This window comes from Oncorhynchus mykiss, chromosome 7 (genome assembly GCF_013265735.2).
Source record: "Oncorhynchus mykiss isolate Arlee chromosome 7, USDA_OmykA_1.1, whole genome shotgun sequence".
Taxonomy (NCBI): domain Eukaryota; kingdom Metazoa; phylum Chordata; class Actinopteri; order Salmoniformes; family Salmonidae; genus Oncorhynchus; species Oncorhynchus mykiss.
This window is the reverse complement of record NC_048571.1, coordinates 72,121,301-72,231,004: the sequence shown is the minus strand read 5'-3', so window position 1 is coordinate 72,231,004 and position 109,704 is coordinate 72,121,301. Positions and strand designations below refer to the sequence as shown.

At 43.4% G+C, this 109,704-nt stretch overlaps 1 protein-coding gene across 7 annotated transcripts; it reads left to right on the top strand.

Moving 5' to 3' along the window:
- The first annotated feature begins 10,260 nt into the window (after window positions 1-10,260).
- LOC110528436 (ERC protein 2) lies at window positions 10,261-109,489 on the top strand. Of its 7 annotated transcripts, none has more exons than XM_036984013.1 (22): window positions 10,261-10,361; window positions 18,850-19,686; window positions 60,276-60,437; window positions 60,698-60,964; window positions 63,593-63,667; window positions 66,036-66,191; window positions 67,623-67,790; window positions 70,705-70,872; window positions 76,286-76,423; window positions 77,937-78,077; window positions 78,311-78,451; window positions 83,241-83,276; window positions 85,576-85,796; window positions 89,411-89,551; window positions 95,322-95,333; window positions 102,413-102,545; window positions 102,624-102,784; window positions 103,071-103,218; window positions 103,655-104,278; window positions 105,592-105,662; window positions 105,895-106,094; window positions 106,513-109,489. In XM_036984013.1, exons 2-20 carry the CDS (start codon window positions 19,009-19,011, stop codon window positions 105,616-105,618), a joined length of 3,597 nt encoding a protein of 1,198 aa, XP_036839908.1. In that variant the 5' UTR covers window positions 10,261-10,361; window positions 18,850-19,008; the 3' UTR covers window positions 105,619-105,662; window positions 105,895-106,094; window positions 106,513-109,489. The 7 variants fall into 7 exon arrangements, with proteins under 7 accessions (XP_036839908.1, XP_036839907.1, XP_036839906.1 ...); XM_036984012.1 differs by having other exon boundaries at window positions 103,071-103,242; window positions 105,895-106,057; XM_036984011.1 differs by having other exon boundaries at window positions 103,071-103,242.
- Window positions 109,490-109,704: the final 215 nt, after the last annotated feature.

The following is a 109,704-nucleotide window of genomic DNA, read 5'->3' as shown; positions in this document are numbered from 1 at the left end:
GTACATGCCTTGGTACAGCCCTATATAGGACACCGGGCACCTTTAAAAGATGATACCTCCATCTCTTACCAAACAAATGAGCATAGTTTTTTAATCAACTCCGTAGGCTAGCAGTTTTGTCCTGTGCATGGTCAGACAATCACCGTTCTAGCTCTGTCACCTTTCAATGCAGCTGCAAAAGTGTTACATAGGTGGATGTAGTGGATTGAGTCACTAAACAGATATCTCTAGTTTTTAAATTGATGTATTTGTATAGGGATTTTTGTAATATGCTAATATATTTCCTTGGGGGTGCTGGCATCGACCTTAGCGTGTTTTAATCTAACTCCTAAACTTAACCTTAACCCTGACCCCTAACCCTAACATCTAGCCTAGCAAGCTAATGTTAGCCACCTAGATAGAATTCGTAACATATCATATGTTTTGCCAATTTGTAACATATATTAAGTTTTGCAAATTGGTAACATAAAATAGTTTGTACATATCATACGAAATGGGTGATGGACATCCACAAATTAATACATATTATACAAAACTTAACATATCATACTAAATGGAATTTCTCAGATTTACGTACAGCATAATACGAAATGCTCGGAGACCTGGTTGACACATGAGACCTGGACGGAGTCTGAGGAGGAAGTGAGAAAAATGATCACCGAAAACCTGCAGATTGGTCATAGGAAGATTGAGGTGGAGCACGCCCATATGTCTGGAAAACCTGTAACCAGCCCAGGTGACAGACCCAGGCCAATAGTGGTCCAGTTCCTAAGATTCAAGGACAAAATGGCTATTCTGGACAGAGCCAAGAACTTGAGAGGAACCAACATCTTTCTCAACAAGGACTTCTCTGAAGCTGAGCGCCAGAGGCGGAAAGAACTTATCCCAACTATGAAAGCTGCCAGAGAGCGTGGGACATTGCTTACATCCACTACGATAACCTCATTATCCACCCTCCCTCCCAAAAGCCTGAAAAGAGTGAGGGTCAGTAGCTTCAGCCCAACATCTCTCACACACATTTTACTTCTTTTTTTATGTCTATCTCCGATAAGTTACCCAGGAAAGGGACAAGAATAGCCCAGATTAATGTATGTAGCTTTAGAAATAAGGTTCATGAAATCAATAACTTCCTCAAATCTGATATCATATACTGGCCATCTCTGAAACTAATTTAGATAATTCCTTTGATGATACATGTCACGAGTCCGACCGAGGGTGGTTCCCCTTCCCGGGCGGGTGGCGCTCGGCGGTCTTCGTCACCGGCCTATTAGCTGCCACTCATTCTCTTTCCTCCCCCTCCTTGTATGTTTATTGGTAGCACCTGTTTATGTATAATTAGTTTGTCTTTATTAGACAGCCGGCCCGCCTGGTTGTTGTGCGGGATTATTTCAGTGTAACCTTCGGCTCTGTTGTAGAGGTACGTGTTAGTGCCTGGTCGTGATTTTTTCCGTTGTACATTTTGATTCCCTGTGTTTGGGAACGTAACTATTGTGAGCGCCCTGTGGTGCGCTGGTGCTATTAAAGACGCACAGCATTGCACTCTCTGTCTCCTGCGTTTGACTCCACACCCACGACACCCGGAGCATTACAATACAGCAATAGCAATACAGGGATATAACATCTGCAGAAAATACAGGAATACCTGTGGAAGAGGTGTTGTTTTATATGGTCAGAGCCATTTTGGGGTGCTTCAATAGGCCACCAAGTGCTAGCAGTCAGTATTTGGATAATATTGTATGTCTGCAATGTTTGATAGTGTGTGTGTGACGTTAACAGAGAGGTCTATTTTCTGGGTAACCTAAACATTGACTGGTTAGCAACTAGCTGTCCTGTCAAGAGAAACTTATAACTCTGACTAATGCCTATAATATGTCCCAGGTTATAGCTCAACCAACTAGAGTGTATACCAATAGTGTCGGACCTGTGACATCCACTTGTATTGATAATATGTTCACTAATGCTGCAGAGCTTTGCTCCAAAGCAATATCAGTTCCCATTGACTGTAGTTACGATAACATTGTGGCAATAACAAGGAAAGCCAAAGTGCCAAAGGTTGGGCCTAAAGTAATTTGTAAGATATCATACAAAATGTTCTCAGGACTCTTTTGTTGAAGATGTAAAACATGTATGTTGGTTTGATGTTTATGAGAAAGTGAATCCAGATGCAGTACTCAAAGTATATGTAAATTGATTCAAGCCAATTGTTGACAACCATGCACCTGTTAAGAAATTAACTGTGAGAACTGTTAGAGCTCCCTTGATTGATGATGAATTGAACAATTTTATGGTTCAAAGAAATTATGCAAAAGAGGTGGCAAGTCTGGCTGCTCAGCTGATTGGTTGACATACCGTAAAAATAAATGTTGTGACTAAACTTAACAAAAAGAAGAAGAAATATCACCAAACCAAGATATATGTAACGGTCGTCGGTGGAAGAAGGTGAGGACCTGTGTTATTATTATTTATTTAAACTGAACAACATCAAACAAAAAAGCACAACCGAAACAGCTCCAAGTGTGTGCAAGACACACTAAACAAAGTACACTGCTCAAAAAAATAAAGGGAACACTTAAACAACACAATGTAACTCCAAGTCAATCACACTTCTGTGAAATCAAACTGTCCACTTAGGAAGCAACACTGATTGACAATAAATGTCACATGCTGTTGTGCAAATGGAATAGACAACAGGTGGAAATTATAGGCAATTAGCAAGACACCCCCAATAAAGGAGTGGTTCTGCAGGTGGGGACCACAGACCACTTCTCAGTTCCTATGCTTCCTGGCTGATGTTTTGGTCACTTTTGAATGCTGGCGGTACTTTCACTCTAGTGGTAGCATGAGACGGAGTCTACAACCCACACAAGTGGCTCAGGTAGTGCAGCTCATCCAGGATGGCACATCAATGCGAGCTGTGGCAAGAAGGTTTGCTGTGTCTGCCAGCGTAGTGTCCAGAGCATGGAGGCGCTACCAGGAGACAGGCCAGTACATCAGGAGACGTGGAGGAGGCCGTAGGAGGGCAACAACCCAGCAGCAGGACCGCTACCTCCGCCTTTGTGCAAGGAGGAGCAGTAGAAGCACTGCCAGAGGCCTGCAAAATGATCTCCAGCAGGCTACAAATGTGCATGTGTCTGCTCAAACGGTCAGAAACAGACTCCATGAGGGTGGTATGAGGGCCCGATGTCCACAGGTGGGGAATGTGCTTACAGCCCAACACCGTGCAGGACGTTTGGCAGTTGCCAGAGAACACCAAGATTGGCAAATTCGCCACTGGCGCCCTGTGCTCTTCACAGATGAAAGCAGGTTCACACTGAGCACGTGACAGACGTGACAGAGTCTGGAGACGCCGTGGAGAACGTTCTGCTGCCTGCAACATCCTCCAGCATGACCGGTTTGGCGGTGGATCAGTCATGGTGTGGGGTGGCATTTCTTTGGGAGGGCTGCACAGCCCTCCATGTGCTCGCCAGAGGTAGCCTGACTGCCATTAGGTACCGAGATGAGATCCTCAGACCCCTTGTGAGACCATATGCTGGTGCGGTTGGCCCTGGGTTCCTCCTAATGCAAGACAATGCTAGACCTCATGTGGCTGGAATGTGTCAGCAGTTCCTGCAAGAGGAAGGCATTGATGCTATGGACTGGCCCGCCTGTTCCCCAGACCTGAATCCAATTGAGCACATCTAGGACATCATGTCTCGCTCCATCCACCAACGCCACGTTGCGCCACAGACGGTCCAGGAGTTGGCGGATGCTTTAGTCCAGGTCTGGGAGGAGATCCCTCAGGAGACCCTCCGCCACCTCATCAGGAGCATGCCCAGGTGTTGTAGGGAGGTCATACAGGCACGTGGAGGCCACACACACTACTGAGCCTCATTTAGACTTGTTTTAAGGACATTACATCAAAGTTGGACCAGCCTGTAGTGTGGTTTTCCACTTTAATTTTGAGTGTGACTCCAAATCCAGACATCCATGGGTTGATAAATTTGATTTCCATTGATCATTTTTGTGTGATTTTGTTGTCAGCACATTCAACTATGCAAAGAAAAAAGTATGTAATAAGAATATTTCATTCATTCAGATCTAGGATGTGTTATTTTAGTGTTCCCTTTATTTTTTTGAGCAGTGTATAATCACCCACAACTCAAGGGTGAAAACAGGCTGCCTAAGTATGGTTCTCAATCAGGGACAACAATTGACAGCTGCCTCTGATAGAGAACCATACCAGGACAAACACAGAAATACCAAATCTTAGAAAAAAGAACATAGACTACCCACCCAACTCACTCCCTGACCATACTAAAACAAAGACATAACAAAAGAACTAAGGTCAGAACGTGACAATAGATGACCTAAAACACAATGGAAAAATACTTTTGAGTAGCTTAAATGATATGAGTCAGTTGATGGGTCATTTATAACGAAACCATTTGATATTGCCAATCATGTCAATTACTATTTCAGTGAACCATCATATTTTTCAAAAAATTATCTAATAATGAAAGACAAAAATGGCTGTTTTGAAATTGGTCAAGTTAGGGTGGGAGAGGTGGAAAAACTATTGTTATCCATTAATAATGATAAGCCACCAGGTATAGACAACATTGATGGGAAACTATTGAGAATGGTAGCAGACTGCCTAAATGAGTGTGTGTGTCCACAGGCATGGAAGGAAGTTAACTACTGACTTTAAACATGCATATAGAGAAGGGCACTCAACTTGCACTGCACTGACTCAGATGACAGATGATTGGTTAAAATACATGGATAATAAGATGATAGTTGAGCTGTATTGTTAGATTTAAGTGCAGCCTTTGATGTTACTGATCGTAAATTGTTACTGAAGAAACTCACTTCCTATGGCTTTACGTCACCTACCATCAAAATGTTGGAGAATGATTTATGCAATAGAACCCAGGGTTTGTTCTCTAACATCAGATACTGTATGTACAGTGTGGTGTCTCTCATGGCAGCTGCCTTGGGCCGTTACTCTTCTATATTTTTACAAATGATTTGCCACTGGTCTTACTGGAGTTGTGCATAAAGGGTGGTGTGATATTAATATGTGTAAACATACTGAATTGTAATTGGATGCATTTTACTGCCTATGATTGGTTAAGACCACCCAGGTGTTGATGCTATGGTCAGTTAATCATGGTATGAGACACGTGAACATGACAGTTATATCTAGCTAATAAAGAGCTACGTTAAGAAATATCCTGTAGTACTGCATTTTATTATTTTGTACAAAGTGTTCAAAACAAGACAGGTATGACCATTGAAAACCTTGATGAAGCTAAACTGCTATAACATCTGTATGACATTGGATGTACAATTATCATGGTCAAGTTATATTGACAAAGTTGTTGTAAATATGGGGAGGGGTGTGTCTGTTATAAAAGTATGTTCTGTGTTTTTGACACAAAAATCAACCGTATTAGTTGTTCAGGTTTTGTCCCATCTTAATTACTGTGCAGCAAAGAAAAGTGTAGCAAAAAAAGATTCAGCAGAGCTGCAGCTGGCTCAGAACAGAACTAACAACCACAACATGCTTGCCATTTTTTCCTGGTTTCCAGGGGTCTCTTTACAGTGCCCAAGTCCAAAATAAATTCACAGCAAAGCACAGATTTATACAAAGCCATGATCACATAGAACTCCCTTCCATTTCCAATTACTCAGCAAACAGTAACATTAAAAAGGATGAAACAACATTTCATGTACCTCAGGGACTGTAAGGGGATACACAGACACTAACATCATTGTTTTATTGTATTGTTTACATTTGTTTTTAGTTGTAATGTTTGTATATCGTTGTACTTAAAATGTGTGTGAATGTCCTTGTCTATCAGTGGATCAATGTTTTGTTACTTGTCATGTTTTGTGTTTTTTTTGTGGACCCCAGGAACAGTAGCTGCTGCTTCTGCAAAAGCTAATGGGGACCCAAATAAACAATTCAGACAGTGGGAGAGCACACCTCTTCAGCACTGAGACAGGGGATGACAACAGCTTGCTTCAGATGCAGAAGAGAAACCAGGAAGATGAGTTTTCAGATGTGTGATTAGTTGAGTGTTTATCCCCTCATTATCACTGATTACTGAAAATAATTATAAGATAATTTCTACCCAAGAGAACCTGCTGAGACTTGCTCTGTGAAAAATGTATTCAGAAGAACCTGTCGTTGATGTTCTGGTGCGTGTCCCAGTCAACAAGCAGAGGCCAACAGAGAGCAGATTGAATCAGCCACAGACTGTGAATCAGCCAGCAGCATTATGTCTAAATGAATTACAGTTACACTAACATTAGTAAGTAAAAAGGAAGAGATGACAAATGAAAAAGGAGGGTGAAGAGAGAAATGAATGAATGCACCCTCTGGTTTTCCTCTCCAACCTGCCAGTCACAGACCCCGGCCCTTCCAATGTGCATGGCATGCGTGAGATTCTTCTAGACTGCATAATCAATACCCCCCTCCCTTCTCCCCATTCCTCCACACTTTCTTAAGAGGCTCCCCCCCCCCCGGAAATGGGAATGGGAATCATTGCTGTCTGGCCTGCAAGAGAGATCAATGGCTCTCTGTAATGTGTTGATAGTCATCTCTGGGAAGAGAAAAATAACTGAATATTGCCAGGGGTACACTGCAAAATATCACTGCCTGCGTACCAAATTGAACACTTTTTCCTGTATAGTGCCCTATAGCCATGGTCATAAGTAGTGCACTATATAGGGAATAGGGTGCCATCTGGGATGCACACACTGCATAGAGGGGAGCTAAAGAAAATTCTGACCTGACTATATAGAAACAGGACAATGAATTAATGAATGTGTAATTAATGAACAGGTATCTCTCCATGTGTGTGTACATGCATGTGTGTGTGTGCATTTGTGTGTGCATAATGGTTCTGATGATCTTCTCTCTTGAGTCTGTCACCCACATTCATCATCAGTGTTTGCAGCACAGTTGCGAGCATGTGCATGTCTATAACAGAGGGGTGGGGCTGTACTGAGGGGAATTTTTTTTCTTTCAACATTAACATCACTCACATCCACAGAAGAGCCTGTAAGGTTTAGTGATGCTATTCTTCTCTGGGTGAAATGCACACCTAGTGATGTCATGATGTGCGAAGTAAATGTAATGCACTCAGATCGAATTTACGGTGTGCTGGGTCGCCGTGGCGATGGCCACTTAATTTACGAGTCAGAGCTGGCTGTACACAGGAAGGAAGGAACCTGGGCTGCCATCACCATGACGATGGGAGAATCCATCATGTGATTAATGATTCCAAGGCACTGAAGGCAGGGCTCTAAGGTTCTTTGATTCTAAGAGAGAGAGTCGTTGGCTGATTCACTGGGTTATAGAACGGAGACCCCCACAGCCAGGTAACACACCCAACACCGACCCATAGAGGAACCACCTATTTCACCATTCTATAGCTACACCTCGCATACTCACACGTTAACAACCACCTATGCCACATAAACAAACAACCAGATTGTATTGTGTGTTGATTGTGATTCATCGGTGTCATAATGGCACCAATGGTCCTGGTCAAAAGTAGTGCAAAGTAGTACACTATATAGGTAATACGGTGCCTCTTCAAGGAACCACACAAAAAACTATAGACCTGTGTCCCTTCTTTCTTTTTCTTCCAAAGCACTTGAGTGTGCTGTCTGATCAACTTTCTCATTATCTCTCTCAAAATGATCTTCTTGAACCTAACCAGCTTCAAGACGGGTCACTCAACCGAGACTGCTCTTCTTTGTGTCACGGCGGCTCTCTGCACTGCCAAAGCTGACTCTATCTCCTCTGTTCTAATCCTCCTAGATCTATCCACTGCCTTTGACACCGTGAACTTGGATTGCATCCTACCTGGCACGCCGCTCCTACCAGGTGATGTGGAGAGGATCTGTGTCTGCACCACATACTCTCACTACTGGTGTCCCCCTTGGCTAGGTTCTAGGCCCTCTCCTCTTCTTTCTATACACCAAGTCACTTGGCTCTGTTATATCCTCACATGGTCTCTCCTATAATTGCTGTGCGGATGACACTCAACTACTTTTCTTCTTTCCCCTTCTGACACCCAGTTGGCGACATGCATCTCTATGTGACTGGCAGATATCTTAACTTGGATGTAGACCCACCTCAAGCTCAAACTTGACAAGACAGCACTGCTGTTCCTCCCGGGGAAGGCCTGCCTGCTCAAAGACCTCGCCATCACGGTTGTCAACTGTACAGTGTCGCCCTCCCAGAGTGCAAAGAATCGTGACCCTGGACAACACTCTGTCATTCTATGCAAACATCAAAGCAGTGACACTCCTGCAGGTTCATGCACTACAACATCCGTAGAGTACGAACCTACCTCACACAGGAAGCTGCGCAGGTCCTAATCCAGACACTTGTCATCTCCCATCTGGATTACTGCAACTTGCTGTTGGCTGAACTCCCCGCTTGTGCCATCAAACCCCTGCAATTTATCCAGAACGCAGCAGCACACCTGGTTTTCAACCTTCCCAAGTTCTCTCATGTCACCTCGCTCCTCCGCACCCTCCACTAGCTTCCAGTTGAAGCTCGCATTTACTACAAGACCAGGGTGCTTACTTATGGAGGAGCAAGAGGAACTGCCCCTCCCTACTTTCAGGCTATGCTCAAACCCTACATCCCAACCCGAGCACTCCGTTCTGCCACCTCAGGTCTCTTGGCCGTCCCACCCCTACGGGAGTGCAGCTCCCGCTCAAGCCAATCCCCCCAAATAATAATAAATAATAAAAGAACACTTAACCAGCACCACACATGTGAGATGTGGTTGTCCCACCTAGCTATCTGGAGGTGTGGTTGTCCCACCTAGCTATCTGGAGGTGTGGTTGTCCCACCTAGCTATCTGGAGGTGTGGTTGTCCCACCTAGCTACCTGGAGATGTGGTTGTCCCACCTAGCTATCTGAAGATGTGGTTGTCCCACCTAGCTATCTGAAGGTGTGGTTGTCCCACCTAGCTATCTGAAGGTGTGGTTGTCCCACCTAGCTATCTGAAGATGTGGTTGTCCCACCTAGCTATCTGAAGATGTGGTTGTCCCACCTAGCTGTCTGAGGATGTGGCTGTCCCACCTAGCTATCTGAAGATGTGGCTGTCCCACCTAGCTATCTGAAGATGTGGCTGTCCCACCTAGCTATCTGAAGATGTGGTTGTCCCACCTAGCTATCTGAAGATGTGGTTGTCCCATTTAGCTATCTGAAGGTGTGGTTGTCCCACCTAGCTATCTGGAGATGTGGTTGTCCCACCTAGCTATCTGGATATGTCGTTGTCCCACCTAGCTATCTGCAGATGTGGTTGTCCCACCTAGCTATCTGAAGATGTGGTTGTCCCACCTAGCTATCTGAAGATGTGGTTGTCCCACCTAACTATCTGAAGATGTGGTTGTCCCACCTAGCTATCTGAAGATGAATGCACTAACTGTAAGTCATTCTGGATAAGAGCGTCTGCTAAATAACTAAAATGAAACATGTAAATACAATAAAAAGATAATCCTATCCGAACAATTCTATCTGCTTCAGGCATGGCTTGCTTTGAGAAGATTCCTGTTCTTCACTGCATCACTCTCTTCTGTTCTATTTTCTCTCCCTCTGGTCTCCCTGCTACAGTGGGTGGTAAACATCTGTCTTCATCCAAACTCCATCCATTCCCAGAACAACTGAAAAGTTTCCCCCCAAGGGACATGGGTTTATTCCATTCAAGAACAAAAGATTATCCTACGTCCAGAGGCATGTTCCTGAAATGAGGATACTCCCTATACCTACACCTCCCCACACCTCCCCACTGAGCCCCACTATTCCCTATATAGCGCACTAAAAAAAGGTCCTAAAATCAGCACACAAATGATAAGAGTTATAGGGGATGACAAGCCTGGATGAACTGTAATCTCTGGTTGAACACAGTGGTTAATGGTGCATAATGGTGATTGATGGCACAGTGGCTGTGAAATTAGACTAGATAATATTGGGGATGGTGGGGGTTGGCAAACTACACCAGCCAGTTACCAAACAATTCCTCAACTAACTATCTGGTTGTTAAACCTACACCCCCCATATTATACCCGTGAGGATGGTGACCATAAAAAGCAGGGAGGTTAATGATTAAGTCTGATGAATTTGTGAGTTGAAAAAATTGATTTCTATATTGGGATTACACAGTCACGTTTCGATTGTTCAATACTCCGCTCTCTTTTGACTGTCCCTTTAAATCAGACTGTGCTGCTCTGTAGTAGGTAGCGAGAGAGAGCGCGTGTCCGCTGCCCAATGACAGCGCAGGATGCTTGACTGGTGTGAATGGAGTTGCTGTCTCTGAAAGGTGATGGAGAGGAATTAACTGTAGGAAAAGGTACATTTCTATTTGATTTATTCAAGATCAATGCTGATATGTATGATATTGAGCAGTACTGACTCAGTAAATGTGTAAATAGTGAAGTTTTTTCGATGTGTGCGTAAAAAATCACTCCCAATCCTTTCGTTGGATGGTATTGTAGATGCATGCATGGGAAAAACGTAAGGTAATTTGTAGTCACTCTGTTTTTATCATGTATAGGCCCATTTCACTCATTCGATCCGGGTGAAAATCTAATTTGTTTTTGTCGGCTCATTTCGAGTAGAATCGGTGTCCAGGAAAAGTGAAAGAATTGCATATAAGTGTATTTAATTTTCAATATAAAGGATTTCGAGGGCGTTAGAATCGTATTTTATCTTAATAGGGCCCAGTGCTCTGTAATGTATACGGTTTTATACATCTAGTGGCTAATTGTCATACATTATCACATTGTATTTAGATAAAATGTATATAGTCCTGAGAAACACGAAATATCACATATTAAACACTGACAATTCGACATATTAAACGTCTGTAATGCCCCAGGGTTTCATTATGTCATATATGTCCTTACTAGAATAATTCAGGGGGAAGCATTTTACAGATGCTTTCATTATGAATTAGACATATTTTGCAATATTGATACCAGGATCTTATTGATACTGTATATCATTTAGGATATTAGGCTACTAAACATTATCGTTTTATGTTCCAACAATTTTTTTAAAGCGATATGAGAAGCTACATGTCCCCCCTCAAACTAATGAGCCCCCTTCAGAAATCGACGTTTCATGTTGGCTAACTGACAAAGGTGACAGCTATTTGGAAAAACGTTTTTTATCTGATCCTCTCAACCAATAATGAAAGGCAAGGGGAGTGGTTTCAATTGTGGGGTTGGGTGTCTTGTCAATGGTAACGCTTGATGATGGTCATTCAATATTACGTAGCCTACTTAGTGGACCATATACATATTTTGCCCCACGTAATTATTCTGCACAGTTGTAGCCTATGCAGCTGACCTCGTGATGTCCTGGTGTAAATGTTTGTATTCAAACTCTAGCCTAAGGTACAGTATGCATGATGGCTGAAACATTGACCATTTACATAGATTTGCGACTGGAACAATGATGCCACATTGGCGTGTAATTATGTGATTTATAATGATATTTAGAGAGACACTGCTGTGGTCTTATGTGGATTTCGATGCCATCATGGCAAGAGTAAATGCCACCAAAATAAAGGTTTTCTAAGGTTGCGCGTGGTTGATGAAAGGAAAATGACATGGCCTTATAGAAATGTAGACAGCCCCAAAACCAAAAGCAGCATTATTTATTTACACAGAAACACCCAGGGCCTATATGTGCGACCGATTCCGTGCCTCATCTCTGAATCTCGGGCGACAATTTCTTCTGCACAGTCCTTCCCTTGTAGTTATTTTGGCCCTCGCAAACACAGCTGCTTACGCTTTTCTGCCACATAACACCTGCCTTTATTAGGCTAAGAGTATTATCATCGTCTGGCTTGTTGATTGCATATGCAAATATATGCAATGTGTTTGACTCTTGGTTCAGCACCATGGACAGTACCGCAGTTAGCGCTAACGCTGTTTGTGGATTCAGCACTGATGTTGGGTCGATTCAGCATCACAACCCCGGACCGCTTTAATGGGAGAGGATTGTAGGCTCCTGTGTTGATGTGGCTTCACAGACAGAAGACATAGGCGTTTAGCTCAGTGGGATAGCAAAGTCTTGTTGCACCCAGGAGACCTGGGGTTTGAACCCAGCTGGCCACATGCAGTTCTTGATGCTTTTCCAACATTTCCACTACAGACTTCACAAACACTTTGTAGCCATTGGAAGCCAATTGAAGATAAGAATTGGCAGCCTCCTGATATGCATGTTGTATAACTTGTTTGAACTTAATTAGCTACAGCCTCTGAGGGACTGGCTGCTGAAAAAGCAACTTGTTTAGCTAATACAACTGCTTCAGTCCTCTAAGCTAATGTAGGCTGACATATTACACCCTTTCCAATGGATTTAATTTGATTCGCTCTGCCATTTTGTATTTGTAACACTCGCATCCCATTTTAATGCTTCTTGTTGCAGAAAAAGTCTGTCATCGTGTTGTTGTAATTGCCTACTTATGTATTTTCTCACAGATATTTCTTCAATATTTCTATCTTGTCCGCAAAATGCTTAGCCTGGACCCATATCTGTTTCTGCTGTCTTGCCAAGTCATATGGTCATTGTAATTTCCAAACACCAGGCTGTAAAATACTTTCATTGCCTCCAATATCCTTGTGGGACTTCATAGACAGACATACAGCCATATCACATCACTATCTGATTCTGAAAGGGAGAGGTGGTGCTATAGGCAAAGTCAGGTCTGGCTGTAGGGCAGGCACATAATGGTTCCGGTAAAGATTGGTCATCTTGTCCTCACCCTTAGCCTGGCATGGAGGGAGGAGTGAATGGTACAGGTGACCAGACCATCTGCAGTCACTCTCACATTTCCTTTCTCCTTCCTCTATCCACCCACACTGGAATTCACAGCAATACTATTTTTTCTTGCCTTTTCAAACTTAAGTTAGCGTGATGTAAGAGGACTGCCAACCCAGGTGCTTTATCGCTGTAAGCCCAGACAATGCAGTCACCATGGAAACCATGTCTTCTGAGAAGATGATGCAAGTGTGGCCCGGAAGGAAGCCCAGTTATCATCACAGACAGACAACACCATCCCTTAAAACAACCCAGTTATTCTGATAATACATTTACATTTTCGTAATTAAATGCAGACACACTTATCCAGAGGAACTTACAGTTCATCTTAAGATAGCTAGGTGGGACAACCACATCTCAGTCATCTCCGTCATAATACAACCAATCAAATCAAAATGAGAGGGCAGTGGGAGGGACCATGAAGAACAGCTACAACCAATTAAATGTTTGACTTGATAATAGAATCTTATTAGAAATAAATGGAAAGAAAGAGGGAGGGAGGGAGGGAGGGAGGGAGGGAGGGAGGGAGGGAGGGAGGGAGGGAGGGAGGGAGGGAGGGAGGGAGGGAAAAAATGGAAAATGCTCTTAGACATATTGCACTTTTTAACACTGGAGCCTAACAAAATGAGTCTGGTCCCAGATCTGTTTGTGCTCTTGCCAACTCCATTAAGTTGGCATGATAGCACAAAAAGACTGGCACTGGGACAAAAGTACAAATAAATACAATGTTAGATTGACACTGAAGAGCCTGAGTATAACACACAGCCTCCTAACATTAGGTAAAATGAGTGGTCTAACAATAACACATCTACAATCTAAAAACATTGCATTACATAACACTTACATACAACCACCATGTGGCTCAAAGATGATTGGCTAGAGTCTGAGAGTGCTACTGGGAGTGGCTAAGTGTTGCAAAATTCCAGTAACTTTCCCAAAATTTCCAGAAACCCTGCATTTTTGGAAAATCAGATAATTTTGGGAAAGTTGCTGGAAATGTGCGACACTAAAGTGTTTAGAAGACTACTGATGGTGCTAGAACCTGATGATGCTGCTTGATTGTTGTAAAATTGTATTTTAGGATACGTACCAAATGCCTAACCATTCCCCATATAGGGCACCACCCCTGACCAGGGCTCTGGTCAAAAGTAGTGGACTACACAGGGAATAGGGTTCTACCCGGGACACATATTCTCATATTCAGTTGTAGAATCTGACTACATACAGACATAACTACCACTTTGGATACCTAAAACTTAATAAAATTCAAACATGTACACGAAATGTACATTATCATTACTTCCTCACAGAAGATCATCAAACTAAACCTGAAGAAAAATATAAACACAATATGCAATAATTTCAAAGGTTTTACCGAGTTACAGTTCATATAAGGAAATCAGTCAATTAAAATACAATCATAAGGCCCTAATATAAGAATTTCACATGACTGGGAATACAGATATACACATACCTAATAAAAAAATGGGCCTCACAAAGGGCCTCAGGATCTCTTCACGGCATCTCTATGCGTTTAAATTGGCATTGATAAAATGCAATTGTGTTCGTTGTCCGTAGCTTATGCCTGTACATACCATAACCCACAGCCACCACTGGGCAGTCTGTTCACAATGTTGACATCAGCAAAGCGCTGATCAACACGACGCCATACACCTGTTTTTTTTTTTCTTCCAATATACATACTACCGTGCTCCGCACTCTCATGCGCCAAGTGCATTCTCCGAGGACGTTATTTTGAGTATGTTCTTGTCAGGACGAGAGTGTGGAGAACGGATAAAACATTATAAGCACTTGCTTCTCCCCATTCACCAAACTTTCTTCCAGCTAAGACAATGGCAACAATAGAGACCAAACAAGATATACACAAAGCCAACATTTTGCTTCATAATTATCAACTGGATTTATGCGAATTCTTGTAATCTAGCTAGGCAAACATAACCTAAAACGAATGTTATGCAAGGTACAGTAGATGTCAATTCTTCATGGGTAGCTAGCTAACAATTCGTTGTGGCTATCTGGCTAGCTAACAGTAGTAGCTAGCCAGTTAGCTCTATTGACTTACTATGGGCTTGCGACCTACACACACTACAGTGGGTATTGTAGGCAGCTAACCATGCCAAAATGAACACAGATTGTATTTATTAACGTATCAATATACAATATTGTGGTCAGGCAACATATGAGATGTGAATATGCAGCATTTCATTCCGAAGTAGGAGTGTATTTGCTCTCTCTTCAGCTCAAATAATGATTTCAAGAAAATGTGCTTCATTTTTTAATTGGTTGCATCCTATTTCATTGCATACTTTCCGTTGAAGCTTGCATCGATGCATGCTTCAAAATTTGTACAAACGGAGCACGCATTCGAGAAGTGCCCTCCGTGCTCCGTTTCGCATATTTGGACTCATGCTCCGACGGTCTCATGCTCCAATTTGAGTGCTCTGGAACACGATGGTATGCATTTTGAGAAACACCCCTGGTCTGCGGTTGTGAGGCCAGTTGGACATACTGTCAAATTCTCTAAAACAACATCGGAGGCAGTTTATGGTAGAGAAATTAACATTCAATTGTCTGGCAACAGCTCTGGTGGACATTCCTGCAGTCAGAATACCAATTTCACGCTCCATCAAAACTTGAGACATCTGTGGGATTTTGTGTGACAAAACTGCACATTTTAGAGTGGCATTTTATTTTCCCCAGCAGAAGGTGCACCTGTGTAATGATCATGCTGTTTAATCAGCTTCTTGATATGCCACACCTGTCAGGTGGATGGATTATCTTGGCAAAGAAGAAATGCTCACTAACAGGGATCTGAACAAATTTGTGCACAACATTTGGGAGACTTTTTGAGCATATGGAACATTTCTGGGATTTTTTATTTCAGTTCATGAAACCTGAGACCAATACTTTACATGTTGCGTCTATATTTTGTTCAGTGTAAAACAAAAACAGTTGAATGGAATTGTAGAAATACTAAGTATAGAGAGGGAGACGTTTTGAGCCCATTTTACACATTCACACTCAGACCAACACGCTGTAGTGTACACAGTATTAAACTACCCCCCTCCACACACACAGAACAGCCAAAAGACTAATTGCAATTATGTTGGTAAATCCTTCAGAGCTGAAATAAATGTATTGTTTCTGTACGAACAAGTTATCCCCACAGACAGACAGACAGACAGCACCATCATCACTTAAAACAGCCCAGTTATCCCCATAGACAGAGAAGCACCATTCATCTTTGGGTTTCTCCTACCAGAATCCTATTTGCTTCCTGTACCTCCGGAGCCCTTTGATAACACTGGGGGAGCATTCCAAATGGCAACAATTCCCTATATAGTGAACTACTTTTGACCAGGGCACATAGGGCTCTGGTCAAAAGTAGTGCACAATATAGGGAATACCATTTCGGACAAAGACCATATACTGGAGGCGGTAACCGCTCAGCTAAATGTGATGTCCAGAAACGTGGCTGCCATTTTGACGACTGGTGTATAATGACTCCACATGGAATTGAGCTCTGTGCATGCTAATGTGTGTCTAGCAAACACTAGCAGTAGCCTACAGTAGGTAGCATTACGTTCACACACCACTCTGTACTCTGTTTTCTAGGTGGGAATTACAATTAATTTGAAACATAGATTTAAATGGCTGGATTAAATCCGTATCACCAAAGTATTGTGGAAGATCCGCCTAAAAATGTAAAGGTTATTTCCGATTGAGCCGGCATATGCAGCGTTTACCGTGAACGCAGTCTCTTTGACCGTGGGAACATTGCCTTAAATTGTCAATCGTGCTATAAAGTGGATCTTCAACGTTAGAGACTGAATAGAGCCCTTAGCTATACCATGACAGCACAGCTGTATGATGTAGGTCTATGGATGGACAATTACAATACATTCGTTTTACCCATTGATTATGTGCCATTAATACAACAGCAGAAGCTCCATTTGTCTTTATTTTTAGAACAAAAGATGAGGTACACTTGCAGGCATTCTGCCTTCCCCTGGTTTCTAATCATTAGTGCAAACCGTAGCAAAACAGTTTGCAACGGAAAATGAAAACCAGTGTTTATTATTCAACAAGATTAGGGTAGTCCCTCCCTGTTTCAGTCCATTTTCTTCCGTTTGGTGTCTAGTGAATGTGACCCTGGGGTGTGGAGGGATAAGAGTGATTACATACGGCTGAGTGCTCCAGAAGAGGAAATGGAAGCGTGCGCAACTCTGGGGGATGTAGTCTCTAACTGATACCCAGTCACACACTAAGGTGGCTGCTTATTGACATGTATTATATATTATTATAAACTGGGTGGTTCAACCCCTGAATGCTGATTGGCTGAAAGCCATGGCATATCAGACCGTATACCATGGGCATGACAAAACATTTAATTTTACTGCTCTCATTATTTTGGTATCCAGTTTATAATAGCAATAAGGTATCTCAGGGTTTGTGATATATGGCCAATATACCACGGCTAAGACCTGTATCCTAGCACTCTGTGATGTGTCTAGCCGAAGAACAACCCTTAGCCGTGGTATATTGGCCATATACCACACCCCCTCAGCCTTATTGCTTAATTAGACCATGCCATTGTTCTATACTTATTTCTGTTTGGCATGAAGGGGGCATTCTAGAGTGTACATTATTTCTCATATAACGCACAGTAGAATTCAATGCCTGCCTGTAGTTTATTCTTACATGGTCTATGTTTGAGTTGCTTTTGACAACAAAAGTCAAATTCATAACATTATTGGCATTGTTGAATTCGATTTTCAAAATGGCAAGCTAGGACTGTTTGTTTGGTTACCACGGCAACTACTGTAGCTATCTAGTCAACTTGCTAGCTACTTTAGTGGATGTTGAACACATTTCTAGAGGCAAATGTGTTAAAGCTGCAACAAACACTCAAACTGGACAGTTTTATCTGAATCTCTTCATTCAAAGATTCAATCATTTACACTCTTACTGACAGTTGTGGCTGCTTTGCGTGATGGGGCTCCCGAGTGGCGCAGCGGTCTATGGCACTGCATGTCAGTGCAAGAGGCGTCACTATAGTACCTGGTTTGAATCCAGTCTGTATCACATCTGGCCGTGATTGGGAGTCCCATAGGGGACAATTGGCCCAGCGTCATCCAGATTTGGAGTGGGCTGTCATTGTAAATAAGAAAATGTTCTTTGCTAGTTAAATAAAGGTTACATTTAACATAAAAATGTTTTGTTGTCTCTACCTTCTTGCCCTTTGTGCTGTTTTGCCCAATAATGTTTGTACCATGTTTTGTGCTGCTACCGTGTTGAGCTACTGCCATGTTGTGTTGCTACCATGCTGTGTTGTCATGTGCTGCTGCCTTGCTATGTCGTTGTCTTAGGTCTCTCTTTATGTAGTGTTGTCTCGCTTGTCGTGATGTGTGTTTTGTCCTATATTTTTATATGAGAGGCCTTTTGCCTTTTGGTAGGCCGTCATTATTTTCCATAGAACGCATAGCCCCTCGTTGAATATCATTTGCCTCGGAGTGTCAGATGGGCATGGCACCTGGTTTTATGCCTTTATGATACTATAGTTGCTATACTATGTACTACTATGCACAGTAGGATAGGTGTTCTCTGCTTTCTGACTGGGTCAGCACTAATAGGACTGGGATGAGTGCCTGGGCCGGGGGAAACCAGGGTGATGCTGTGATTCCCAGTGGGTTCACTTAGAATTGGAATCCCTTCCTGTAAAATAAACCCACAGAGCCACAGGCTGGTGACTCACTCACCCAGCTGTCAATGTGAACAGGAGGAGAGCAGCTCTTTTCAACACCACACCCACCAAACCCTACAGGGGGGTTAGTGTGTGTGTGTGCGTGTGTGTGTGTGTGTGAGAGAGAGAGAGAGAGAGGAATGGTTTTTGTATATGCTTTTGAAGTTATTTTATTTTATCTAACACAAAATATGCAGTATATTTCTTGTCATTATGATGACAAATTCTACTCCCATTTCCACAGATCTGTTGACGTTGAGGCCCTCCACCCACACAGGCATGCAGTGAGCCACCTGTGAGTCTCGCAGAGAGAGAGTACACTGTGATCGTTGCAGCGCGCCCCTGGTAAGGACCCTGTGGCGTGCGTCCGGCCAGCCCAGGCCACACCTCCCTCACCCAGGACATGTACGGCAGTGCCCGAGCAGTAGGCCACATCGAGAGCAGCCCTGCACGGTCCCCACGACTGCCTAGGTCCCCCAGGCTGGGCCACCGGAGGGCCAGTAGTGGGGGTGGGAGCAGTGGAGGGGGCAAGACGCTCTCCATGGAGAACATCCAGTCGCTGAACGCTGCCTACGCCACATCCGGGCCCATGTATCTGAGCGACCATGAGGGAGTGGGCTCCACCGCCACCTACCCCAAGGGCACCATGACGCTGGGGCGTGCCTCCAACCGGGCCATGTACGGGGGGCGTGTCACGGCCATGGGCAGCAGCCCCAACATTGCCACGGTGGGGCTGGGCCACCACACTGACCTCCTGTCCTACAGCGACCTAGGCTCCCTGTCCATGCTGCAGCACCACCACCACCACCAGGGGGTGCCGTCTGCCCTGCTGCGGCAGGCGGTACGGGGTGGTGGGGGGGAGTTGCTGGAGATGCAGGCCACACTCCGGGACATGCAGCGGGAGAATGACCTGCTGAGGAGAGAGCTGGACCTGAAGGACAGCAAGCTGGGCTCGTCCACCAACAGCATCAAGAGCTTCTGGAGCCCCGAGCTGAAGAAGGAGAGGATGATACGTAAGGAGGAGGCGGCGCGCACCTCCGTCCTCAAGGAGCAGATGAGGGTGACTCACGAGGAGAACCAGGTTAGAACACAACATGCCTTCTCCCCTCCTCTCCCTTATGCTACTTGGTAGTATACACTTGGTGTGTACTAGGATTAGTGTGCACTTCTACAACTCAATCTCCCTTTGCATCTCACTCCGACATCTGTCCCTTCTCTCTATGTTTTTTTCTGGATCTCTCTACCTTATTGTCACAGTTTCTCACTGTTCTCGCTCCTGTCTCGTCACTCTAACTATTCTCTTTTTGTCCCAAGATATTCTCTGTCTCTACTCCCTGATGTCCAATAATTATCACACGTCATGTTTATTTAATACATGTGGAAACCTTTTTGGAAAGAGGTGTTGGTGGTCATAAATGTTTAATAACCCACTCATCCCCCCTTTAGAGGAGTCCTCAGAATGAATGGGAGGGACGGAGGTGGGGAGGGAGGTGGATACGCATGCAGTAAGAAGCTTCTAAAATAATCTATCTTACTGTGGTAAAATCATAATTAAGTACAACTTCGCAACTCTACGTTTCAGTGCAGCGCACCACACACTGTACAGTATATCAAATATTGCACTTTGTTAAAGCATCCTGGTTCGTCCTGGTTTGTTTTTCTGGAGGCTTTATCCAAATTGTGCCCAAGTGATTGTTAGGCTGCAGTACGGCCACAGCTGATTTTAGGGATTTGGCCACAACAGTGGTGGCTGGTGGGTGGAGATATAGGAGGACTGGCTCATAATAATGGCTAGAATGTAGTGAATGGAATGGTATCCATGTGAATGGTATCCATGTGAATGGAATGGTTTCCATGCGTTTGTGGTGTTTGATATCTTTCCATTCATTCCATTTCAGTCATTACAATGAGACATTCTTATACAGTCCGCACATCAGCCACCACTGAGCCACAGATGGATGATGTAAGGGCTATGTCCACAGCCAAATGTGATTTGATTGGTCTCTGTACCTTCCCCCTGTGTCTCTGTATGTTGGTTGTGACACTATCGAGTTCCAAACTGCCTCTGGAAGCAATGACAGCACAATAACTGTTCGTCGGGGCCTTCATGAAATGGATTTCCATGGCTGAGTAGCTGCACACAAGCCTAAGATCACCATGCACAATTCCAAGCGTCGGCTGGCAGTTCGCCGCCATTGGATTCTGGAGCAGTGGAAACGCATTCTCTGGAGTGATGAATCACGCTTCACCATCTGGCAGTCCAACAGACAATTCTGTGTTTGGTGGATGCCAGGAGAACACTACCTGCCCCAATGCATAGTGCCAACTGTAAAGCTTGGTGGAGGAGGAATAATGGTCTGTGGCTGTTTTTCATGGTTCAGGCTCCTTAGTCCAGTGAAGGGAAATCTTAATGCTACAGCATACAATTACGTTCTAGACGATTCTGTGCTTCCAACTTTGTGGCAACAGTTTGGGGAAGGCCCTTTCCTGTTTCAGCATGACAATTTTTATTTATTTTATTTTTATTTCACCTTTATTTAACCAGGTAGGCAAGTTGAGAACAAGTTCTCATTTACAATTGCGACCTGGCCAAGATAAAGCAAAGCAGTTCGACACATACAACGACACAGAGTTACACAAGGAGTAAAACAAACATACAGTCAATAATACAGTATAAACAAGTCTATATTTGGCGACGAGATGTGAGCAAATGAGGTGAGATAAGGGAGGTAAAGGCAAAAAGGCCATGGTGGCAAAGTAAATACAATATAGCAAGTAAAACACTGGAATGGTAGATTTGCAATGGGAGAATGTGCAAAGTAGAAATAAAAATAATGGGGTGCAAAGGAGCAAAATAAATAAATAAAATACAGTAGGGAAAGAGGTAGTTGTTTGGGCTAAATTATAGGTGGGCTATGTACAGGTGCAGTAATCTGTGAGCTGCTCTGACAGTTGGTGCTTAAAGCTAGTGAGGGAGATAAGTGTTTCCAGTTTCAGAGATTTTTGTAGTTCGTTCCAGTCATTGGCAGCAGAGAACTGGAAGGAGAGGCGGCCAAAGAAAGAATTGGTTTTGGGGGTGACTAGAGAGATATACCTGCTGGAGCGTGTGCCACAGGTGGGAGATGCAATGGTGACCAGCGAGCTGAGATAAGGGGGGACTTTACCTAGCAGGGTCTTGTAGATGACATGGAGCCAGTGGGTTTGGCGACGAGTATGAAGCGAGGGCCAGCCAACGAGAGCGTACAGGTCGCAATGGTGGGTGGTATATGGGGCTTTGGTGACAAAACGGATTGCACTGTGATAGACTGCATCCAATTTGTTGAGTAGGGTATTGGAGGCTATTTTGTAAATGACATCGCCAAAGTCGAGGATTGGTAGGATGGTCAGTTTTACAAGGGTATGTTTGGCAGCATGAGTGAAGGATGCTTTGTTGCGAAATAGGAAGCCAATTCTAGATTTAACTTTGGATTGGAGATGTTTGATATGGGTCTGGAAGGAGAGTTTACAGTCTAACCAGACACCTAAGTATTTGTAGTTGTCCACGTATTCTAAGTCAGAGCCGTCCAGAGTAGTAATGTTGGACAGGCGGGTAGGTACAGGTAGCGATCGGTTGAAGAGCATGCATTTAGTTTTACTTGTATTTAAGAGCAATTGGAGGCCACGGAAGGAGAGTTGTATGGCATTGAAGCTTGCCTGGAGGGTTGTTAACACAGTGTCCAAAGAAGGGCCAGAAGTATACAGAATGGTGTCGTCTGCGTAGAGGTGGATCAGAGACTCACCAGCAGCAAGAGCGACCTCATTGATGTATACAGAGAAGAGAGTCGGTCCAAGAATTGAACCCTGTGGCACCCCCATAGACTGCCAGAGGTCCGGACAGCAGACCCTCCGATTTGACACACTGAACTCTATCAGAGAAGTAGTTGGTGAACCAGGCGAGGCAATCATTTGAGAAACCAAGGCTGTCGAGTCTGCCGATGAGGATGTGGTGATTGACAGAGTCGAAAGCCTTGGCCAGATCAATGAATACGGCTGCACAGTAATGTTTCTTATCGATGGCGGTTAAGATATCATTTAGGACCTTGAGCGTGGCTGAGGTGCACCCATGACCAGCTCTGAAACCAGATTGCATAGCAGAGAAGGTATGGTGAGATTCGAAATGGTCGGTAATCTGTTTGTTGACTTGGCTTTCGAAGACCTTAGAAAGGCATGGTAGGATAGATATAGGTCTGTAGCAGTTTGGGTCAAGAGTGTCACCCCCTTTGAAGAGGGGGATGACCGCAGCTGCTTTCCAATCTTTGGGAATCTCAGACGACACGAAAGAGAGGTTGAACAGGCTAGTAATAGGGGTGGCAACAATTTTGGCAGATAATTTTAGAAAGAAAGGGTCCAGATTGTCTAGCCCGGCTGATTTGTAGGGGTCCAGATTTTGCAGCTCATTCAGAACATCAGCTGAGCAGATTTGGGAGAAGGAGAAATGGGGAAGGCTTGGGCGAGTTGTTGTGGGGGGTGCAGTGCTGTTGACCGGGGTAGGAGTAGCCAGGTGGAAAGCATGGCCAGCAGTAGAAAAATGCTTATTGAAATTCTCAATTACGGTGGATTTATCAGTGGTGACAGTGTTTCCTATCTTCAGTGCAGTGGGCAGCTGGGAGGAGGTGTTCTTATTCTCCATGGACTTTACAGTGTCACAGAACTTTTTTGAGTTAGTGTTGCAGGAAGCAAATTTCTGCTTGAAAAAGCTAGCCTTGGCTTTTCTAACTGCCTGTGTATAATGGTTTCTAGCTTCCCTGAACAGCTGCATATCACGGGGGCTGTTCGATGCTAATGCAGAACGCCATAGGATGTTTTTGTGTTGGTTAAGGGCAGTCAGGTCTGGGGAGAACCAAGGGCTATATCTGTTCCTGGTTCTAAATTTCTTGAATGGGGCATGTTTATTTAAGATGGTTAGGAAGGCATTTTTTTAAAATATCCAGGCATCCTCTACTGACGGGATGAGATCAATATCCTTCCAGGATACCCCGGCCAGGTCGATTAGAAAGGCCTGCTCGCTGAAGTGTTTCAGGGAGCGTTTTACAGTGATGAGTGGAGGTCGTTTGACCGCTGACCCATTACGGATGCAGGCAATGAGGCAGTGATCGCTGAGATCTTGGTTGAAAACAACAGAGGTGTATTTAGAGAGCAAGTTGGTTAGGATGATATCTATGAGGGTGCCCGTGTTTAAGGCTTTGGGGAGGTACCTGGTAGGTTCATTGATAATTTGTGTGAGGTTGAGGGCATCAAGTTTAGATTGTAGGATGGCTGGGGTGTTAAGCATGTTCCAGTTTAGGTCGCCTAGCAGCACAAGCTCTGAAGATAGATGGGGGGCAATCAGTTCACATATGGTGTCCAGAGCACATCTGGGGGCAGAGGGTGGTCTATAGCAGGCGGCAACGGTGAGAGACTTGTTTTTAGAGAGGTGGATTTTTAAAAGTAGAAGTTCAAATTGTTTGGGTACAGACCTGGATAGTAGGACAGAACTCTGCAGGCTATCTTTGCAGTAGATTGCAACACCGCCCCCTTTGGCAGTTTTATCTTGTCTGAAAATGTTGTAGTTTGGAATTAAAATGTCTGAATTTTTGGTGGTCTTCCTAAGCCAGGATTCAGACACAGCTAGAACATCCGGGTTGGCAGAGTGTGCTAAAGCAGTGAATAGAACAAACTTAGGGAGGAGGCTTCTAATGTTAACATGCATGAAACCAAGGCTATTACGGTTACAGAAGTCGTCAAAAGAGAGCGCCTGGGGAATAGGAGTGGAGCTAGGCACTGCAGGGCCTGGATTCACCTCTACATCGCCAGAGGAACAGAGTAGGAGTAGAATAAGCGTGCGGCTAAAAGCAATAAGAATTGGTCGTTTAGAACGTCTGGAACAGAGAGTAAAAGGAGGTTTCTGGGGGCGATAAAATAGCATCAAGGTATAATGTACAGACAAAAGTAAGGTAGGATGTGAATACAGTGGAGGTAAACCTAGGTATTGAGTGATGAAGAGAGAGATATTGTCTCTAGAAACATCATTGAAACCAGGAGATGTCATTGCATGTGTGGGTGGTGGAACTAATAGGTTGGATAAGGTATGATGAGCAGGACTAGAGGCTCTACAGTGAAATAAGCCAATAAACACTAACCAGAACAGCAATGGACAAGGCATATTGACATTAAGGAGAGGCATGCTCAGTCGAGTGATCAAAAGGGTCCGGTGAGTGGAGAGGTTGGTTGGGGGTCACGGCGATTTAGACAGCTAAATCGGTAGCAAGCTAGCATAGGAGCAAGCTAGCATAGAATGGAGGTCTGTTATTAGCCAACTCTTGCGTTCCGTCAGTAGATTAGTGGGTTTCCGTGTGGTAGAGGGGATTAATCCAAATCACACAACAATAACAAAAATAAAAACAATAGATATAGTTATAGAGGCCCAAGAAGAAAAATAAATAAATAAATAAAAATAAAATAAAAATTGTCCGATTGTCTATTCAGATAGCAGCCGATAAGATAGCCAACGGCTAGCAGGCCGCAGATGGGTGCCCAGGCAACGTTGCGCCGAAAGAGCCAGCCGGACAATCCCCTCGAGTAGACAACGTCGGCAGTCCAACTGTGAAGGCCCGGTGGGGCTCCGCGTAGGCAGCAAAACGGGTCCGGATAGGTGACTGCAGCCCAGGAGTGATTGATGGAGCTCTTCAGCTGGCTAGCTCCGGAACAATTGATGTTAGCTCCGGAATCGACGAAAGCCGATAGTCACACGGATAGCAGCTAGCTAGCTGTGAGATCCAGGTATGGATGTCCAGAGCCAGCGGCCGAAATCCGGTATGTTCCGTTCCGAGCCGCGGTGCACTGCACTGTACAAAACTGGCGATAGATTCTCGAGCCAAAGGACAGCCGATGACCACAAACCGTGGCTAGCTGAGTACTAACGATTAGCCAGTAAATAAGCTAACTAGCTTCTGAACCAGCTTCAGAGTAGCTTCTGGACCAGCTTCTGGCTAGCTCCCGGCTAGCTTCTGGCTAATTTCTGGCTAGCCTCTCGGAGGATTACAGATCTGAGGTAAATAATACTTTTTTTATATAAATATAAATTGGTGAAGCGGATTGGAGGAGAGTGTTCTGAAGATGAGTTTTTGGAAAATTAAAAATGTATGTGAAAAAAAAGTTGTAAATATATCTATATATTTATATACACGACAGGACGAGGACAAAAATACGTCTGAACTGCTATGCCATCTTGGGAAAAATAAAAAATAAAAAATGCCACCGTGCACAAAGCAAAGCGAGGTCCATACTGAAATGTTTTTTTGAGACCGGTGTGGAAGAACTTGGCTGGCCTGCACAGAGCCCAGACCTCAATTCCATTGAACACCTTTGGGATGAATTGGAACGCCGACTGCGAGCCAGGCCTAATCGCCCAACATCAGCGCCTGACCTCAGTAATGCTCTTGTGGCTCAATGGAAGCAAGTACCCACAGCAATGTTCCAACATCTAGAGGAAAGCCTTTCCAGAAGAGTGGAGGCTGTTATAGCAACAAACGCGTGACCAACTCCATATTAATATTCGACTTTTGGCCATGTAGTGTATATCTAACATCCAGGATGTCTTGTTTTCATACAGTGCATTGCGGGTGTGTATGGTGACTTTGTCATTATCACATGAGAAGTAAAGTATATGAGTATACATAAGGGGATAAGACACGTATGATGTATAGATTTAGCTCATACAAGAGGCAGAGCCTACATACAGTGTATGAATTATAGATTTTGTGACATCTACAGTGACATCTACAATGTGTGTGTGTGTGTAGGTGGAGTAAATCCTCTCAATTTTTGTCTTCTCTGACACAGTGTTGCTCTTATTGCTGTGGATGATATCTCCCTCCCTGGAGACAGAGTTAGTCTACATTAATGAATTGCATTTGGCTAATAAAAAGCAGCTGTGTCTTGCCAATGTAATTGCTCACTTGTATCTTGATTCAGAGGGTTGCGGTTGGGGCATTGTAAGGCAAACACATACTCACACACAGAACCCCCCCCCCCCCCCCCAGTCCGATGGTTCTGGAGGGTGGAAGAATTCCTCGCCCAATAGACTTGTTGAGCTGCTGACTGAAGAGAGTAAATTACATCCAGTCTGCTTTTAGCTCAGTCCGTCTATTCTAGCAGCCCACTATTAGCCAAAGTAAATATTATATATTTATATACTGAAAATACAGTGTGTTCTTTCTTACATCATTGTTGTCAGAGTCAATCTAAAAGATAGCGAAGGAGTCAGGCGCAGGACACATAAGAGTAACAATCACTGATTTACTCAATCCAAAACGTAACAAAATCCCGTTCCAAACAAGACAAAACAGGACTCAAAATACAACACACCGGAATACACGAAAGACAATCACGCACAAAACAAAGGGAAACCAGAGGGTTAAATAAGGAACATAATTATGAGATGGGAACCAGGTGTGTAAACAGACAAAACAAAAGGAAAAATGAAACATGGATCGGTGGCAGCTAGAAAGCCGGTGACGTCGACCTGTAACGGGTTTCCTCATCTTCGTCTGAGGAGGACTAAGGATCGGACCAAAGCGCAGCAAGGTAAGTGTTCATGATGATTTTAATTAAAGAAAGCACTAAGCACTGAATCAAAACAATAAACGATAACGTGAATTTACAAAACCGAAACAGTACCGTGTGGCCCAAACACTCACATGGAAACAAACACCCACAAACCAAAAGTGAAACCCAGGCTACCTAAGTATGATTCTCAATCAGAGACAACTAACGACACCTGCCTCTGATTGAGGACCACACTAGGCCGAACACAAAAACCATCATAGAAAAACAAACAGACTGCCCACCCCAACTCACGCCCTGACCATACTAAAACAAAGAATAAAATAACAGAACTATGGTCAGAACGTGACACGACCGCCGAACGCCGCCCGAACAAGGAGAGGGAACAACTTCGGTGGAAGTCGTGAGTTGTAGCGGAGAAAACTCACTCATATGACTCAACGCACGATTCAAGCACACTCAAACGACTCACAATTAGCCTAGATCTGTTTAATTGAAAAGCTAGTTTTCTACTAATGGTACCTTATCATCAAATCATGCAGCACCCTGTGGGTCTTAGCTGAGCTGAAGGTAATGATTACTGTAGATGCTATGGCCACAGCATTTTGAACATTCACCATTTTGATCATTATTTAGCATCAGCTCAGGGTCATTATTTAGCATCAGCTCAGGGTCATTATTTAACATCAGCTCATGGTCATTATTTAACATCAGCTCAGGGTCATTATTTAGCATCAGCTCAGGGTTATTATTTAGCATCAGCTCATGGTCATTATTTAACACCAGCTCATGGTCATTATTTAGCAACAACGCAGAGTCATTATTTAGCATCAACTCGGGGTCATTATTTAGCATCAACTTCGGGTCATTATTTAGCCTCTACTCTGGGTCATTATTTAGCCTCTACTCTGGGTCATTATTTAGCATCAGCTCAGGGTCATTATTTAACATCAACGTCAAACACTGCCATCCCAACTCATAATGGTGTGTGTGTGTGCCTGTCCCTTTGTCTGTAACAACGTGTGTTTCTGTTAATGCATGTGTGTGTGTGTATGTATGTGTGTAAGCGTGTGTGTGTAACAACGTGTGTGTAAATGTGTTGTTATAGCTGGGCCGGAGCTGCTGGAGCTCTGCTGCTGAGCCAGGCAGTCAGCAACCATCATCACAATCCCCAAAATGGAGGATATATCACTGCTGTGTTTATGCCCAGACACACCACTGGCACACAGTTTCCACAGATGAGATTGTTGGTTCCTGCTAAACTGCAATATTTCTCTGATCTGTAATCTTCTGTTAGTCGTCTCATCTCACGCGTGAAGACACACGCACGCACGCACATATACATTCACACACACAGCCACACGCACACACACACACACACACACGCACACACAGATTTTTAGTGGCAGCGTTAGTCTCACAGCAGGGGAACAGTTCTCTTTCCTGTCGGCAGTTCTGCATTATAATGGCCAGCAGCTAGGCTCCTCGCTCAGCCTCAGTGCTCCTTAGATCCAACAAGCCTGTAACCAGCCTGTAGCCTCCTCCCAGGTTGTGGGAATGTGTGTTTGTGTATGTGTGTGTGTATGGAGCCCACTAATCTACCTGTGTGGTTGTGGGTGCAGGATGGTTACAAATGTGTTGTTGTGCCCACTGTTCATGGGTGTGGTAGGCTTGTATTTATTTTATTTATTTGAATTTTTACCCCGTTTTCTCCCCAATTAGCTACTATCTTGTCTCATTGCTACAACTCCTGTACGGGCTCGGGAGAGACGAAGGTTGAAAGTCATGCGTCCTCCGATACACAACCCAACCAAGCCGCACTGCTTCTTAACACAGCGCGCATCCAACCCGGATGCCAGCCGCACCAATGTGTCGGAGGAAACACCGGGCACCTGGCAACCTTGGTTAGCGCGCACTGCGCCCGGCCCACCACAGGAGTCGCTGGTGCGCGATGAGACAAGGACATCCCTACCGGCCAACCCCTCCCTAACCCGGGCGACACTAGGCCAATTGTGCGTCGCCCAACGGACCTCCCGGTCGCGAACGGTTACGACAGAGCCTGGGCGCGAACCCAGAGTCTCGGATGGCACAGCTGGCGCTGCGGTACAGCGCCCTTAACCACTGCACCACCCGGGAGGCCGGCTTGTGTTTATTTTAAACAAAGATTAACAGAATGTGTGGTAATCAAAGACGATTAGAGTATTGTGCAGTATAATATATAATTTAATAGTCATGGATGTGCAGTAATCATATGAATATGTATTATCCCAGACACCCTAGACCCACTCCAATGTGCATACCGCCCCAACAGATCTACAGATGACGCAATCTCTATTGCACTCCACACTGCCCTCTCCCACCTGGATAAGAGGAGCACCTACGTGAGAATTCTGTTCATTGACTACAGCTCAGAGTTCAACATCATTGTGCCCTCCAAGCTCATCACTAAACTAAGGACCCTGGGATTAAACACTCCTCCTGGATTGACAGACCGATATTCCTGTGACATCTAGTTTTAACCTGAGCTTTTAACATGACCGGTTTAAACCAGGGAGAATGGGAAGAGAGGAGGAGAGGAGAGGTGTAGAAAGGACATGAGAAGAGTGAGTTAGCTATGGGTGATATTTTGACGCTAAGGAAGAGGAAGAGAGAGAGAGAGAGAGAAAAGTGAGGAGATGAGAGGCCTCATTAGAGTGAGTAACATCTTGGCCCCATATCACAGACAGGGTTTAAGTCTAGATCAGAGAAGAGGAAGATGGATGGAGGAGTGGAAGGGATAAGTGGAGAGGAGGGGATGCATGGATAGGAGGGGATGAGTGGAGAGGAGAGGAGGGGATGAGTAGAGAAGAGGGGAGGGGATGAGTGGAGGGGAGGGGATGAGTGAAGGGGAGGGGATGAGTGGAGGTGAGAGGGGAGGAGATGCGGAGAGGGGATGAGTGGAGAGGAAGGAAGGGGATGGGATGAGTGGCGGGAGGAAGGGGATGAGTGGAGAGGAGGGGATGAGTGGAGAGGAAGGACGGGGGGAAAGACAGTTCAAGAAGGATGATTCATGAGAAGGAAGGAAATAATGGAAGAGAGAGAGAGAGGAAATGAGAGATATGAGAGATGAGTAGAGTAGAAATAAGGGTAGATTAGTCAAAGCATACCAAATCAGCTTGTGCTTCCTTGTCCGCCATCTATCCATTATGTACAGCAGAGGCATGAGACAGTTGGACTGAACAGTAAATTCCTAGAGTCAGTGAGCTGGGATTATCGATCCGGATGGAGTAACGCTCTGCAGCGCTTGGCCTTCATAGAGCTCCTTGGTTTAACGAAGTGGAGTGGGGCTGTCAGAGTTTTCCAGATGGAAACTTTCCCCGGTGTCTGGTCCGATGCTCTTGGTTGGCTCCTAGGGAATGATCAGCCAGCCGTAGCCACAGCAAAAGAGTCACAATGCATTTCAGCCAGTTGTGTGAATTTGTATTTGTCGTCTCAGGTCAATATGACTGATTCTAGATTAGTTTTAGTCAGATGCTTTGAGCTGAACTGAAGCAGGGAAATGCCTTGTATTCCTCTGGTGAAGTTCATACTACTGTAGTAGTCAGTGGTATGAGTGAATAGTAATGTTGAAGCAGATGACTGTGTCTTTCACCTGAACCTCAAAGGCCTTCAGTGTGTGCGAGTGTGCGCATTCATACAGCATGACAATGTGTGTGTGTATGTGTGTGCGTGCATGTGTGTGCATTTGTGGTGGCTGAGAGTGTCGTGTGTGTGTGTGTGTGTGTGTGTGTTCGTGTACATTTGTGGATATGTGCATGCGTGTGTGTGTGTGTGTAACGAACATCTGTGGTGGAAGAAGGTGAGGACCAAAGCGCAGCGTGGTAAGTGTTCATGTTTTTTTTTAAAGTAATGAACACCGAACAAAACAATAAACGTGAATTAATCAAACCGAAACAGTCCCGTGTGGCACAAACACTAACACGGAAAATAAACACCCACAACTTAAAAGTGAAACCAGGCTACCAAAGTATGATTCTCAATCAGGGACAACGATTAACAGCTGCCTCTGATTGAGAACCATACCAGGCCGAACACAGAAAATCACAAATTATAGAAAAAAGAACATAGACAACCCACCCAACTCACGCCCTGACCATACTAAAACAAAGACATAATAAAATAACTAAGGTCAGAACGTGACAGTGTGAGCTAGAGGTCTTCATGGGTCTGACAGACCTGAATTCTGATATCTGACCCGAGTCCCAAGCAGGTCCTGGTCCCAAATTCAGATTTTAGTCTCAGATCTGGGTCTGGTCTGATATATTTTTATTTTTAATATGTTTGCAAAAATGTCTAAAAACCTGTTTTCATTTTGTCATTATGGGGTATCATGTGTAGATTGATAAAGAAAAATAACAATTGAATCCATTTCAGAATAAGGCTGTAACGTAACAAAATGTGAAAAAGTCAAGGGGTCTGAATAGTTTCCGAATGCACTGTAATTGTCAAGGGTCTCGGGTATGTGCAATTAAAATTGATTTACCAACTGGACCTGGAATTGGACACGTCCTCTGTAAATGTAATGTGTGTGAGTTGATGTGTGTGAGTCAGAAAGTATTCATACTCCTTGACTTATTCCACATTTTTATTGTTTTACAGGCTGAATTCAAAATGGATTAAATAAATAAAAAATCTCACCCATCTACAAATAAAAACCTATAATGACAAAGTGAAACATGTTTTTAGAAATGTAGCAAATTGATTGAAATGTAAATAAATAAATATAGGATAGAATCATCTTTGGAAACTGTGAGTCTTTATGGGTAAGTCTCTTTGCAGACTTTGCACACCTGGAATATACAACATTTACACATTATTCTTTAAATAAATCTTCAAGCTCTGTCAAGTTGGTTGTTGATCATTGTCTTTCAAGTCCTGCCATAGATTTAAGCCCATTTAGGTCAGAACTCTAACTAGGCCACTCAGGAATATTCAATGTCACCTTAGTTAGCAACTCCAATGTAGATTTGGCCTTGTGTTTTAGGTTATTGTCCTGCTGAAATGTTAATTTGTGTCCAAGTGTCTGTTGGAAAGCAGACTGAACCAGGTGTTCCTCTAGGATTTTGCCTGTGCTTAGCTTTATTACATTTATTTTTATCCTAAAAAACTCCCTAGTCCTTGCTGATGACAAGCATATCCATAACATGATGCAGCCACCACCATTCTTGAACAGTGGTAATCAGTGATGTGTTGTGTTGGATTTGCCCCAAACACAAAACTTTGTATTCAGGACATAAAGTTAAAATGTTTTTTTAAATATTACTTTAGTGCCTTACTGCAAACAGGATTCATGTTTTGGAATATTTTGAATCTGTACAGGGTTCCTTCTTTTCACTCTGTCCATTAGTTTATTATTGTGAAGTGACTACAATTTTGTTTATCTATCCTCAGTTTTCTCCCATCACAGCCATTGCACCCTGTAACTGTTTTAAAGTCACCATCAGCCTCATGGTGAAATCCCTGAGTTTCCTTCCTCTCTGGCAACTGAGTTAGGAAGGAAGCCTGTATCTTTGTAGTGACTGGGTGTATTGATACACCACCCAAAGTGTAATTCATAACTTCACCCTTCTTCGCGAGGCTTTGGAAAACCTCCCTGGTCTTTGTGGTTCAATCTGTGTTTGAAATTCACTACTCGACTGAGGGACCTTCCAGATAATTGTATGTGTGGGGAAGAGAGATGAGGTAGTCATTAAAAAAATCATGTTAAACACTATTACTGTGAGTGAGTCCATGCAACTTATTATGTGACTTGTTAGGCACATTTCTACTCCGGAACTTATTTAGGCTTACAATAACAAAGGGGTTTAGTACTTATTGACTCAAGATATTTCAGCTTTTAATATTTTATCAGTTTGTTTAAAAGAAATATAATTCCAGTTTGACATTTTGTGGAGTTGATTGTAGGCTAGTGACACAACACAACAAACTGTGGTAAAAGTCGTGAATACTTTCTGAAGGCACTGACTATCTGTTTTGCAGTAGTAGCTTATCTGGCAAATGTAAAGAAATGGATGCTGGTGTTGGGAACATGGCATCTTTTTCTCGGTCTCTCTAGGGTTTAGGACACAACTGTGGATCATTTAGCCAATATCACTCGTTTATTGATGGCGCTGGTTTATTTCTCGCTCTCTTTCTACTCTCGGATCTGAACGGGTATCTCGGATCTGAACGGGTCTCTCAGACCTGAATGGGTCTCTCGGATCTCAACGGGTCTCTTGGATCTCAACCAGCATAATTATTTTTGGGTCTGTTTTTCCATATGCCTTTTCGGAACGGGTCTGACTGTCCTCTGGTCCGTTCGGAATGGGTATCCATTTCATTATCTTTTATGCTTATCGGGTCGGGTGGGAAAGCCACAGATCCATCTCTAGTGGAAACCTGGGCCAGTGTGTTCCCCTTGTTTGTTGTTTTGAACCTCCCTGTGTGTGTGAGTAACAGGTTGTGCTACTCTCTATGAAGGTGAGACCTGTCACTGACGCATGCAGCCCCCGTCAGCAAACGGATGACTGGCCTGCCCAGAAATTAAGAATGAATGATGATATGTCATGTAGCATCATGTATCTGCTATATCCAGGACATCTAGGCAACCATCCCCTCAATGTGAGTCCTTACTGTGATGTCTAACAGTCTCCTACATTAGTGTTTCTCAATCCTGGCCCTGGCACTAACCCACCTCATTCAAATCAAAGACTTGGTGAGGAGTTCATTAGTTGAATCAGGTATGTTAGTGCTAGGGCAAGAGGGTCCACAGGACCAGGACTGAGAAATACTGTAGACCTACATTATGGTCTAGTAGTCCATTATGTTCTGACCACTACTTTCCATAGTCACCTAGTGCTTCACAAGGCATGTGGTTTAGAACATGCACCAGACAGAGAGGTAGAGGTAGAGGCACAGGGAGAGGAAGAGGCAGAGGCACATCTATATAAGAGAGAATAAAGTAGACGGCACGGGTCAAAATTGAGATTTATGGCCCTGTGTCCAGATGGCGCGTACATGTCCAAATATGGGCATCCGGCCAGGACATCCTGTTCCTGTTGTCACGTGTTAGATGGTGTGTTAGTTATATCTATATTGCATCTATTCCTTTGAAGTTGTCATGCTGATTGATGTCTAGGGACCTGGTTGAACTGGGGGGTTCTGTGTTTGAACTTTTTGAAAGAGTATGGCCCCACACCCCTGTTTTATTGCCCTTAGGGTTGCTATCTATGAAGCAGGAATGTCTGGGGTATTAGCTGTGGCAGACGCATTATAAATAAAGTCCAGAACAAGGCATGCGACCCCAGAACAGTAAACAAGATTTTTAAAATTAACATGGATTTTGTGATCAGTGGCAAAGCTGTGATGACTGTAACAACGGAAGCAGGACCGCGGTTGAGACATAGAGAAAGGGCCAAGTATAATGCCACAATATACGATGCGCCAAAAAAGCGGTTTCTAAGTGTGTATAGAACCCAGATACCGCCCGCAACTGCGCTGAAAGATAAAGTGCTGATGTCTAATGGACAGCAATGGGGTCATCAGTTTGATTACCTGGCCTGTAGAGTGAACCTCTATACGGTAGCCAAAGGAGAAGAATATACCGACCAGACATTAGGAGTGGACTATGGGGTTGAAGACTGGACGGTTTTTTGCAAGATTTTGTGTCCCGAATTGAGACCTATCACCAAGGGGTATAGCTTGTTCACAGGCTACGAGACCCGTTGGGAAGGTACCCCTGACTCCTCAGGGTGAAAATAAAAGAAAGAATGGACTTCCATGTGGCTGCGTGGAGTTCTATATCAGCAACGAGGAAACCCGCAACCAAAAGATTCGTGATGGAGGCCTGACTGGGGATTTTAGGAGCCCCAAGAAGGTACATTGTCAGAAGAAAACTAAGTACGCGGCTGCGTTAACCACGCCCTGATACCCAGAGGACTGGTTCAACAATAAAAGGAGGGTCCTTAAAACCTACAGTTCTTCACTTACGCATATACCATGGATATTCCTACCACATACCAGGACTCCCAAAAGTCATGGGGGCCCGACCCTAAGGACTCTATGCCTCGCAGCCCAACATTCTACTCCCCCCTGGCAAGACCCACGACACCCCCTACATGTACACAGCCTGAGGACGTGTTTGATGGGGTGTTCAGTACTATTTTTGTGGACACCATCAAGGCCTCTGTAGCCACGCTTTTCGACGTGGTGATTGGAGAGTATATACGAGAAAAATGCATCGGTTGTGAGATCAATCACCCCAGCCAGCTCAGGCATCCTTGCCTATACGACCCCCCAAGATACTACTTCTTCAACCATTTTGAGGCACTGGTGAAAATACTTTGGTCCTGCAGGTTTATACCATCGCTGGTCAGAGCCCTGGAGTCTATGGGTCTTGTGCCTTCTATCCCCAGAGTTTACGGGGTAACCGAGGCTTTCCTACATGAACTGAAGGAGGCGACACACCCTGGTGGACGACAACAAATACAGGGAAGCTGTGGTGGCTGATGTGATGACTTTCTGGCTCAATAAACCCCAAGAGACTGAGTGACAATTTGTTATTTAGATGTAAAGCAATGGGTATGCATACGATGTTAGAGAGAATAAATACATTTTTTCTTTTGAGAGAACTTACAAATGTTATGCATCAAATTATTGAAAATAAAGTGAACTGCTGAAAATGGAACAAATCATGAATCATGTACGACATGCGGGCGAGAGTCTACAATGGACACAATTGGTATCCCGTCTTGGGGATGATTCTGAAGAACTAGAAACAACTTTGTCTAAGATTTTACTTTATTCGTTTGAAACACCGTTTAATTGTAACATGTATCATATTTGTTGTTTATATACTTACATAGCGGATGTGTGTGTTTTAAAAATTCAGCGACACAAGCCTGTTAATCTAAACCAAATATATAGGGTGTTGCATGCTGTGATCGTTGAGAAAACGGGAACATGTATCCTGCAACGAATTCTGAATTGTCTGTATACGTAATACATTATGTTTTCTTGAAAATAAAAATCCAAAAATGAAAATGAAATGTTGTCGTTATTTGAAAGTGGCTCATTAACATTATTGTGCCTCAGAGAGGCAAGAAGGATGGCGGAGCAGATGTTGAAAAACATTTATTATAATCCCTCTATCCCTGGATCTTATGGGGGTAAGGAACGTTTACAGAGAGCTATAGCCGAAGAAACAGGTAGCCGGTTAAGCGATGCTAAAGTGAATGAGTGGTTATCAGAGCAGGATGCACATACTCTACATAAACCCGTAAGAAAACAATTTCCAATAAATATAGTTTTTTCTACCCAACCCTTGTCCCAATTTCAGGCGGATCTATGTAACATGCAGGCCCTTGCAGATAAAAATTATGGAAATCGCTACATGCTAACGGTTATAGATATTTTCTCTAAAATAGCTTTTGTAAGGGTCTTAAAAAATAAAAGCGGGGCAGAGGTGACCCGGGCCTTTGACTCTATCTTGAAGGATGGAGGAGCCTCCAAGAAAGTGCAGACTGATGGCAGATTTTTTTTTTTAATAATACTTTTCAGAAACTCATGAAGAAGCACAATATAGTACATCTTGCTACAGGCTCGGATTTGAAAGCTTCAGTTGTTGAATGCTTTAACAGAACTCTGAAGGAGCGGATGTGGCGCTATTTTACAGCTCACAACACGCATAGATATATCGATATAGTTCAAGATTTAGTAATTGGGTACAACAACAGCTACCACAAGAGTATACGTATGAAACCCTCCGAGGTCTCTTCTGAAAACTCTTTTCAAGTCTTTAAAAATCTGTATGGTTTGTTCCCCCTTCGCCGTAAGAAAATAATATATTTTGAAATCATTGTGGGGGGCTTGGTGCCGTATATCCAAGTTGAGCGGTGTTTTCGACAAAAAATATGAGCAAGGCTACAGCGATGAGTTGTTCACGGTTACCGAATGTCTGCCGCGCATACCCCTGGTCTACAAATTGAAAGATTATGACGGGGAACTTATAGAGGGGATCTTTTTATGAGAAGGAATTACAGAAGGTACAGTTGGGTAAAGACAAAGTCTTTCACGTGGAGGAGATTCTAGATCAAAAGAGAGAAAAGGGTAAAAAAAATGGGTGCTGGTCCGCTGGAAAAACTGGCTCCAAAAGTTCAACAGTTGGGTATTAGAGCACGATGTGGTGGAGGCATCAGAGGTTATCTTAAACCCTCATGCATGATAAATACACCATCATTCGCGTGTACACAGGAGTGCATCATGGAACACAGCGGCTTCTACCTGACTCTCCCCAGTAATGCGTCTGCACATATACAGTGCCTTGCGAAAGTATTCGGCCCCCTTGAACTTTGTGACCTTTTGCCACATTTCAGGCTTCAAACATAAAGATATAAAACTGTATTTTTTTGTGAAGAATCAACAACAAGTGGGACACAATCATGAAGTGGAACGACATTTATTGGATATTTCAAACCTTTTTAACAAATCAAAAACTGAAAAACTGGGCGTGCAAAATTATTCAGCCCCTTTACTTTCAGTGCAGCACACTCTCTCCAGAAGTTCAGTGAGGATCTCTGAATGATCCAATGTTGACCTAAATGACTAATGATGATAAATACAATCCACCTGTGTGTAATCAAGTCTCCGTATAAATGCACCTGCACTGTGATAGTCTCAGAGGTCCGTTAAAAGCGCAGAGAGCATCATGAAGAACAAGGAACACACCAGGCAGGTCCGATATACTGTTGTGAAGAAGTTTAAAGCCAGATTTGGATACAAAAAGATTTCCCAAGCTTTAAACATCCCAAGGAGCACTGTGCAAGCGATAATATTGAAATGGAAGGAGTATCAGACCACTGCAAATCTACCAAGACCTGGCCGTCCCTCTAAACTTTCAGCTCATACAAGGAGAAGACTGATCAGAGATGCAGCCAAGAGGCCCATGATCACTCTGGATGAACTGCAGAGATCTACAGCTGAGGTGGGAGACTCTGTCCATAGGACAACAATCAGTCGTATATTGCACAAATCTGGCCTTTATGGAAGAGTGGCAAGAAGAAAGCCATTTCTTAAAGATATCCATAAAAAGTGTCGTTTAAAGTTTGCCACAAGCCACCTGGGAGACACACCAAACATGTGGAAGAAGGTGCTCTGGTCAGATGAAACCAAAATTGAACTTTTTGGCAACAATGCAAAACGTTATGTTTGGCGTAAAAGCAACACAGCTCATCACCCTGAACACACCATCTCCACTGTCAAACATGGTGGTGGCAGCATCATGGTTTGGGCCTGCTTTTCTTCAGCAGGGACAGGGAAGATGGTTAAAATTGATGGGAAGATGGATGGAGCCAAATACAGGACCATTCTGGAAGAAAGACCTGAGACTGGGACGGAGATTTGTCTTCCAACAAGACAATGATCCAAAACATAAAGCAAAATCTACAATGGAATGGTTCAAAAATAAACATATCCAGGTGTTAGAATGGCCAAGTCAAAGTCCAGACCTGAATCCAATCGAGAATCTGTGGAAAGAACGGAAAACTGCTGTTCACAAATGCTCTCCATCCAACCTCACTGAGTTCGAGCTGTTTTGCAAGGAGGAATGGGAAAAAGTTTCAGTCTCTCGATGTGCAAAACTGATAGAGACATACCCCAAGTGACTTACAGCTGTAATCGCAGCAAAAGGTGGCGCTACAAAGTATTAACTTAAGGGGGCTGAATAATTTTGCACGCCCAATTTTTCAGTTTTTGATTTGTTAAAAAAGTTTTAAATATCCAATAAATGTCGTTCCACTTCATGATTGTGTCCCACTTGTTGTTGATTCTTCACCAAAAAAAATACAGTTTTATATCTTTATGTTTGAAGCCTGAAATGTGGCAAAAGGTCGCAAAGTCCATAAATTAGCCACGTCATTGTATAAACCGCGAGGTTCAAAGTGTGGGAAAAAAGTAGCGGCTTATAGTCCGGAAATTACGGTATACAACCAATTTTCCAAAGCCTATAGAGCTATCAGAGGCCTGGGAAGTAGGTCTCAGCGAGATTACATACCCCCATAGCTGGTATAATATCAAAGATAAGGACTGTGATTTTTATTGCAAAAAGTGATCGGAACCTGCAAAACTTATTAAGGTTAAAAAAGGGTTCTATAGAACCGTCGACAGGATCGTCTCCGAGTTGAATGAACTCCTAACACTGAACAATATGTAAATATTCCTGATATACAACCCTATACATAAATGTGTACAAATCTCAGGAGATGCTGCCGGGGGGGATAAAGACCGGCGGTAATTTAGCCTACATGTTGGGGATGGGTCCCAATAAATGGACGTATGTGAAAGATAAATTATTCCCATTCCCCGCGGATATACATGCAAGATTTTACAACATATTTGTGTATACCGACATCATATCCTATCAAAGGGTCGGAGACAGCTGTGTGCCCCTCCTGAGAACAGTTCATATAGATGGAAAGGATGGGGATATAGTCACTGTCACCTACGACAAGCCACACTACGTACCTGTAAGCAAGAAATATATTGAAAACATTCTTGTTGAGCTTAAAATGGATCAGAACGAAAACATTGAATTTACTTATGGTAAAACGATTGTAAAAATCCACTTTAGACCTACCAAAACCTCTCTACATATATAATATTAGTATTATATATTTTATATACATAATACAAATAAATTCAAAAGGGTTATGGACCACCAACATCTCGACCCTAACCGTTATGTCTCATACTATGTTGATCAAGTGGGTAATGGGTTACCCGGCTATCATGGATCCCCAACCATGTACGGTTCGGGGATAGGAGCTATATTTCGTAACCTCTTTAGGATGGTTTTACCGTTTATGAAGAGAGGCCTCAGCATAGCCAAACCGCATTTAAAATCAGCAGCAAACAATATAGTAAGTGAGGTTGTAGCCAATGCTATGACCAGAAGGGCGTCACCCGATGTCGAGCGTCAAGAAGGCTCGGGGCTGATGATGTTGTCTCGAAGACCAAAAAAGAGACCTCCGGGTATAAGGCGCAGACTTGCACCTAAGAAACGGAGGTTAACAGTTAAAATAAACTTAGTAAGTCAAAGACGGGGTAAAGTGAGGAGGTCTGGACCAAAAACGGTAAAAAGAATACTCTGAAGTATTTTCTAAAAGAACAAGCACCATGGCTCTTTTACACTGCATGTCCTCTGAAGCTATAAAGACAGAGCTCGATCTTTTCACGGCCCCCTTAACCCAACATTCAATAGAGAGGTCCAGTTATGTGGAGATAGCCCCACTCTCTGCCATTACAGACAACGGTCTCATTGAGTTTTTCATACCAGGCCACGGTGACAACTATCTGGACCTCAACAACACCTTGGTGCATTAGCGTCTAAAAGTGACCAAAAGAGATGGTACTAATATTGCAAACGATGCCAACGTGAGTCTCATTAATTACCCAGTGGCCACCATCTTCTCCCAAGTGGATGTGACTTTGGGTGAACGTCTAATCAGTCAAAGCAGTGCCACATACCCATATAGGGCCATCATGGAGTGTTTACTCAACTACTCTGAAGACACTCTCAAGACACAATTCAGCGCCAGGCTGTTTAGCAAGGATGCTGCAGGAGTCTCTATGGAATCGACAGACCCATCCACCGGTGCAAACAAAGGACTGGAGGCACGCCCTCGCTACTGTGCCGAATCTCGAGAGTTTCATCTGCTAGGCTCTATACACTCTGACATTTTCTTTCAAGAACGTTTACTCTTAAATGCGGTTGATTTAAGACTAAAATTAACCAGGGCCAAGGATGAGTTTTGCCTAATGTCTGCCCAGGACAGGGACTTTAGTTTAAAAGTGTTGGGGGCCACGCTTTTTATTAAAAAAGTGTCTGTATCTCCGGCAGTTCGTCTGGGTCACTCACAGGCTTTGATGAAAGGAGATGCCCTTTACCCTCTCCAAAGAATTACCATCAAACCTTTAGCATACCTGTGGGCAGTAGAATCTGCAGTCAAGAAAACCTATTTCTAGGCCCTTTACCACAATACATGGTTATAGGTTTGGTTGATCACGCCTCTAATACGGGCAGCTTAAATAAAAACCCATTTAATTTTCAACACTTCAATGCAGAGTATGTAGCTCTCTGTCAGGACGGATGTCAGGTCCCTGCTAAGGCTTTCCAACCGCAATTTAATAACAACATATCTGTGCGAGAATTTTACAATCTATTCCTGGCTACCGGGAGGCATCTAAAAGATCTCTCTTTACCTATTGACAGAAATTATTTTGCAGAGGGTTACACATTGTATGCTTTCAATTTATCCCCTGATGATGACACCTCAGGAAATCTTTCGGTGGTGTCCCAAGGTAACCTCAGGCTGGAAATGCGTTTCCGTACACCTTTAGCCCATACCGTTAGCATGATTGTTTATGCCTGCTCTGATTCAATCTTGGAGGTGAATAGCCGAAGACAGGTTTTAGTAGATTATTATTAAGGATCGTTGAGCAAAGACATGAATACCCAAGAGTTGGAAGGGGTCATGAGCCGACTGATTGGAAAACAATTTTGTGGAGTGTTGGCTTGTGATGAATTACCTATTGAGAAATGGCCGGAGCGGCCTGCCATGTTTATTGTCAATACCCATCCTAAACACATGCCGGGTGACATTGGCTAGCTGTGACATTAGAAGAGGAAGAAAAATTTCAACTTTTTTTGATTCCTACGGCTTTCCCCCCGGTTTTTTACATTTCCCCAAATCTATTAAAGAATTTTTGACCAAAAACGGCTCAAAGATATACTACAGCATCAAACAAGTGCAAGATAACCTTTCCACTACATGCGGTCACCACTGTGTATTCTACCTATGCCAAAGAGCCTGGGGAGTTTCTTTTGAAGATGTTATGTCTCTTTATAAGGATGATTTAAGAAGTAATGATAACATTGTAGCTTGTTTTGTTAGAAAATATCAAAAGTGTTCAAATGTGTGTCCTTTAAGACCGTGTAATCAAGGCGTATGCTCACGTCAAATGTTTCAAGAATGCCACAAATGTTAAATTGCTTAATTTTTCAAATACAATTTATTGAATTTAATCATAGTCATTCAAAAGTCATTCAAAAGTCTAACCACCCAGAGAGATCGGGATTAGGAAAAGGTCCGGAGGCGTTCAGGGGGGTAAATGAGTTATCATCATTAATTTCATAAGGAGGCGGGGTTGTTGGGGCATCTTTAGGGGTGCTGTAGGTTTTTGTTTTAAAGCGTGAATTCTGTTGACGAAGCTTATAGTTGGGTATACCCGAGAGGGGAATGTTGAGGATGGCCAGGGCCTTAAGAAACTGAAGCCATCCTGGAGGTCTTCTGTCATCAGCAACCTTGTGGGCCGATGTGATACTTTTAAGCAAGTCAATCACATGTGAACCCCTGACATCAGAGCCCTGAAGGATAAACTCTCCTTTGTCGTTCCAAGTAGCGGCCCCATTTGAGTCTTTTATCTTGTTCATAATGTATCTAACATTTTTCCTGTTACGTGCCGGAACATGGGTTAACATGTCATGCATAACTTTATCTTCAACAGGCATTTGATCTTCAGACAGTAAGCTCGCAGGCATTACAGGGGCTTGGCTCTCGCTAGGCTCGTCATCTTTTAAAGGGTCCGGTAGGGAAATAGTTAAATGGCCGGTCTCTCTCTCCCCTTGTTTCACCAAGGCCGAATACCTTTGCAAGAGGTTTGTGTATTTTTGGACCTTATCTTAGGGGTTCAATCCTTTTCGATTCAAAATATCCTTCATGGCCGTATCCATGAATACTTAGCTATTCTTAGTAAAGGTAGAAGAAAACCCCCAGACTGTTGTATGCTATGTATTTTCTTTTGAAGACTGGCCCTTTTATTGGCAAAGAGTTTGATCGCGGTCTTTTGTCTCTTTAATTTTTTCAGTTGGGTCAGGGTGAGTGGAATGCGTCCTTTGAGAAGATTCAAAGCAATCTCACATAGGGATAATATGAGATCTGAAGAACAGTGACTCAAGATGGCCTTCCGTTCATTAGATGTAGCCCCAACTAGGCTTCTCAAGAGGGGCAGGTTTCTTTTTAAACGCAGAGACATAGCGGTTACTTTTTAGGAATGTACGCAGCCGGCCACTCCCACGGGAACAGACCTGTTCGCAGCCTCAGGTGTTCTGGAGTATTTGCTTTTAAATCCACAATTAAATAAGAAAATGGCGCTTTGGTAGCGTCCTCATAGCTCTCCATGAAGTAGGATTTCCTTCCCGGGTACATCTGCTGAGCTAGAGTGTTAATTTGTAGTTTGTCTCTAGGATTTTTGAACAAAACCATGTAATTGGCGTTCAAACTGATGGTGCGGCTATTTTTACCTTGGTGAAAGACATTCTGTACCAAGTAAAGCACGGACAGGTTTCTATGATGAGTATATTCATGATGAGCAATTTCGGGATGTTCGCTACCTGCAAATAGCATATCGTCCAAAACCAGCAGATTGTTTTTATGAGGAGGGAGAAGTTCATCATCAGACAGGGATTCAGGTATTCCTTCAACAAACTTGATTTGTATTGTCTTCAACAATTCATCATACAGAGGTTGATAACAAGAATAACACCACACAACATTATCAGGCTTTTGAGATAACACATGTTCAGAATTCTCTAAAATACTTTTTACAAAACAAGTTTTACCACTATTAGATGGCCCTGCGATTAAGCCCGAAAATGGTAGTTGCAACCGGGGGTCAAAACCTTCTACAGCAGTCATTATATCTTAAGCTTTAAGACACATGCTTGTAGCATAAGTCAGTAGCCAAAGGGCAATGTGGTCCCGTCAGGCAAAAGCAGTCTCTTGTCATAGACTACCCTGAATCTTTTAGTAAGTGGGGCATTCCTTAGATGGAAACCCTTTTTATCCCTAACTATTTTTTTGTAGGAGCTCAAAATCTCCAAGTCACTATTCCTGTCATTTATGAACCCCTCGACCAAGCGTGTGATTGATTCCAAGTTTACACGCGGGGCATTTTCATAGTTTTGAGTCACGCCTTTGGCTTTCAACACCACGTGATTCTTTTTAGTCCTAAAAGCATAGCTTTTGGGACCACAGGAGGACCATTCTGTGATATGGTCACCCTCTTCGAGTTCACTCGTTAAGCCACCCAGATAGTTGCTGAGTGGGGGGCTCCAATCCCCCTGTTTGCTTACATAGAACATAGAGTCTGTGCCGTGGTAAAGAACCCGCCTCTGAAGCTGTTCCATGAGCGTGTACAGTTCATGTCGGCCATAGGCCGTGGTAAATGCTGCAAGAAACACATTTACATTACCCGGGGGTAGAACCCACTTCTTGTTACGTCGCCATTGCACCAGGGCAATGTCTTGACTCAAGAATGAAAAATGTGAAATTTCGTATTGGTCTGAAAAAACAAATTCCCAAAATTATTCGGGGTCTTTAATAATCGACGTTGTTAGCATATTACATCTCTGCGATAATTTCCCCCAAAGTGAGTTCAAGTACAATTTCGACACATTTCGTTTGGTTTTGTTGACCTCTATTCTGTCAGGGTCAAGAAGTATGCCTTCTCTGTCGTGATAGTCTTGAATGTACCTGTCTTTGCTCTCTTGATCTGTGACCGATGCAGGATAGCCTGAAGCCATTTGCTTGCATCTCAATAAGGTCTTGATGTACTCTTTAAAAAGAGTGTCTGATTTCCTGGAAAAGTTCCACACTTCAAAGATTTTGGCCACACGATACCCCATCTCTAAAGCCTTAGAGAATTCAACTGTGACCCAAACCCCAGCTCTTTCTTGATCTGAGTGATCACATGGGGTTTGCTGGTTGTTTTCACTGCAGGTGCGACAAAGGGGAAAGAAAAGTTTTCCTTGAGGGCCCCTGTAAGGCAAAACTGGTATAAACAAACCCCTAGGAGGGTAGAGAGTTGCTTTGATCAGACTAAAATAGTTTTGAGGTAAGTCAAAATCGTGATGAATAATTTCCGGATGCCCCATAGGATAGCATGAGGAACTCATTACATGAGGATAAAGGGATGTAAAATCTACATATCCTATTGTCTCGTCGGGTTGCGCTACATACCGCAAGGTCAAAGCATTGGTGCGGCCTCCATACAAGGCCTGCCGTGGTTCCAGTGGTTCTGGTGTGTCATAGCTGGAATGGAAGGCTTGAACATGAGGATCAGACTTTTTGAGGGCGGCCCATTCGTGCTCCCAGAAAACCTTCACTTTTAGCCCGTAAGTAGCCTGTAAAGATTCCAATTTGTCTTGAAACTCTTGGTACATTTCCCCAAAAGTATTTTGGGTTAGGACACATAGGGCCTGGGGCACAAAGCAAGATTTACAACCGTGGAAGAAACAACCGTTGTACTCATACACGGTCTCAACCCCGTCAATCTGGGTGTATCCTTCTACATGGTAAGAGTCAAACGCCTTCTCCCCCCGATTCAAAGCATGTTGAATAAAAATGTCTTTATCCTGGGCCAAGTACTCCAACCATTGATTAGACCCACTAGAGTATGACTTGAATTGGCGTCGGTAGTTGTCAGGCGAGGGGATTGCTATAGATGATGTAGGCAGAAAGTGTGTACGATAGGTTTTCATGCATGCCGATGCAATAGTTGTACAACTCCAGGGGTCAATGCCTGCATCTTTGATTACCTCTTCTCTGAATCTGAGGCATCCTTCACGAAGTATAACCACATCATTGTCACAGTATGATTCCATCTCTTTATGGAAATCAAAGGTGCCATGTCTTACTGTCTCGTACCACGTCATGAATCTCTCACGCTCTTTGGGAGACATTTGATCACACCCGTACATTTCTGGGCTGGGATATGATCCGATATAATGTAGATTCTCCTCAGATGTGAAGAAGTGGGGGAACCAGCCTTTCACAGAGTTTTCAAAACCCAAGGCCTCTGGCATTTGAGCCAATCTCATGGGTAAGAAGCTTAAACTGTCAATGTATCTCTGGTTGAAGGCTGGGTCTACAAAACACAAGATTGTACTACCTTGAGCTATGACACTGGGTTCCACGCCTTGCTGTATCAAGGGGTTCAGAAGAAGGTAAGAGTCGTAGGCTCTAGCATTGTGCGCTATAAACGTGAAGTTTCTGTACTGGGGTTTTCTAAAGTGTTTTAGAAAGAGCAGTGCACAATTGGGCCTCTCTGCCGACAACTTTTCACCCTTGAAAATCATGGTAGATACAAAAATAGGTAAATGAACCCCCGATTGCTGATTTGTCTCAAAATCATAGAACACATATTTCTCTGAATGTTCATCTTTAGCCAAGGGCTGAATATAACACTCGTGTGGCACTTCTTGAACCACTTCAGCGTCTCTGCTTTTCAAAGGCCCTTTACAGATTGGACAATGTATGATTCCACACACATGCGGTTTAGGGCTATCTATTTTAAGGTTGTAATTGCAATGGCATTTTGGGCATTTCTTGTTAATGTCACAACTGCTTACAGATTTACAGGCCTTGGGGTGCCATGTTTCAATTTTGTGTTTTTTTGTAACAGTAGGTCGAACGACATGTGCGGTGGCAATCCTCACAGGGTGTCAAGTTTATGGGTTGCATTGGGCAATTTGCATCCTGCCATACTGAACAGTTATAACGGCACGAGTGCCCCCCCTTTCGGGTGTAGCCGGTATGGCAGGATGGACACACATATGGTGCCCCTAAAAACACAGTGATGTTAGTAACGGCATAGTAATGTTCGTTTTGCACATAAAAGTACAGAATCTGAGGATGCGGTTGGGGGTGGTTTTGGAACTTCAAGAGAGCTGCATTAGTTCTGCTGTGGTACAAAACCACAATCTTGATATTCAGAACATTTTTAAATTTGACTATGTCAGAGAAAGCCACAGCATCCTGTATACCGAAACCCACGGCCGTTTGGAGCTCTCTAGCCTTTTGCAATGCCGTCTATTCAGTACATCCAGGGTAAAGTAAATGTGCTAGGCCTATTGCAAAGCGTAGCTTATTACCTGGATTGTGAACATTTATGAGGTAGGCCCTTTTATTGCTTATGATTTCTGACTGCATTAGGCTATCAAGCTTCCTTCTCTGACCACCACCCTGGGGTTGACGTATTATTTGCACTACAAGCTCGAGGGTCCAATCTGCTATGAGGGCTAAATTTGACTGAACAAGGCGTTCTAGCAGTGCAATAAATTGTTCAAGATCTGCTTCGCCATTGGGTAAAATAAGAGATACCGTGTTATGCAGGCTATCTCCACAAATTTCCAACTGTAAGACATCACGTGGTTCGCCATAATCTCTTGCCCTGTCTAACAGATCGAGTGTCCAATATCATTACGTAACACACAGCATAGTCAAGATTCTGATTCACCCATATGAAATTGAAAAACTGTCGAATCTCTGTATTGTTGAATTTATTTCGGTACACAACCCGGACACTTCTATCAATACCATCTCCCTCCTGATTTATTAGACAATTTTCCAATTCCCCAAAAACATTGTGTTGCATTTCAGACTCTACGGACATGGGCGTTAACGGTTGGGATGTCGAAGATGTCTGTCTCTCGTTCATCTGATTTATTAGACAATTTTCCAATTCCCCAAAAACATCGTGTTGCGTTTCAAACTCTACGGACATGGGCGTTAACGGTTGGGATGTCGATGGTGGTGTGGGAGGCTCTCGTTCATCCGATTAATTAGGGTTATGAGGGCTTCGGGAATCTGTGATAACAGGTTTTCATCGGGTGTCCCTGACTCGTTCATCCGATTAATTAGGGTTATGAGGGCTTCGGGAATCTGTGATAACAGGTTTTCATCGGGTGTCCCTGACTCGTTCATACGATTAATCATTTCTAGGAGTTTGGCTGGAATCTGTGATAATATGCTTTCATCTATCGGTATTATGTCTGTTACCCCCACCTCGTTCATACGAGTAATCATTTCTAGGAGTTCTGGCGGTATCTGTGATAAGAGGCGTTCAACTGTCTCAACTTGTTCCTTTGGTTCTGCCATTTGGATAATTAAGGATGTGCGTTCTTGGGTATTTCTGTAATGATCCGTGTTACAGTGCCTTGCGAAAGTATTCGGCCCCCTTGAACTTTGCGACCTTTTGCCACATTTCAGGCTTCAAACATAAAGATATAAAACTGTATTTTTTTGCGAAGAATCAACAACAAGTGGGACACAATCATGAAGTGGAACGACATTTATTGGATATTTCAAACTTTTTTAACAAATCAAAAACTGAAAAATTGGGCGTGCAAAATTATTCAGCCCCCTTAAGTTAATACTTTGTAGCGCCACCTTTTGCTGCGATTACAGCTGTAAGTCGCTTGGGGTATGTCTCTATCAGTTTTGCACATCGAGAGACTGACATTTTTTCCCATTCCTCCTTGCAAAACAGCTCGAGCTCAGTGAGGTTGGATGGAGAGCATTTGTGAACAGCAGTTTTCAGTTCTTTCCACAGATTCTCGATTGGATTCAGGTCTGGACTTTGACTTGGCCATTCTAACACCTGGATATGTTTATTTTTGAACCATTCCATTGTAGATTTTGCTTTATGTTTTGGATCATTGTCTTGTTGGAAGACAAATCTCCGTCCCAGTCTCAGGTCTTTTGCAGACTCCATCAGGAATGGTCCTGTATTTGGCTCCATCCATCTTCCCATCAATTTTAACCATCTTCCCTGTCCCTGCTGAAGAAAAGCAGGCCCAAACCATGATGCTGCCACCACCATGTTTGACAGTGGGGATGGTGTGTTCAGGGTGATGAGCTGTTTTGCTTTTATGCCAAACATAATGTTTTGCATTGTTGCCAAAAAGTTCAATTTTGGTTTCATCTGACCAGATTACCTTCATCCACATGTTTGGTGTGTCTCCCAGGTGGCTTGTGGCAAACTTGTGACACTTTTTATGGATATCTTTAAGAAATGGCTTTCTTCTTGCCACTCTTCCATAAAGGCCAGATTTGTGCAATATACGACTTATTGTTGTCCTATGGACAGAGTCTCCCACCTCAGCTGTAGATCTCTGCAGTTCATCCAGAGTGATCATGGGCCTCTTGGCTGCATCTCTGATCAGTCTTCTCCTTGTATGAGCTGAAAGTTTAGAGGGACGGCCAGGTCTTGGTAGATTTGCAGTGGTCTGATACTCCTTCCATTTCAATATTATCGCTTGCACGGTGCTCCTTGGGATGTTTAAAGCTTGGGAAATCTTTTTGTATCCAAATCCGGCTTTAAACTTCTTCACAACAGTATCTCGGACCTGCCTGGTGTGTTCCTTGTTCTTCATGATGCTCTCTGCGCTTTTAACGGACCTCTGAGACTATCACAGTGCAGTTGCATTTATACGGAGACTTGATTACACACAGGTGGATTGTATTTATCATCATTAGTCATTTAGGTCAACATTGGATCATTCAGAGATCCTCACTGAACTTCTGGAGAGAGTTTGCTGCACTGAAAGTAAAGGGGCTGAATAATTTTGCACGCCCAATTTTTCAGTTTTTGATTTGTTAAAAAAGTTTGAAATATCCAATAAATGTCGTTCCACTTAAGCCACCTGGGAGACACACCAAACATGTGGATGAAGGTAATCTGGTCAGATGAAACCAAAATTGAACTTTTTGGCAACAATGCAAAACGTTATGTTTGGCATAAAAGCAAAACAGCTCATCACCCTGAACACACCATCCCCACTGTCAAACATGGTGGTGGCAGCATCATGGTTTGGGCCTGCTTTTCTTCAGCAGGGACAGGGAAGATGGTTAAAATTGATGGGAAGATGGATGGAGCCAAATACAGGACCATTCTGGAAGAAAACCTGATGGAGTCTGCAAAAGACCTGAGACTGGGACGGAGATTTGTCTTCCAACAAGACAATGATCCAAAACATAAAGCAAAATCTACAATGGAATGGTTCAAAAATAAACATATCCAGGTGTTAGAATGGCCAAGTCAAAGTCCAGACCTGAATCCAATCGAGAATCTGTGGAAAGAACTGAAAACTGCTGTTCACAAATGCTCTCCATCCAACCTCACTGAGCTCGAGCTGTTTTGCAAGGAGGAATGGGAAAAAATGTCAGTCTCTCGATGTGCAAAACTGATAGAGACATACCCCAAGCGACTTACAGCTGTAATCGCAGCAAAAGGTGGCGCTACAAAGTATTAACTTAAGGGGGCTGAATAATTTTGCACGCCCAATTTTTCAGTTTTTGATTTGTTAAAAAAGTTTGAAATATCCAATAAATGTCGTTCCACTTCATGATTGTGTCCCACTTGTTGTTGATTCTTCACAAAAAAATACAGTTTTATATCTTTATGTTTGAAGCCTGAAATGTGGCAAAAGGTCGCAAAGTTCAAGGGGGCCGAATACTTTCGCAAGGCACTGTATCTTAAGCCATTCTCTCATCCTTAGCGCTGGAGAAAAACTCCCGGGTTCTGCCCGATAAAGGGGTTTGGGGCCGCTGTCTGTGAATATCTTAACCGTAGATTCCACAGGTTGGAATATGTAAGACATATGTCCCTCACTCGTACCCAAAACTCCTTTAAAACATTCTGGGGACTCACGCAAAACATCCTCCAGGCTTTTGTCATTGGCTTCATGACATGAGCCGCATAGCACCCCAAGAATTGGCCTAGGAGACATATTTTTATGTTTAATATTCTGGGCTTTATTTAAAAAAATCTTGTTTACTGTTCTGGGGTCGCATGCCTTGTTCTGGACTTTATTTATAATGCGTCTGCCACAGCTAATACCCCAGACATTCCTGCTTCATAGATAGCAACCCTAAGGGCAATAAAACAGGTGTGTGGTGCCATACTCTTTCAAAAAGTTAAAACACAGAACCCCCCAGTTCAACCAGGTCCCTTGACATCAATCAGCATGACAACTTCAAAGGAATAGATGCAATATAGATATAAAATAACACACCCTCTAACACGTGACAACAGGAACAGGATGTCCTGGCCGGATGCCCATATTTGGACATGTACCATATTGATAACACACACTCACACACACACAGGGTTGATAAAACACACTCACACACACTCAAGGGGATGCAGCAGCTACCACCTCTGCTCCCTGGGACACAGATGTCAGGGTGTTTGTGTTTATCTGCCCCTTTGGTGTGTGTGTACACTCAAACCAATCATTTAAACTGCACTGACAATTATGTGCAAGTTTATCAATTTTCATATGGGTGGCCCCAGCGGGAATCAAACCCGCTGGGTTTGTGCCATTGCAAGCTCCACGCTCTACCAACTGAGTCACAGTAGTGACATGTCTCCTCCCTGTCCCTTGCTCCTTGGGATATTTTAGGAGGTATAAGGGAGGACAGCCAATATTACCCTGTACCTCTCCTTGAACCAAGGAGATGGAGTCCGTGTGTTGTCTTCATCAGGCCTCACAAGCTCGCTTACAGACTTATAGGATCTGCAGTGAAACAGAAGCCCACTCTGGAGACTGACAGCCTCAACCTCAACCTCCCCCCTTGCCCAATATCTGCTGCAATATCTGTCACGACTGACAGGCCACGGCCCCTGTGGGCCCAGTCTAAGGCTGTCTCTGGAGAGGGGAGGATGGGGGCAGAGATAGGGGGAGGATGATGGGGTAGGAGAGGAGGGGAGGATGGGGAGAGGAGAGGAGGATGAGGAGAGGATGGGGAAGAGAGGAGGGGGTGATGAGGAGAGGAGAGGAGAGGAGAGGAGGGGGAGGGGAGGATGGAAGAGGAGGGGAAGATGGGGAAGAGAGGAGGGCTGGATGGGGAGAGGAGATGAGGGGAGGATAGGGGAGGAGGGGAGAGGAGAGGATATGAGGGGAGGATGGGAAGGAGAGGAGAGGAGAGGAGGGGAAGATGGGGAGAGGAGAGGAAGGGGGATGGGGAGAGGAGGGGAGGTTGGGGAGAGGAGAGGAGGGGAGGATGGGGGAGGTGAGGGGGAGGAGGAAAGGATGGGGAGGAGAGGAGGGGAGGATGTGGAGGGGAGAATGGGGAGGGGGAGGGAGGAGAGGAGGGGGTGGGGAGAGGAGAGGAGAGGATGGGGAGGAGAGGGGGGAGGATGGGGAGGAGAGGTGGGAGGATGGGGAGAGGAGAGGAGGGGAGGTCGTTGAGGATGGGGAGAGGATAGGAGGGGAAGATGGGCGAGGAGAGGAGAGGAGGGGAGGATGGGGAGAGGACAGGGGAGGAGAGGAGGGGAGGATGGGAGGAGAGGTGGGAGGTTGGTAGAGGAGAGGAGGGGAGGACATTGAGGATGGGGAGAGGATAGGAGGGGAAGATGGGCGAGGAGAGGAGAGGAGGGGAGGATGGGGAGAGGAGAGGGGAGGATGGGGAGAGGAGGGGAGGATGGGAGGGGAGGGGGAGAGGATGGGGAGAGGACAGGAGGGGAGGATGGGGGATGAGAGGAGAGGAGAGGAGGATGGGAAGAGGAGAGGAGGATGGGGGAGGAGAGGAGGATGGGGAGGAGAGGAGGATGGGGAGAGGATGGGGAGAGGGGAGGATGGGGGAGGAGGATGGGGGAGGAGGAGAGGGGAATTGGTATTATTGGACCGCTTCCTCCAATTCAGTTCCAACATGACTGAATATTGATCAGGAAGGAAGGGAAGGAGGGAGAGAGCGAGAGAGAGCGGGAGAGAGCGATAGAGAGAGAGAGAGAGAGAGAGAGACAGACAGATATATATATATATATATATATATATATATATATATATATATATATATATATATATATATATATATATATATATAAGAGGTTGTATATAAAATACAACCTCTTATGGCTTCTGTGTAGGTGTGTGTGTCTATTAATTTGCCAGTGACTGCGTGTGGGGGTGTGGTAGGAGAATGACTGTGGTAGAGGTCTTTGATTATCAAGGTGGATGATTGATTTGCATGTGAGTGTTCATCCAATGCAGTATGTAGCTCTATGATTATACGATAACATATCGCTGGGATATGAGGTAACAACAGGACCTGGCCTACATTATGTTAAAAGATGCTGAACATGATTAAAAGACAAAAAAGCTATTGTGATTGTGTTGAATAGTTTTGGGAAAGAAAGATAATAAAAAACTGGAGAACATTATTTAGTGTTGAGGTGCTGACTAACGGGGGAATAAACTGGAAGCTTGAAAAACAGAGTTGCACAGTCTATGTATAAACGGCCAGCAATTTATTGGGTAAACCACAAAAGTTTCGGTGTCACAAAGATAATTTGTAAAAATCCAAATAACTTCACATATCTTCATTGTAAAGGGTTTAAACACTGTTTCCCATGCTTGTTTAGTGAACCATAAACAATTAATGAACATACACCTGTGGAACGGTCTTTAAGACACTAACAGTTTACAGACGGTAGGCAATTAAGGTCACATTTATGAAAACTTAGGACACTAAAGAGGCCTTTCTACTGACTCTGAAAAACACCAAAAGAAAGATGCCCAGGGTCCCTTATACATTCATGAACGTGCCTTAGGCATGCTGCAAGGAGGCATGAGGACTGCAGATGTGTCCATACTGTGAGATGCCTAAGACAGCGGTACATGGAGACAGGACGGACAGCTGATAGTCCTCGCAATGGCAGACCACGTGTAACAAAACCTGCACAGGATCGATACATTCGAACATCACACCTGCGGGACAGGTACAGGATGGCAACAACAACTGCCCGAGTTACACCAGGAATGCATAATCCCTCCATCAGTGTCCTGTCCGCAAAAGGCGGAGAGAGGCTGGACTGAGGGCTTGTAGGCTTGTTGTAAGGCAGGTCCTCACCAGACATCACCGACAACAACGTCGCCTAAGGGCACAAACCCACCATCACTGGACCAGACAGGACTGGCAAAAAGTGCTCTTCTCTGATGAGTCACGGTTTTGTCTCACCAGGGGTAATGGTCAGATTCGCATTTATCGTTGAAGGAATGAGCGTTACACCGAGGCCTGTACTCTGGAGCGGGATCGATTTGGAGGTGGAGGGTCCGTCATGGTCTGGGGCGGTGTGTCACAGCATAATCAGACTGAGCTTGTTGTCATTGCAGGCAATCTCAATGCTGTGCGTTACAGGGAAGACATCCTCCTCCCTCATGTGGTACCCTTCCTGCAGGCTCATCCTGACATGACCCTCCAGCATGACAATGCCACCAGCCATACTGCTCATTCTGTGCTTGATTTCCTGCAAGACAGGAATGTCAGTGTTCTGCCATGGCCAGCGAAGAGCACGGATCTCAATCCCATTGAGCATGTCTGGGACCTCTTGGATCGGAGGGTGAGGGCTAGGGCCACCCCCCCCCCCCCCCAGAAATGTAAGAGAACTTGCAGGTTTCTTGGTGGAAGAGTGGGTTAACATCTCACAGCAAGAACTGGAAAATCTAGTGCAGTCCATGAGGAGGAGATGAACTGCAGTACTTAATGCAGCTGGTGGCCACACCAGATACTGACTGAAACTTTTGATTGTGACCCCCCCTTTTGTTCAGGGACACATTATTCCAGTTCTGTTAGTCATATGTCTGTGGAACTTGTTCAGTTTATGTCTCAGTTGTTGAATGTTCTTATGTTCATACAAATATTTACACATGTTAAGTTTGCTGAAAATATACGCAGTTTACAGTGAGAGGAAGTTTCTTTTTTTGCTGAGTTTAGAATTGTTCCTAAGAAGGGCCTGATATCAAAGTCAATATTCAGACCCCTAGGGCTCAATGTTTTTAAATATGATATCCAGTAAGCCTCCCTCTGTAGTAGTAAGATGTCAATGTTACCTCCTCTCCTTGGTAGAACAACATGCTCAATGCCTGTGTATTTGAGGGAGGAGATGGGATGGTTAACTTTATCAAAGTGAGCTGCTACTGGATAGTCAATGTTCTTACACCTGATTGAGCTGAGGTGTTCAGGGATGCGTTGTTTTAATTGTCTTTTCGTTTGTCCTACTTAGGCATTCACACATATACAGGTGATGAGATAGATTACTCCCTTTGTCTTGCATTAGATGATACCTCTAACATGAATTTGTCAACCTGTGTGTGGGTGTCTGAAGAGGGATATTTTTGAAGTGCTATTGCACTGTGAGCATGAGCCACATTTGTAGTGCCCATTTGGAATGGGAGTCAAGAGTGTCTGAGTGGGCTCAGGGGCAGGTCAGATCTCACTAATACATTCATACATAATGTTACTGACCACACTAATGCATTCATACTGTACATAATGTTACTGACTACACTAATACATTCATACTGTACATAATGTTACTGACTACACTAATACATTCACACTGTACATAATGTTACGGACCACACTAATACATTCATAATGTACACAATGCTACTGACTACACTAATACATTCATACTGTACATACTGTTACTGACTACACTAATACATTCATACATAGTGCTACTGACCACACTAATACATTCATACTGTACATAATGTTACTGACTACACTAATACATTCATACATAATGTTACTGACTACACTTATCCATTCATACTGTACATAATGTTACTGACTACACTAATACATGCATACTGTACATACTGTTACTGACTACACTAATACATTCATACATAGTGCTACTGACCACACTAATACATTCATACTGTACATAATGTTACTGACTACACTAATACATGCATACTGTACATAATGTTACTGACTACACTAATACATGCATACTGTACATAATGTTACTGACTACACTAATACATGCATACTGTACATACCGTTACTGACTACACTAATACATTCATACTGTACATACTGTTACTGACTACACAAATACAGTCATACTGTACATACTGTTACTGACTACACTTATACATACATACTGTTACTGATTACACTTATACATTCATACATAATGTTACTGAATAAACTAATACATACATACTGTACATAATGTTACTGAATAAACTAATACATTCATACATAATGTTACTGACTAGCTGGGAATAATATTCTGAATAAACATGTTTACAACTAATGTCAGGATAAATGAATTTCCCCTCATTTAGTGTTACTTAGTTTACATACAGCATTTTGATGAATAAATTATGATTATTCAGCATATGACTTATGTGTAAACATACATCTTATTTATCGCTCCCTCTACATATTTACTTTTAATGTCTCCTTATTTAGTCTCACAGTATTTATGCCGTTTTATCGACAATATGGAATTCATATTTTGTCTATTTTATGGTGTGTCTGCTGTGTGTGTATGTCCCTCTATATTTGAAAGAGAGAAAAATAAGAGAGAGAGAGAGAGAGGAAAAGAGGGCAAGAGAGGTGGAGTGAGTGTGAGAGAGGGAGATAGAGGCAACAGTGATTAAGTGTGAGGAAGAGAGCGGATTGCAGAAGACTGGTTGAGCATGTGTGAATGTGGTTTTGTGAGTATGACTAAAGATTTGACAGGTTTTAAATGGTTTGTATGCCAGTGTATTGGCCCAAGAAGGCTGGGATGCTTACATGAGGGAGTGTTGCCCAACGCAGCGGAAATATGAGATACTGGCAGTCCATTAGAGACAGCCTGAGAGACTGCACCCTGCTAAAGGGACCACTACCCTCTGCTGGTTGGAAGAACATACTACCACATCACAGGCTTAACACAAATAGGGCAGGGTTCTCCAAACAAGTTTACACAGCAATGTTTATTTTCTTCAATTGTTGTACATAAAACACTGTAAAAACACTAGCAAATCAGCTCCAAGTGATTTTAATTTAAGAAACCGGTTCCAAAGTAGAGATATATATGAGATAGAGTAGAGATATATATGAGATAGAGTAGAGATATATATGAGATAAAGTAGAGATATATATGAGATAGAGTAGAGATATATATGAGATAGAGTAGAGATATATATGAGATAGAGTAGAGATATATATGAGATAGAGTAGAGATATATATGAGATAGAGTAGAGATATATATGAGATAGAGTAGAGATATATATGTAATCGTGTACAGTGCATTTGGAAAGTATTCAGCACCCTTGACTTTTTCCACATTTTGTAACTTTACAGCCTTATTCTAAAATGGATTACATGTTTTTCCCATTAATCTACACACAATACCCCATAATGACAAAGTGAAAACTGGTTTTTAAAAATGTTTGCAAATTTATAAAAAAACTAAAACAGAAATATCTTATTTACATAAGTATTCAGACCCTTTGCTATGAGACTCAAACTTGAGCTCAGGTGCATCCTGTTTCCATTGATCATCCTTGAGATGTTTCTACAACTTGATTGTCTCGAGGCACAGATCTGGGGAAAGGTACCAAAACATTTCAGCAGCATTGAAGATCCCCAAGAACACAGTGGCCTCCATCATTCTTAATTGGAAGAAGTTTGAAACCAACAAAAGCTGGCCACCTGGCCAAACTGAGCAATCGGGGGAGAAAGGCCCCGATTATGTTCCAGCCCCCTGACCATCCACTCAAGAAAAAATTGGCCCGCAGGTGAATCTAGTTGATTATCCCTGATATAATGGGCTGTTTTCCGGACCCAGATTAAACCTAGTTCTGGACTTAAAAGTACATTAATTAATCTTCCTTTTTAATCCAGGACGAGGCTTAATCTCTGTCTGGGAAACCGTCCCCACAATACCACACCTATTAGATGTACCCAGTGTGTATTACTAGTATGAATTTGTTCTGCCTTGTATCAATTATCATGGTGAAACTTAATGCCGAAATGTATTCACCATCAAATAAACTCACAATTTCACTCTTTACATTAAGGTTTCCATTATGTTTTAGAGTGATTATAGTATGTGTTTGTGTTAGTTTGTGAGGTTTCTAACTGTATCATTTACATCAGAATGGATAGTGATACATGATTTGAGGGCTGGATGGATGAATAAATAAATGGCTAAAATTCTGAAACGTTTCTCACACATTCTTCACACGTTCTCACGTTCTTCACAACGTTGTTCTCACGTTCTTCACAACGTTGTTCTCACGTTCCTCACACATTGTTCTCACGTGTCTCATGGGAGCTTTTGCAGTAGCTCATATGTTCTCCACATGCGCTTCATGCTACCGAGTGTTCTGATGCTGTGTTCTCCGTGCACTGTGTTCTCTCTGTTGGTTCCGCCCGTGCTACTACAGCTGCTGGACGCCAGGAGGACCAAGGTTTGTCCCTATGTCTGCCACCGCTGCCCTGGCTGCCGTGTGTGTACAACATAGAGTCACCACCAGTGTGATGTCGTCGTGTCTCCTCAGTGACCACCAGAGACCCCCCCCACACACACCCCCACACCCCTAGGTCATATCTGAAATGGCACCCTCTTCCCTATATAGTGCACTACTTTTGACCAGAGCTTGTGAGATCTGGCCAAAAGTAGTCCACTAAGGCCTATATTGTGAACAGAGCGCCATTTTGGACATACTCCTAATTTGACTTTTATACACACCCAAAAGGAGTGTGATGGGTTTAGCCTGTTTTGTTCCCTACACCCTACCCTCTGACCCTCTCCCTTCCCCTACACGCTCTGTTTAATAGAGTGTTGTTTGTTCAGCTATTCCTTATTTACTCCAAGCACACCTGGTCCTCCTCGTATGTTCCCCCTATACAGACCAACATACTGTGAGTGTGGTTCTCATATAGGGGTGTGGCTGCTCCTCTGCACTGTGTGTGCATCCCTTGTGATGCTATAGTATATAGTGTTTTGTTCTGTATTTATCTGCCCCCTAAACTCCAACACCCAGGCTAGGTTCCAATGTCCATACTAGATACCACTGAGAATGCATGGCCCAATCAGTGCACAGTGGTATGCTAGTGTGTACATTGGGAGAGTCACAGAGCCTCAGCCTCCTTTTCCCTTGTCCTAAACACACTACACACACTACAATCGATGTGTGACTCATTTAGTTATTAGGTACTGTACCCCTTTACTTTTCCCATGTGCTTCCTGAAGCAGTGTGTGCAGTCTAATGGAGGAGCATTGCTTTTCCCTAACACACACACATGCATGCATGCACACGCACGCACGCACGCACGCATACACACACACATACACACGCGCACGCACGCACGCATACACGCACGCACGCATACACACATACACACATACACACACCACCCTAACACACAGCATATGGATGGGCATGAACCCAGAAGTCCGCTGAGTCTACTGCTGTCGGTTAGTCTCCAGCTCTCAGTGGGAACATTGTTTACTGTGCTCTACATGGATCTCTGCTGCTCTCGACTCAGGCCGTATGGACAGCACCCGCCCTACAATAATGATAGATAATTATCAATAATGCTGCAACAATCATACATGATAGCAGCACAGCACAAAACTCCTTTGAAAGTGCAAGCTGTTGAACGCAACGGTTAAACAATGAACACTTGACATGATCGTCAAACTATTATCGAAGGATCTTGGTCCTACAAGTTCTTCGCTTTCCTGCAATTTCGGTTGCACAATCGGCTTCTCCCAGCAACACACAGATTCAGTCATTCACTGGATGGCTTTGTTTAAATGTCTCTTTTAGTATTCCTGCTGTCAAAACCTTGAGAGACATTCCTAAAGATTAGATGACTGATATACAGTCCTGTAAATAGATAGCAATTTACAGTACTCACTACTCACCCTAAAAATGGCAACAGAAGATAGAAAGCAACAAGCCGTATAGTTGATTATGAACAGTATATAAAACAGTTGTATTTTCTCTTACCTCTTCAACCCATACTTTCTCGTGTTGTCATACTTTGTGTGTGTGCGTGTGTTTTCTATGTGTCTTTCATGCCATAGCCAGGTAAGGCCTCCGTTTTTTCAGCTGTAACTTCTCCAGAGGGTGAATAGATTACAATGTGTGTTTGTGAGTTTCTTTGTGTGTGTTCTTCCTAATGCACATCTGCTTTCCACAGGGCCATCAAAATGTTCCTTGTCCCCCCTCTCTATAACATGTTTTTTTGTGTGTGAGTTTGCATGTGTGCCTGAATATGTCCTTAGATGAGTACGTATTCAGTGACCCATCATTGTCTGATCTGTAGTTTATTTGAATCCATCTTAGGCTAAGTGCTGTGATCCTACCAGATTGAGACTCCTTGATGTGTGTGTGTGTGTGTGTGTGTGTGTGTGCGTGACCCCCACAGCACCTGCAGCTGACCATCCAGGCCCTGCAGGATGAGCTGAGGACCCAGAGGGATCTGAACCACCTGCTGCAGGAGAGTGGCGGCCGCTCTGGGGAACACTACACCAACATCGAGCTAACCGAGGAGAACTTTAGACGACTGCAGGCCGAGCACGACCGCCAGGCAAGGAATCTTAATAGTTAATAATTAACAATAAATGACTGATTAAATAAATGAGTTAGTTATTAGTTCCGAGTTATTATGACCAGGGTTGAACATTATGGTAACAACATTTCCAAATTTCCATTTACTTCTTATTACCTGGAGGAATTCCGTGAATCTTCCAACCGGAGGTTTCTGGATTTTCTTCCAACTTGGACATTTTGGGAAAGTTCCCAGAATTGCGCTGCCCTAATGATGACATAATTTATACTTCCTTGCAGGCCAAAGAGCTCTTCCTCCTGAGAAAGACCTTGGAGGAGATGGAGCTGCGGATGGAGACGCAGAAGCAGACGCTGGGGGCCAGGGACGAGTCTATCAAGAAGCTGCTGGAAATGCTCCAGAGTAAGGGTCTGCCTGGGGGGCCAGGCAGAGTCAATGAGGAGGAGGAGCAGGAGAGGGCCAGGCGCATCGCTGAGGCCGAGGCACAGCTGGGACACCTGGAGGTCATCTTGGATCAGAAGGAGAAGGAGAACATCCACCTCCGAGAGGTACAAGAGTATATGGCTTGCGTCCCAAATAGCACCCTATTCTCTATGTAGTGCACAACTTTTGAACAGAGCCTGGTCAAAAAGTAGCGCACTATGTAGGGAATAGGGTGCCATTGGTGATGTGACTTATGTAGTGCCTATGGTTAGCATATGGCCATATAGTACTATATACTGTACCTACTGTAGGGCCACAGTAGACTCGGAGTAAATGGAGTGGTATTATTCAACCACTAAATGTACATAACTATATAACTACTGGGTCGTAGTTAGAGGCAGAGGCAGGTGTCGTTCGTTGTCTCTGATTGAGAATCATACTTACAGTGGGGCAAAAAAGTATTTAGTCAGCCACCAATTGTGCAAGTTCTTCCACTTAAAAAGATGAGAGAGGACTGTAATTTTCATCATAGGTACACTTCAACTATGACAGACAAAATGAGAAAAATAATCCAGAAAATCACATTGGAGGAATTTTAATGAATTTATTTGCAAATTATGGTGGAAAATAAGTATTTGGTCACCTACAAACAAGCAAGCTTTCTGGCTCTCACAAACCTGCAACTTCTTCTTTATGAGGCTCCTCTTGCACAATTGGTGGCTGACTAAATACTTTTTTGCCCCACTGTAGGTAGCCTTTTCCCACCTGTGTTTTGTGGGTGATTGTTTTCTGTTTTGTGTCTTCACCAGACAGGACTGTTTCGTTGTCGTTTTGTTCTTTCACTTTGTTGTTTTGTTATTCAGTGTTCAGTTGATTTATTAAATATTAACATGGACACATACCTCGCTGAGCATTGGTCACATCTTGACTACTCCTCGACAGAGTAGGACGAATTACATTACATTTCTGAAGATTGTTATTTATTTCATGTGATTAGTGATTCATTTGAAGAAACATGTGAACTGAACTCTCGTTTTAACATGAAAAAACTATTTATTCTAAAAAAAATGTTTTCAAAAGAAACATTGAACATCAAATCATAGTGTAAAAGCAAGTGAGCTGGTTCTACTCTTTTTGACATTTTCTGGTGTTTTGAAGTGAAATCTGAGCCGGTTGAGCAGAGCACGTCAATCCTTTTACCCATAGATAGACAGGCTAGAATAACACATCAATCCTTTTACCCATAGATAGACAGGCTACAATAACACATCAATCCTTTTACCCATAGATAGACAGGCTACAATAACACATCAATCCTTTTACCCATAGATAGACAGGCTAGAATAACACATCAATCCTTTTACCCATAGATAGACAGGCTAGAATAACACATCAATCCTTTTACCCATAGATAGACAGGCTAGAATAACACATCAATCCTTTTACCCATAGATAGACAGGCTAGAATAACACATCAATCCTTTTACCCATAGATAGACAGGCTAGAATAACACATCAATCCTTTTACCCATAGATAGACAGGCTAGAATAACACATCAATCCTTTTACCCATAGATAGACAGGCTAGAATAACACATCAATCCTTTTACCCATAGATAGACAGGCTAGAAATGGTTTAACAATTTCAAATATTTCGTGAAGCTTGCATTCAATTGCCCCTCCCTGTAGCACACAACATTCATTATTGATGATTTAAGATGAAGTCGTCAACTCTGTTATGGTCAACCTTGTTGCTTTGCTTGGCACTTAATAGGCACTTACTATAGTAATCTATTTATTTAACCTTTTGAAATGGCAAAACATGTTTTTTAGGAAGTTGAACACGTGCTCTTTATTACAGAATGTAAAAATTTGGTGAAATCCAAAAACATTTTCCATTAAGTTACATTACTCAAAAAGTATCTAATTGGTTGAACCACCCTACTATCTGCCTACAGTAGACCCAGTAGATTCCACCTGGTTAGGGTAGCCTCTGTAGGCACTGGTCTCACTTGTGTTTGAGGTGTTACTGATTGTGCCCGAGTCATATTATTTGTTCGGTGCTGGTTTTAAAGCAGACATTATTTGCCAATTTCCAAACTTTTCTTCTAAGGTAAAGTGTATACGTATCAACACTAGAGGGCAATACTGTATGTCTTTCTGTCTGTTTACTGTGCTCTGGCTGAAGTGATAGGAACAGTGTTCAATCTGTGTCAGAGGAGGCTGGTGGGAGGAGCTTTAGGAGGATGGCTGGAATGAAATAAATGGAAAGGAGTCAAACATGTGCTTTCCATATGTTGGATGTGCTTGATAACATTCCATCATCCTATAGCTCCTCCCATCAGCCTCCTCTGAATTGTGTACAGTATTATTGCCAGCAGGGCCAGTATAGGACTGATGTAAATGGTCGTGCAAATAAACGTAACTTATTTCAATGCTGTCTCTAGAGTGTTGAGCTAAGTCATTACCCATTGAAAACACTGAAAAGTTGTGTTGTGGTATTTGCTAAGATGCTTTTGGAGAGATTCAGAGCCCACATTTATAAAGAGTCTTAGAGTAGGTGTGCTGATCTGGGATCAGGTCCCCCTTATCCATTAAATCTTATTCATGATGATCTAAAAGGTTCAACTGAATCTAGATCAGCACTCCTATTCTGAGATGCTTCATAAATATGGGCCAATTGCACTATGTCTTAAGAGAGGCGACATTTGATGCTTGTCTTGTCCATTTCATATCAACTGGTGTTCTCCCAGGAACTGCACAGGAGAAACCAGATGCACCAGGACCCTGGCAAAACCAAAGCCCTCCAGACCATCATAGAGATGAAGGTAAGAACCATGGGGCATTATGGGTACTGTTGTACATCATGCTACACCTGACTAGCACCATCACTGAGACCAACCATGTGGTCAGATGAAGTACGCAAACATTAGTTCTAAGAAGAACGGCTTTTCTTAGTTTGATTGCACTTTGATTCTAGTCTGTGGATAGCCTCGAAAGCCAAGGCTTTGTTCAACAAGACGATATTTGGAAGTATGGCCTTGTGAGACTAGTCTGTGTGGATGATGTTACAAAGGTACTTAACATGTAAAAAGCTATGAAAAATATATTCAAAGCAGTAACTGAACCACTATAGAGCCCATCAGTCTACTGTAGCTGCAGAGCTGTGATATCGCCTCCTAAATATAAAGCATGAGCTCACAGCCCTCCAGCACGCCACTCTCTCACACACCACATCAGATGGAGATGGATTGGGGCTGAGCAAAACCCCAACATCTCCTACCACTGTCATGTGACTCTCCAATTGCATGGTCACATGACATGCTGGCTCCTGGAGGCTCTGGATTTGCATACAGAGCCAAGCCCCGCCCCTTCCATTCTCGGTAGAGGAACTCCCCGCTCCTCTCCACTCTCTTCACAGCCATGTTGATGCTGATGTTAGCATGAGTAATGCTTTCTCTCTCTCTCTCTCTGACTCCGACTCTCTCTGACTCTCTCTCTCTCTTCTCTCTCTCTCTCGCTCTCTACATTACTCCTCAAACACCAAGGAGAGCACGTAGCCAGCTTGCTGGTACCATGGAAACAGGTGTGGTTGTTTATGACACTGAGGCCAGAACACAGGGGAGGGAGGGAGGGAGAGAGAGAAAAGGGCAACCAGTGAAAAACAAACACCATTGTAAATACAACTCATATTTATGCTTATTTATTTTATCTTGTGTCCTTTAACCATTTGTACATTGTTAAAACACTGTATATATATAATATGACATTTGTAATGTCTTTACTGTTTTGAAACCTCTGTATGTGTAATGTTTACTGTTAATTTTTGTTGTTTTTCACTTTATGTATTCACTTTGTATGTTGTCTACCTCACTTGCTTTGGCAATGTTAACACATGTTTCCCATGCCAATAAAGCCCTTGAATTGAATTGAATTGAGAGAGAGAGAGAGAGAGGGAGGGTGGAAGGGAAGGAGGGAGAGAGAGAGAGAATTACATCCTCAGCTTGATCAGCATGATCTACTGTAGCAGTGAAGTCAATTGGATGACATAGCTTCTCTGACCCATTGAGCTACGGTATGTTGTTGTCTATACTATGTTCTAATGTACTAATCTACTATGTTCTCTCTATGGTAGCTTGCATCTGGCTGCAATTGTAGGATAGTGATGCATTGACGAGGCATATGGCCATGATAACAACTTTCACACTTTCACATTAACCCCTTAGATCAGGACCGTCTGTTGTTTTTTCCGTCATCCTATAGCGAGAGCATCTCATGCAGCCGGTGTTCCTAGTTCTGAGTTCTGGATGACCCCTGCTAAAGTTCTAGTTCAATTTCACAAGTTCAGAACCTGTCGAGGGAAGGACAGGTCGGGAGAGAGGGAGAAGAAAAGGAGTTATTTCTCAGTGCTCTGCAGGAGGAGTACATGGGAGACGGACCACGGCTAATCTGTATTATTTATTTGAAAACCCTGCGAAGTCAAAGCTACACTCGGAGTCGCAGTCGCAGTCCAGAGACTGGCTCCTGCATTGATGTGCGAGCGACTACAGAGCAGTACGGACCTTCTTCCTGCTTCTTCTCCAGGCGTTTCTTTCTGGGTTTGACATTGTCCCGGGCTGGATGTGATGTGTGCTGCTCAGTATTTCCAAATGGTGATTAATCCACTGAGAGGCTGTGAGGGAGCTCAAGCTGGATCTGCAGCAGGCAGAGAAGGAGGAGGAAGCTTTCGATTTTTCTCCAGATACTGCAGCGGCTCTCCTTATTACTTCATAGAGCTCTTTCTCTCTTTATCTCTTAATCTCTGACTCTCTCTGACTGTCTCTCTCTCTCTTCCTCGCTGACTCTCTGACTCCGACTCTCTCTGACTGTCTCTCTCTCTGTCTCGTTGCCCTCTTCTCTCTCTCTCTCTCTCTCTCTCTCTCTCTCTCTCTCTCTCTCTCTCTCTCTCTCTCTCTCTCTCTCTCTCCCTCTCTCTCTCTCTCTCTCTCCCCCTCTCTCTCTCTCCCTCTCTCTCTCTCCCTCTCTTTCAAGTGTTTTGTGTTTTGTATACTGGTCAACCTTTAGAAATGTTCTACCACTGGATTTTAAGTGTGGATGTAGTGTACAACTAGTGCGTGTGTGTACATGTGTGTGTGTATGTATGTTATCCAAGACACCAAGATAGAGTCTTACAGCTGGTGTGTGTGTGTTGACCAGGATACCAAGATAGCGTCTCTGGAGCGCAACATCAGGGACCTGGAGGATGAGATCCAGATACTGAAGGCTAACGGCTTGCTGAATACCGAGGACAGAGAGGAGGAGATCAAACAGATGGAGGTCTACAAGAACCACTCCAAGTTTATGAAGACCAAGGTACACACACATATAGAGGAAAAAACACGCACACGCACACACACACACACACAAACACACACACACATTTACTGTGTGAATGATGTGCCAAACACAATCACTCACAATCTTGGTTTTGCTGTGCAGGTTCAAAGTGAACAGAACAGAGCTGACTGTAAATAAACTAGCTTTAGTATTAAATTAACTGATTTCATCAGGGAAGTGCTTCGCTGGCAGCTATCTGACTGGGAGATGCTTACTTGTTGATTTGTTACTGACTGTACATTTAGCAGAGAGACAGCAGAGAGAGCAGAGGAAGACAATAAAGAACATCATTATTTTGTTATTAAAATCTATATTTTCTGATCACATCTGAAGCCTTGTCAATATGACTGATAGTAGAATATGACTGATAGTAGAATATGACTGATAGTAGAGTATTACCATTGGAACCAACTGCACCAAACTGCTTACGTTTAATTTTCTCATTAACCCTTATCTTATCACTTCTTATTCAGTTGGTCCAGCTTTGATTTGCTCAGTCGTATTATACAGTCTGTCGTCAGTTGTCTCACAGTCAGGTTAAGTTCCCAGCCTCTTTCTAAGCCTCCCTGTCTGTATGTCTGTCACATTGTCTGTCTGTCCGTCCATTGTCTGCCTGTCAAACAGACGTGTTTGTCTTTCGAGCCCTCTATCTGTGGCATGTCATCTAGCCTCTAGCCTATCTATAGAATTGTGTCCGTGTGTTTACATCCAACTCCACATGCATATTATCCATTTGTGGCTGAATCCAGCGGGGGGGTTTGTTGTTGTATTTTTATTTATTTCAATTTTACCCCCTTTTCTCCCCAATTTCGTGGTATCCAATTGTCGCTACAAGACTCCCTTACGGAGTTGTAGCGATGAAGGTCGAAAGCCATGCGTCCTCCGAAACACAGCCCAACCAAGCCGCACTGCTTCTTAACACAGTGCGCATCCAACCCGGAAGCCAGCCGCACCAATGTGTCTGGCTTCCGTCTGGCTTCCGGGTTGGATGCGACCTGGTTAGCGACCTGGTTAGCGTGCATTGTGCCCGACCCGCCACAGGAGTCCCACAGACCTCCCAGTCGCGTTTTTTTAACCCATTATTCATCAATCATAGATAGGGCTGATGTATACCTCATGAATAATGCAGGAGAGTCAATCCAAAATGCATCTTTAGTGAGAGGAGATCCTGGCTGAAAGGAACACAGTGGATAAACTGTCAGCCCATTTCTGTGAGAGGCTGTTCTGTCCAATGTCCACTGCACAAAACACACTCAGTACAGTCATACACAGACACCTAATACAAACACACACACACACATACAGGCACACACCTGCCATAATCATACTAGTTAGCTGTCAACTTCATACAATAGCTAGTTGTGATACTCCCTGTTCTGTGTGTGTATGTGTGTCTCTCCTCCACAGATTGACCAGCTGAAGCAGGAGCTGTCCAAGAAGGAGTCTGAGCTGCTGGCCCTGCAGACCAAGCTGGAGACCCTGAACAACCAGAACTCAGACTGCAAACAGCATATAGAGGTTCTCAAAGAGTCCCTCACTGCTAAGGAGCAGCGCGCTGCCATACTGCAGACAGAGGTAGCTACACCGTACACAGACACCGTACACACACACACACACACCGTACACACACACCGTACACACACACCGCGCACACACACACACACACACACACACACACACATATGCAGACAAGCACACACACGCACCAGCACGCGCGTGCACACACACACACACATGCCTATGTACACCCTTGGATGATGTAAAATATTTACGTTTAAATGATGTGTGCAGAATCTCGTTGGGGTCATTAATAAAATGTTTTTTCCCCTGCATGTATTTTGGTCCTTGTCCTGTTTTGGTCCACATCTAAGGGCACATTATATCACTCTCTCCTGGTCCTCTGCATCACACACTTACATAAAGTTGAAGTCAGACGTTTACATACACCTTTTCCAAATACATTTTAAGTCAGTTTTTCACAATTCCTGACATTGAATCCTAGTAAAAATTCCCTGTCTTAGGTCAGTTAGGATCACCACGTTATTTTAAGAATGTGAAATAGTAGAGAGAATGATTTATTTCAGCTTTCATTTCTTTCATCACATTCCCAGTGGGTCAGAAGTTTACATACACTCAATTAGTATTTGGTAGCATTGCCTTTTAATTGTTTAACTTGGGTCAAATGTTTCGGTAGCCTTCCACAAGCTTCCCACAATAAGTTGAGTGAATATTGTCCCATTCCTCCTGACAGAGCTGGTGTAACTGAGTCAGGTTTGTAGGCCTCCTTGCTCGCACTCGCCTTTTCAGTTCTGCCCACACATTTTCTATGGGATTGAGGTCAGGGCTTTGTGATGGCCACTCCAATACCTTGACTTTGTTGTCCTTAAACTATTTTGCCACAACTTTGGAAGTATGCGTGGGGTCATTGTCCAATTGGAAGACCCATTTGCGACCAAGCTTTAACATTCTGACTGATGTCTTGAGATGTTGCTTAAATATGTCCACATAATTGTTAATTCCTCATGATGCCATCTATTTTGTGACGTGCACCAGTCCCTCCTGCAGCAAAGCACCCCCACAACATGATGCTGCCACCTCGTGCTTCACGGTTGGGATGGTGTTCTTCGGCTTGCAAGCATCCCCCTTTTTCCTTCAAACATAACGATGGTGGTTATGGCCAAACAGTTCTATTTTTGTTTCATCAGACCAGGAAACATTTCTCCAAAAAGTACGATCTTTGTCCCCATGTGCAGTTGCAAACCGTAGTCTGGCTTTTTTATGGCGGTTTTGGAGCAGTGGCTTCTTCCTTGCTCAGAGGCCTTTCAGGTTATGTCGATATAGGACTCGTTTTACTGTGGATATAGATACTTTTGTACCTGGTTCCTCCAGCATCTTCACCAGGTCCTTTGCTGTTGTTCTGGGATTGATTTGCACTTTTCGTACCAAAGTACGTTCATCTCTAGGAGACAGAACGCGTCTACTTCCTGAGCGGTGTGACTGTATTGTCCCATGGTGTTTATACTTTCGTACTATTGTTTGTACAGATGAATGTAGTACCTTTGGGCCTTTTGAAATTGCTCCCAAGGATAAACCAGACTTGTGGAGGTCTACATTTTTCTTTCTGAGGTCTTGGCTGATTTCTTTTGATTTTCCCATGATGTCAAGCCTCCCCAGTCCAGTACGTCCTGTGCCTGCTCCTCTCGCTCGCTGTGAGGTGCGTGTCACCAGCCCGGTACCACCATTGCCGGCCCCACTCATCAGGCTTCCGGCGACAGTTCCCAGTCCAGAGCTTCCGGCGACGTTTCACAGTCCGGAACCTCCAACAACGGTCCACAGTCCGGAACCTCCAACGACGGTCCACAGTCCGGAACCTCCTGAGACGGTCAATAGTCCGGAACCTCTTGCGACGGTGAACGGTCCAGAACTTCAAGATCCATGGCTGGATCCGCAGGATGAGCAGGTACTTCGTCCCGCACCAGAGCCGCCCCCGATGCTGGCGGATGAGCGGGTACTTCGACCAGCACCAGAGCCACCCCTGATGCTGGCGGATGAGCGGGTACTTCGACCAGCACCAGAGCCGCCCCCGATGCTGGCGGATGAGCGGGTACTTCGACCAGCACCAGAGCCGCCACCGCCACTAGACACCCGCCCTTTTTATTTCAGGTTTAGCGGTCGGAGTCCGCACCTTTGGAGGGGGGGGGGGGGTGTACTGTCACGTAGACAGTGGGAGAGTAGGTCAGGGCGTGACTAGGGTTTTTGTTCTAGTTTATATTTTCTATGTGGGGTTCTAGGTTTGATTTTCTATGCTGGTGATTTGTATGATTCCCAATTAGAGGCAGCTGGTTATAGTTGTCTCTAATTGGGGATCATACTTAAGTAGCATTTTTTCCACCTGGGGTTTATGGGATGTTGTTTATTTTTAGTTAGACTTCGGCAGTCGGAAGTCGTGACAGTAAACAATTGTTGGAAAAATGACTTGTGTCATGCACAAAGTAGATAGTCCTAACCGACTTGCCAAAACTATAGTCTGTTAACAAGAAATTTGTTGAGTGGTTGAAAAACAAGTTTTAATGACTCCAACCTAACTGTTTGTAAGCTTCTGACTTCAACTGTATCACCTCCCCTCTTGCCCGATACCCTTTAGTGGGGAATGAACATTGTATTGTAAATGCCAAGTATTTCAGAGAGGACTCTCCTTCGTCAATTAGACAATAATAATACCGTTGAACTTTGAGCATTGCCCTTCAGTGTTAAATGCCCTTCAGCCGGGTTACTATGAAAGCACTTTGTGACAACTTGACTCACTTAAACACTTTTGCTCTTTGGGGAGCATTCACAAACTTCCTCCAGTGGGTTGGGTGTTGGGGTGGTTTTCACCTTGTGACCACTGCTAATGTCAAAAGGGCTTTATGAAATCCATTTGATTGAATTTGATTTCTGAACTGTGAAATTTTACCTTTGACCTGTGACCCCTCCCCTCCCCTCCCAGGTGGACGCCCTGCGCCTGCGCCTGGAGGAGAAGGAGTCCTTCCTGAACAAGAAGACCAAGCAGCTGCAGGACCTGACGGAAGAAAAGGGTACACTGGCCGGAGAGATTCGAGACATGAAGGACATGCTGGAGGTCAAGGAGAGGAAGATCAATGTCCTGCAGAAGAAGGTTAGGGGCAGGGGGCAGCAGTCAGGGATTTAGGGTCATGGTTAAGGATCAGGGATTGGTTAAGGTAGACTGCGATTGTTCACTAGTTTGTTTAAATGGACGGCATCAGTGAACAACATTGTTTTCTCCAACCATTGCTTACAGTACTGGAAGTGGGGGAGCCTAGCTCTGCTTTTAGGCATAACATGCTTTTCAGTAGAAATACGTGTAATGGATAGCGACTCGGAGGGCCTCAGCTACTCGCCTAAGAGCAAATCTGAGGGAAACATTTGATACATTTGACTCAGACAGGTTTACAAGAAAGCTCTCCCCGAAATTAGAAAAATCTTGAGAATCAGACATAGGTTTGCTCTGGACACCATTTGTGAATTGATCGCCCCCCATCTAACTTCAGAGTTCGTTCTGTTAGGTGACCTAAACTGGGATATGCTTAACACCCCGGCAGTCTTACAATCTAAGCTAAATGCCCTCAATCTCACACAAATCTTCAAGGAGCCCACCAGGTACAATCCTAAATCCATAAACATGGGCACCCTCATAGACATTATCCTGACCAACATGCCCTCCAAATACACCTCTTCTGTTTTCAATCAGGATCTCAGCGATCACTGCCTCATTGCCTGTGTCCGCTATGGGCCCGCGGTCAAACGACCAACTCTCATCACTGTCAAACGCTCCCTAAAACACTTCTGCGAGCAGGGCTTTCTAATCGACCTGGCCCGGATATCCTGGAAGGATATTGACCTCATCCCGTCAGTCGAGGATGCCTGGTCATTCTTTAAAAGTAATTACCTTTGCATCCTACAGCTATAACTCCAAAAAGTTTTGGGACACTGTAAAGTCCATGGAGAACAAGAGCACCTCCTCTGAGCTGCCCACTGCACTGAGGCTAGGTAACACGGTCACCACTGATAAATCCATGATAATAGTACATTTCAATAAGTATTTCTCAACGGCTGGCCATGCCTTCCTCCTGGCTACTCCAACCCCAGCCAACAGCTCTGCCTCCCCCGCAGCTGCCTTCTCCTTCACCCAAATCCAGACAGCAGATGTTCTGAAAGAGCTGCAAAACCTGGACCCGTACAGATCAGCTGGGCTAGACAATCTGGACCATCTCTTTCTAAAACTATCCGCCACCATAGTTGCAACCCCTATTACCAGCCTGTTCAACCTCTCTTTCGTATCGTCCGAGATCCCTAAAGATTGGAAAGCTGCCGCGGTCATCCCCCTCTTCAAAGGGGGTGACATCCTAAACCCCAACTTACAGACCTACAGTGGGGCAAAAAAGTATTTAGTCAGTCACCAATTGTAAAAGTTTGCCCACTTAAAAAGATGAGAGAGGCTTGTAATTTTCATCATAGGTACACTTCAACTATGACAGACAAAATGAGAAAAAAATCCAGAAAATCACATTGTATGATTTTTAATGAATTTATTTGCAAATTATGGTGGAAAATAAGTATTTGGTCAATAACAAAAGTTTATCTCAATACTTTGTTATAAACCCTTTGTTGGCAATGACAGAGGTCAAACATTTTCTGTAAGTCTTCACAAGGTTTTCACACACTGTTGCTGGTATTTTGGCCCATTTTGGCCCAACTACAGAGTTGTAGTTGGTGTCAAATTCGTGGGCATGTTGTCCGGACATCTGGCAGTCTCTATGGGGGTACCACAGGGTTCAATTCTCGGGCCGACTCTTTTCTCTGTATATATCAACGATGTCGCTCTTGCTGCGGGTGCGATTCCCCGATCCACCTCTACGCAGACGACACCATTCTGTATAATTCTGACCCTTCCTTGGACACTGTGCTAACTAACCTCCAAACGAGCTTCAATGCCATACAACACTCCTTCTGTGGCCTCCAACTGCTCTTAAACGCTAGTAAAACCAAATGCATGCTTTTCAACCGTTCGTTGCTCGCACCCGCCCGCCCGACTAGCATCACCACCCTGGACGGTTCCGACCTAGAATATGTGGGCAACTATAAATACCAAGGTGTCTGGCTAGACTATAAACTCTCCTTCCAGACTAATATTAATTATGATTAATATTAATCTCCAATCCAAAATCAAATCTAGAATCGGCTTTCTATTTCGCAACAAAGCTTCCTCCACTCACGCCGCCAAACGTACCCTAGTCAACCTGACTAGCCTACCGATCCTCGACTTCGGCGATGTCATCTACAAAATAGCTTCCAAGACTCTACTCAGCAAGCTGGATACAGTCTATCACAGTGCCATCCGTTTTGTTACCAAATCACCTTATACCACCCACCACTGCGACCTCTATGCTCTAGTTTACTGGCCCTCACTACATATTCGTCGCCAGACCCACTGGCTCCAGGTCATCTATAAGTCTATGCTAGGTAAAGCTCCGCCTTATCTCAGTTCACTGGTCACGATAACAACACCCACCCGTAGCACACTTTCCAGCAGGTATATCTCACTGATCATCCCCAAAGCCAACACCTCATTTGGCTGCCTTTCCTTCCAGTTCTCTGCTGCCAGTGACTGGAACGAATTGCAAAAATCGCTGAAGTTGGAGACTTTTATTTCCCTCACCAACTTTAACCTCTAGCGTCGAGCAATCCCGTATCCGGGAGCGTGATCATAGCCTCAAGCTCATTACCATAACGCAATGTTTCCTATTCATGAAAATCGCAAATGAAATTAAATAAATATATTGAAACACAAGCTTAACCTTTTGTTAACAACACTGTCATCTCAGATTTTCAAAATATGCTTTCACCAAAGCTACACAAGCATTTTGTAAGGGCGTTCGTCTGTAGGAGGAGGAGAAGCGGACCAAAGCGCAGCGTGGTGGTTGTTCATATTTTAATAAATCACTACACATGAACAAACTAACGAAAACAAGAAATGTGAGAACGCAAAACAGTCCTATCCTGTGACGACAAACACAGTGACAGGAACAATCACCCACAAACACACAGTGAAACCCAGGCTACCTAAGTATGATTCTCAATCAGAGACAACTAATGACACCTGCCTCTGATTGAGAACCATACTAGGCCGAAAACATAGAAATGCCCCAAAACATAGAAAAACAAACATAGACTGCCCACCCAACTCACGCCCTGACCATACTAAATAAATACAAAACAACAGAAATAGAGGTCAGAACGTGACACATTTGTGTAAGAGTATTGATAGCCTAGCATAGCATTAAGCCTAGCATTCAGCAGGCAACATTTTCACAAAAACAAGAAAAGCATTCAAATAAAATAATTTACCTTTGAAGAACTTCGAGTGTTTTCAATGAAGAGACTCTCAGTTAGATAGCAAATGTTCATTTGTGTAAGAGAAATAGCTCCGTTTTGTTCATCACGTTTGGCTAAGAAAAGAAAACGAAAATGCAGTCACTTACAACGCCAAACTTTTTTCGAAATTAGCTCCATAACATCGACAGAAACATGGCAAACGTTGTTTAGAATCAATCCTCAAGGTGTTTTTCACATATCTATTCGATGATAAATCATTCGTGGCAGTTGGGTTTCTCCTCAGTAGCAAACGCAAAAGTACTGCAGCTGGAGATTACGCAATAATTGCGACGGAGGACACCAAGCGACCACCTGGTAAATGTAGTCTCTTAGGGTCAATCTTCCAATGATATGCCTACAAATACGTCACAATGCTGCAGACACCTTGGGGAAAACGTGGAAAAGGTAAGCTGACTCCTAGCTCCTCCACAGCCATATAAGGAGTCATTGCCATAAGGCGGTTTCAAAAAATGCGGCACTTCCTGATTGTATTTTTATCTGGGTTTTTTCTGTAACATCAGTTCTGTGGCACTCACAAACAATATCTTCGCAGTTTTGGAAACGTCAGTGTTTTCTTTCCAAAGCTGTCAATTATATGCATATTCGAGCATCTTTTCGTGACAAAATATCTTGTTTAAAACGGGAACGTTTTTCATCCAAAAATTAAAAGAGCGCCCCCTATATCGAAGAAGTTAAACATCAACTTTCTGAGCAGCTAACCAATTGCTGCAGCTGTACATAGTCCATCTGTAAATGGCCCACCCAATCTACCTACCTCATCCCCAGACTGTTTTTGTTTTATTTACTTTTCTGCTATTTTGCACACCAGTATCTCTACTTGCACATCATCATCCACTCATTTATCACTCCAGTGTTAATCTGTGTGTTAATCTAAGTTGTAATTTTTTCGCTCCTATGGCCTATTTATTGCCTTCCTCCTCATGCCTTTTGCACACACTGTATATAGACTTTATTTTTTATACTGTGTCATTGACTTGTTTATTGTGTTATTGGCTTGTTTATTGTTTACTCCATGTGTAACTATGTGTTGTTGTCTGTGTCATACTGCTTTGCTTTATCGTGGCCAGGTCGCATTTGAAAATGAGAACTTGTTCTCAACTAGCCTACATAAAGATGAAATTTTAAAAAACAACAAGAAAGCCCTCCCCCGAAATGAGAAAAATCTTGAGAATTGTTACATAGAACCTATTTGAGAGCTTGCTGTATATCAGTGCAGGTTGTTTGGTTGGATCCCTGTCTCCCTGAGACCTGGGTTGCCTCCCCTATTGGCCCTCGTCGAAAGAAATGCACTAAATAGGGAATAGGGTGCTATTTGGGACACATGCTTGGGCTAGTTGGTCTCTGAGGATACAAATGGATGGTTGTAGCTCTGTCCATCAAGTGTCTCTGTGCTGTTCTCAGGTTAAAAGTGTGTCTACACACACACAGAAAAGGAGGATACGAGGGAGTTTCTGCCACACTGCCTCTAATGTGTTCTAAAAATATACACTGAGGGTTATTATCTCACCCTGGCCATCTCTCTTTCTCCCTCTCTCTCCCGTTCTTTCTCTCTCTTTTAACTATATCTTTCTCTCTGTCTCTTTTTCTGCTATGGCTATACTCTCTGTCAGTACAAGGTGTCTCTGTATTTTTGATTGGTTTCTTTCTCAGATATCCCTCTTTCTCTTTCTTTCTCTCTGGCTAGACTATCTTGTTTTATTTCTTACTATCTTTGAAAAACATCTCACTGTGAAAATGGAGATACCGTATATAGTCATTTACATCTAAACTGTGTCTCTCTCTCTTTCCTCTCCCTCAATTACCAGCAAATCTAAAAGAGCTTAAATTAAATTCAGAGATCCCAAAGTATTTGATGTCTTTGGCTAAAATAATAAAGACTTCCTCTCACAGGCTTAAAAAGTCCATAACAGTCATATGTCCCAAATGGCACTGTATTCCCTATATAGTGCACTACTTTTGACTATATCAAATACAGTGCCTTTTGGGACACAACCACAGTCCCTCTAGTCTTTTAGCCTACGAACATCACTCACACTAACTAACTTTTAATGCAGTTTCTCTATCTACAGTTATTTTGACCTCATGCTAATTTTCTCTCTATCTCCCCTCCCCAGATTGAGAATCTGCAGGAGCAGCTGTGTGATAAGGACAAGCAGCTGGGGAACCTGAAGGACAGGGTGAAGTCTCTGCAGACTGACTCCAGTAACACTGACACTGCCCTGGCCACCCTGGAGGAGGCACTCTCTGAGAAGGTACAGAACTTTGAAATATAGGGTCCAGAGTTTTACAGTAGGAGAACTTAGAACCAGGGCCCAGAGTTTTACAGTAGGATAACTTAGAACCAGGGCCCAGAGTTTTACAGTAGGAGAACTTAGAACCAGAGCCCACAATTTCAGATCACATGACCTGGATATGCATTACTGAGTTAAGATGGAAATGTGAGCAACACACAATAGATCAATAACTTGCTTTCAGTGTTGTTTTGTGGCTCGTCTTTCCTCTGAAGAGAGACTGTATGTTTTCAAAAGTATTACGGATTTTGATATAGATCGTTTTGTTGTGGTATACATAATGTGTTGATGGGGGACATAATGTGTTGTGCTAGACATAATGTGTTGATGGTAAACATAATGTGTTGATGGTGGACATAATGTGTTGATGGTGGACATAATGTGTTGTGTTAGACATAATGTGTTGATGGTAAACATAATGTGTTGATGGTGGACATAATGTGTTGATGGTGGACATAATGTGTTGATGGTGGACATAATGTGTTGTGCTAGACATAATGTGTTGATGGTGGACATAATGTGTTGATGGTGGACATAATGTGTTGTGTTAGACATAATGTGTTGATGGTGGACATAATGTGTTGATGGTGGACATAATGTGTTGTGTTAGACATAATGTGTTGATGGTGGACATAATGTGTTGATGGTGGACATAATGTGTTGTGTTAGACATAATGTGTTGTGTTAGACATAATGTGTTGATGGTGGACATAATGTGTTGATGGTGGACATAATGTGTTGTGTTAGACATAATGTGTTGTGTTAGACATAATGTGTTGATGGTGGACATAATGTGTTGTGTTAGACATAATGTGTTGTGTTAAACATAATGTGTTGATGGTGGACATAATGTGTTGTGTTAGACACATTAGACATAATGTGTTGTGCTAGACATAATATGTTGATGTTGGACATAATGTGTTGATGGTGGACATAATGTGTTGTGTTAGACATAATGTGTTGTGTTAGACATAATGTGTTGATGGTGGACATAATGTGTTGCGTTAGACATAATGTGTTGTGTTAGACATAATGTGTTGTGTTAGACATAATGTGTTGATGGTGGACATAATGTGTTGATGGTGGACATAATGTGTTGTGCTAGACATAATGTGTTGTGTTAGACATAATGTGTTGTGCTAGACATAATGTGTTGATGGTGGACATAATGTGTTGATGGTGGACATAATGTGTTGTGTTAGACATAATGTGTTGTGTTAGACATAATGTGTTGATGGTGGACATAATGTGTTGATGGTGGACATAATGTGTTGTGCTAGACATAATGTGTTGTGTTAGACATAATGTGTTGTGCTAGACATAATGTGTTGATGGTGGACATAATGTGTTGATGGTGGACATAATGTGTTGTGTTAGACATAATGTGTTGTGCTAGACATAATGTGTTGATGGTGGACATAATGTGTTGATGGTGGACATAATGTGTGGATGTGTGTATGTGTGTCTCTCTCAGGAGCGGATAATAGAGAGACTGAAGGAGCAGAGAGCGAGGGAGGACAATGAGAGGATTGACGAGGTGGAGTCCTATAAGAAGGAGAACAAGGACCTCAAGGAGAAAGTCAACACCCTCCATATGGAATTAACAGAGAAGGAGGTCAGTGCGTGTGTGCGTGTGTATTTGTTTGTGTGAATATACAGTACATGTGTATTGCATGAACAATTGGCAGTGAACAGTGAGCAAAATAACTGTACCCTTTCCAATACATGGAACGCTGCTCCCTCTGGTAGCGTGACCCAGTTAGGACTGTTCAGTGTTTTTACTGTGCTGTGCCACCTGGTCTGGACTGGTCCTAACTGTCAGTGCTGTCCCTGTCTGTCCCCCTGAAGTCCTGTCTCATTGACCTGAAGGAGCATGCCTCCTCCCTGGCCTCCTCCAGCCTGAAGAAAGAATCCAAGCTCAAGTCTCTGGAGATGGCCATCGAGCAGAAGAAAGAGGAGTGTAGCAAGTTGGAGACACAGTTACAGAAGGTAGGTGTCCTAGCACTGCACAACTTAAAAGTGTAAATGAAAGTGGGGAATGCATGGCTGGGATTCAAAAATACAGCATACTCCCAGAGGCCTTTGCGGTTTCATTCTGATGTCTATTATGTAAACTAGCAATGACCACCTGAACAACTCATTTGGGACGGCCTCAATGATTTAGTCTGTCAGTTAAAATCACTGTTAGAATCCCTGTTAAAGGGATGGCAAGGATTTGTAGTAACACTGTATGGTACAGAGCTTACTTACAGTGTTTGGTAACGGTGAGAAACCTACAGTGCATTGTGCACAGTTCAGCAAGTATTAGGTTAAATGGTTCAAGGAAACAAGTGGAAGAGATCCCTTTTATACCATGATAATGTCTTCTACTAATCTGTTTACCTTCAGTTGCATTTTTACAATTCAGTCTAACCCTGCAGTATGTAGACAGTGTTATACCTGTATGGCTGATGAAGACTTTTATTTTACCCTGTATCAAGTCCAGCTGGCATGGATAGTCACATTAAAAGGGAAGTTCAGTATTGTGTGTTTTCCCCTATCACTTCCGTTGCTTTTTAGCTAGCTGTGGCTAAAATTAGCTGAAGTTTGTAGTGGCTGTTTAAAGAAAACCGAACCATGTATTACAGAATATCCTGGCCCGTAGACTACTTTCAGTACGAGGAACCATCTTACATTAGGTTGGAAAATACTGAACTTTCCTTTAAACCACTGTCACAAGAATTTTCAATCCAAAATATGATAACAATCACTATAACTTTGAACAATCCCCCCTAGGTTGTAAAGCTAGGGTTAATAAGAATTAGGCAAAGTCCCAGATTTCTGCAAAAGGTTGGTTCTTTATTCAGAGAATGTTCTGAAGTCAAAAATGCAAAAACAGTCATTTTATAACTCCTACACTATGACTCTTAACACATTTTATACAATTATATGATTTCAAGGTGGAATCCTTTAGTCATTACTTTAAACATATAAATGATCTTATCAATCAACCCTTTAACTAAATATTACACACTAATATTTCAACCTTTATTGGAATTATAAATGTCACACAAAAGCAAACAAAACCAATACATGTATTTACATCATATACTCATCAACGACTGTTCTAGGCCTATATTCAATAATAACTCTTCTTTTTAGGATTTTCATTATAATCTTCATTAAATAAACAGTCTGTCTAAACATTGAAGATTGTCTCATCCAGCATGGGCTCCTCATGGTTGAAGGAATCAGTGGCATCTACTAGGTTTGGAGGCATGTAGTTGTCACCTCATCATTTGCTGCGTCATCGATCTCGCTAGAGTCCTGGTAATTAAACCTCTCACACACGGAATCAAACAGAAACCACACAACACCAACACACTCATACAGGTGAAAGCAGCTCATAACACAGTAATTATTAAAAAAATCAATTTTCCAAACATACTGTCGAACCACCCAGTCAGTGAGGTATCCACCCCAGAGTTCTCCGATAACTTATTTGACTCCTATTCTGTAAGTCACTCATCCTTGATGGTCAGTGTATTATATAGTTTATCTTTTACTTCTTATCAATGACAACGGCATCATATAGTTAGTACAGAAAGGTGGTGGATCTGAATGTATCAGAAAGATTACCAAGACTATGATGCAGCTCAGAGTCCCTAATATTCCCAAAAACCGCCAACCCTCTCCTGCCCTTAGTCAGTCTGCTAGGTACCACCCCATACTCACACTTCTAAGAACACACACAGTAATTAGAGGTCGGAATAAGGGATCTTCGTTAAGGAGGTAACCCCCGAACCTTGTTGGTACTCGGTTCTTCCCCTAACTCTGTGTGTGATCAGCGGTGCTTGTATGTGTTCCTACCTTTTTGTAGTGGGTAACGTGGTCCCTAGTGGCTCTCTCAGCTGTTCTAATGGCAAAGGCGGTGGTTAACAGAACCTGGTATGAGCCTTCCCAACTGGTCTGCTTCCAGTCTTTTCTCCTCAGGGACTGGATCCACACCCAGTCTCCTGGTTGGATTGAGTGAATCACCTTCTTCTGTAATTCACCTGTTGGACACAAAATCTTGGACATACGGGTATGGTTAAAACTTCTTGACGCTACCCATCCCTTTAGCGGGATAATTGTCATCAACAACCCCTGAATTGCATACCGCCACATTCAAATAATATTACTAAAAATATTTATATTCATGAAATCACAAGTGCAATATATCAAAACACAGTTTAGCCTTTTGTTAATCCACCTGTCTGGTCAGATTTTGAAAATATGCTTTACAGCCAAAGCAAGACAAGCATTTATGTAAATGTATCGATCGCTCAACAAAACATTATGAACACCTTGTATCAAGTAGCTTGGTCACCAAAATCAGAAAAGCAATCAAATTAATAGTTTACCTTTGATGATCTTCAGATGTTTTCACTCACGAGCCCCCCAGTTACACAATAAATGTTCCTTTTGTTCCACAAAGATTATTTTTAAATCCAAAATACCTCAGTTTGTTTGGCGCGTTATGTTCAGAAATCCACAGGATAGAGAGGTTACGACAATGCAGACAAATTCCAAATAGTATCCGTAATGTCCACAGAAACATGTCAAACGTTTTTTATAATCAATCCTCAGGTTGTTTTTAAATATATAATCGATAATATATCAACCGCAACTGTCCTTTTCAGTAGGAGAGGGAAAGGCAATGGCTGCCCAAACTCTGTTACGCCAAGCAAAACGCTGTTGGCACCTGGCCATACAATGACACAATGTTATCTTTCTCGCTCATTTTTCAAAATAAAAGCCTGAAACTATGTTTAAAGACTGTTTACACCTTTAGGAAGCAATAGGAAAAGGAATCTGGTTGATATCCCTTTAAATGGTGCAATGGCAGGCTATGGAACATGGAGTTTTCAAAATAGAGGCCACTTCCTGGTTTGATTTTCCTCAGGGTTTCGCCTGCAATATCAGTTATGTTATACTCACAGACAATATTTTGACAGTTTTGGAAACTTTAGAGTGTTTCCTTTCCTAATCTGTCAATTATATGCATATTCTAGTTTCTGGGCCTGAGAAATAGGCAGTTTCAAATGGGTACATTGTTTAGCCAAAAACAAAAATCCTGCCCCCTACACTCAAGAAGTTAATAGCTTTTAGTTTATTGAGAATTTATTGAAAATACAGTAGATGGTTTTTTGATCAATTATTGAATTGGAATTTAAGTTTACATCCTGAATTGACTACCTTCGATTGAACTTGAATCAAACCCTGGTGGATAATTTTAGAGCATTCTCTACTATTAGCATGTCTAATGTATACTTCCTCATCAGTCCCTGCCAACACACATCCTTTATTCAATGCTGCTGCTGCTACTATTAGCACATGCATATACAACGCTGTAGCAACATTGTGAAAACGTCCAATCCTCCATAAATTCTCTGTTTGTTATAACCCTCTTATCAACGCAATCAAATAATTTGGTTTTGACCAATCACCTATAGTGATTGAATGTAAAACCCGGATCTGAGTTTTCTGCATTTAATTAACTTACTAACGGGATACTATTGGACCAGTTATGTCTGGTCGTCACTAGTTACCACAATCGCAAAGTAATAAACCCTGCCTATTTCTACCGTTTCTCTTCTTAATATATTTTAAACCGAACCCTAACCTCAACCCTAACCTTAAACCCAATGCTAACCTTAAGCCTAACCCTAACCTTAAATACATTTTTGTTTTTATACATTTTTACAGTATGTGAGTGACCGGCTTGATTCGGTATTATGTAACAAAATGTTTAATTATGTTTTTTACATTGAATAAAAGCAGAGACACAGAGCTACAAAATAGTATATCATACACTGCATTTGAGGAACAATGGGAAAGTAATTCTGCTTTGAATGAACTTGTAGCCTCACTTTTGAGAAAATGGCCTTTGAATGTTTTGGTACCTACTGGAGAGCTCTTCGTGCTCCACCGCTAACTAGCTAGCCATTTCACATCGGTTACACTGGCTTTTCTGTGGCTAAACCAACTAGGCTCGTAATTTAACAATTTTATTTGTATTTACAGATGGCATACATGTTTGTTATTAAGGCACATGAAAGTTCACATTTTCCAGAAGGCATTTTAAAGATTACATTTAAATGTCTCTCGTGTGAGGTACACCTAGTTTCCTGAAACGGGTGACATACAGCCAATTTTGATTTTGTTGCTGTGGTAACTAGTGGAAATCGTTATGTCTGGATAACGTTCACCTAATGTTCCTACAACACCGTAGAACCCCTGAGATGGGGAGCAAAGATGTCCATCAGATCTCCTCCTTGTGTCTCTCTGTCCCATAACCACCCATTCTGTATCCTCCTCACTCCTCACTCCTCATCCTCCTCCTAGCTGTCTCAACCATAGAAATCCAATTACAAAATCAAGTCAATGTTCCATGATGGATGGACCGGCTTCCAAATTGGGTGTAATTTTATTTCTATGGTCTCAACATACTGTTCAAGATGTACATTAAACATGTTCTCTATATTGACACTCCTTTAACATGTAACATGTAGGCTAACATGTAACATAATTTTTCTTAGCCTGGTCCCAGAACTGTTTGTGCTGTCTTGCCAACTCCTTTGGTCATTGTCTGTTTGGGATGAACAGATCTGGTACCAGGCTAGTCTGTTCTCCCCGGATCCTGCTGTTTCTACTCTCCTCTGGCTAATGTAGCTACATGCTAATGCTATCTTCCCCGATCTCCCCCCTCCCCCTCCCTCCTCGTCTCCCCCCTTCACCACCTTCCTTTGCAATGTAGCAAGCAGAGCAGCTGTTCACTCAGATGAACAACCCTGTAAGTCCTTTGCTCCATCTGGAGCTCTCTGTGGTGGCACATATTGAAAGCATGAGGACACCCACCAAAAGCTTCTCTAAAACCCTGGAACATGCTAGCTAGCTAGTGCGTAATCGTGTCATGGCCACATGGTCTCAGTCCCACTGTCCCTGGTATCTCTTTCAGATAATGTAGACATGTTGATCTTTACACTGTATAAGTATGATTTAGCTCTCCAACTGCACGCACATTAGCCTCTGTTCTGGGTGAACAGAATGTGAAGTGAGCATTTAGCTTATCGTTTATCTTAGCATTTATCTTAGCATAGCTTTAATCTGTATGACCACACAGTTGCGGTTCTATTTATTTGCATCTTGATAGCCTAACCTACTGTTGTTGCTCAACCATTGGTCTCTGTTAGAAAGAATTGTACAAAGACCTGTACAATGGTGATATAATGTGTTTTTTACTGTGGTTGAATGTTTCTTACAAAGCTTCATAGCAAAAAAAGCTGAGTTAACTGAAAGTTACGGATAGTTTCTTCTTCTATAGTGTTCTCACATCCGGCATCATGACTGATAGTAAGATGCCAAGATATCAGTCAGCTCTGTACCATTATTTTAACAAACTCAGAATTAATAATCAACACATTTTTTATCTAACTGTAGGCCTTGCATACAGTTAGTTTGCCTATAGAACTGTGTCCCAAACAGCAGCCTACTCCCTACATAGTGCGCTACTTTTGAGCAGGGCCCACAGGCAAGTCCTAGAGGTACACGCCACCCACTTCTGAGACCTTTAGATTCCCCCCAAACTGTTGGTGCTCACTTTACTCCTCATGCTTGAAATATGTCACTTGTTGTCACTGCTGGATTGACCTAAATCGGTTCATGTGGAAAGCATTGCAAAGATTGTCTTCCCAGCTGTGTTGGTTTGCATGCTATAATTTGTCCTCCTTATTATCGCATGCTTTGTTTGCTCGTCACTGTTTGGCCCCCTTCACTGTCTCCATGTTAATAAGTGGTCAATAGAACAGAGGCCTAATATTAACCTTCTAACACTGGGAATGGTTGACGTGGCTCACTGTGGGGGTCTATATTTATCTAGTCATGCTCTGTGTTGTGTTGCTCTGTTGTGTTGGTCTGTTGTATTGGTCTGTTGTGTTGCTCTGTTGGGTCTATTGTGTTGCTTTGTTGTGTTGCTCTGTTGGGTCTGTTGTGTTGGGCCTGTTGTGTTGGGTCTGTTGTGTTGGTCTGTTGTGCTGGGTCTGTTGTGTTGGTCTGTTGTGTTAGGTCCGTTGTGTTGGGTCTGTTGTGTTGGGACTGTTGTGTTGCTCTGTGACTGTCAGCGTTGTCGATGTGTTGTGTAATTCTGATCTGTGTTGTGTACTTCTGTTCTGTGTGTTTGAAAGATGACTCAAGCTGTTCAGTTTTTACTGACTGGTGGTCAAAAGCCTTTCCTCTTTCAGTGACTTAGACACACTAGAGGTGATCAGGTGTGATTATCCAGAGAGACATGAGAGCAGAGATGAGTGATTCTACCAAGTGATTATAACAGGAAGGACAGGGCTCAGAGTAGGAGTGCTGATCTAGGATCAGTTTAATATTTTAGATCATAATGAATATGATTATATGGATCGCAGATCAGCACTCCTACTGGGAGATGCTTTGTGGTTACAGGCCCTGGTCCTGTCCTTCCTATACACACATGGCCTGTTTCCCCAACCCAGATTAATCCTGCTTCTAGACTAAAGGGAATTCATGCTAAATGTTGAATCTCCATTGAAAGTGCTCTTTTGACCAGGACTAGGCTTAATCTGTGTCTGAGAAACTGTCCCACAGTCCACTTTGGCTCCTAAAAAGTTATTGTCATGAGGTCAACAAGTCTGTAAGAAGCTAATCAGGAAAACTAACGATACTAAATGACAGATGTACAAATCTCAACTGTTCTATATCGCTTGTTTTTCAAGTTAGCATTAGCATATTGTAACAGGCACAAGCAGCCTTTAGTTCTAATCGCTATGGTACACTAGTCTCACAGAACTGAGCTAAATAACAGCCTCAGTCAGAGCTAATGAGCCATAGCAGTACTGATGTCCCCTGTTCACTATGCTTTATTTATACATTACAGAGAGAGGGAAAGAGGGAGAGAGGAGAGTGAGAAGTTCATAAAAGACACTAACTGTTGAGCTTGTCTGTTCTGGGTTCTCTCCCCTTTCTCCTATTTGTGAGAGTTTGTGCGTGTGTGCATGTCTGTGCGTGTGTTCCATTTGTGTGTGTGTTTTTTTTCTTCTTTTCTTTTTCTCTCCATGACCATGCAGAAGGCCCATGAGGTCCAGCAGCAGCAGGTGGGAGTGGGCTCCAGGGGGAACCCAGAGTATGTGGAGCGGGAGCAGCGAGTCAAGGTCCTAGAGAAGGAGGTTTCCTACTATAAGGAGGAGTCTGGCAAGGCCCAGGCCGAGGTGGATAGGCTACTAGCCATCCTCCGAGAGGTGGAGACTGAGAAGAACGACAGGGATAAGAAGATCGCCGAGCTGGAAAGGTAACTGGGCTATACTACCCTTAGCTTTACATTTCTATGGTACTCAGCGGAAGTGCTTTATATTTACAGATATATCAAGTATATACAGTGCCTTCGGAAAGTATTCAGACCCCTTGACTTTTTCCACATTTTGTTATTCTAAACTTGATTACATCTTTTTTTTTCACTCACCAATCTACACACAATACCCCATAATGACAAAGCAAAAACAGCTTTTTATAAATGTTTGCTCATTTATAAAAATAAAAATAATAAAAAATCACATTTACTTAAGTATTCAGACCCCTTACTCAGTACTTTGTTGAAGCATCTTTGGCAGCTATTACAGCCTGGAGTTTTTTGGGGTATGATGCTACAAGCTTGGCACACCTGTATTTGGAGAGTTTCTCCCATTCTTCTCTGCAGATCCTCTCAAGCTCTGTCAGGTTGATGGGGATTGTTGCTGAACAGCTATTTTCAGGTCTCTCCAGTGATGTTAGATTGTGTTGGGCTCTGGCTGGGCTACTCAACGACATTCAGAGACTTGTCCCGAAGCCACTCCTGAGTTGTCTTGGTTGTGTGCTTAGGATTGTTGTCCTGTTGGAAGGTGAACCTTCGTCCCCGTCTAAGGTCCTGAATGCTCTGGAGCAGGTTTTTATCTCTGTACTTTTCTCAATTTATCTTTTACTCGATCCGGACTAGTCTCCCAGTCCCAGCTGCTGAAAAACATCCCCACTGCATGATGCTGTCACCACCATGCTTCACCGTAGGGATGGTGCCAGGTTTCTTCCAGACATGACGCTTGGCATTCAGGCTACAGAGTTCTATCTTGACATGGTTTGAGAGTCTTTAGGTTCCTTTTGGCAAACTCCAAGAGGCTGTCATGTGTCTTATGACCTTCTGGAAGGTTATCCCATCACCACAGAGGAAATCTAGAGCTCTGTCAGAGTGACCATCAGGTTCTTGGTCACCTCCCTGACCAAGGCCCTTCTCCCCTGATTGCTTAGTTTGGTCAGGTGGCCAAACTGTCTCGGAGCTCTACGGACAAGTCCTACGACCTCATGGATTGGTATTTTGCTCTGATATACAGTCAACTGTGCGACCTTATATAGACAGGTGTGTGACTTTCCAAATCATAACCAATCAATTGAATTTACCACAGGTGGACTCCAATCAAGTTGTAGAAACATCTCAAGGATGATCAATGGAAACAGGAAGCACCTGAGCTCAATTTCGAGTCTCATAGCAAAGGGTCTGAGTACTTATAAGATACATATTAATACATTTGAAATACAGTGCCTTGCGAAAGTATTCGGCCCCCTTGAACTTTGCGACCTTTTGCCACATTTCAGGCTTCAAACATAAAGATATAAGATATTTTTTTGTGAAGAATCAACAACAAGTGGGACACAATCATGAAGTGGAACAACATTTATTGGATATTTCAAACTTTTTTAACAAATCAAAAACTGAAAAATTGGTCGTGCAAAATTATTCAGCCCCCTTAAGTTAATACTTTGTAGCGCCACCTTTTGCTGCGATTACAGCTGTAAGTCGCTTGGGGTATGTCTCTATCAGTTTTGCACATCAAGAGACTGACATTTTTTCCCATTCCTCCTTGCAAAACAGCTCGAGCTCAGTGAGGTTGGATGGAGAGCATTTGTGAACAGCAGTTTTCAGTTCTTTCCATAGATTCTCGATTGGATTCAGGTCTGGACTTTGACTTGGCCATTCTAACACCTGGATATGTTTATTTTTGAACCATTCCATTGTAGATTTTGCTTTATGTTTTGGATCATTGTCTTGTTGGAAGACAAATCTCCGTCCCAGTCTCAGGTCTTTTGCAGACTCCATCAGGTTTTCTTCCAGAATGGTCCTGTATTTGGCTCCATCCATCTTCCCATCAATTTTAACCATCTTCCCTGTCCCTGCTGAAGAAAAGCAGGCCCAAACCATGATGCTGCCACCACCATGTTTGACAGTGGGGATGGTGTGTTCAGCTGTGTTGCTTTTACGCCAAACATAACGTTTTGCATTGTTGCCAAAAAGTTCAATTTTGGTTTCATCTGACCAGAGCACCTTCTTCCACATGTTTGGTGTGTCTCCCAGGTGGCTTGTGGCAAACATTAAACGACACTTTTTATGGATATCTTTAAGAAATGGCTTTCTTCTTGCCACTCTTCCATAAAGGCCAGATTTGTGCAATATATGACTGATTGTTGTCCTATGGACAGAGTCTCCCACCTCAGCTGTAGATCTCTGCAGTTCATCCAGAGTGATCATGGTTCTCTTGGCTGCATCTCTGATCAGTCTTCTCCTTGTATGAGCTGAAAGTTTAGAGGGACGGCCAGGTCTTGGTAGATTTGCAGTGGTCTGATACTCCTTCCATTTCAATATTATCGCTTGCACAGTGCTCCTTGGGATGTTTAAAGCTTGGGAAATCTTTTTGTATCCAAATCCGGCTTTAAACTTCTTCACAACAGTATCTCGGACCTGCCTGGTGTGTTCCTTGTCCTTCATGATGCTCTCTGCGCTTTTAACGGACCTCTGAGACGATCACAGTGCAGTTGCATTTATACGGAGACTTGATTACACACAGGTGGATTGTATTTATCATCATTAGTCATTTAGGTCAACATTGGATCATTCAGAGATCCTCACTGAACTTCTGGAGAGAGTTTGCTGCACTGAAAGTAAAGGGGCTGAATAATTTTGCACGCCCAATTTTTCAGTTTTTGATTTGTTAAAAAAGTTTGAAATATCCAATAAATATCGTTCCACTTCATGATTGTGTCCCACTTGTTGTTGATTCTTCACAAAAAAATACAGTTTTATATCTTTATGTTTGAAGCCTGAAATGTGGCAAAAGTTCGCAAAATTCAAGGGGGCCGAATACTTTCGCAAGGCACTGTAAATTCTAAAAACCTGTTTTTGTTTTGTCGTTATGGGGTGTTGTGTGTAGATTGCTGAGGAGTTTTATTTATTTAATACATTTTAGATTTAGGCTGTAATGTAACAAAATGTGTAAAAAGTCAAGGGGTTTGAATACTTTCTGAAGGCACTGTATGTCTTATAATAGACAAATATATATATTGATGTTGAGTAGTTGGAGGTGTGGCGTAAGCATGGAAGTGCTATGGATAGAGAAACAGACAGAATTATAGATAAAGATTAGCATATTTATTGAACTGATTATCAGACTAACACCATATACCTGGGTTAACGTCTAAATGTGCTCTTGTGTAGTTAATCTACTCTCTCATCCGGTCTTTGTTGATATGTGGATGTCACGTCATCCTGTAAATCTTGGACTGTACCCCCCCCCCCCCCCCCCCCCCCGGGTACTATGCTGGCTGATAGTGAAAATCTACATCATACCTAGTATGAGTATTGATGAATAGAACATTTCATCTTTAGACTTTGGATTGGCCATTTTAGTGTACAATTTTTCAGAAAAGGGTATGTCCAGGTAGGTCAAACTGTATGTGCTCGCCACATGAGCATCCCTTAGCAGTAATACGGTGCCATTGCATTTCAGTGTGTCATTCTCATTCTTCTTCCATATCCGTCTCTCTCTCTCTCTCTCCAACACTTTCCCCTCACCAATGCTTCTCCTCCTACTCCCCCTGTCACAGCCCCCCTCACCTTGCCCCTGTCCCTCGTCCTGGCCCCGTCCCTCGTCACGGTCCCGGTGGTAGAGCTCCCCCTGACCCGCTCCCCCCTGTGTCCGCTGCCCCCCAGCAGATTGGGGGCATGGTGTGGGACTTCCTGGGAAAGTGAGTGCTCTTCCCCTGGCACTTCAGCAAGGCTGCCCTCGTGGTTTACGTCTGCGACTGCACCTGCATATGGTCTCGCCTTTTAATTGATTTGGTTTGATTTGGAAGCCCATCGGCCCATCCGTGTTATGTAAAGATCACTAGATATGTTGTGCAACCTCTACAGCAGTAGTCTTGCAAAAGCCTGCGCCAGTAGTCATGTTGTATATGCATCTTTGTGCACGTGTGTCTGCGCATGTCTTCAGCCTGCTTCTCCACCCATGCCTGCACACACTTTACGACTCAATCTAACATATTTTTCCTTTACCTTTATTTAACTAGGCAAGTCAGTTAAGAACAAATTCTTATTTTCAATGACGACCTATGAACAGTGGGTTAAATGCCTTGTCCAGGGGCAGAACGGCAGATTTTTATCTTGTCAGCTCGGGGATTCGATTTTGCAACCTTTCGGTTACTAGTACTACACTCTAACCACTAGGCTACCTGCCATCTAAACAAGGAGCCAGGTAAACAAACTATATCAAAAAACGAATCTGTAGTAGCATGTATGAATCAATACTTTCATATTTGTATTAATACTGAACTTCTACTGTATTCATATGATTTCACATATGAAAGCCATAAGGATGTCATATATTTCTCATATACAGTATGTCAGTTTCAACACATGCAGTGCTTTCGGAAAGCATTCTGACCCCTTGACTTTTTCCTCATTTTGTTACGTTACAGCCTTATTCTAAAATGGATTTGTTTTCTTTTTTCTCATCAATCTACACACAATACCCCATAATGACATAGTTTTTTGCAAATGTATTAAAAATCAGAAATACTTTATTTACATAAGTATTCAGATCCTTTGCTATGAGACTCGAAATTGAGCTCAGGTGCATCCTGTTTCCATTGTTTCCATTGATCATCCTTGAGATGTTTCTACAACTTGATTGGAGTCCACCCGTTGTAAATTCAATTGATTGGGAATGATTTGGAGAGGCACACACCTATCTATATAAGGCCCCAAAGTTGACATTAGATGCCAGAGCAAAAACCAAGCCATGAGGTCGAAGGAATTGTCTGTAGAGCTCTGAGACAGGCTTGTGTCGAGGCACATATCTGGGGAAGGGTACCAAACAATTTCTGCAGCATTGAAGGACCCCAAGAACACAGTGGCCTCCATCGTTCTTAAATGGAAGACATTTGGAACCACCAAGACTCTTCCTAGAGCTGACCTCCTGGCCAAACTGAGCAATTAAGGAAGAGGGGCCTTGTTCACGGAGGTGACCAAGGAACCAATGGTCACTCCCATTTCCTCTGAGGAAATGGGAGAACCTTCTGGAAAGGCAACCTTCTCTGCAGCACTCCACCAATCAGGTCTTTATGGTAGAGTGGCCAGATGGAAGCCACTCCTCAGTAAAAGGCACATAACATCATCCCTACGGTGAAGCATGGTGGTGGCAGCATCATGCTGTGGGGATGTTTTTCAGTGGCACGGCCTGGGAGACTAGTCAGGATCGAGGGAAAGATGAACAGAGCAAAAACGTGCTCAAGAGCGCTCAGGACCTCAGACTGGTGCGAAGGTTCACCTTCCCACAAGACAACGACTCTAAGCACACAGCCTAGTCAACGCAGGAGTGGCTTCGGGATAACTTAAAACAAAATGTGAAAAAAAGTCAGGAGGTCTGAATACTTTTCGATTGCACCGTATATACTGAATCATATGTATTTCTTTTCATTTCCTGGATGATATTTAATTTGACAGTCTGTATGCCCTCTTCCCTCCCTTTACCATGAACTCACTCTCATTACAACATAGCACCATTATGGGATCTGTACTGTAGCAAATGCAGTACAGCTCCCATGTACCTTACACATAGACAATAACCAGACACTGATTCCACACACACATGTACACACATACGCGCATGTACACACACACACACACACACACACACACACACACACACACACACACACACACACACACACACACACACACACACACACACACACACACACACACACACACACACACACTTTTTGTCTGTGGCCTTTTGTGTTTTGGCTGTTTTGTGTAGCTTCTGTACACTCTTAGAAAATTGGTTCCATAATGGCTGTCCCCCTAGGAGAATCCTTTTTGGTTCCTGGGGAAAGGGTTCTGCATGGAACCCAATAGGGTCCTACCTCGAACCAAAAGGGTTCTACTTGGAAACAAAAACAGTTCTTCAAAGGGTTCTCCTACAGTCATGGTCAAAGGTTTTGAGAATGACACAAATGTTATTTTTCACAAAGTTTGCTGCTTCAGTGTCTTTAGATATTTTTTGTCAGATGTTACTATGGAATACTGAAGTATAATTACAAGCATTTCATAAGTGTCAAATGCTTTTATTGACAATTACATGAGGTTGATGCAAAGAGTCAATACCTCTACAATCCGCCCTGGCATGCTGTCAATTCACTTCTGGGCCACAACTTGACTGATGGCAGCCCATTCTTGCATAATCAATGCTTGGAGTTTGTCAGAATTTGTGGGTTTTTGTTTGTCCACCCGCCTCTTGAGGATTGACCAAAAGTTCTCAATGGGATTAAGTTAGGTCTGGGGAGTTTCCTGGCCATGTATCCAAAAGATCGATGTTTTGTTCCCCAAGTCACTTAGTTATCACTTTTGCCTTATGGCAAGGTGCTCCATAATGCTGGAAAAGGCACTGTTCATCACCAAACTGTTCCTAGATCAATCAATCAAATTTATTTTATATAGCCCTTCGTACATCAGCTGATATCTCAAAGTGCTGTACAGAAACCCAGCCTAAAACCCCAAACAGCAAGCAATGCAGGTGAAGAAGCACGGTGGCTAGGAAAAACTCCCTAGAAAGGCCAAAATCTAGGAAGAAACCTAGAGAGGAACCAGGCTATGTGGGGTGGCCAGTCCTCTTCTGGCTGTGCCGGGTGGAGATTATAACAAAACATGGTCAAGATGTTCAAATGTTCATAAATGACCAGCATGGTCGAATAATAATAAGGCAGAATAGTTGAAACTGGAGCAGCAGCACAGTCAGGTGGACTGGGGACAGCAAGGAGTCATCATGTCAGGTATTCCTGGGGCATGGTCCTAGGGCTCAGGTCCTCCGAGAGAGAGAAAGAAAGAGAGAATTAGAGAGAGCATATGTGGGATGGCCAGTCCTCTTCTGGCTGTGCCGGGTGGAGATTATAACAGAACATGGCCAAGATGTTCAAATGTTCATAAATGATCAGCATGGTCGAATAATAATAAGGCAGAACAGTTGAAACTGGAGCAGCAGCACAGCCAGGTGGACTGGGGACAGCAAGGAGTCATCATGTCAGGTAGTCCTGGGGCATGGTCCTAGGGCTCAGGTCCTCCGAGAGAGAGAAAGAGAGAAGGAGAGAATTAGAGAACGCACACTTAGATTCACACAGGACACCGAATAGGACAGGAGAAGTACTCCAGATATAACAAACTGACCCTAGCCCCCCGACACATAAACTACTGCAGCATAAATACTGGAGGCTGAGACAGGAGGGGTCAGGAGACACTGTGGCCCACTCCGAGGACACCCCCGGACAGGGCCAAACAGATGGTTGGGAGAAGTTGCTCTCGGAGGATGTGTTGGTACCATTCTTTATTAATGGCTGTGTTCTTAGGCAAAATTGTGAGTGAGCCCACTCCCTTGGTTGAGAAACAACCCCACACATGAATGGTCTCAGGATGCTTTACTGTTGGCATGACACAGGACTGATGGTAGCGCTCACCTTGTCTTTTCCGGACAAGCTTTTTTCCAGATGCCCCAAACAATCGAAAAGGGGATTCATCAGAGAAAATGACTTTACCCCAGTCCTCAGCAGTCCAATCCTTGTACCTTTTGCAGAATATCAGTCTGTCCCTGATGTTTTTCCTGGAGAGAAGTGGCTTCTTTGCTGCCCTTCTTGACACCAGGCCATCATCCAAAAGTCTTCGTCTCACTGTGTGTGCAGATGCACTCACACCTGCCGGCTGCCATTCCTGAGCAAGCTTTGTACTGGTGGTGCCCCGATCCCGCAGCTGAATCAACTTTAGGAGACGGTCCTGGCACTTGCTGGACTTTCTTGTGCACCCTGAAGCCTTCTTCACAACAATTGAACCGCTCTCCTTGAAGTTCTTGATGATCCGATAACTGGTTTATTTAGGTACAATCTTACTGGCAGCAATATCCTTGCCTGTGAAGCCCTTTTTGTGCAAAGCAATGATGACGGCACATGTTTCCTTGCAGGTAACCATGGTTGACAGAGGAAGAACAATGGTTCCAAGCACCACCCTCCTTTTGAAGCTTCCAGTCTGTTATTCAAACGCAATCAGCATGACAGAGTGATCTCCAGCCTTGTCCTCGTCAACACTCACACATGTGTTAACGAGAGAATAACTGACATGTCAGCTGGTCCTTTTGTGGCAGGGCTGAAATGCAGTGGAAATGTTTTTTGGGGATTCAGTTAATTTACATGGCAAAGAGGGACTTTGCAATTAATTGCAATTAATCTGATCACTCTTAATAACATTTTGGAGTATATGCAAATTGCCATCATAGAAACTGAGGCAGCAGACTTTGTAAAAATTCATATTTGTGTCATTCTCAACTTTTGGCCACAACTCTATTGGAATAGCCAAAGAATAATTTCAGGTTCTAGTACCTTTTTTTCTAAGAGAGTAGGAAGGTCCTGTCTTTAGTCCTTCTACTGCTGTGGGCACGCTGCTTCCCCTGCTCATTCCTGACCCCCATCTGCCCACCTCCACCCCAAACTCTCCCTCAGAACCAACCCATTCGATGTTCCGATACCTCCACCTCTAACCCTCCCCCAGAACCACCCTCACCCTTCTCTGTTTTGATACCTCCACCCCTCCCCCATAATCATCTTCACTCTTGTCTGTTCTGATACCTTCATCCCTAACCCTCCTCCAGAACCATCCTCACTCTTCACTGCTTCGATACCTCCACCCTACTACTAACAGTGATTCCCACCTTCTCTACACTGACCTCCGCCCTGATCTCCCTGCCCTCTCCACTTCCCTGTCTGGCTTGCTGTGCCCAATGTAAAGGCTAGCTCTCAGCCTAGTAGGCTTGTCTGCATGACTAGAGCTGCTGTGCTCCAGGTCAACAATGTTCTGCTCAGTGAGTGAGCTGTTTAGTAGGTAGGGTCTGTATGTACTGTACCCCCCCAGTTGTTTGGTTGGTCCCCCTCTGTCTGGCTGTCTGCCATGGCTCCCTTGACTGGTTCCCTTGCTGCCTTGCCCACTTGGTCTCCTCTTCTCCTTGCTGTTTAGCTATACTAGCTCTCTTGTCCCTCCCCTCCTCCTAGCCTAACCTCGCTCACCCCCCCCTCTCTCTATCACAGCTAGTGTCTTCTGTCCCCTTTTCTGACTGACTGCATGCCTGCCCCGCACTCACAGGCTGTGCAGCCAGCAGCTAATACAGGGCTCTAACCTGGCTGTCAGAGGAGAAGGTGTATCCTGTGCATCCCGCGTTAGCTATGTCTGTGTTTTCCAGTGACTGTTTCTCATTGGTGCCTCTTATGATGATGATGATCTCTCCCTGTCTGTCTCTGATTGTGTACACTTTATTCTGGTTATGGGTCCTCTGTTGTCCTTCTTTTCTGTTATGATACTAATGTTACATTTCTTTACTCTTCTCCTGTCTCCTGTTTCTGTCTGCTGTTTCCTCTTGTCCTGCCATCCCTCCTTACACCTCCTCCTCCTGTTCCTCCTGTTCCTCCTCTTCTCCACCTGCAGCCTAGCTCCCAGGTAAGTAGCGAACCTCCATTAGAATCCCCCTCCCCCCACCACCGGCCCCATCCGTACACCTGAGAGGTGCGACTTCCCCCCTACTATTCTAAATCTGGTGCCTAAACCTGTGAGTCATTTCAGAGATCTCTGAACATACTGTATTAACATGGACTTGTCTTTATCTCATCTGTGTCTCATATCTCCTGAATGTTGTTCATTGTTTTTGCATTTAAATTTCCGTGTCAACTACAGTACCTGCATGTCTAACCTGAGTGTATATTAGTGCAATCGGAAAGTATTCAGACCCCTTGACTTTTTCCACATTTTTTTACGTTACGGCCTTGTTCTTAAATGGATAAAATAGTTTTCCCCCCTCATTAATCTACACACAATACCCCATAATGACAAAGCAAAAAAAATGTTTTAAAAATGTTTGCAAGTTATCATTTACACATTTCCATAAGTATTCAGATCCTTACTCAGTACTTTGTTGAAGCACCTTTGGCAGTGATTAACGACTCAATTCTTCTTGGGTATGATGCTACAAGCTTGGCACACCTGTATTTGGGGAGTTTCTCACAAACTGTTTTGCAGATCCTCTCAAGCTCTGTCAGGTTGGATGGGGAGCGTCGCTGCACAGCTATTTTCAGGTCTCTCCAGAGATGTTAGATTGGGTTCAAGTCCAGGCTCTGGCTGGGCCACTCAACGACATTCAGAGACTTGTCCCTAAGCCATTCCTGCATTGTCTTGGCTGTTTACTCAGGGTCGTTGTCCTGTTGGAAGGTGAACCATCGCTCCAGTCTGAGGTCCTGGGTGCTCTCAAGCAGGTTTTCATCAAGAATCTCTCTGTATTTTGCTCTATTTACCTTTCCCTTGATCCTGACTAGTCTCCCAGTCCCTGCCCCTGAAAAACATCCCCACAACATGCTGCCACCACCATGCTTCACCGTAGGGATGGTGCCAGGTTTCCTCCAGACGTGATGCTTGACATTCAGGCCAAAGAGAATCTTGTTTCTCATGGTCTGAGAGTCCTTTAGGTGCCTCTTGGAAAACTGCAAGCGGGCTGCAGAGATGGTTGTCCTTCTGGAACGTTCTCCCATTTCCACAGAGGAATTAGAGCTCTGTCAGAGTGACCATCGGGTTCTTGGTTACCTCCCATCTTCCCGGATTGCTCAGTGTGGCCCGGGCGGCCAGCTCTAGGTAGAGTCTTGGTGGTTCCAAATGTCTTCCATTTAAGAAGGATCTAGGCCACTGTGTTCTTGGGGTCCTTCAATGCTACAGAAATTGTTTGGTACCCTTCCCCAGATATGTGCCTTGATACAATCCTGTCTCAGAGCTCTACGGACAATTCCTTTGACCTCATGGCTTGGTTTTTGCTCTGACATGCACTGTCAACTGTGGGACCTTATATAGACAGGTGTGGGACTTTCCAAATCATGTCCAATCAATTGAATTTAGCACAGGTGGACTCCAATCAGGTTGTAGAAACATCTCAAGGATGATCAATGGAAACAGCACCTGTGCTCAATTTCGAGTCTCATAGCAAAGGGTCTGAATACTTATGTAAATAAACTATTTATGTTTTCTTAAAACCTGTTTTTGCTTTGACATTTTGGGATGTTGTGTTTTGATTGATGAGGGAAAAAAATATTTAATTAATTTTAGAATAAGGCTGTAATGTACCAAAATGTGGAAAAAGTCAAGGGTGCTGAATAATTTCCAAATGCACTGTATATACTAAACAAAAATATAAATTGAACATGCAAGAATTTCAAAATGTTACAGTTACAGTTCATATAAGGAAATCAGTCAATTTAAATAAATTCATTAGGCCGTAATCTATGGATTTCACATGACTGGGAATACACATCTGTTGGTCACAGATACCTTAAAAAAAGGTAGGTGCGTGGATCAGAAAACCAGTCAGTATCTGGTGTCACAACCATTTGCTTTATACAGCATGACACATCTCCTTTGCATAGAGTTGATTGGGTTGTTCATTGTGGCCTGTGGAATGTTGTCCCACTCCTCTTCAATGACTGTGCGAAGTTGCTGAATATTGGCGTGAACTGGAACACGCTGTCATACACGTCGATCCAGAGAATTCCAAACATGCTCAGTGGCTTATGTATCTGGTGAGTATGCAGGCCATGGAAGAACTGAGACATTTTCAGCTTCCAGAATTGTGTACAGATGAATGGCACGACAATGGGCCTCAAGATCTTGTCACAGTATCTCTGTGCATTCAATTGCCATCGATGAAATGCAATTGTGTTCATTGTCTGTAGCTTATGCCTGCCCATACTATAACCCTACTACCACCATAGGGCACTTTGTTCACAATGTTGACATTAGCAAACCGCTCGTCCACGTGATGCTGTCTGCCATCTGCCCGGTAAAGTCGAAGCTGGGATTCATCCGTGAAGAGCACACTTCTCCAGCATGCCAGTGGCCATCGATGGTGAGAATTTTGCCCACTGAAGTCAATTACAATGCAGAACTGCAGTCAGGTCAAGACCCTTGTGAGGACGACGAGCATACAGATGAGCTTCCCTGAGACGGTTTCTGACAGTTGGTGCAGAAATTCTTCGTTTGTGCAAACCCACAGTTTCATCAGCTGTCCGGGTAGCTGGTCTCAGACGATCCCGCAGGTGAAGAAGCCGGATGTAGAGGTCCGGCGCTGGCGTGGTTACACATGGTCTGTGGTTGTGAGGCCGGTTGGATATACTGCAAAATTCTCTGAAATTAAATTGGAGGCGGTTTGTGGTAGACAAAGAAACATTTCATTCTCTGGCAACAGCTCTGGTGGCCATTCCTGTAGTCAGCATGCCAATTGCAAGCTCCCTGAAAACTTGAGACATCTGTGGCATTGTTATGTGACAAAATGCACTTTTTGGGGTGGCCTTTTTTAATGTCCCCAGCACAAGGTGCACCTGTGTAATGATAATGCTGTTCAATCAATATGCCACACTTGTCTAGTGGATGGATTATCTTGGTGAAGGAGAAATGCTCACCAACAGGGATGTACATTTATTGTGGACAAAATTTGAGAGAAATATGTTTTTTGTGCATGTGGAAAATCTTTAATTTCAGGTCATGAAACATGGGAAAAACACATTACATCTTGTATATAATTTGTTCAGTGTATATATATATATATATATATATATATATATATATATATATATATATATATATATATATATATATATATATATATATATATTTGTGTTAATTTTTCTTGTGTTTTGTTGTGTCCATCTGCATGTGTTTCTAATGAGTCTAACAGTCGTCATTGTATTACTCACATACAGTTGAAATCGGAAGTTTACATACACCTTAGCCAAATACATTTTAACTCAGTTTTTCACAATTCCTAACATTTAATCCAAGTACAAATTCCCTGTCTTAGGTCAGTTGGGATCACCACTTTATTTTTATAATGTGAAATGTCAAAATAATTGAAGAGAGAATGATTTATTTCAGCTTTTATTTCTTTCATCACATTCCCAGTGGGTCAGAAGTTTACATACACTCAATTAGTATTTGGTAGCATTGCCTTTAAATTGTTTAACTTGGGTCAAATGTTTTGAGTAGCCTTCCACAAGCTTCCCACAATAAGTTGGGTGATTTTTGGCCCATTCCTCCTGACAGAGCTGGGGTAACTGTGTCAGGTTTGTAGGCCTCCTTTCTCGCACACACCTTTTCAGTTCTGCCCACACATTTTCTATAGGATTGAGGTCAGGGCTTTGTGATTGCCACTCCAATACCTTGACTTTGTTGTCCTTAAGCCATTTTGCCATAACTTTCGAAGTATGCTTGGGGTCATTGTCCAATTGGAAGACCCATTTGCAACCAAGCTTTAACTTCCTGATGTCTTGAGATGTTGCTTCCCCCTTTTTCCTCCATCACGATGGTCATTATGGCCAAACAGTTCTATTTTTGTTTCATCAGACCAGAGGACATTACTCCAAAAAGTACGATCTTTGTCCCCATGTGCAGTTGCAAACTGTAGTCTGGCTTTTTTATGTCGGTTTTGGAGCAGTGGCTTCTTCCTTGCTCAGCGGCCTTTCAGGTTACGTCGATATAGGACTCATTTTACTGTGGGTATAGATACTTTTGTTCCTGTTTCTTCCAGCATCTTCACAAGGTCCTTTGCTGTTGTTCTGGGATTGATTTGCACTTTTCGCACCAAAGTACATTCATTTCTAGGAGACAGAACATGTCTCCTTCCTGAGCAGTATTACAGCTGTGTGGTCCCATGGTGTTTATACTTGCGTACTATTGTTTGTACAGATGAACGTGGTACCTTCAGGCGTTTGGAAATTGCTCCCAAGGAAGAACCAGACTTGTGGAGGTCTACAATTTTTTTTCTGAGGTCTTGGCTAATATCTTTGATTTTCCCATGATGTCAAGCAAAGAGGCACTGAGTTTGAAGGTAGGCCTTGAAATACATCCACAGGTACACCTCCAAATGACTCAAATTTGCCAATTAGCCTATCAGAAGCTTCTAAAGCCATGACATCATTTTCTGGAATTTTCCAAGCTGTTTAATGGCACAGTCAACTTAGTGTATGTAAACTTCTGACCCACTGGAATTGTGATACAGTGAATTATAAGTGAAATAATCTGCCTGTAAACAATTGTTGGAAAAATGACTTGTGTCATGTACAAAGTAGATGTCCTAACCGACTTGCCAAAACTATAGTTTGTTAATAAGCTATTTGTGGAGTGGTTGAAAAACAAGTTAATGACTTAATGACTCCAACCTAAGTGTATGTAAACCTCCGACTTCAACTGTATATGTGTGCAGGGTTGGGGAGTAATGGATTACAAAAAAACAAACACTTTAATACATTACATTATCAAAAATAATATTATCATCAGACTTCAGATACTTTTGAAAAACTAGGTGATTTATTCTAGGAATACTTTTTAATTCATAAAGGAAGTTTGCAAGAAAAAAGACACCTTTCTGTTTACTCACAACATTCAAATCAGCATTGAAAAAAGGCTCACGTTTAAGTGTGTTCCACCTGAGCGAGTCTGACCACTATGATGACACACTAAACGTATTTGCTTGATCGCGGTAAAAGAGCAGGAATAGGCGTTTAAAGGCTACAGTCCAAGCTATGTTTTCCAATGGTGCGACTGCTGTCAAAGGCATTCAAGGATAATCAATTTGAATAAAGGCTTTGAGGTAAGGATGACAGCAGTGGTGTAGTGTCACGATCGTCGTGTCGTATGGAGTAGACCAAAGCGCAGCGTGGTTAGAATACATTCAACTTTTAATAAAGATAGACACTAAACAAACTATACGAAATAACAAAATGAACGTGCCACTATGATACAAAAGTGCAAACACAGGCAACTAGACATAGACAATAACCCACGAAATACCCAAAGAAGATGGCTGCCTAAATATGGTTTCCAATCAGAGACAACGATAAACACCTGCCTCTAATTGAGAACCAATCTAGGCAACCATAGACCTACATAAACACCTAGAATGTAAACAACCCCATAAATCTACAAAACCCCTAGACAGTACAAAAACCCTAGAAAAGACAAAAACACACATACCACCCTCGTCACACCCTGACCTAACCAAAATATATAAAGAAAACAAAGAATACTCAGGTCAGGGCGTGACATGTAGTCTATGGCGATACAGATATCACTTATTATTGACATCTACATAGCGAATTCAAGTGAATCACACTGCTGCTCTCTCATTTAGCTTTATGCACCTTACGGATTGTATTTGTAGTGGGTGGCTGTTCACAAATGTACATGTGTATTTTAACTCAATAGTGGTTGAACTAAAGAAGTTTAAGCTGACTACCAATTATTATTTTTGCAACCAGTGGACAGCCAGTGAAAAATGTGCTCTTGCAACAGCTGCATAGTGCAAATCCAGGGCCTGCTTAATGCAGTGGCTTACAGGAGCTGAAGCCCCGGGCCCAAGCCCGTAGGGGGCCCTAGAGGCAGAGAAAAATGGAAATGTGTATATATATATTTTTTTACTGCAACCGCCAACCACAGGAGCCAGCTCTCTATGAGTGTAGATAGCCTGCTGCCGCTCTGCTAATCATCAGATGTGGGGAGGAGAGAAGTTAGGGGGCCCTGCCTTGGTTGGGTAACTGATTCAGGGCTAATTACCTGCAATTCTACACATTTTGCCTCAACTTATGCCATGTAAATGATATCTGAGTGAGAGTGGCTAACAAAATCAATGGGTGCCCCCTGGAGGTCAGGGCCCCTGGGTACATACCCTGTGTGTCCAGTCGGTAGTCAGCCATGATTAATACAAGTTTAGATAATTGGCTTGACTAACTTACAAATCTAATAATTGTTAGCTGATATGGCTAGTTGAGTGACAGTCAGTGATTGACATAACAAGTGAAAAACTTCTGATGCACAACCACATTTCTAAATTGCACCTTGTGTATTCTACTATTCTGACTCTGAACAGTAAGCTGAGACCCCAACTGAGATCTCCTAAAATGTTTCATAGTATATACTGTATTTACAGATTTCTATGTCATATTCTTGAAGATCAAAGGATATTACATCAATTGGAATGACTGTAAATCTGACACTTTTTACAGTGTAGCCTAATCGTATCTTTTGTAAAAAGCAATCGGTTAGAAGAAGCCTACGTAACCAACCCATAAAGTAAAATCCAACATCCATTAATAGCCAGCTATGTAAATTATAATATTGATTTATCCTGCAATAGATTTCATTCAATTGGTAAAATATATGTTTGTCTTCTTCTAATGCCTCTTAAAGGGAAAGTAATCTCAAAGTAACTGAAAGTTACATTACTGATTACAATTTTGGACAGGTAACTAGTAACTGTAACAGATTACATTTAGAAAGTAACCTACCCAACCCTGTATGTGTGGTATGTGAGTTCTGTGTGTCTACATTTACTTATAAAGTACAGTAGACAAAGTATTAGTAATGCCTTAGTAATGCCTCAAGGGGATGTATGAACCATTGATACCAGTTGTTCGGCTAGTGGTGTGGTAAGACGGTGACTAGTATGATAGAGGGTTGAACTCTGACATAATCTGTGGTTCTCCATACAGGCAGACCAAGGAGCAGGTTACTAAGAAGGGGGGTCCCAACCTCAAACTGGGCCCCCAGGGGGAAAAGAAGCCTGGTCAGATAATGGGGGACCCTCGAAAAGACAACACCATGGACCTTGGTCAGCATCTGAAGGTCTGTTTATAAAGTGTGTGTGTGTGCGTGTGAGACATAGAAAATACAGTGTGTCTGTAATTCCTGTGTGTGTGTCAGTTGGAGGAGATGATGAACACCCTAGAGAGAACTAGACAGGAGCTGGATGCCACCAAGCAGCGCCTCTCGTCTACCCAGCAGTCCCTGCAGGAGAGGGACGGTCACCTGACCAACATGAGACAGGAGCGCAGGAAACAGCTGGAGGAGATCCTGGAGATGAAGTAAGTCATGGGATGTCGTACATCAGCAGAGCAATGAAACATGTTCATATTTATGTTCATATTCTGTTTAACAATGGTAATCAAAAGAACTGCACTGGAATTATTCAAATAGGTCAAGGATATAAAGAAAAACTTGGTCGTGTGAATACTCAAACGCCATGTCAATACTTTTTTGTTTCACGTAAATAGTGAGAAATGGTAAATTATGTTGTCTTCATATGTGGGAAAGATGCATGTTTTGTCTCAGCTGTGCTGACTGGTATCTTGTTCTCTTGTTTGTCTATAGACAACAGGCCCTGCTGGCAGCCATCAGTGAGAAGGATGCTAACATCGCTCTGCTAGAGCTGTCTGCCTCTGGGAAGAAGAAGACCCAGGAAGAGGTTCTGGCTCTGAAGAGGGAGAAGGACAGATTGATGCACCAGCTAAAACAGCAGGTCAGGACTGGTGACACAACTCAGGTAGACATTTTATTCAACCTTTACTCAGGGTCCATTCCATTTCAATTAAGTCAATTTAGTTAGTAAACTGAAATGGCAATTCCATTTCTTTCTCATTGAAAAGTATTTAGAAATATTTAATTGGAATTGGAACTTCAGTTTACTTCCTGAATTGACTGAATTTGAATGGAATTGACTCCAACCCTGCCTTTATTTACACAGGTTTGTCTCATTGAGATCCAAAAAGTCTCTTTTGCAGGAAGGACCTGCTCACAATAGCAGCAGTTGTTCCGTTCTAAGCTTATTTCTGCTACTCAGTTGCTATTCTCTCTTTGCTAACTCAATCAATTCCTTCCATTCATAATGACTAACTCAGTGTTTGGGTCTCTCGTATTAAATTGTAGAACTTACATGTTTGTGTTTTGTTCCACAGACACAGAGCAGGATGAAGCTGATGGCAGACAACTATGAAGACGACCACTACCACCCCCATCCTCCCTTCCATTCCCTACCCCAGCAACCCCACCCGGGCCTCCAGCCTCAGTCCCCCCAGCCCCAGTACCAGCACCCGCCACATCCCCAGCAGCAGCACGCCCCGTACCCCCATGCCCCGCACCCCCAGCCCCCACCCCAACAACACCCTCACCCCCAGCAGCCTCAACAGCAGTACTCCCCTCATCCCCAACAGCACCCGCAGGGGCACCCCCAACAGCCCCAACACCAACCACGGCCCCAGCACCCGCTGCAAGCCCAGCAGCCACACCCACAACAACAACAACACCCCCATCCAGGACAGCATCCTCACGGGCCTCCGCCACAGCAGCAGCACCCCCACCCCCAACAGCACCCACAGCCACACCTTCACGGCCCCCTGCAGCAAGCCCCCCACCCCCAGCACCCACACCCCCAACACCCCCAGCAGCATCCCCATCACCCCATACCCCATGCCCCGCAACAGCAAGGCGGCCACCCCCGCCACCCGCCCCCACACCACCGCGGAGGACCAGGGCCTGCCAGAGGACCCCCCCATGCCGGCCACCGCCCCTCCCAAGACCAGGTCACATGTCTCCCTTTCTTGTGTTTACAATCAGGGGCTGGATTTATAAAGCATCTTAGACCAGCAGTGTTGATCTAGGATCAGGTCCCCCCTGTCCATATAATCATATGATCTAAAAGGCAAAACTGATATGTTTTATGACTATGGGCCCAGAATTCTGATTTAACTGAGGCTTTAACTCTTTGTAGCTACTAAAGCACATAATTGACTTATTCCAAACCACATTCTCGTATTTACTCAGAATGAATTGCATTGCCATTATGTTTTTTATTTTAAATGTTACCCCCTTTTCTCCCCAATTTCGTGGTATCCAATTGTTAGTAGTTACTATCTTGTCTCATTGCTACAACTCCCGTATGGGCTCGGGAGAGACGAAGGTCGAAAGCCATGCGTCCTCCGAAACACCCAACCAAGCTGCACTGCTTCTTAACACAGCGCACATCCAACCCGAAAGCCAGCCGCACCAATGTGTCGGAGGAAACACCGTGCACCTAGCGACCTGGTTAGCGTGCACTGCACCAGGCCCGTCACAGGAAACGCTAGTACGGGATGAGACAAGGATATCCCTACCATCCAAACCCTCCCTAACCCGGACGACGCTAGGCCAATTGTGCATCGCCCCACGGACCTTGGTGCGAAACCAGAGTCTCTGGTGGCACAGCTAGCACTGCGATGCAGTGCCCTAGACCACTGCGCCACCCGGGAGGCATTACAGATGTTTTTTTGAACACTATTAGACAAAAAGCAGGCTGTCCATCTGTTTCCTATCCTTGTTGTGGTGTGGTGGTCTAACGGCTAGACTGTTGCATTGTGCATTTAAATCTATATTTAGATGAACTCTAAGGCTGTGTCTCAAGTGGTACCCTATTCCCTATAGTGCATTACTGTTGACCAGGGCTCTATGACCGCTCTACTGTAGGGCCTTCCTGGTGTGAGGTCAAAATAGACCCAATGTTTATTCTCAGCTTTGTTCAACATTCATGCCTGGATCAAGTTGACCAGTGTTAGCCCATTCAACCAATACTGTCTGTAAATATTACAGAGTGGGCCTGTAATTAACCTATGCAATGCAGATTGGATTGAAAAGCAAAAACCAGACTTACAATGCCTTTATGCCTTTGCTCTTCTCTATATTAATCCTATATACAGTGTAACATTATCATGACCCTTAATATAGTGCTTTCAATCATTTCTCTCCTGCATATTTACCTACTCATGACATGCTGTCATATAATAACCTTTGACCTATGCTAACTCTTGATAACCCTTTCTTCACTTCCTGCTAACCTTTTCTGCCGGCCTCTCACCAATAGGATGACGAGGAGGGCATTTGGGCATAATCGTGCCAACGATGACAACCAAAGCTCTGATGTTGTTCTGAGGGGTGAGATGTTTTGAAACACTGCTTTTTCGTACCTTTTCGCTTTCACTTCCTGTTTTCTCTTCAGTTCTGTTCCAAACCTCTGTGTGCTGTGGATTTATTTGTTTAGCTGACTGACTCTTGCCCTCCCTCCCTCCCCATCCCTCCCTCCCTCCCGCCCAAACCTGCCTGCCTGCCTCCCTCGCCACATCTCTCTCTCTCTCTCTCTCTCTCTGTTCATCTCTCTGAATCCTAGATGATTCAGTCACTATTGGAGGAGCACAGCCATGCCATGATGCTGAAACACATTGACTACCTGACCAAACATTTTTTACCGCCACACAATCCACACTTCAAAATGGGGCCTTTATTTTTACTGAGGATGAGGAAGATGATGAAGAAGAGGAGGGATGAAGCAGGTGGGAAGGCCAGACGAGGAGACTGATGGTTGAGCAGGTAAAACGTATTTCTAGATTCAGTAACACTTGATTTGGAGGGTCCCCTTTAGTGGTAACTTTCTGAAAGAATCCCCTAGGTTTCCAGAAATCCCGGTTGGAAGATTCCTGGATTTCCTCATTATTCCCTCCTAATTCCAGGAATATTCCAACTGGGATATCAGGAAAATCTGGGAATGTTTGGAAAGATACCTGAATCTTGCAATCCTTGTCCCCTTACCGAAGGTCTATACAGCACTTTGAGATATCAGCTGATGTAAGAAGGACTATAGATATAGATAGAAGGGCTATATATATATATTGATTGATATATATAGAATAAAGCACTGTGAATTATTGTTTAGTGTTCATTTGACAATCACTGTAAATGGACAGGAACGACTCTAGTGTTAATTACACCATTATGTGTATTTTTACAGATAACTGAGGAGCCATCATGTGAAGAGCACTCTACAGACATTGGAGAAACTGGCCAGATCTTTGAGAGTGACTCTGTGGAGGATGAGTGGCCCTACACAGACACAGAGGTGCTTTCTGGGACGTTAGACTGGGTTGGACAGACTGGGTCCCCCTCAGACAAACAGACAGACGGACGGACGGACGGACGGACGAGCTGTCTGGTCTCAGCTCCGTGGTCCTGCTCACACAGCCAAACTCACACAGCCACTCTGGCCCAGTTGTCAAGCTGCTCAGCTCACCTGTTGCCCCCCCATTCTCACCAACCTGCGCCTAATTGGTTCACTCTCCTAACTCCACCTTGCTTACCTGAGGTGCCCTGTTTACCTGATTTGCCCCACCCTGTTCATCCCCGGCTGGTTCTGATTGGCTCCCCTGCCTGTCAGTCTCCTCCCTACTTACTGACAATCTGTCTTCACAGCGCTTATTTTACACATATGTAGTTTTTTTTTGTAGTTTTCTCTTTTTTCCAGAGATAGCCTGTCTCTTCCCACATATTTTATGAAGTGCCATACAGTTACAGCTTTAGTTTACTTTTAAATTGTTGTGCTACTTATTTTTATCTTCTAATTACCTTTTGTTGAGTGTGTTTCATCTGCAGTACTTGACTATGGCTATGAGTGTTTTGTGTTAAGTGCATTAGAACAAGGAAGAGGAACCAATAGGCAGCCACTACAGCGCTTATCTGACCAATGGGCATCCACTACAGCTCTTATCTGACCAATGGGCACCCACTAAAGCTCTTCTCAGACCAATAGGCACCAACTATAGTTCTTATCTGACCAATGGGCAGCCACTGGCCTTGCCTGTAGTACTGAAGGTTTACTTGTGCCGTTAATGTGCAGTCTGGCATGGCCTTATGGGTAGGGCCCTGAACCAGGGGTTTGCTGGGCCTTTGGGCTTGGGGCTTCCAACTGTGTATCTATCCTGTTACCTCAGTTGATGTCACAGTTAAAACTCCAATCTATGCAGATGTCAGTACTAATAATGCAGCTTTTATTCAGTCATGAGTCAAGGGCACCAATCAAAAAGCATTTAGATGTCTTAAACCAGTACCAATCAGAATGGTATTTTCAGAACATACACCAATCAGATTACATGACGGTTTGTTTCTCAGCATCATATGCACCTATGCACCTTCTCCTCCCTGTTTCAGGGATAATTCTAATGGTGCTTTTAGATCACTGGTGCTCACAACATGATGTTCAACCAGAGACACAGCCAAGAGACACGGCCATTGGATGTTGTGCAATCATGTCACTAAATAGGGATGTTGATCCCATAACCTGGCTTGCTTATGAACTGTAGAAGACTGTATTGTATGTAGGATCAGCCGGAGAGATTTTATATGTGTAATGGCATCCATGGACACCTAGGTGTATGAGACTTCCTGCCATACATTTATAGCCCTCTCTCCGGCTCATCGTCTCCCTACTCCCTCCTCTTCTTCATGACCTCTTTTCTCATCCTCTCTTCTTCTCTTTCAGCAGTCATAGTCTGTGCTAACCCAAACCCAAGTCTAGTGACTCGTTTATGTTCTTCTCAACAAGGTGGCCTTGTGCCTCGTTTATATTATATACATATTATAGATATATATAGAAAGAGATCTACATGTCTATGTGGTCAGAATATTGTGCAAGGAAAAAAAAGAATGAGGATAAAAATACATGTTTTTTTTTTGTTGTTCAAAGTGGCCTAAGGATTTATTTTTTTGAAACGTATTTAGTGTGTGGAGTAACGTTTGTGACTTTCCTCTGTTTTGTACATTACAAGAAAAAAAACAGCACTCAACATTCCCTGTATGAAAACAGACTGGCTCTCACTAAGGAAAGTCTAGCCTTGAGACACAGTCCAAAGGCAAGAAGACTATTTCATTCTCATTTAGAAGAGCTCTTACATTCCTGCTACAGCGTGAGAAATATTTTTTGAGACACACACACACAATCACTATAGTATCAGTGAGATTACTTCTTAAACTTGCACTTGGCAGTGAGGACTATCACTACCATTGTTAAAGTGGAGGGTTGGAGTGACTCCGTCATTACAGATGTGTTATCCAGTCTCAGTGTTGTGTGTTTGTTTGTTGTCAATGTCATTGTCCCAGTGTATCCAAATGTGGTGATAAACATGACTGTTGAGTGTGTAGAGAACAACAAAAACCAATCTATTGGCAAAACCCTCCCCCTCCACCACTGCCACCACTAACCCCCGTCCATCACTACCACCACTAACCCCCCCTCCATCACTACTACCACTAACCCCCGTCCATCACTACCAACACTAACCCCCCTCATCACTACTACCACTAACCCCCCTCATCACCACTACCACTACCACCACTAACCCCCCTCCATCACTACTACAACTAACCCCCTTCCATCACTACTACCGCTAACCCCGCTCCATCACTACTACCGCTAACCCCCCTCCATCACTACGACCACTAACCCCCCTCCATCACTACTACCACTAACCCCCCTCCATCACTACTACCGCTAACCCCGCTCCATCACTACTACCGCTAACCCCCCTCCATCACTACTACCACTAACCCCCCTCCATCACTACTACCGCTAACCCCCCTCCATCACTACTACCGCTAACCCCCCTCCATCACTACTACCGCTAACCCCCCTCCATCACTGCTACCACTAACCCCCCTCCATCACTACTACCACTAACCCCCCTCCATCACTACTACCACTAACCCCCCTCCATCACTACTACCACTAACCCCCCCCTCCATCACTACGACCACTAACCCCCCCTCCATCACTGCTACCACTAACCCCCCTCCATCAATACTACCACTAACCCCCCTCCATCAATACTACCACTAACCCCCCTCCATCACTACTACCACTAACCCCCCTCCATCACTACTACCACCAACCCCCCTCCATCACTACCACAACTAACCCCCCTCCATCACTACTACCACTAACCCCCCTCCATCACTACTACCACTAACCCCCCTCCATTACTACCACCACTAACCCCCCTCCATTACTACCACCACTAACCCCCCTCCATCACTACCACCACTAACCCCCAACCATCACTAATACCACTAACCCCCCTCCACCACTACCACCACTAACCCCCCTCCATCACTACTACCACTAACCCCCCTCCATCACTACCACCGCTAACCC

Coding starts and splice junctions, on each gene's coding strand:
- LOC110528436 (XM_036984012.1), top strand. CDS start 19,009: ATGTACGGCAGTGCCCGAGCAGTAGGCCACATCGAGAGCAGCCCTGCA. Junction 66,192..67,622: donor CCAAGTTTATGAAGACCAAG/GTACACACACAT, acceptor TCTCCTCCACAG/ATTGACCAGCTGAAGCAGGA. Junction 83,277..85,575: donor TCACTCAGATGAACAACCCT/GTAAGTCCTTTG, acceptor ATGACCATGCAG/AAGGCCCATGAGGTCCAGCA.